The sequence below is a fragment of the Dermacentor silvarum genome, unplaced genomic scaffold, assembly GCF_013339745.2.
Source record: "Dermacentor silvarum isolate Dsil-2018 unplaced genomic scaffold, BIME_Dsil_1.4 Seq446, whole genome shotgun sequence".
In the NCBI taxonomy this organism is placed as follows: Eukaryota; Metazoa; Arthropoda; class Arachnida; order Ixodida; family Ixodidae; genus Dermacentor; species Dermacentor silvarum.
The window spans coordinates 36,706-180,884 of record NW_023606245.1 but is presented as its reverse complement, the minus strand read 5'-3'; the positions used below and the strand labels follow the sequence as shown (position 1 = coordinate 180,884).

Sequence of the window (144,179 nt, the reverse complement as noted above, 5' to 3'; positions counted from 1 at the left end):
CGACGGCGAGATCTGCCTCTCGCATGGCACAAAGGAGTTCCCTGCGGCACAGCGACGTGACCGCTCGGTGACAGAGGAGTGGTCGCGGCTACGCTCTGGCATCGCCGGCAGCTTCACCGCTGCTAATCACTCGCCACCGATATCGTCGCTAGGCCTTTTTCAGTTCACTTGGAATCTGTTGCAGACGGCGCTTCAGCACGAACCGCCGACGCTCCCAAGCAGCAATGTTTTGTTACCGTCGTTGCCGCTTTACTCTCTCTTCGCAATAATTTCACACGATGAAGAAAACATGCTGATATTTGAGGCGCCACCAGCTGCGATGCGAGCATGGCTACAGTGTACTAGAAGAGTACGTAACACTGTAAGCATGGCCGAGCCGCGGTTTGCTGTCCGCCGTCGGTAGCCATGCACTGCGCAGCTGAGCTTCACTTGTATCGGAACTCTCATTAGTGCTAAACGTTTCACCGTGGACATGGTTTTTAATAAAGTGAACATTACGCGTCACTTTACTCTCGCGGACATAATTTTGCCTGGAATAGAAGCTGCATAACTACAGTGTACTAGAAGAGTTGTAGTGCGCTCACAACGCGGCAGAGCTTGACGCACTTCGTGTCGCCGCCGACAGGTGGCGCTGTTCGCAGCGTCACCTGTGTGCTGAAGGGAAGGAGCCAGAACCTAAACGGACAGTTAGAGGTTGGGTTGCGTAAACTCAGAGAAACCTCTGCGAAAGTGCATGTGACCATATGCACAATCCCACATGTCCGGGGCCAGGCTAGCGCGATGGAATGGAGGGTGCTTGAGGCTAACCGGGTCATTTGGGGTCTGAGCAGACCACTTGGGTACGGTGTAATGGAGGTAAACCGGGAAGTGTACGAGTCTGGCTCCCAGCCTTTTGCACAGGATGGCATTCACTACAGTGGTGTCACGGGCGGGAGCGTAGGTAGTAGGATAGGGCGCCAAGCTACGGCTTTTTTGGGGGGACCCAGAGCCCTAAGACCACCAGTGTAGACGAAGACGGACCCAGAGAGGCTCCAAGATTCAAGAAACGTAGAATCGGTAGAAGAAATAGACGTAAGCACCAGGGGCAAGGTCATTCTGACATAGGTTACATTAACATGCAAGGTGGCAGGAATAGGCTGAAGTGGGAGGAGATAGACGAGCAACTAAGGCAAGAAAAGCTGATGGTATACGGGTTTGTGGAGACACATCTTAGGGACATGGAGCAACCTCCCTGTAATCCTGACTATGCATGGGAATATTGCAATAGAACAGAGGGCAGCAGAAAAGGGGGTGGAATTGGTGCATTCATTCATAAAAGTATGAACTGGGAAAGGGTCAAACAGGAATGCAAGGAGCATTTATGGCTAAAAGGGAAAGTTGCAGGAGAGCAGACACTCCTTGGCTTTGTATACCTGTGGACAGGAGCAAATGCCAAAGAGGAAAACAAAAAATGCTGGAATGCATATCAAGTGACATTAATGAGCTAGGAGAAGGGTGCGAGATTATTATACTAGGAGATATGAACGCACACATAGAAGACATGGACGGGTACACAGACTCAACAGGCAACATGATGCTGGATATGTGTGAAATGCATGACTTAGTTGTATGCAACAGTACTGAGAAGTGTGAAGGGCACATAACATGGGAGGTAGGGAGCCTGCAGTCGACGATAGATTATGCACTAATGTCACATAGGATGCACGATAGGCTAAATGTAATGAGCATAGATGAATATGGCTCCAGAAGTCTAGGTAGTGATCACAAACGTATTAAGGTGAGTTTTAGAAGGGAAATGAAAGTAGGTAGGAGGCAAGATGAACAACCAGGTGGGATATTTTACTCGGAAAAGCAGCGTGAAATAGCAACCCAGCAAATTGAGGAAGTAATTTCAGAGGATACAAAACAGAATGGACATATGCAAATTTAACAGGACTATTTGAGCTAGAGCTTACTAAGGTACGAGTCAGGACAAAAGGGAACAGAAGACGTAAACCCAAGAGCTGGTGGGATGAGGAGGTTAAGAAGGCCATAGAGAAACGCCAGGAAGCATCCAGGGAACACAGATATTCAAAGCAGAGGGGTGAACCAGAAGCTGATGTAGGCAGAAAATGGAACAACTTCTTAAACTGTAGAAGGGAAGCATCCAATTTGATCAATGAGAAGATCAGAAGAAAGGGGAGCCAATGGTTGTCAGAAGTAAACAAAAAGGATAGAAAAGCAGCGAAGAAATTTTGGAAACATCTCAACTCCTTGAGTAATAAGACTAGCCTAGAGCAGAGGTTTATAGTTGCAGCTCAAGGTGTTCGACTAGAGGGAGATGAGGCAATGGAACGTATAAGAACAATGATGACAGAAAAATTTAAAGAACGAAACATAGCATGTGCTCAATCAGGTGAGGATGGACTAGTCAGTGCAGTGGCTCCACTGGCACAAAGCGAGTGGGAAAGGGCAGAGAAGAGGGTTCCTAGAAGCACGTCGACAGGTCCTGATGGCATCCCAATTATGTTGATAAAGACATTGGGCCCAAAATCTAAGAAAGCATTAAGAGAGGCAGTGAGCAAAATGATAATGGACGGTAAAGCCCCTGACGGGTGGAGACTGAGCAGGATGAGCATGATATATAAGGGAAAGGGGGACAAAGCCGACATAAACAACTACCGTCCCATAACAGTGACGTCAGTGGTTTACAGGGTGGTGATGCAGATTATAAAGGACAGACTGCAGGGTGGAGAGTGAGGAGGCGGTGGAGAGCGAGTAGCCGGTGAAAACTCCGAATAGCTACTGTCTTGTGCGCTTCGGCTTTTCTTCGTGGGTGCTTCGTCCCTTTCACACCTTTTCGTTTTGTTCCTGTGCTTAGGTGTCGTCTTCATCAGGTACTGTGGTAAATTCGGAAGAATCGTGGGGACAGCGTTTTCTGATAGCAGTGGCAATTGTCACGAGGAATGCACACCTCTTTGCATTCTATAAGGTTGCACAAGTCCCCAATTATGAATCGCGGTTCGAAGTGTAACTCACAGACCGCGCAAGATTCCTTCATGTGTCTTATCTGCACGGTTGAGGTTCTTCTCCCATTCCTTTCACCATTCTTCATCACGTGGAACGCTGAGCAAAGACGCCTTTGGTGCATCTTTCACGCGACTGTAGTGCAGTTCTGCACTATGGTGCAAAACAGTAATTTCGACGGCAGCTAGCCATTGTCACTCACTCAGAGTGCACATTGAGTAAAGCGTGAAGCACAGAGCAAGCACAGAGGATACTGCTGAAAACGCCGGCGGGCCGCGGGACTTGCAGTCGAGAGCCGACAACGTCGATATTAAGTGGTTCATTTTCAGTAAGGAAAGGTTGGCGCTATCTTCTGCAGCCCTTGAGGGAGAGCGGTCAACGTCGCGATCCAACAGAACGCACTCCATACCAAGCGAGGGAAGTTTTCAGGATGGATGGATGGATGGATGAGGCTGAACCCATGGAGGAAGGTTTTGTTTCCTTCCTCCATGGGCTGAACCCTTTAAATCGGGCGGTGGCATACGCCACCTAGCCATGGCTATTAACATAATTTGTACTTTGTGGTGGGTGAAATTTCACCCCTGCCTTAATTTTATCCACCAATCAGATAACCTCTGTTTGGTTATTTCTACCCGCTTAAAGTCTATTTTGCCTTCACTGTCCCTAAACGCCAATGCTTTGAAAAAATCAGCCCCGTTGCCTTGCACTGTAGGGTTAAGCCCCTTACAGAAAAGTATGAGGTGTTCAGCCGTTTCCTCTTCTTCTCCACACGCACAGCACAACGTGTCTATACCTTGGTACTTGACTCGGTACATCTTAGTCCGCAATACTCCCGTCCTGGCTTCAAACAACAAAGAGCTTCCCCTAGAATTATCGTAGATATTTTCTTTGGCAATTTCTTGCTTGAAAGTTCGGTATGTGCCCAGTGCTGATTTCGTCTGCATCCCTGTTTTCCACAGACCCCTCTCTGTTTCCTTAACCTTTTTCTTAACCGCTGTTTCCTGGTTTGCACCCCTCCTGCAGTCCAAATATTTGATTGACAGTTTTCTGGTCAGCTTCCTCCATTTTGTATCAACATTCCTCATGTACAAATAACTGAAAACTCTCCTTGCCCACCGCTTTTCTGCCATCTCTCTCAATCGCTCCTCAAATTCTATCTTGCTGCTGGCTTCCCTGCCCTCGAATGACGTCCATCCCATGTCACCCTGTACCCCCTGATTTGGTGTATTTCCGTGTGCTCCCAGAGCCAGTCTACCTACCCCTCGCTGCTTAACTTGCAACCTTGCTCGAACCTCTGATCTCATGCACAGGACCGCATTGCCGAAAGTCAAACTAGGGACCATCACCCCTTTCCAAATCCCTCTCACCACTTCGTACCTATTGTAATTCCACAGTGCCCTATTTTTCATCACAGCTGCATTTCTGCTACCTTTAGCCGTCACATATTTTTCATGTTCCGTTAGGTACTCAGCCCATTGTTTATCCACACTCCAAGATATTTGTACTTATCCACCACCTCCAGTGTAACCTCCTGTATCCTATGCTTGCTGCCCTGATTATCATTAAAAGTCATGACCGCCGATTTTTTTTTACTAAACTTCAAACCTAAGCTATCTCCCTCTTTACCACAGATGTCCATTAATCTCTGCAAGTCTTCCTTGCTGTCAGCCATAAGTACAATGTCATCTGCATACATCAGTCCTGGTAATGACTGTTTAATCCATTCTCCCTGCTTGAAATAGGAAAGGTTGAAGCCAAGTCCGCTCCTCTCTAATTTTTTCTCTAATCCTTGTAAATACAGCATGAACAACAGAGGTGAAAGAGGGCACCCCTGCCTAAGCCCCTGCTGTATCTCTATAGGCCCAGATACCTTGTTTTCCCATTTTATAAGCACCCTGTTACTTTTATAGATATCTTTTAAAAGATTTCTTACTCCATCTTCCACCTTTAGAGTGCCCAGTATGTCCCACAAATCCTTTTGGATTACACTGTCATAGGCTCCCTTGATATCCAGAAAGGCAAGCCATTGTGTTCCTTTTCTGCTATTTCAATACACTGTGTCAATGAGAACAGATTATCTTCTAACCTTCTTTGTTTTCGGAACCCATTTTGTAGTTCCCCCAGCACCTCCTCGCTCTCCACCCATGCCTGCAGTCTGTCCTTTATAATCTGCATCACCACCCTGTAAACCACTGACGTCACTGTTATGGGACGGTAGTTGTTTATGTCGGCTTTGTCCCCCTTTCCCTTATATATCATGCTCATCCTGCTCAGTCTCCACCCGTCAGGGGCTTTACCGTCCATTATCATTTTGCTCACTGCCTCTCTTAATGCTTTCTTAGATTTTGGGCCCAATGTCTTTATCAACATAATTGGGATGCCATCAGGACCTGTCGACGTGCTACTAGGAACCCTCTTCTCTGCCCTTTCCCACTCGCTTTGTGCCAGTGGAGCCACTGCACTGACTAGTCCATCCTCACCTGATTGAGCACATGCTATGTTCGTTCTTTAAATTTTTCTGTCATCATTGTTCTTATATGTTCCATTGCCTCATCTCCCTCTAGTCGAACACCTTGAGCTGTAACTATAAACCTCTGCTCTAGGCTAGTCTTATTACTCAAGGAGTTGAGATGTTTCCAAAATTTCTTCGCTGCTTTTCTATCCTTTTTGTTTACTTCTGACAACCATTGGCTCCCCTTTCTTCTGATCTTCTCATTGATCAAATTGGATGCTTCCCTTCTACAGTTTAAGAAGTTGTTCCATTTTCTGCCTACATCAGCTTCTGGTTCACCCCTCTGCTTTGAATATCTGTGTTCCCTGGATGCTTCCTGGCGTTTCTCTATGGCCTTCTTAACCTCCTCATCCCACCAGCTCTTGGGTTTACGTCTTCTGTTCCCTTTTGTCCTGACTCGTACCTTAGTAAGCTCTAGCTCAAATAGTCCTGTTAAATTTGCATATGTCCATTCTGTTTTTGTATCCTCTGAAATTACTTCCTCAATTTGCTGGGTTGCTATTTCAAGCTGCTTTTCCGAGTAAAATATCCCACCTGGTTGTTCATCTTGCCTCCTACCTACTTTCATTTCCCTTCTAAAACTCACCTTAATAAGTTGTGATCACTACCTAGACTTCTGGAGCCATATTCATCTATGCTCATTACATTTAGCCTATCGTGCATCCTATGTGACATTAGTGCATAATCTATCGTCGACTGCAGGCTCCCTACCTCCCATGTTATGTGCCCTTCACACTTCTCGGTACTGTTGCATACAACTAAGTCATGCATTTCACACATATCCAGCATCATGTTGCCTGTTGAGTCTGTGTACCCGTCCATGTCTTCTATGTGTGCGTTCATATCTCCTAGTATAATAATCTCGCACCCTTCTCCTAGCTCATTAATGTCACTTGATATGCATTCCAGCATTTTTTTGTTTTCCTCTTTGGCATTTGCTCCTGTCCACAAGTATACAAAACCAAGGAGTGTCTGCTCTCCTGCAACTTTCCCTTTTAGCCATAAATGCTCCTTGCATTCCTGTTTGACCCTTTGCCAGTTCATACTTTTATGAATGAATGCACCAATTCCACCCCCTTTTCTGCTGCCCTCCGTTCTATTGCAATATTCCCATGCATAGTCAGGATTACAGGGAGGTTGCTCCATGTCCCTAAGATGTGTCTCCACAAACCCGTATACCATCAGCTTTTCTTGCCTTAGTTGCTCGTCTATCTCCTCCCACTTCAGCCTATTCCTGCCACCTTGCATGTTAATGTAACCTATGTCAGAATGACCTTGCCCCTGGTGCTTACGTCTATTTCTTCTACCGATTCTACGTTTCTTGAATCTTGGAGCCTCTCTGGGTCCGTCTTCGCCGACATAAACAACTACCGTCCCATAACAGTGACGTCAGTGGTTTACAGGGTGGTGATGCAGATTATAAAGGACAGACTGCAGGGTGGAGAGCGAGGAGGCGGTGGAGAGCGAGTAGCCGGTGAAGACCACTGGTGGTCTTAGGGCTCTGGGTCCCCCCAAAAAAGCCGTAGCTTGGCGCCCTATCCTACTACCTACGCTCCCGCCCGTGGCACCACTGTAGTAGGATGGATGGATGGATGGATGGATGAGGCTGAACCCTTTAAATCGGGCGGTGGCATACGCCACCTAGCCATGGCTATTAACATAATTTGTACTTTGTGGTGGGTGAAATTTCACCCCTGCCTTAATTTTATCCACCAATCAGATAACCTCTGTTTGGTTATTTCTACCCGCTTAAAGTCTATTTTGCCTTCACTGTCCCTAAACCCCAATGCTTTGAAAAAATCAGCCCCGTTGCCTTGCACTGTAGGGTTAAGCCCCTTACAGAAAAGTATGAGGTGTTCAGCCGTTTCCTCTTCTTCTCCACACGCACAGCACAACGTGTCTATACCTTGGTACTTGACTCGGTACATCTTAGTCCGCAATACTCCCGTCCTGGCTTCAAACAACAAAGAGCTTCCCCTAGAATTATCGTAGATATTTTCTTTGGCAATTTCTTGCTTGAAAGTTCGGTATGTGCCCAGTGCTGATTTCGTCTGCATCCCTGTTTTCCACAGACCCCTCTCTGTTTCCTTAACCTTTTTCTTAACCGCTGTTTCCTGGTTTGCACCCCTCCTGCAGTCCAAATATTTGATTGACAGTAGGAGAAACTGGCGGCAGCGCCTCTGGCGGGCGCTGGAGCAGTCGACGCTGAGTTAGAGTGACCTAGAATATGGGAGAGTGTCCAAAGCGCCGGCTCCGGCGAGGGCCTTTTTCTGTGAACTGCCGCGCCGCGCCGCTGCTGCTCCGGACCCGTGGGCTTTTCGCGCTCGCGAAGCGCGCGGGAAGCGAGGGTCGTCTGCTACGCTCTGTAGTTTTTTGCGTTCATTTTCCACGCAAAGCACTTAAACTCTATTTAACTTCAACAGTGTGGTGCTGCATGGAGCTTACCCATCTTGGAGCGTTTCTTTGTGCTTGGGCAGCAAGATAATGCAAAAACTAACGTATCAAATTCATCAGCGCGGCCTAGCTCCGGTGCTAGAGTTCGGGAACGGTATTACGGTAACTGTGCGTGCGCAGAAACGCGCTAAATGAGCCCGCGCAAGGAAAGAACGTAAAAAAAAAGATGGGTACGCGGGCAATAGCACCATGCTTGCAAGAATAGGAGTAACGAAAAAAGTAAATTACTCGCGCAGTCAAGTGAAATACTTACGTGCGTGCAGTGACCGCTTCGCTCACCATTACGCGCTTTTCGCTCACGGTCAGTAGTGGTTTACAGCTATATGCATACGTAAATATTCGAATATTTTTTTTAGCCACGACAATATTTTATTATGAACAGAGCAGAGTGAGAAGGTGTAAGGGTAGCAAGAGAAAGACCAAAGACGGCCCTAACGCCGCAATATTGTTGGCTTATTTCGCTTCAAAGTACACAAACGATTCTTGCTGTACGCTATCTCTTCAATACAAACTTCGCGCATGATGTACCTTAAGGTTCACTGTGAGCAAAGCTTTTTTCAAATTCAGACATTCGAAAGAAAAGCCATTCGATCCAGCCAATATAGCTAAACAAAAACATTTTTTTTTCTACATTGAAATGAATAGATAGCTACTGCTGGCCTAGCCATTTACTAATTTGTTATGTAAAAGTTATTACTGCAATAGCCTTGTTCTAATAATCCGTGAATCCTTTCTGAAATTACCAACATGTAACTTCTCATTATACCATACTTATTGCGTAAGGTGTGCTTTGTTACTTACAAGCATTCATGGCGCGTGACGATGTTTTTGCTTGCAATTATATTGAGGGGAAAATCGTCTTGAAAATTACTGTCTGATGCACTACAAATTTCACAATGGATCTACATATCCCTAAAAGAGTTACCTTCAATAACAGCAAGAAATGAAAAGCTTGTGTTCTGGTGATTTGTTGCCTCTTTCATTACGTAACTATATATAAGTACGTAGGTGTTGATCAGTAAGTATATTTGCTGTGTACGAACCAGCGAGCATACGCAATAAATATTCCTAAAGTTACTTTCATGTTAAAATTCGCTTAGTGTTTGCGCTCTTGCAACACAACAAGGTGAAAGACGAGTTTCACATACGTAATCCATCATGTTCGTTTCCTGACGTTCGCTCTTAATTATGAAATGAGGCGTACGTAGACAATGTTGCACTGTTAGCGTTTCATTTATTTTGGTTTGTCTCGTTTTTTGCCGCGTACATTTCTCGCGTACCCTTTACCTATACACGCCGTGCTATAGCTTAGTGGCTTTGGTGGGTTGTATTGCTAAGCTCGAGGACGCGGGTTCGATTCCCGGCCACGGCGGCTTACATTTCGATGCAGGCGAAATGCATAAAACATCCGTGTACATAGATTTAGGAGCACGTTCAAGAACCCCAGGTGGCCGAAATTAACGGAGCCCTCCACTGCGGCGTCTCTCATAGCCATATTGTGAGTTTTGGGTGTAAAACCCCAGAAATTATCATTACTATTATTACCCTTTACCTGTGCTCTCAGTTCTTCCTGATATATGGGTAAGTTCGACACGTTGCGATCGAGATTGGCATTTAACACGTTTTTATCGTCACACCCACAGCATATCAGAGGGATTTCTGACCGTCGTCATATGACCACACGTCATATATTGTTATCGTTAATCGTGACTTGAGTGCAAGTATGTCAAGTTACTAATGTCATGACCCATCAGTCATCTCAGTCACACATTTGTGCCTTTCCACGCTATACTTCGGAACATATACGAAGTGAACGAGACGCGAGAGTTACGCGGTTCGTATTTATTTTTGGTACCGCGGCCCCGCCGATGGACACATTCCGCTTCCCAAGAGCCAGTTAAGGATTTCGCCTTAATACAGAAACAGCAGAGCGTGGTAGGCAGTCTTGTAAAGCAAGTCGAATGCATGGAATAAAAGAAAGGAAACGATAGGGTGTAAAAGCGTTAGCATGATCTAGCCATATCTTCCACGTTCTCCTGGTTGTCATAGCGATCTCCAGCTTATTTTCTTCTGCAGCACGTTCACGTTGCTCATTCCACGGATAACTAAATGAAGTAAGCGCGCGGAATGCGTTACTCAAACAGCCGCGTAAGCGCGGACCATGCGAGCTAGAAGGAAATAGACAAAATACCCGTATTCTCAGCCGGCAAACGCGTTCTCTGTGTGGTCAGTCACTGCGGTATTACCTTGCGGTGACGTGGTACTCAATATATCCCAAATTATCGCGATGTTGGCTAATAGCAACCAAAATATCAGGCTCGTAGCAGACGCTCGCCGCCTTGGCGCGGCTTCCGCAGCGGAGAAAGCCCACGGGTCCGGTACAGCAGAGCCGCGGCGCGGGAGTTCACACAAAAAGGTCCTCGCTCCTCCCATGCATTCGCGCGGCGCTTTGGACACTCTCCCATATTCTAGGTCACTCTAGCTGAGTGCGCCACGGCGCCGCGGCCCAGGGATACGGCAGTGAGCACACTGCCCCTATTCTAGTACACTGTATGCATAACCAATGTTCGCGTCGCCGGTCGCGGCGACGCGCCGGTGCAGCGTCGATGCGCTTTCTGTAGTTCTTTTGGTGGTTTTGAGTAACGGTGGTGTTGAGAGTGAAAAACCACTAACAAATCTTTGGCTTAATAAAGTTCATCTGCAATAAAATTTCAATGCTATTCCCACTGCGATTTTTTTTTTTTTTTATTGCGGGAAAATTTTGTCGTGGCCGTCTTGAATTTTGGTGCCGTTCCGGGATAGCGCCCCCCCCCCCCCCCCCTAGCTTTGCCGGTAATTTCGACTTGCTCGAAATTTTACGGTATATATATATATATATATATATATATATATATATATATATATATATTCAAATTTTGTGACAATGAAGGCAGAGCTCTCAGTCTCCCTAAAAAAGTTTTGAGACTGTTCATATGTTTATTGTGGACTTGAATGAAGGACCAGAGGGATTGGCCTAAGATGGCCTGCTATGTGTATCCACTTTGAAAATGGGTTTAAGAACTCTTGCGAACTGTTAAATGCTACAAAAATGCAGTAGTGGAGGAAAACATACTTGCCATTTTTCCCATGCACTAAATAAAGGTCACTGATGCTCACACAAAAACAAACAACAAACTTTATTTAACGAACAAGTACCTACAAAGAAATAGATCAACAATACATTACATTGCACAAGACTGTCCCCAGCCAAACTATGGTGGCCTTCTAGCTACCATACCGTAATCACAAGTCACTGCAAGGGCTTTTGAAGTATGCATATGCATATGTGATTTTTCACTAGGCTGCATTCCAATGAACATTTGTGAACAGCTATGCAGACTGAATCCTAGCACAAACATTGGGAGGGGGACAGTGCAAACATTTCCGAAGCAGGCTGGCTCCATGAAAATCACATTAAACAGTCACTGTACTGGGAGTATCTTCCGCTGCCCTGAGCCAGTGCCGGTTTATCAAGGGACAAGGCTATGTAGTACAATATTAGACAGCAGAATGACGATCTCTGTTTATGGAAAATTAATACAAACCTACGAAGTAACAACTAGTATAAAAAACTAAAATCAAATCAAATTCCCAATCTTTTTACCGGTTTAATTATTTCTCAAAAAACTGAATCCATCTTTACAATAAATACCCTGTTTGTAAGAGCCACTGTTGGCATGGGGAGAGGGCAGAAATTTTCAGTGCACTTTGTGTTAAGAAAGGATGCACCAATATGTCAGGGCAGCCACAGTGCATTCATATTATGAAAGCAATATTACATGCCTCAAGTCACAGCGAAGCTCTGGCTTCTGGTTCCCAGAGCAGTAAACACCAGACAATGTCCATCTCATGGGCATGTTCATGCACAATGTCAATTTACACTTAAAAACACTGTGGTAATATCAGCACTCAGAGATGAATTCGAGACTAGGTGGAGTACAGACTAGTTTCAATACCTAAGCTTTTTCTTACCTTTTAAAAATTTTACATACACAAACATTGCACCAGGTTAACACCAAACAAAATGAACACACTACCAAGTTTGCAGCCAATGATGCAAACACACGGCACATCACTGCTGCTATTTCAAGAAAACAGCATGAGGCAAACTGTTACAGTCCTAAGCAACCTCAGACAGACAACAAGTGGTAAAATGGTGGTCGCAAAAGGAGTCACAAAGGCTACCACAAAAATGGATGCAACCACCTAATAAAAATGGTATCAACAGTGTACCACCTGCTCCAGCATGTTTGTCTAACCCTGGCCCTTGTACCAGAAAACCTACATATCAAATCAAATCAATGTCTGCTCAACTCTATACACTTTAGTATAACACTGATGAAAGAACATTGCCCAATAAAGACAAAGAAGTCTCCAAATGGATATGAATACTCCTTCAAATTACAACATGTAAAATGAACTGTGGGTGATAAAGAGGCTTTCCAGAATTCAGTTTCTTGGACAAGCAGCACATTCTTGTACACAATATGAAAACTTTCTTCAGTTTTTGTCTCGATCCTATGTCATGTTCCACTGCACAGGAGAGCCCATAAAACCTTCACAGTAAGAAGAACTCATCAAAATACACCTACAAGAAAGAGTGTCATGCTTTTTAAAACATAAGACAGCTGCTTTGACTGCAGGATGTTTCAATGACAGCTGCTCTTAAGGCAGAGTAAGGGTGTGAGAACATCATACAACCAACTATGGCAACAACATTTCCCAATAGAGCTGTCAAACTTGTGCAGATACTCCATCCAGAAGCATTTCTTTAGCTTTTATCAGACACATGTACGCCAAGCAAGATATCTATGGAGGCAGTTATTTGTTCTTAACATTTAGGGTCTGAAAAAGATACAGGCAAGATACTATGCTATATGTGCTGCAGAACAAAGGTTTAGCCAATACAGCAGCCGCATCTTTGCTTCACTTCAACTTTTGGTATGACAGTACTAGTGCCTTTTTTTTTTTTTCCTTCTTCTTTTCTATGGCATCAACATTGCGCCTGGAACTTTTACTGTTCATTACACATGCAAAACACAGCGCTTGAAGTTCCTGAGCTAGGTTATACTGCTCGGTGAAACTGGCTTGCTTTCTGTTCACAGCTCATCAAACGGACCTTCAATTTCAAAGAAAGCCACAAACCTTTTCAACTATAATAACCTGTGTCAAAAGCCCAAGCATGCATTGAAATGAAGGAGAAAAAAGGAACCACAAAGCTGAAGCAATGCAACACAAAAGCAGAAAATTAATATTCTTTGCATGATATACAAAATATGCCCACATTTCACTTGTATGGAGGTCTGTTCTTCTGAAATGCACATGGAACAGGATTCCAACAATACAGACAGTAATCTATTAGTGTGCTCTACTTTCAAAACTCTTAAGCTGCAGGCATGGTATATTTTACATTCCTTGAATCCCATAAATCACAGTAGATTTCAGTACAGTTGCAATTGTTGTTTCTTGCTGTTTGTGCTATTTTCAGTGTTTATTTCTAATTTTGAATGAATATTTTCAGAAACTTCATGTGCAATTTGTTGAGCATGTCTTGCTCGACAGGCAGGCTAGAAAGCTAGATCGAATATATCACATTATTTTGTTATGGCCAGCAACCTCTAAAGCAAACATCTCAAACTACCGAAAAACTGCACTTTTCCAGGGACAAGCAGAGAGTCAACAACAGCTTCTTTACAGCAAGGTTTTGCAATATCCACTCGAAAGTAGACCAGGAAATAATGTTCACGCACCAGCAAGGAACCAAAATAATTTGCAGGCAATAACTTAACAAATTGGTGCATTTAATAAATTAAAGGTTTTTTTTTAACATCGCCCCCCTGCCTCTTTTCAAAAAGGTAAATAAAACCATACCTGTCAGTACGCCATGACGTCCTTGAATCAAATATTGCTGTATTTAAATGTAGCTGCAGAGAACCTACAATATCGCTCCAAGATTGCTTGTCCTATCCTGCAACATTTTGAAATACTTGCCGCCCACCAGAGCACTGGGTTGACATTTAAGCTAGTGGCTAAATGAGCTGCATTCCTTTAATGGCCATGAAAATGCAGTGCCAGTTACGAAAATTGGGGGCCGAGAACAACAAGTTAAGCAGCCGATGAAGCAAATGCCAAAGAACAACAGCAAAAGTGAGCTACAGGGTGTCTCATCCTCATACAGTGTGTTTTAATGGCGAGAAGCGAGATATCAACACACACGCTGCACTGAGTGACCACATTGTGCACCATTTTTGACCGAGCTCCTAGGCACAGCAACATGGTAGCCAACATGCTGATACATCTCCAGCACCCCATGTGATTTCAAATAAAAGGCAATGTGTCTCCTGAACTATTCAATTACATGTCACAACCAACACGCATCAGTTTCTCCAACAAATGTTCACATTCTGTGCATTGTGCAGAAGTTCAGTGCTTGAAAATTCATTAAAACATGCTCATTTCTCACAGGTTAAATTTCACAAGATGGTCACTTCCACTCTAAAGTGGAAACGCAGTTAGTCAAAGTACCAAGCTGCCTTAAAAGGTGCACCCTTCTGAAGCAGCACCCTGCCAAATTAAAAAAGTGCAGCTTTTTGTACACAAATATTGTTGCAGTTTTAGGGTCAGTTCAGATATAATGATAACTTCTTATACCAAATCAGTTTCCAGTTCAATAAATATCTATACATGTGGTATGCATTGTAGAGGGTAAAACCCTGATACACCAAATCAACAGGGAACAGGCTATCAGTTTACTGTATAGGCAGGTATAGATAAGCAAAAGTACTTCCAAAATGTAGCTACTGGAAAGACTATTTGAACAACAAACAAAAGGTTTGTTAAATAAAGCTTATAAACAAACTGTATGAACGTGCAGTCCACATTGAATGAAACGAATACATTAAATTCACAGTGATCAGTAGCTTTTATGTTTGGTCTTGATGTTCTGGGCAATTCCAACCAAAATACATTAATTTGACACCAGTTAAATTCTCTACTCCCTCCAGTCTACCACAGTCAACAATTCAAACACGTGCCTGTAAGTTTCTATAGACAATAAAGGTTAATTTTGAACTTGCCAGTGCCAACATTGGATAATTCAAACTAGACGGAATCAATGTTGAGTAGATTATAGATGCTAACAGCCATTCTACTAATGTAAAAGCAATCCTTTCGGATCAAACTGTGAGACCCATGTCTTAATACTGCTAGTATGCCATTTGCCAGGTGCATGCATTATTTTGTGAACAGGAGAAAGCAATAAAAAAATTACACCATCTTCCCGTAGGGGAACCCTGAGTAGTATGTGAAGCAACCATGGGGTCGACTCAAGTTCCCATTAGTTTTCAGTTCGTCGTTTCTGTTAGGTTGAGGTACGTAGCTACCATTATATTTACCGTGCGTTGCGGGAGGAAAATGAGAGGAGCGGAGCGTGCGCGCGCGCCATTATACCGCGAGCTACAGTGGCGCCCTCCAGCGGAGTATGCAGCGCCTACCGTCGTGCCTCTAACCTACACTGCTTCGCATTATCGCGCGCGGAGCCGCAGGTGTTGCCATTTGTTGCGCAATCCGGAGAGGAGAGGAGCATCGAAGAGGAGAGGAGACAAGGAGAGGAGAGGAGGGGGAGGAGGATGCGCATGCGCAGTAGGGGTGTGGACGCCGCATGGCGGATGAATGGATGGATGGATGGAGGGAGGGAGTGACATAGCCCCGACCATAAGATGCTTCGCATCTAAAATGGAGAAGTTGGGGGGGGTGGGCATGATAAAGGCACTAGATGCATGTGCAAGAGAAAATCAGTCATGACTGGAACCCACATGTGCGAGAATGGACATGTGAATTTTCAAGTGAGCTTCTTTTGCAGGTTAGGATATCTGCATATCATAACCCCTCCATACCTTCATTGAGGTTTGTATGATCATGGCAGATTGGAACTTCAATAAAACTTCAATTGGGGCTAGTTGGTGCTTAGAATTTTAAAATGAAAAATTATGCGTAAACACCCAGGACAAACCACAAAGAAGAGACGAGACAAGCACTGGCGCTGACTAACAACTGCTTTAAAAGCAGATGACTGTAGTGATACTTCCTTGTCCCAATACTCGGCCGAATATAATTTCTTGTGCACACGTCTTCGGTAACTGGCTCTGGTGTGACATGCGTATTTATATGTCTTGTGTTGCGTGCGCATGTGTGGTTAAGGGTATATATATATATATATATATATATATATATATATATATATATATATAAATATATATGCTTTGTTGTAAGAAGCAATAAGTGTGAGAAGTTGTACGACGAATAATGCAGTTGTTAGTCAGCGCCAGTGCTTGTCTCATCTCTTCTTTGTGGTTTGTCCTGGGTGCTTGCGCTGAATTTTTTCACCTTAAAATGGCAGATTGAGCTCAACATCAAGACAGAACAGTTTTTCCATTCATTAAAACAATGTTGACCATGCTTTACAATGTAAAGAACTATCACTTCGAAACACAACTGAGCCCTGAAATCTGCCCAGTGTATATCGCTATTTAATGATTATACGTAGAGTTCCTGGTTCAACAACCACCCTTGCAAAATATTTTGCAAAACAGTTATTGATATTTTGGAGCACATTTGAATTTATCACTTAATTTGAATACAAGATAAATGCTGCTTGGGCCTGTGCAGTGGACTCAGTTTCGTCATCAGTGCCTGCATCTGGCACATGAGGGTTTCTAACCCATGCAACTAAGCATTACCAAGTTTAACTCCAACTGAATGCTTCATGATGCTACAGAAGGTACAGCAGGCCAAGAGCTCATATTATCACTGTTTCATTTGCTGAAGGCTATATAAACAGAAACTGATAAACTGCAGCGTATTAGGCTGCATAACACAGGGTATCCTAGCTAACGTTAGCCAAGCTGTTAAAAAAAAAAAATGGTGCAAGATACTACTATAATACCTACGTTGTTCGGTTGTCAGTCTTCTTCAGCCACCAAGATAACTTTCACACATTAATTGCCTGGCTAATTAGAAAAAACTAACTAATCAACTTCTGTATTTTGAATTAAGGGCATGATTTCCAGTGGGGGAAGCTGTTATTCTGTCTTAAAACACCCCATTCTGTTGGTTCTGCAAGTTAGAAACTAACTGCTGCGGCCAAGCATGCCCGATTCGGCAGCATCCTGGTCATCATGTAGGCAGCAATTGTCATGCTTAACACACAGCTCGCAATCAGCAGAAGACAGCAACACTGGCAGCTTGCCACTTCCAGGAAAACTGCAGTCAGGCACTGAGCAGAGTTAGTATTTTCAAAAAACTGCTGAGGCTACTAATGTCGCGACATGTGGATGCGTAATTTCGTGGTATTTCTTTTATTTCGCATGGTACGAATAAAGCGCAGAAATAATTATGCAGGACGTAACACACTGGAAATGACTAAATGCCATGTTTTAGGATGGAATAACAGCTTTCTCATTGAAAGCTATGCCTTAACTCAAAAATTAAAAAGTTGATTCATTATTTTTTCTACTTGGACAGATAATTAGTGCACAAAATGATCTTAGTAGCAGAGGAGGACTGTGACCAACAACCATAGGTTTTATAATCGTATACTGTACCAGTTTCTTTTAATAGCTTACCTAACATTAGCTGGGACATCCCGTATATGACCGGCACATTCAAAAACCATGGAAGCACCCGAACCTTAAGCCGTTTAGTGGGAGAAAGCTTTTCTGGTAATGCCACCATGTGTTTGGTGCATTAACAACTGACACCAACAGCTTGGAAATAAATCAGTGGTTACTACAAGAAGTTGCATTCTTTAAAAAAATGTAATAGCACTGTCAAGGTTGCTGGTGTTCTCTACAACAGGTTTCTTTCATTACTATAATGAGACTTCTTGCCACAGCAAGTGTAGGAAGTTAATACAGACCACAGCGTTTATTTACCATCACTAAAGTGTTAATATCTACAGAGATAATAGAAGTTTATATATCATACAGCTTTGGGTAGCAGTAATGAGTAGGGCATAAACTACAAATTAGTAACAGCTCAAAGCTTGATTCACCAATTCAATGCTTATTATTCAGTTGCTCGAATATACAGTATATTAAGTGATATAGACCCTTTTAATGGTTACACAGAGAGGTCCCACAAGACTTCTGGTTCCTCTCACTGGAATAGCCTGCTAAATTTATTGGGTAACGAAGAGAATAGCATGTTGCAATAGCTGGCAAATATGTAGGACCCTCTACCTGGCCACAATTTTGCTGTGCAGTTAAAGCGTAGATTGATTACTGTAAAATACGGCAGAAACGCCTACCCCACTTTCACTGACAATTGGGTTAATATAGATTTGAGTGCTTGTCCGGTCGAAGCAGTAAAAACCAAGATCGTGGCCAATGAAAAACTTTGAGGCAGGGTTACGGTGGCTAAGGAATCAAAGAAAGCATGTTTACTTTCAAATGGTAAATGATGGGGTGCACTAGTGCTTACTCATCATCACTGAACACAGCGAACGACTCTTCCGAGTCAGTGCAGAATAGGAGGTCAATGCATTCGTCGCTGACACTCGCGCGACTTGACCAGACCACGGGCTCTCCGGTGCCTGCAAGTCAGTTATGCAAGCGCCCGTCGTCGCTGTCGTCTAATGCGGAACTGATCCCACCCCCCTTGAAAGATCGCGTGACCATCTCTCCCTGGCGACGGTGTATACGAGTGCATCGTGCGGCTAGCAGATAGCACGAGAAGTGTGGGAACAGCAGCTGCGTGCATCAAGATGTGTCTCACAAAAGCCCTGCAACCACTGGGTTTTCTTTCAAGGACTGTTCATTGTCACTCTGCATTACCTTCACCCCCATCACTCTTTCCCTTCTCGCCACAAGCAAGCGAATATCCCCGTCATCGCCTTTAGCGGTCGTGTAGCGATCGCAGTGGGGTGAATATTTCGGCTGACGCTGGTGCTTGGAGGGGGTGGGCGCTTAACATATAATTTTCAGAATTCTGAAGTTTTGGAAATGTTAATACTGGGCGCTTCCGCAGTATTTTATGGTATATTTACTCTGAAACACATAAGCAAACTACATACACACATTATCTCAACACACGAGGTGTGTTTCTTATGACTGAACATATTAAGAACACATACCAATAGTTGAATAGACGGCAAAATACTTTAGTTTTCTTAGCAAACTTGGGCGCCGAAAACGTGCAACCAGAATTTTTCTGGTGTCACAGCCACACCGCTGCCACTGCACGGAGAAAACTATCTATACCCGCAGTCGATATACGAATCGCACGAAGCCTACGGTGGAAGGTCCACCCAGGGTAGCAGGAATACGAAAGGTAAATAAAAGCAGCAAAAATAGCAGTCGCAACCAAAACTATTTTCATTGCACCAACCCCACATGCAAATGCACTTTCAAATCCAAACATTATTGCAATGCACGCTTTGAAGAGGCTGGCGACAAGGATTAAGAATCCTCAAATTGTACAGAAATACTGCAGTAAAATACTGTGCATGGACGTTGGCGAACCTAAATGTTAAATGCTACATGGCACTGTTCACAAAGAGTTCCACACAAGATGAAAATTTACAGCCCCCTTTAACATGCATAATAAATGCAACAAAAACCAACTTCAGCATGTGATGTTCACTGCTCCAGCTTATATTATTATTACAGCACTCAAGAAAAATTGTTACGGCTGTTTCAGTTAGCTTTTCTCATTTTCCTTTTTTGAAAAATGAATGCAAGAAATGATAGCAGCTTTGAAAGTACTCTACTAAAAATAAATATTAAAGTGCCATATTAAAGCTTCAGATGACATCAAATTTATAACTGAAGCAACTATAGGTTGGCATGAAAGACAAAGCCTGTCATAAGCACCTAGGTTAGCACATCAGTAAAAATATATAAAAAGTGGGACAGTTCAACCCTGGTCAGAGACATTTCAGAAAGAAAACTCACTTGTGCTGTAATCAGAACTAATTATCCAAGCATACTACTAAGTTGTGCACTCTACAGAGAATAGTGTGCATCTTATAGAATGCACACAATAAGCACACTATTCAGAATAATTCATTTTAAGAGCACATAGTTTTCAATAACTCACAAAACGAATTATAACCAAGAATGATTTGATTTGACATTCAACATGGTATACAGTCGAGCCCAGATATATATCGAATTCAAAGGAAACCACACAATAACTTGATACATCAATAATAGATGGATGGAACGAGGGATGGTGGTTATGTTCCAAAGCAACACTTGGGCGATAAAAACACTAGTGGAGGGTTCCAGATAATTTTTATTACCTGGTACCTGGGGTTCTTAAGTGTGCGCCAAAGCTCAGTACACAAACATTTCTGCATTTTGCCCCCATTCGAATGCAATGTGGCAACTGGGAGTTGCAAGCCTGAACCTCTTCTTCAGCGTCAGAATTCCATAACCACTATGCCACTATGGCAGGTATAGGCGATGAAATGTGCGACTGTCGCTCCACCTGAACGCAGCGCAGCAAATCACAGACAGGAGACGTGGTGGGTGCTCTGTGCATGCTGATATGGGCTAGTGCCATATTTGATTCCAAGTGTTTTCGTTGGGCGCTGTATAATGAAGTATGCGTGCTGAAGTTGCAACTATCGGCAAAGTCCTTAGATAGTTTCGCATTCCACAGTCAAGTGCAAGTGCTTGTAGCACACCTAAATACATGGATATACATGAAAACTGTCGGGACATGACACTGCACCCTTTGCCTGATGCAGTTCATGCTTGTTGCCTTCTAGTGTATATGTTGTTTCTTGATTCATTTGTGTGCAGGATTCAATTACATTGACGAATAATGGCCACAAAGTCCATGAATTGAGAGATCACTGATATCTTGATCAGGGGTGAGACTGCCCAAAGTCATTTTGGAGCAATTTTTGGAGCAAGTAAAATTGCATTTTGAAGCAGTTTGGAGCGGACAAATTGCATTTGGAGCAGTTTGGAGCAGTTTGGAGCAGGCCAATCTGAATTTTGGCGGAATGATGGTATATGGCAGCGCACTTCGTAACCATGACGAAACACAGAAAAAACAAACACGAAGCGTGTAGTAGAAGTGTGCTTTATAGCTATAGCGTATTAGAATATGAAAGAGTGGGTCGAGCAGCGGCACAACGCATGCTTTCTTGTAAAGCCGAAACATTGGTGGCACTACGATCGAACTATATATTCCTGCGCCAGCGCTCATGATGAAGCGGTTATGTTCTCATATTATGCGGTCCAAATGGCGTGGTAACAATTTTTCAGTCACCATATGTCCCTGCAGAACCAGGGAGCAGGAATCAACCCTGGGATGGTACAACGTAAAACTATTCAAATGTGTTTTTATTTCGATAGCAACTATATGGACACTCCAGGCACATTTAGCTGTCGTCGTCACCATGATGTTCCGTATAAAGTGCAGGGGCGATAACATCGTTGCCACGCGCGTATGCTGTATGTGCGAGTGAAAGCGTGATAAGGGTTAGCCGACGATGGTGGCTCAATCTCGTGCTCAAGGGAGGAAAGCGGGGAGGAAGCGCGCAGTCTTTCGTCGTGCGCAATACACCGACCGGGGGAGGGGGGGTGTTCTACTTTGGCAGCTGCTGCGTATGGCACGGCCGCACGGGCCCTGTCTTCAAAGTGATCTGCGATGGAAACAGTGTGCAAGTGCTGATAGCTTTGTGTGCGCTGTTTTCACTGCTTAGTTCGCGCTGAAGTGAGAGGCAGCACGAAGGTCAATTCACTTGCTGCTGCCGTGCTTCCTCACTCTAGCGTTCTGACAGCAAGTTTCCGCAGTCATCAAGTGAGATGTGTTCATGTTTACTTGTGCACGCATGACACCATGCTTGTTAATTTAGTTAGTAAGCGATGTTTACAAGTCTATACGCCCACTGATAAAACTACTATCCTTACTTCGTATAGCTGTCTAATAATTGCTACTGCAATCGATGCTTCGCTTTTGGGCGAAACTGCGACTCTTTATTCCAAATCCGCCATTAGCCCTTTGTGATAGGTCAAGATGGCTCAGGCCTCGTCCCTATGGGCATAAAAACAGACTGAAATAGTGTTACGTTCTACCGGCCTTGGGGACCGAGACGCCCACCCGCTAACTCGCTGCAACGTGCATCTCCAGGGTCCTTCAATACTGCTAGTATCTAGTCCGCTCGCAGTGCCACTTTTCGTTCTTTTGCGCCTCAGTGACGTTCACTTCGTGAACGCAGGTTACGGCGTGTAGACGCCGCGAACGTGCACCCAGAGTCGATGCACCAATGAAAAGGGCGCAAATGAGGCCGTGAACGCTACATTGATTTTGACGGTTTGACACCTTGTGGTGTTGTCGCTTCTGTAACGTCGGCAGCAGCTTCGCTGTACATCCACATTCAAGGGTGGAATGAAGGCGGAAATTTTCAGAGAATGAATCTGCTTGCTGTTCACGGCCACTGCCGGAGCATACATGCTGAAACCATTCTGGCACAGCGTGGCACAATTTTGGTCAATTTTATGCGTTTGGCGCAGTTGGTGCAGCAATTGCGTTGTATCAAAACGGCGCAATTGGCACAGGAGTCCCACCCCTGTCAAAATATGGATCGCTTATAATTTTTAACTGGCACTTTCGCCTCTACATAAAATAAGTAGCGGCTGTTATTTGACATCTCAATGTTTAGAAAGCGCTGAAGGCATTATGCAAAAATTAAAACTGCGTCCTTTAATATGCATCCGAGGCGGCTATTAATGCAGGAAAATGGCTGTTGTGAAAAAATATAAGGCTGTGAATCAAGCTTGCAATACTGTACATCGCTAAGCATAGACAAATCCTCAAGTGCTATCATCGAGGAAAGGACCGTGTGTACAGCATCTTTTTGCATCTTTCTTATGGGCTTCCCTAGTTTAGTGGTTATTGTGGGCCAGAAAATTATATTGGGCGCTTTTTGTGCCTTTTTTGAGCTTGTAGCTGTACTTTGTAACAATCCATTTCATTTAGCAATCTTCCTTTCTTATCCGTCATGCTCTGTGCCCCATCCAGGCAATATCTGCAGGGCGTTGTCATTGGAGCCATAACGAGTGTGTGAAACAAATGATATAGAATCTATCGTTATAAAATGCACCCCATGGACTACATACCTTTATAAGAACTAGCAAGCTTCCGTTACCAATAGCTTGAATAGTGTCACTTTTCTGCAGGGATGGCAATTCAGTACACTCTCGTTGGAAACAAATGCATGGCTGCTGTTGTTCTGGGTGCATAATTTGTCGCATGGGTACAGCAAGGTCTTTACGGTAACTAAGTGATGCAAACAATCAGAGCTGGGCAATTGCAAGATATATGAAAACGACGCCCTTGCATTCATAGCTGGTCACTGTCATGCTTGTCTGAGGAAAGCAGCTCGCTCGTATGTGGAATGGGCCATCTGAAATCACAATCGCACCGAAAACATGTCCAGCTTCATAGAGCATGTTTTTTTGTGGATGCTATCACCAGAGAAAAAAATTTTCTTTCGAGTGCACAAACGGAAAATCACAGGCCCATGTGTCTTTCGTCCTTAGTGCACAGGCAGGACAGCCATACTACTTCTCCCATCCGCGATTCTGAAATCTACAGCCAGGTAGCTTTCAGTGATGTCCCTACAGTGGCGCACACCCCCTATGATGGCATAAAAATGTGCCGATGTGCCATCTAACTGAAACCTTCAATTCATCTCTGATAATTTCCTGCCATCGTGACAAACTGCAGCGTCAAGATTATCACAAATAACTAAAAACAAAATTAATTACTTAGTTGCATAAATGCATTCGCTTATGTACACCCATTGCACTATGCAAATTGCACATGGATAATTGGTGCCGTGGTGCAGCATGCCAATGCATGATCACCGGGAAAAAATTACTGGGATGACCATATCATGCTTGTCATGTGCTCTACGCTCGACACGTATGTCCACATGAAGTGGCACAATACATAGCAATGAATGGTCCATCTAAAATGTTTGGTACTTTCACAGCTGCTGTTGGTTGTTGGGTATCAAAGAGGGCATCTAGAGGGAAACAAAGAGCTGCAGGAATTACAATCACTTATTTTTAAGTAAACATATCATGGCCTGTCATGTGCATTCCACTAGTAAAAGCAATTATCAGACCTGAATTCTAAATGGACCTTCCACTGAGTGTTGAGTGTCTCTGAAACACACCTACTGCAATGAGGAGAAATGAGGTCACTCAGGACAACACCAGCCTGGTGGAACTGCTCAGATGAACGATCACTTCATGGGCACAGTGCTGCATGCAGTTCAATATGTCCAATGTATTGGTGGGAGGAGTTTCAATGTAGCCCCACAGTGCACCTATACATCTACATGTGTTTTCAGGGGCATACTTTCCCTGTTCGATATAGCAATAATTCTTTTCGATAGAGGAAATAATTCAAGTATCCGGGTTCAATATATAAACAGGCTCGACTGCAGTGTGAAACAAGTTATATCTATTTGTGACTATATTCTTGGCCTGGTGAAAACATCTTCAAGGTAAAAATGGTGCAAATAAAGGCAATGTGAAAAATAAAAATTTTAAATACAACAATGGAAAACAATATGACAAGTATAATCCATCATGAGTCAGCCATGTCCACTGTAGGAAAGCACGTAACACTCAAAATTAAACAGTGCAAATACAAAGCTAAGTGTTACCTCAATGATGTGAAGAGTAACAAACATCGTGTCTAAACCTTTGCTGCAGCAAGCAAATTGAATATACTTCTGGTAGGTTAGCCATATCACTTGACCATGGTTATGCCTCACATAACAAGTACAACTACATACATGAACTATTCTATTCAGGCCCACGCATAAATACCATCGGTGTGCTTAGCGAACTTGGGCCAAATGTCATGGACCTTGAAAGTATTCAAGATGACATATTCACCATTGGTCTTCAGTTAATTGAGCACACCTAGAGCAGCAGGTACACCACCCTGCTAAATGCCAGATACAGTGGCCACAACTACAAGTCCAGACAGAGAGGCCAGACATCTGAGAAAGGCACAAAGACCAACAACCCAAGCATAGCCCTGCATGCCTAGCTCTTACGGCACAGGGGTGTGATGGAGATGCGCAAACGAAGAGGTCACAGTGGGGCCCCACAAGGAAAGGTGAGGCACCACGGGGCACATCGTTGAGCTCCGCATAGGGCACCAGGTCGTCCAAATTGAGCATGCGCGACTCCTGGTGAATGTGTGCTCGCGCTGCACTACTGTGCGCACATGCTCCACACCATCCTGCATTCCACTCACCAGAATGCTCACCACCACTGTAGTGTCCTCGTTGAAACGACTTGAAGTAAGCGACAGCCGCACAGTCTTGGTTTGCGATTCTGGCCCTTCTAATGTCTCACGCAGTGCAATCAGTAGGAACCGGTGGAAAAGCACCCCCTTGGGGTACACATCAACAGTCCATTCAAGTAGCTTGTCCGCCAAGGCCCCTGACAGGCTGCCAGGTGTCATAAAGATGAGTGTGTGCACACCAAATCTAGTCCGGCAGGGGTAGTTGTCAATGCACAAAGAGGCTGACCATGTGTCCGACGTGTAAATGCGAGGCACCATCAGTTCAGGCCACTGCCGCCAAAACCCATTAGTACGTGCTCGTGTTTGGAAGTCCAGTGCTATCACCAGGCGGTCAAAGAAGATACTCTGGAAGCGCACCACCAGAGGGTGCGACAGCAGCCCATCTAGCTCATCAAGTGTCAGCATGGGGAACCGCACATGTGCCATTACCTGGCTCACCAGCTGCCCAAATGCTTCCTCGTTGCCAGGCCGGGCACACTGGGGCCATGGCTCCTGCAGGGACAGCCACCGGCGGCATAGCTGCGAGGGCCACACAAAAAATTATTCAACAAAGCTTGCAACACAAGGCTTCTGCTTTGTTAGCATACAGATAGCCATCTACATATAGGTACATGAGAACTCTGAAAATGAATGATGCAGCACAATCATCAATCACCCTATGCTGATATGTTGAAGCCTGCATTCAGCTTGCTTTTGTCTAGCGGAGGTTGTTAGATAACCAGTCAACTCTAACTAATCTGCCTATACTGGATGAGTCAACATTTATATCTGTGACAGAAACTTCAAATTTCACTACAGAGGGTGTCATCCAGCAATGGCAGATTCTTCACAGCAGATTGATTGATTGATTGATTGATTGATTGATTGATTGGTCTTAATGTCCTAAAGAACATACACATTGTAATAGCAGAAAAAGATAGACAACGAAATGCCTACGGAAGGTTCTGTCCCTTTCTTTGCTCATTCGCATCTTTTCCTGATAGCACCAGCTTTTCATTCTCTTTCTTCTTCTTTCTTTTTCTGGGGTTTTATGTGCCAAAACCAGTTCTGATTATGAGGCATGCCATAGTGGAGGGCTCCAGATTAATTTTGACCACCTGGGGTTCTTTAATGTGCACTACAACGCAAGCACACGGGCGTTTTTGCATTTCGCCTCCATCGAAATGTGGCCGCCGCGGCTGGGATTTGATCCCGCGATCTTGTGCTCTGCAGCACAACACCTTAGCTGACTGAGCCACAGCAGCAGGTTTTTCATTCTCTTTGACACAGCGGCTATCAGAAACAACATAGTGGAGAGCTCAAGGTTAATTTTGACCACCTGGAGTTCTTCAACATGCACAGAGAGCATTTCTGCATTCCACTCCCATAAAAACGTGTCCGCAGCAGCCAGAAATCAATCCTGTCACCTTGTGTTCAGCATCAGAAAGCCATAGTCACTGAACCACCACAGTGGCTTCTTCCCAGCAGATGTATTGTTGAGAGTGAAATTCTGGAGACCATAGGAGTGCCAAACTGCATCGCTGCACCCTCAGACATTAGAATTCCCATATTGGAGACTAGTATGATGCGCATGCATATCCTTTATCTGCCAGCGTACTCATTGTGCTGGTTAAACTGCACACACACAAGAATGCCTGAGAGAGCACAAGGTGCTGCTTTCACAGTCACTGTGCACATGTTGCTAGTTGCTATCGAAGAGCAGCAAAGCCTTGCATCTCCATCATGCTTTTGATTACTTTACTTTCGAGAAGGACTCACCTGCAGTATCTTTGCCTTCTTTTTTTGTCATTCTTCCTAGCAGGTAGATGAGCAACACGAGAACAAGGTGAGAGCAGGAGCCAACGTTTCGACAAGTGGAGTTGTCTTCTTCAAGGCGACATATGTCAACAAGTGGACTTGTCTTCAAGAAGTCCACTTGTTGAAACGTTGGCTCCAGCTCTCACCTTGTTTTCGTGTTGCTCATCGTCTTGAATTTCCATCTCCTGTATTCCCCGTGTTTTCCCTGGATCCCTAGCAGGTAGGTATTTTGTCTTTTAATGCATGTTTCCAGGCATGTGGCACTAGTACTGTATTTGGAATGAGCGTTACAAGCTATTGGGTTTTCCAAAAATCCGCGTATTAGCGCACAGTGAGCATGTTGCTGGCTGGTCTTACCAGTGAGGGCATTTTGAGGGAAAGTTGCAAGCAATGTAAAAGTATTGTTGTTCATGCAGACAACAGTCTAGCAAAATGTATAAAGACGCCGGCATGCGATGCAAGACATTTGCCATTCTTCGACACCATCAAGAATATGTGCACAGCGGCAACTTTTTCTTTCACCTTGTTCTTGTGCACATGTGGTTAAAGCCTCCACATGAGCTGGCTTCCAGATAAAAAGGATGCATTTGTACAGTACACTAGTCTTGAACGCAGGTGCCCCAATGTCAGAGAACACTGCCATGCAGTTTGGCCACCACTCCCGTAGTCTCTAAAATTTTGCTCTCGACAGTACGATCATTCTGCTTACCACTTCAGATTGAATGCATGTCACAAATATTATAGTGAGGTATAGAAATGAGACGATCTGCTAATTGGAGCACAGAAGATGAAATGTTAGGATTTCTGCTAAAATACCGTTTCACTGTTCCACTGTTCAGACTTCCTAAACAAGTGGTGTTCTCTGAGGGTTCTCATAACTTGCCCTTATGGTCTGTCAAAACACTACTGCTCTGTTTACAAGTATCCTTTACTATTTGTCAATTATATATCAAAACTTAGTCAAAGAGATTTTCATAAACTTCATAACAAATATCAACTATACATATTACTGCAATAATTATCTGGATAAATCTACCCACAAGAAACTTAGCCTTAAGTGATCACGAGAAGTGATCTGCGTCTACTTAAAGTTTGCATTGGCCAATGAAATCTTGATTTAAGCTGCAGATGTATCACCATCAAACTTACGGCAGATGCAATACTTAAATAAGGAATTTTATTGTCTGGTAGAAAGGGATATTGTTAAGAGGTTCTTCCTTACAATACATCAAAGACAAAAATAACGACGCAGACACTGAGCAACTGCCTCACATGAGTGTAGGTTAGGGCAAGCCAGCGATACAATGTGCAGCAGCATAGTACATGAGAGGGGAGAAAGAGGGAGAGAAAAAAAAACAAGGAGGAATTGCACATGCAAATAAATTGCTGGCACTGAAGTGAAATTTATTGAGACTATGAGTGGGTACATGTGCTTGTTATTATAAGAAACAGAACTGAGGCAGGAACAAGGGTTCAAGAAAGGTTGCAGTAAAGACACAGAAGCGTGCTGGCAAACTGGGCCGGTATTTTGTAGCGATGCCTTTCCGGTAATAATGCCTTTTCGCGCTTATCGCGCTTCGTCAGTGGTCACAGCGACGGTCCACTCGTGTTACCAACGAGATCAGCTGGCCGTGAGCGGTGGATGATAAGACTAGTATAGAATAAGTCGTAAGGCATCGCTACAAAATCATGGCCCTGTTCACGATCAGATTGTAGTTCCACTAACTTCAATGTTATTTGTGTGCACTGATCACTATTCCAACGTAGAGTAAAAGTGCCAGAAAGTGGTGTACGTCACAACTACCATAAAGAGAGTGAAAAGTTACCCAAACTTCCATTGTTAACAAGTTTGTCATGATCCTGCTAAGTGTTGTTTGCCTTTTGACATAGTAATGCATGCTGCATAAGCAGTATCTTGTACATGACACACTGTCCACAGTAAAGAAGAATCATGAAAAGAGGGGTCTTGTTATGTGATAAAACTGCCTAATAAACCAACATTAACAGAAGACAAAAAAGCAAAGGTGAATAAAAGTGACTTTCAAGCAATGTCAGAGGCAGCATTTCATAAGTTCATTAGAGCCATAATCCACATAATGTGATTGCATAATTAAGTGGATAGGTTCAAATGTCTCAAAGCAACAAAGTGGCTAAGAGAGATTCCATAGTAGTGGCTTGGGATTAATTTTGACCACCTGGGGTTCTTCACGGCACAGACAAAGCTCCGGGCATGAGCATTCTTGCATTCTGCTCAAACAAAATGGAGCTGTCACAGCGGGGATCAAAACACATTGTGCCCAGCAGCAGAATGCCACAGCCACAGAGCCACCACTGTGGGTGTATGATTGCACAGATAACAGCCTGCAGCATGAGAAGTCTACAACTAAACAATGCCACATTTCTTGCTTCCCCAAAAAAGGTGCAGTACCTAGATGAAATGAGTGTAGCTGTATATGTTCTGTGCCTCAAAATCAGCTTTCTAGACATGCTGTATACCATATTGTAAAGGTCATTAATGCATCATTCTGCCAGGACCCATCCAGGGCACTAATTTATTCACAAAATGCAAAAAAAAAAAGAATAGCTAACAACAGTATCAGCATTCAAATGAATTGCTGTAATCCACCAGTCCACCAGTGGTTCGTCAATACCTTCATATATTTGTCAAGCACAATGAAATTCAATGAAACTGTTTCATTCCATTTATATAGCAAGCATACTTATGCTATACAGTATAGACCCCTTATAACGTAACCGCTTATAGTGCAGGACATGATATAGTGCGGTCTTTTCAGACTCCCGTTGATTTCCCATAGCACTTGAGGGGATGCACGACTCTTACGCGTCTCCTGTAATCCGGCTTCACCGCGTGGCTAAGTGCCAGCGGCGGTCGTGGTGTTGCGGCGCATTGCGAGAGATGGCGCGAGTGTCACGATGCTAACGCCACCGAACGGCGGGGTGACTTGGGAGAAAAAGGTCGAAGGCGCTCTCTTTGGGTTGAGATCGGTAAGTGACGCGAACGTCCCGCGCGTGCGCCGATCCACGCTTCTCGCGTGGCTCGGAGCGGGGCACCGGTATGGACGAACACGTGAACGACTAGGCGATGGTGTCATTGCATGGGGCGACGTATTCGCTCGCTATCGGGTCGTGGTGAGTCGGACTTACTTGATTTGTCGCGCGCCCATGTGAATGTTCTATTGGTTGTAATTCGGCTAGTGTGCATTAGTGTATGAAAGGTGCAATAAATGCCCTTTTGATTGTTTGCACTACTGTGTTGTCGTTCCTTTGTCCCAAGAGCATGCGTGAGACCCCACATCTGGCTGCCCAACGTGGACCTCTTGGGCATCGGATGATAATTTTAACAGTTTTGCTCGGTTCGAGACAACCTTTGTTTCAATCGAACGTAGTCCTAGCGTGGATTTTGATCGCTAGCATCGGCGGCGTGCTTTCTTGAGAGAGGCGACAGTTGCTGTAGCGTGTTTGAACTTTTCAACATGCTAAGCCTTTTCGCGAGGTTTTGTTGAAGTACTGTACACTCGTCGGTACAAGAGCCACGTGGTCTGCATCCTGGGAGAGCGAGGCCTAGCGCCCGCGGAGAATTGGCAAGCCTGAAGCGAGTGAGTACGGAAGCCTCGTGGGTGGTCCGAATTTCTTATGTAAATAGCTTCTTCTATCTCTTTGACTTCGGAAGTCGCGGCTCAGGGAGCCGGGTGGCCGCGGGGGGTGCCGCTACGGGCTGACTGGTATTGCGGCCTGGCACCGGGCGCTCCGACACCGTCTGGGACGGGGCGCCGTCAACTCGGATGCTGTGTGCACCGAGCGGGGTAGGACCACCTCACAGAGCTAATGTCTCCTCGCGGCTGCCTGTGTGCACATTTTGGGTGGGATGTGTTTTTTTTTTTTTGGATGCCGGTTGTTGTCAAAGTAGCGACGCATTAGGCCTAAGGCTTTACAAAGCCGCCTGTCGCACGTTGAGGGACATAACCTGGTGGACCGTGGTGTTGAGGTGTCGCACATTGCTTCCCTCATTAGTCCGCCTCGCACCAATTGAAATTACTCGTTCGACTCAAGAAAGTAAGCTTTGTTCATGTGAACTTAGCATCTGAAATGCCACCCGAAATTTTGCCGTCCGAATTGAACATCGTACCACGTGGGCGATGCGTATGCAGAATTCCTTTCCCTTGCACTTTAGTGTTTGTCAAGTGCGTTGAATGTACGCAGCGTGAGCGGAGTTACCCCTGGTTTGCTGTCACCTGCACATCGTCTGCGCTGCTGCCCCGGACTGCAATCGAGCTACCCCAGGCTTTGGCCTGTGGCCAATTTCGAGCGAGGGCCGCGAAACTGCCAACGCCATCCAACGCTCGCTTCACGATAACGGCAGTAAACAAAACGTCAGGGAGCGGGCGGCGCCGGCACAGCACGGCGAAGGGCGCACGCAGAGACCGTGGAATGTGTGGGAGGAGAGCGGCAGGGAAGCGGATTTCGCCTCGGCAACTCCGCTGCTTCGGTGGCTCCCCTCGCCCTCCCTCGTAGCTCCCTCAATTTCGACTGTCACCGTGCGCGCTCGCGGCCGTGCAGGCGCCGCCGCTCCAGCCGGCCCGGCGCCAGCTCCCCGAACTTTCGTTTTCTGCCGTTATCGGGAAGCGGAGTTTACCGGCGTGGGCAGTTACGTTGGCCGGCCTGGGACAGCGCCACTGCTTCCCTCTGCGCCGTAGCCGCAGCGTGCAAGGTCAACAACTGAAAGTAGAGAAGCGTAAAGGAGAAAGAAGGGTTCATACACGTGGCTACGGTAGCGTGGCTGAGACGTCGGCACGTACACGCATGTTCCAGCGCAACGCAGAATCAGCGACCTTGCCATTTGAGAGAGGGTGAAATTTCCGCCACGTTTCTTTTTTTCTTTTTTTTTGTTTAGTTCGCGCGCGACATTGAGGGGTCTCCCCTAAGCTTTTACTCTATGGTGGTGCCGGAGCAATGCCGGTCGGAGGCGCCGCCGCGTGATTTGGTTCGAATTAACGAGATTCGACTGTAAATTGAATGCAAACGTTCTAGCCACATTCCTCGACTGTCGCATATGCGTGGCGGCTCGGTGCACATGTTTTGCATATGTGCGGGCCTTGAAAATTGTTGCTTTGGTTATAGTGCAGTACCGCTTATAGTGCGGATATTCGCGACTCCCGCGACTTACGTTATAAGCGGTTTACACTGTACTTGTATCTTTGAGACTTCATAAAAATAACAGCAAGAATAAATGAGCCAAGGACACCAGTCTTTCAAACAGCAAGCTGATCAATGGCTTGATCTGAAACCAAGTGTACTTCTATGGAGTAACGGTGGGGTATAGAAAAACTTCGTTATATCCAGGAATTCATTATATGGAGGTTCGTCATAAGCAGGTTTAACTGTACTTTCTATGGGCAGCTGACGGGGAATCGGGAAATCTTCGTTGTGGCAGAAATTTCGTTGTAGCGGCATTCGTTGTAGGGGGATTCGACTGTAACATGAGTTAAATTCATTAAATAAATAATGAAGTATGAAGATAAGCTTAGATTGCCACATTTGTACTGCATAGTCAAGCCATAAATTCATCTGTGCAAGTAGACACAAAACTATGTCCCATGTAGGTCCAATTAGCCGTCATCAAAATTGGATCTTGGTTTTTGTTGTGGTTGGCGCATCATAGCCTGAGTTGCTTTTGCGCTATAAAACGCTACATAACGAACTAAAACTGGTTCTGCACTCCTTGTTAAATTTCCACTCTGGCTCACTGAACACGTAAATGTCGACGCTAATGCAAATACACTTTCTCAGTAGCTGTTGCTTTAGAGTACAAGTAGATTTCAACTATGACACCATGAGATGCAACACTGCCCTACTCCAACTATTGCAATTTACATCTCTCTATGCCTAATGTTTTAAATAGAAAAAAAAAATCACTGATGATTGCACTAAGTGAACTAAATGACTTGAAATGGGCTGAGGAACAACGCTGCTTTCTAGCAAGCAAAGGACACTAGCCATGGCCTGGACACACAGAACTCATTATTGGCAGTAATGGTACTATAATTACCCAGGTGAGAAGAGTTCAGGTTCACAATTTTAAAGAGTTTTGTACATTGTTGTCTAAATTATTTTTCTGTGTTATACGTCAGTAGGTACGACAAGGAAAGGGCCACAAGGCTTTCTTTTTCAATATTGAAACTGCCTAACCGACATGTACCCACACATCAAGTACTATCACACTCAGTATGAGCTACAATGCGAAAGCGCGTGGCAAAGCGGTCGTGCGTTGTAGCTCATAGTGAGCACGATGGTACATTCATCCGGATTATGTTTAATGAACAAGTCAACATTTTCCAACCATGTACAAGATGCCAACGATTTCCTGTTGGTCACATCCATGCAGCATGCACCAGATTTGTATATAACTTATCTAGGGCACCTAGGAGAATTCAAATGTATCGCCTATCGTCCTGATATGCATGCTACAAAGCTTCAAAACAAGCACTTACTTGAACAGCTGAAATTCACTGGCGATGACTAAATCTGATCTACGCAGAAATGAGGTCAGGACATCCAGCTCAATGTTTCCAAAGTCTTCTGTGTTGGCTACAAGCTCAAAATTCCAGGCAATAAAGTTGCTAAATGCTTTGTGCACTGCAGTAGAGCCACAGTTTAGAGTGTACCGGTACCAGGAGACCTAAGAAACAAAGAAGAAAGATTAATATCAACTGCCAGTATATGTCCTCACGGCCCAAAGTTGTAAACATGGTTGCATTAAGCGTAAAAACAAAAGCAGTTTAGCGGAATCACCCTTAGAGCCACAAAACTCTTAAGTTAAGGATGATATACCAGACACTGACAACACAGAAATGGCCAAGAAAAAAAAAAAAGACGTCAGCATCATGCTCACATTCAGTACTGCTCAGTGTATAAAAGTCGCTATGTCATGCACAAATGAGTACTTTTGCATCCCACTTCACAAAAACAAGTTCAAGTCGGCTAACTGTCATGCATTATGGACCTTTTCAGAAAGCCACGTGCGCCATTAACAGCAGCCCGCTGAAGAGCCCAGATGAAAGCTTGTCAGCTCCGCTATCATCTGCTACCACCATGTGTTTGCATGGAGGTTGTAATGGGTGTAAGCAACATCAGGCGTTTTCTTGCTGTTTTAGATCAGCAAGTGCTGTGAAAGCAGCCTGAATTTTTCTCATATGTACTCCCTGTCTTTCCCATCTCATTTATCTCTCTCTCTCTCATATGTACAAATATTCGCTCATCGTACGTCAGAGCTGGAAAATGATGTATGTCAACACTTTTTTATGTTGTTTGTTACTGGGAGTACCGTCGGCAAGGGTCTTATACAGGGACATGCGTTTTCTCTTAAAATCATAGAAAAAAGATTAATTGCTTACCAGAGCTCCGTTCTTGTTCAAATTTTGCAGAAGGATCATATTTATCGGCCGGGTTCGTTCAATGTAATACTTGTCATCGTTGCTTGCCTAGTTTGTCAAGAAAGAACTGCGAATTTGTGTTCGTCTGCACCTTTCGGATGCATCCCGCAGCAATTATTAGAAGCAAATATCAAAGGCCATTTGCTGCCCTATTGCAGACGGTGGAAGTGACATTAAAGGCACATTTCAGACTTTACTAACTGCGAAGAGTGCAGACGAAAGCAAGTTCATAGTTTTGTTCTTGACAAACCAAGCAACTAATTGTAGCAAGCTTTCAATGTCTAAATAATGTCTAAAACATGGTGGCTATGTCACTTCCGTCATCTGCAATACGGTAGAGCATGGCCTTTGAGATTCGCTTCTATTATTTCTCGGCGGTGCATCTGAGAGGTGCAGACGAAGACAAATTCGCAATTCTGTCTTGACAAACTAGGCAAGTAACAAAACCAAGTGTTACAGTGAATGATCCAGGCTGTAAAATGTGATCTCTGCAAAATTTGAGCAAGAATGGAGCTGCGGTAAGTGCCAAATCTTTTTTCCGCGATTGTATGCGTTCCATAATGGCTTATCTAAGCTCTAAGCTTCACCGCAATACGTACAATTATGTATTTTTGCGAGACTATTTAGCATGTGAAAATAAAAATAATAAGGGCAAACGGAGGCCTCAGAAAAGCACCTGAGATTATGATAAAGCATATGGCACAGGATCTCAGGTACCGTCCATGGACTGGGGCTGCCAGAGCCTGTTGGGAGGTGTTCGCGTACTAGATTGGCGGTCCACAATTCTCACTTTTCGCACAAACACACCTTGTATGCTTCCATACATTACACAACGGTTAGGCGGTGAAGCTATATAAGCCCCCTGCCGCGACATTTCCTTTTTTAAGCTTTGGTGTTGTTGTGGTTGCCTATCGAACATTTTGCCGGGTACACAGCATGTTCACCTGCCACCTTTCTCTTTTTCTGCGGCATGCTTAAGGCAGATTAAATAATCGTAAAATGCTTACTGAAGGTTCCGCAATATGCCCACTAGCAGCTCTCAACCGACAACCATAAAAGATACACCAAACTTGGAAAGAAATGAAGAATTTGCACTGTGCCTTCACATTCGCAATGACGGCAGCTGCCCAGCACACCCTCTCTGCAAAAGACGCCACCAGGGGAAAGCATGACGCTGCATGTTTCTGAAAAGGTCCATTGATGAGATATAGAGTACCTGACCTCTCCTTCGAGGTCTTGCGCTATCTACAATGAGATTCTCTTTAATGTTCTCTGCAAACTTATCATAAAAAAACTCCATGACAATAATTATACTACATTTTCTGAACTACGGATAGCGTTTTGAAATACTAGCAATAGCCTAGAGTAACTCAGGTTATTTTTTTATTTTCACCATAACTAATTATTTAATTACAATTATTATCCAATTATCCAGCTTTTTAATTATTGGCTTAAGAATGCAAGTGTGATGCACAAAGCTGTAGAGTGGCTTCAAAAACCATTTAATAAATTGTTTCCTACATGATATGTCTCACGTAGTTCTTTTTTCCGCGTACCAAGGAAAGCCCATGAAATACGAAAAAACCATGTGATGGGATGCTTGCACGACGGTTATTGTGCTGCGCTCAAGCATGCAATGGGTGAACAAGCACGGCCGCAGTCTGACTGTAAAAATTAGCTCTCCCTCTCGTTTGGATGAGTTCATCCGACGTAGAAACTTATCAGGTCATTTTTATCCAATGGGCAAATGATTGTAGTAGTAATAACCTTCCATCGTTCTCACGCGCGCAACCCTTTCCTTCCTTGAAATAGAATAAAAAGCTGCTGCCTTCTCTTTTGCAGTGTTGGACGCTTTATCATTTCTGCAGTGCTCGGCCAGTAGCATGCATTTGCGCTGTTATGTGACAAGAGCCGGAGGCCCAGATGCCTACAACTGGCGTAACGCTCTGTCACTTTCCCGTGGCCACAGCCGAGCTGCGGCCGTGCTTGTTCACCCATTGCACACTTGAGTGCAGCACAATAGCAGTTGCACAAGGGCCCCATCACGTGTTCTTTTTTTTAGTATCTCGAGGGCTTTCTTTGGCAGACGGAAAAAGGAACTACGCAAGACACATTGTGTAGAAAACAATTTGTTAAGTGGTTTCTGAAGGTGCTCTACAACAATGAGTATCACACTTCCGGTCTTAAGACATTAATTAATAAGTTGGGTAATAAATGTCATTAGGTATTAGTTATAATATTAGTTATAGCAAAAATACAAAATAGTCTAATTACTCTAGGCATTTGCAAACACTATACGTTCAGTTCAATTCATGTCCAAAGTGCCCCTCATTTTTGAAGTCTTAGCTCAAGTTACATGGGTCAACCTGTATACTGCCCGTTGCCGGCCAGATAGAAACCTTTATTTAAAGATAAGTGGGACAAGTAACACCCATCGTGGTAAGTTTGTTCAATAAAATGCCATGAATTAATAAATGAAATGCTGCACTGCTGTACTTGCAGTGTGCCTTATACTACGGAAGTGCACAACACAAGACAAAAAAATGATGCAGTAATAATTTTAACTGCTGCATGTAACTCTCACCAGTTGGTTGTGGTAGGCAGCAGAAACAATGTGGTGAGCCATGTAGCTGATGCAGAGTCGCATGAGGTCCTTGACATTATACTTGTCGGCTAGGGCCACTAATGGCAGCACACGCAAGTGGTCAACACGCATGCGGCCAGTGTACAGATAGCCAAGGAAGTCACCAAAAACAGTTTCACAAAGGGGCTCCTCCTTCAGCTCAATGTGTGATGTCCTGCTGGAGCTCCACTTGGGGTCCATCAGCATCACCTAGTACAAGGACAGCATGTTGTATACACAGAGATCCTTGGCCAAGCAACTGAAGCTGATGTAGTAGCTACCTGCGGCCCTTGACTAGACACAAATACACCTGTAAGCTAGCAGCTAACGAAAAAAGGCTACTATTGCTCAAGAGCCAGCTGAACATCAGACAGGACATTGGCTGGTGCAGTAAATGATGACCAGCTCACTTTTATGCTGCCGTAGTTTACACGAGAGTTTCACTCTAACACTCTTATGTCACCATAGTTAGCATGACAGTCTCACTTTATTGGCATGTGCACTCTGTATTTCACAATGTTTGTAAAGCCAATACACCTCTTCTACACAACACACTGACCAGATATGAATATCAGTGAACCTTGATGCTACTTTTGCATAATCAAAGTTATATTTAATGAGCACATAGCCATACTCAGGTTTAATATATATGTACTAAAACAAACAGGGTTTCTGTGGAGTGCATCTTCACTGCGACCAAAATTAGAAAAATAAGAAAATTAGTGCAAGTAGAACACTGTAGATGGCACAGCAGTTTAGGACACAACAATCTATATGCCAAGCAAAGCACTTTGTGCCACTAGTATTAACAATAGCAAAAAATATCTATTTTTAAATGCCAAGGCAAAACACAATAAAGAGAAATGATTTTTGGAGCATACATAGCTCACGGAATTTCCATTTAGCATGAAATTTTCATTGGGCTATGTCAGAACTTTTATAGTTGTAGCAGCCGAAGTGTAATTAATTTTTGCTCTGCAATTTGTGCTATACAAGCATTCTACAGGATACATATAGGATATTGACAGAGCAAACAGTATTTATAATTATAACCATATTTACACATACATAACAGCATATTCTTATGTGAAATTACGTGCTACTGAAAGACCATGTTACATTTAAACCATACTCCAAGCATATATTCTTTCTATATATTCAAATATTCTTTCTTTCCACACACCATAACAGATTGGAACAACATACCTTTTTCACAGTTATAAAATGCTGATTTTTTAGAACATATAAGTTGTTGACATCACTGGCATTAATGTACTGCGAACTTATACCTACACTTATCTGTTTTCTTGGGTTCAGTTATCGTGTGTTGTCAGCTGCAGCAACAGCCTTGTAAAATGTTTTTTTTTTTGTGTGTGTATCTGCGTGTGTGACACGCTTTTGGCAATTTGGTTGTGTTACAAGTGCGTAAACAACTTTATATATCATTGTGTTGCTATGCTTTATTGCCCTGCACTTGATGCTGCTATTTACTAATATTTATACGGTTCGTGCCTTTTTCCTTTTCATTTTTCTGCTTTTACAATTATTAGTCCTCTTTGTTGCTATGTATATGATCTTGTTATATACAATATTTGTACGCGTTGCTTGGATATATTTTTATGTACTTTTGCCCCTCCTGCTTGGGCCCTATTTCGGGCCTGCAGTATTCTGTAAAAAAAAAAAAAAAAAAAATAATAATAATAATAATGTGAATTTTTTTCCACCCGATTATGTACTTCAAAATTCAACAAGCTCAACCACCACACAACTGAGCGTTGCGGGAAAGCCAGCCTCTCCATGTCTTGGGATGAATACAAATGCCAATGAGAGGAAGGTGAAGTGAATCAGCGAGGAAGCTAGAGAGACAAAAAAGAGAAAGGGGCAACAGTGCACTTGGTACAACCAAATCTTTTGATATGCTCAACTGAAAAGGTTTACCCGGGAACGTTATGTTCAACTAGAGCCTTTCTACAGCACTTCCAGAGAGGCACATTGATAGAGGAACTTGTAACAAACACAATAGTAGCACAGTGCCTTCCACTGCATCATTTTCTGAATTCTGGCGACCGAACAACGGTGGTTACATTATTGAGCACAATCAGCCTATTTCCTAGCTCATAACTTGTGTTCGCAGTAAAATCACCTGAAGGCTAGTTTAGAAGAGCTATGAATTGGGCTAGTTGGTGTGCATTCATTTTTCTTGCGCTTCTGAAATCATTTACACAAGGAATGCATACACACACAGAACACACCGATAGAGTAATAACAACCACAAACATGAGAATGCAATCTGAGACTATCTGCTATAACCATAGTTAATGCAGTTGCAATGCTGCGTTGTGTGCTTTAAATACTGTGGCATGATCTGACAATAAACCAGTTGGTAGTTTGCACTCCCCTGTGTCACTTCGTGTCACTTCATATCCAGTGTTCGTTTCGTCCCTGTTGCATCCTACAGTACTTAGCGCAAGAAAGATGAAGGTTGGTTACCACACAAAAAATGGGTACTAGAGTAACATTGTCTAAATTGTCTTTTGTGACGATCAGTGACCACTGTCATGTGAAATTCAATTATGAACTAGCTTCCCAGCCACTGGCATACTGTGAAACACTCTGCCACCCTGCTTTGCGTTCATGCACCTGTGGCCATTGGCATAGCAATTATCCCTGCCTTCCCCTTCTGTCTCTCTCTCCATACCTTTTTTTGTGTAAAATTATGCTAAGGATTAAATAAAGCATTTACAAAACTATGAACGCTGCATAAAAATGAGCAGACATTCCTGGAGCACCGAGCACTGTGGCATTAATGTGTAGTGCAGCCATGCATCACTGTAATGGATCATGCATCACACTATGCTAAAACACCTCATTTTAGGCAGATATCTGCGACTGCATAATGCATTTCTTCACTCATGTTACAATTTTCTGATTTGTCAACGTCCATTTCAACATTATAATCATGTAAACACAGTAACTTCACTGTAACGAAGTTTCACTCAATGTATTATTGGGTGTGTAATACATGAGATTCAATATACAAGTGACAAAGCTGATGGCTGTCTTATGTGTTGAGAGCTAAGGGAGGAGTACTTTGCAAAAAAAATAAATACAATGAACAGATCATGGCAGCAAAGTGGCTCGAAAGGCAAGGCACAACAGTTTAGGTGGAGCACTAATGGTGTTGAATGGTGCACTGCCAACGCCAATGTAGTGTGCGCACATAAAGAAGAAGGTGGAAGAGGAAAACACGCTATGCATTTGAGTCTTAAGAAAGCCAGTCGCCTCCACTGCAGTCTTTGTGCCACAAGTTCCCTCACCAGCACAAGTTCCCTTCCCTCACCAGCACTAGCATCTCGCTTTCTCTCCTCACTCACTCTCTCACTCTCCACACAACACACCACACACACACACACACACACACACACACACACACACACACACACACACACACACATTTATTTATGTGAATAAGCTATATGCAGCTCAGCATGTCAACACATCAACGTTGCAATCAAATCTTTGTCCATGAATGCTAATAAAGACTGGAACTCACCTGAAAACATCGCTGGAAGCACACAGGATCAGCCGGTGTGCAGCATACTGCTTTCCACCAACTTCCAAGGTAATATCACTGAGGAGACGCTCTGCATACAGGCCAGCAATCTTCTCCAAGACCGTTGAAGAGTTGTCAAACTGTTGCTCGTGATCAGTGGTGCACTCATCTCGGTGCGCCATTGTCACCCGCGTGCCAGTCACGCAGCTCTCCAACGTCCACGGCTATGTGCTGAATGAAAAACATAAGCCAGAGGGAGATAAGGCACCTTGCCAAAACTTCCTACTGATGGTTTATTGTTCAGCTGTTGCACTATGTGATGAGACAGAACAAACTGCTCATAAAGTGATTTTCTAAATGTTCAAAGTTCTTCCCTGTACCTTGCCATAGAAAAAGTAACCTCCTGCCAATCATACTATTTTAGAAATAGTGCTCCAAAGATTCCCTTTTTATTTTACTATGTGACAATTTCGACACATTATTAAAAGGAAGTGTAATTTCAATAACATTCATTTATGTGAACAAGGTAGTGAACAAAATTTTCACAAGAAATGCTTCACTGTGCCACATGCAATCACTATTGTGCATTTCCTTCAAGTCAAAGGAACAAATATTTTTTTACTAAACAGCTATCTAGGTCAGAAATGTTGGAATGAGAAAGACTCATCGCTACTGCATGCATGATGGCACTTGTTCATCAGACTATATAAAGCAGTCCTATCCCCTCAGGGTACTTCTGACCCAAAGTTGATATATTCTTTATCCAGCCCGTCCCGATTCCTTGCTCTTGTGCTTCTCTTATGCCAAGTTTCTGCTATGGGAAACAGCCGTTAATAAAACGAGCACCACTTTCCCTATTGCCAGCACTACAACTACATTTGGCCACACTTTTCTTTATCTCTTCCTGCTATGTCATGTATGAACAAAAACCACAATGTGACTTATACACTCAGCTTGTGCTTGGCAGGAAAAATCAAGCTTTCCAAAGCATGTAAAAGCTAAAATCATCTCTAGTAACATGCATGAAAATAATGTGAATGAGCTGAACTAGAATACAATAGGTAAAAAAAGTCAATTCACTGTTGTTGTAGATAGGACCAAATCAACACATTAAAGTACTGTCTTCGTGCAGCATTTTGTGCAATGGATGCACAGGTTCAACAGACATTTTTTTTCTCTTAACTTTCAAGTAATTATACCAAACAATTGCCAACATTCATACTCAAAAAATTATGCAGAAACTCTACTGGAGTTGTCTAAGTATGCATAAGCATTGTGCCACTTGCTCATCTCCCCGTATATGACGCAACATATGTTGTTTACTGCAATTGAGGAAGCAGTAGGATGGTTCATTAAATGTATGCTTTATTGACCTTGTAATGTGTTTTGGCTCTTGATCCAACCTGTATAAACCCTTATCAACCCTTATCGGTTGTTATCAACCTGATCGGACTGCATCCAACCCTTATATACCTTTATTGGGTGTTATCAACCTTATCAGACTTGATCCAACCCTTATCAACCCTTATCAGTTTTATCAACCTTAGCGGAATCGCTCTGACCATTATAAGTTTTTATCCCTCTTTAGCACCTTATCCATCTGCATCCAATCATTATCAACTGCGATCAGACCCATATAACCCCTCATCACTCCTTATGAACTCATTGACTGCTTACCTGTCACACGCAACACGGTACACACATCCATATGGATAAGATATATTCGCCTTCTGCAAACGTGGGTGTTAAGCCCACTGGGTAAGACACTCTGTTTCTGAGCATCCCGCGTGATGCGTCAACGACGGTTTCCCTCAGTGAGTCGACATAGAAATGCTTACGCATTTAAAATAGAATGTAACCAAAACGCTCATGCTGAAATGAAGCTGATAGGAATGTGGCAGTATACTATATGCATAATTGAGGAATTATAGACAGTGACAGGTCAAGAATACAGGAGAGGTTCTCCCACAAAACCATGCCATGCATGCTCTTTGCACTTGATGAAATGGTTTTACGGATAGCAAAGGCACAAAGAGGAGGTGCCCCAGTGCTCAGCAACAAATGCCACCATGCACCACATGTATAGCCAGTCAAGATCAGCAGTGTGGAAATGAAGTAACATATGTGCAGTAATGCTGTGGACCTTGAAAAAGTGATTAAAAAGGGACTCTAATCCTGCCTTGCATTTAAAGAGCTTGCTCACTGTATTCCTGAGAGTGTGAACATATGCTTACTGCAGCATTTAGCTGCAGCAAGCACTTAGCTTCCGAGAAAAGAACAGGACAAGATGCCAAATCAAATGTAACTGTTCATTTTGATTACTGATGCTCAATAAAAAGATATTTTACAGGAAATGCAGTAACTTTTGAAGTAAGACTGAGTTGACCAGGTGGGACCAGATGTGTTGTTTTTTACCTTTCAGGAAAAAGCAGGATAAGATGGAAAATTTGACAGTTCATCTATATCTTAAAGATTTCATTCAAGCTTCAGCTTCCTAAGGCCCCTTCACCTCACCATGTCCCATTTCTTTTTTTTTTTTTTGTTTTTTTTGCTCTCACATATAATAACAAGAAATCCGCTTAAATTATTCTTTCTTGAACATTTTAACCCTTTGACAGCCAGATTTCTTCTGAGCTGCTCCTCCCCCAGTGGCATTTACTTCTTTTTATTGCGCATTGGTTCAGCAGTCATATTATGCTACAAAGAAGCTGGTTCCTCATCACTGCTTTTGTCTGAATCAGAATTCACCAATACTTCATAAATTTTCTGATTCGTCAAAGCTTGGATGGATCTGCCATGCTAATTTGCCATGGCTGCCCTGCCGCTGTGCTCCAGCTAGTGTCAGAAGTTTACCGTATTTACTCTAACCCAGGTTGGTGTTGATTCTAAGCCAACTCTTCCGATTCGGAAGGTCAGGAAATCCTTGAATGCAAGCCGACCAAGATAATGGTAAATGACAACAGCCACAAAAAGAATATTACATTTATTACCAATGTTAAGCGCCAGCCATGTACTTGCTCCAGCTCGCGATAGGCAGCCCTGTATTGACACTGCCTGCTCAGTGCCATTGTGTGAGCATCTCAGCGAAACCGAACTTAAAAAAAAAAAAGAATTGTGCACACACTGCATGCACTCAAGGCAGTCAAAACACAAACAGTCAAACAGTGCACTGTCACAGTGAGCTGTAGTACTGCGAGGCTGAGCGGCAGATAGTATTGGCTGGAGTACTGTCTATTAGAACTAGCATTAGTCAACATGCCATTTTTCCAATTCAGACAGCTCCTAAAGAAATCCTAAAATCTAAGCCGACCTAGGAGTTTCGTAACTAATGTTTAAAGAAATTAGCTATCGGCCTAGATTACAATAAATATGGTACTCTTCAAGTTCTATGCATCTAGCTGACTACTCCATGGATGGCACAATGGGTCTTCAATATTTTTTATTTATGAGTCGCTTCAGGAGAAGCACGAAATCAGTATATATTCAAGAGTAGCAGGGAGTGTTTAAGAGTGGGTCTCTGAGCTATATCAGGAGTGGCAGTGTAAGAGTTAATCAATTTTATGCACTACACTCAAATTTATGCCACACATTTAAACATCTGTGGATATTAACAACAGAAAAGCCAAAGAAAATTTCAGGAAATTAGACATACTATGGATGAAATGACATACAACTCTACCAATACTAGAGTACCAATACCAATAAGTAGCCAGAGTTATCTATTCTAATTCAAGAATGTACGAGGTCAAACAATTTCACAGGCCAAATATATTGTACAATATTATATATGTAATAAATTAGTCTAGTAAGTGCATAATTTTTTTAATGTTTTTTTTTCCCCCATGATTCTGTAGCTGAGTGTGGTGGGCACTAGGAAATAAAATGATATGCAAACATGTACCTTGTGACATATTGTTACGCGAAGGACGAGTCAGTAAGACGAGCAACTATTTACAGGTTGTATTTACAACAGCGGTTGCAGCGCTGACCGGTTAGATTCACCGCATGAGCCCAGCTCGTTCCTCTTCTTTTCTCGAGTGATGGCGCCCACGCGCCTCGTTCAAACAATAAATACCACGCGTGTAGCATAATCCCCCGGTGGCAGAAGCAACGTCCCGGAGCGTCTAAATGTCATCACTAGGAGGGTGATACTGCTTCTGTCGTGTAATGTGCACGATATCGCTGGACTGGGAAGCAGATGGGGCGTCAGGGGCGATCTCGTAGGTAACAGAGTCACGGCACGAAGCACTCGGTAGGGGCCTACGTAACGAGACAGCAGTTTTTCTGACAGGCCGACCTGACGCGACGGAGACCATAGAAGCACCAAAGAACCAGGCGGGAAGTGCACGTCTCGGTGTCGCCAGTCGTACAAACGCATTTGACTCTCTTGGGAGTTCAGAAGGCGGTCACGGGCAATTTCCCTTGCTTGTGGGCAACGCGGACAACGGCATCAAGTGCGTATTCACTGGTGGGTGCCACGTGAACAGGAGGGTTGTGTCGAGGGGCAGTGCTGGTTCTCGGCCGAACAGAAGAAAAAATGGGGAATAATCGGCTGTGTCGTGGCGCGAGGAATTATAAGCAAACGTGACAAACGGTAGAGCGAGGTCCTAGTCAGTGTTGTCTGAAGAGACATACTTCGCGAGCATGTCTGTGAGAATGTGATTAACCCATATATGCCCGAACTTGGGGAAATTAAGGAAAGTGATTTTTTTCCCGTAATAATTGCTTCTGGGACCTCAGAAAGCAGAATCATACCTTTTATTCAAAAAAAATTTTTTTTGAACTGTGCTTTTATACCCGTCCTACATATAGGACACCGCTGTTTGACCAACTGCAAACAAAAAACTTCTGCATATATTACAATGATATTGTTTTCAGAGCATATTCAATTACTCAGGAATAACTGACAAAAATTTCAACCATCAATAATCATTTTAATTTATATTTCATTTGCATCATTTGCATTTTCTTCCGCGACATGGCGTTCATCGAAGCTCACGCGGAAATACAATTTTGCGACTGAAAGCACGTAGCGAGGAGTACTCCCATGCTAACCAAGACTTGCACGCGAGAAGGGCAGGGCCTCAGAAACACCCACGTGGGGGTGCTAGCTTTTTTACAAAAAAAATGTTTCGAGTTATTTCAAAAATTTTCAGCATCCTACATATAGGTCATGAGGGCAACTGGTCAGCACGGTGAACAGGACTGGAACTTGGCGGCCAGCAATTGCTACGCGAGCAGTGCACATACCACTGATGGCAACAGTGGCGCCATTGGCGACGCGTACGACTCGAGTGATGGGAATATATGGGTTAAGACGCTCCGTGAGGCCATTTGTTTGCGGATGGTATGACGTGGATAGCTTGTGCCTCGTGGCACAGGACTGCAGGATGTCCACGATAACTTTTGACAGGGATGTCCGGCCACGGTCTGTGAGAAGTTCTCGCAGTGCTCCATGTAATAAAATCACGTCGCGTAGAAGAAAATCGGCAACATCTCTGGCGCAGCTTGTAGGGAGCGCTCGGGTGATGGCGTAGCGCATGGCGTAATCTGTGGCCACAGCGATCCACCTGTTCCCAGAGGTAGAAAGAGGAAAAGGACCAAGTAAATCTAAACCAACCTGAAAGAATGGCTCCACGGGAATGTCGATTGGTTGAAGGTACCCAGCAGGGAGCGTCGATGGTGTCTTGCGTCGCTAGCATTTCTCACACGCAGCTACGTATCTTCGAACGGAGCGAGCAAGCCCTGGCCAAAAGAAGCATCAGCAGATCCGGTTGTAGGTACGTGACACACCGAGGTGACCGGCAGTGGGGAGGTCGTGAAGTTTGTGGACAGCCGAGCGAAGGTGTTTAGGGATCCCAAGGAGTAATGCTGGGCCGTCGGGTGAACGTTGTGGCGGCAGAGTACACCATCTTGAAGTGTGAATAAGCGAAGGGAACTGTCGGCAAGTGGAGATTCCAGGCGGTCAATGATGATACGCAAGGACGGGTCACGGCGCTGCTCGTCGGCGACATGGACCAGTGGAAAAACAGAGAGAACGCAGGCGTCGGTGTCAGGCTCAGACGTAGAGGTCGGGTCTTCGACTGGGTAGCGAGAGAGGCAATCTGCGTCCCAACTTGTACGTCACTGTGTAGGGATCTTGTAGTCGGAGGGCCCAACGTCCGAGCCGGCCAGTAGGATCCTTGAGCGACGAAAGCCAACACAGCGCATGATGGTCCGTGATTACTGAGAAGGGCTTGCCACATAAATATGGGCGGAACTTTGAAACAGCCCAGACGAGAGCAAGACATTCGCGCTCGGTAATCGAATAGTTGTGCTCTGCAGTTGTCAGGAGCCGGCTAGCGTAGGCTATAACGCAGTCGCGTCCGTGTTGTGCTAAGACACGCCGATCCCATAACCACTGGCATCGGTTCGGACCTCTGTAGGTGCGAATGGGTCAAAGTGGGCCAAGATCGGTGGATTGGTCAGAATCATGATATGGCGTGAAAATGCGGCAGCCTGAGGGGAACCCCACGTAAAAGGCACGTCTTTCTTCAGAAGTTCAGTGAGTGGTCGAGCGATTGCTGCGAAATCTTTCACGAACTGTCTGAAATAACACAGAGCCCCACAAAACTCCGGACGTCTTTGACAGACTGAGGTACAGGAAAAGCCGTTACTGCTCGAACCTTCTCCGGTTCGGGTTGTACTCCGGAAGCATCGACGAGATGGCCGAGCACTGTAATCTTTTGGCGCCTGAAGTGGCACTTCGATGGTTTAATTGAAGCCCAGCCTTGCGGAAGACGTCAAGGATAGCTGCGACGTGCTCAAGGTGCGTCTCAAATGTAGGAGAAAACACAAGGACGTCGTCGAGGTAACAAAGGCAAGTTGACCATTTGAAACCTTGAAGCAGAGAGTCCATCATCCGTTCAAACGTGGCGGGGGCATTGCATAAACCGAACGGCATAACCTTAAATTGGTAGAGGCCATCTGTGACGAAAGCGGTCTTTTCTTGGTCTTGCTCATCGATGGAAATCTGCCAATAACCAGATCAAAGGTCAATGGACGAAAAGTATTTGGCACCGTGAAGACAATCAGGAGCATCGTCAATTCGTGGTAAAGGGTAAACGTCCTTTTTAGCGATTCGGTTTAGGTAGCGGTAATCAACGCAGAAACGTCACGCCATCTTTCTTTTTGACGAGCATGACCGGCGACGCCCAAGGACTCGACAAGGGCTCAACAATGCCTTTGGCGAGCATCTTGTTTACTTCCTGTTGAATAACTTGCCGCTCTGCCGTGGACAGCGATACAGTCGGCGGTGAATGGGAACAGCATCACCAGTGTTTATCCGATGCTTAACAAGGGACGTCTGACCAAGTGGGCGATGTCAGTGTCAAATATGTCGCGGTAGGAAAGCAAAAGGCGATATAGGGCGGCTGCTTGGTCAGGGGCGAGGTCCGGAGCGACCATGGGACGTAATGGGCCGTCGAGGTTCAAGGCATCGTGCGGGTAAGCAGGAGGATCTGGAGACGCGTCGGCGGCAAAAGCAGTGACGTGGTCGTCTGTCACTGACCGGAGCGTGGCCACCGCTATGCCTTCAGGTAACACTTGCTTCATCAAGCAAAAATTGATAACAGGGAGACACATCCGATTAGCAGCAAGGGTAACGACAAAGTGTGGCACAGATATGTCGCGTGCCAGGAGGACATCACGAATAGGTGCGACGACATCAGGCCGGTTGCCGTTGAGGCCAATTCGACGAAGGTTAGGGCTTTTGGAGGTAACCGAACAAACGCTGTAGTGCAGAGGGTGTTCGGTTGTTCGGGCGGACGTCGGAAAGAAGAGGAAGCTCGAGGCACAGCGTACCAGTGGAACAGTCGATGAGGGCAGAATGCGTCGTCAGAAAGTGGAGCCCGAAGATTAGGTCATGAGGGCAACTGGTCAGCACGGTGAACAGAACTGGAACTTGGCGGCCAGCAATTGCTACGCGAGCAGTGCACATACCACTGACGGCAACAGTGGCGCCATTGGCGACGCGTACGGCTCGAGTGATGGCAGGCGTAAGAACTTTTTTGAGGCGACGACATAGGTTAGCGCTCATTATGGACACTTGGGCTCCAGTATCAATCAATGCCTTGAACGGAACACCCCATCTACATCTACTTCAATTAGGTTCGTGGTCAGAGGAGCGTCAACGGAGGATTTGGACAGGACGAACGTGATGCAGCACTACCTCAAAGAGCTGCATGGCTTAGTTTTCCCTCCGGCGGTTTGGCGAGGAAAAGCGGCGAGGTTGGGGTGATGGGGAGCGACGGCATTGAGGCGACGGCGATCGCCCGGAGGAGAGGCTGTCAGGGGCATCTGAAGTAGGGTACGGACGGCGAGGTGAGTAACGCCGAGCGTCGGCGTATGGGCGAGGAGCAAGGAATGAGCTCCAGTACGGCGGCATCCAGGTGGTGCGACAACGGTGGGATACGTGACTAACTCGGTAGCAGCGGAAGCAGATCGGTTTGTCATCTGTTGTTCGCCATTCAGCAGGATTGCGTGGTCTGGGAGCGAAATACTGATCATTAAAGGTTGTGGACATAGGAATGGGTGCCGAATCAGGTCGGGAGACAGAGCAGGCAGTAGGGATGCCAAGGTTTGCAATTTCTTCCGCACACACACTGCTTGTATAACGGAAATAGTAGGGGCCGCTGGGTCAAAGGTACCGTCGAGGGGTCATGGATGAAGGGGGGCCGGACTCGCCGCTTCAATCTCACGGCAAACGATACGCGTGACGTTCTCTTGAAATAGTCGTGTGGCAGGAAGAGCGGAGCAAGAGGACGTGGCAGGGGTGTTTGGGAGCCGGGAAAACTGTGGGACGACGCGGCGGCATTCTTTGACGATGGCGTCAACAGTAGAAACGTCGTTATAGACGAGCAAATTGAAGGCATCGTCCGCGATGCTTTTTGGATATGGCCCACCTTGTCAACCTCGGTCATGTGCTCGTCGACTTTCCGGCAAAGCAGGAGCACTTCCTGTAGGTAGGAGACGTACGATTCTGTCGACGACTGGACATGGGTAGCAAGCTCTTTTCGCGTAGCCTGTGGTCGCCAAAATAATTCCTGGTGTATTTAATAAATTCTACTATACCTGGTGCAACACAGAACTCTAAAAACTGCAGGTGGTTAAAAAGAATGGTCTAGTAGCATGAAATAACATGAATTTCTCATTTAATGCTCAGCATCACCATCAATGCCAAGGCATGCTCGAATTCTCGGCCTTTGTGTTTGCAGCACTATCTCCTAATAGCAACCAGAGTTCATGGCAGATTACTGGTATCCGCTGTGAAGGCCATGCATAGCTGATGATCCACACGCTTTCATTATTCAAACTGTTAATACATTGTGCAGGCCATGTCCTGAAGCACCGTTACAAATACGTTTTGAGGTATATACATGCCATACAATGGAACTCTGAACTTCTTTATGGTGTGGCATGCCTAACCAATATACACCATGTTACCATTTTGCAGCATTGTGTAATTTCATCTTTTGCTTACATTATCCTTATCACCTGTTTTTTATGCCTCACACAATGCGATTCATTAAAACAAGGTAAAGCTATGGCTATTTTAAATGCTCGCACATGGGCTTGGGAGCTGAATTCATTAATGTATCTCTTTGAAAATATTTTAATTATTAGAAGGCATGCACATCCCTTTTAACCATGACTGTTGTAACATTTTTACAATAAAATGAGGCACATAAGTATTTTTTTTATATGCTATTACAAGCTAAAACGCCCCATTTCGTCCTAGTGGCCATCTGCTTAAAGGGGCCCTGAACCACCCCTCGGCTTCGTGAAATAACATAGTCCGCGGTAGCATACGCTGTTATGAACATCTCAGCCAAGTTCTGCTGTCGTACGTGGTCCGTGGAGCTCGCAAGCGGAACGCGAAGTCACCTTTCTCTCAAACGCTCCTTTCAAAAGCCCATGATCCTCGCTCTTTTCTGTGTGCTTTATTTCGTAATAAAGCACACTCCAATACATGGCTGCTATTGGTCGCTGCGGTCGGCTACACGCGGCCACCGCGAGTGGCTAAGCGCACTCGCTCGCTGAGGACACGCGTCCAGTGGCTAAGCGCACTGCGGCTCGCTGAGACAAGCGCGTCCAGTGGCTAAGCGCACTGCGGCCTCAGCTGAGGACAACCGTGTTTGGCTTAGTTTAGCGCTTCGTAGCACCAAAATCGGAACGTCACAATACATTTGACACGACGCTACGTTTCCGGGAGCGGGAGCGTTGTGTGGCCCCCCCTCCTGCCGTAGCCTTCGCAGTGCAAGGCATTGAGGAGGAAGGGGAGCACAACAGAGGCCGTGTTTGATTGCCAATAACTCTGCTTCTGCTGATTGCATTGAGTACTTTTGCGGCAAAGTGATTCTGAAATAGCCTAGTTTCACTTCAAATGTATTTCTCCACTTCGATAAAAGTGTTCAGGGCCCCTTTAGGTACCATGACAAGAAAAATACAGCCTCAATTTCCATTTAGCGGTAAGTGTACATACTTAGTACTGGGCACCGATCATTGTTATACAGGAGGGGACTCAAAACAATGAGAATTTTTTTTACTGAGGCAGAAGAGATTAATCGACGCCTGCCAAGTGGCATGCATATTATGCTATCTTCTTCGAGATCAGTTGGCCAAGTGTCTTAAGTTTCAAGTTTTTTCTGCTTACTGCATTGCTTTCTTTTGAGCCTTTACCCCCACCTGCATCAATTTTGCGATCAGACACACGAGAGTGTGTGCATCAAGTTTTGTTACCTCTTGGGGAAACTATTTAAATCAAACAACTTTTTCATTTTAAATTTGTGTCATATGGTCAGAACCAGGGGACATATTCTCAGGCAGTCACTTTGGCGATATCACTTTCAGTGCACGCTTATCGGCTGGTTGAGCACAACGTCATGTGAACGTGATAGTATCACCGAAAGTGATGGTCCGAGAATATGTCCCCAGCATATTTATATTGAAGTGCTCAAGAATTGTGTGGTGCAATTCAAAGCGGCCCAATCTGCGAAACTCAGGCTTGTGCACAACTGCAACACTTTCTTACCACATTCAGATGACAAAGCTACCTCACCCTTCCTACTCCCATGTCTTGCACCTTGCTGAAACCAGACCAGAAACTGGAAACCATACCTTAAGGTGTTTTCACAATGTGGAGGAGGTAAAGAAGAAAATGGCTTAGGTACTGAGGGGCTCAGTATGCAAGTGTTGCTGAAAAGTTTTCAACAATAGATAAAGAGGTGGGACAACTCTATTGCACCAGAGAGAGAGTACTATGAAGGTGATTAATGCATGGTAATGTTTAAAAAGAGATATATGAATTAGAAAAACAATTCTTGTTACTTTGAGTCCTCCCTTGTATAATCCTTCCTTAGCCATCAACAGTACTGATTATAATAGCAAAGCTTGCATCAGTACATGCATATTAGCACTAGTACCTGGTTACCTCTCACAAAACAAAGTACCTCTGATGTCACTGAGAATATCATGCATGCATATACTAAACTTATCACCTAAGTATGTCAACTATTGCAATCCTACTGCAGCAACCATAAGCTATAAGGTGGCCTCCTTGATATCTACTGCAGGTTACTCAGGTCAGCGCCATAAGAACTGTCCACTTTAATTGTTCAAGAATATTTCATTACGTTTAAGAACCAGACTTTCTTCAGACCATGAGTAAACAGTGAAATGTTACATGACATGCAATAAAATGCAGCGAAGTGAAACACGCTTCACATTTTTCATAATGTGAACAAAAATGAAGGCCTACTCAGATTATCATGGAAAACCCCACTGCTTGTATAATTCTATTTGATGGAACCAGTCGACACAGTGGTACAAGAAACTAAAGAACAATAATGTAGGTTTTTGTTTTTGTGCGTGGTCACGAGGACAATTGGCACAGCTAAGGATTTATTAAAGCTTGGGGTTTCTTGTGAGCGCATACTGTGCAGCAATTTCTACAGTCCTCTTATCTGACTACACCATTTAGATACTGCAGTTTCCTGGCCCGTTTTATGCAGCAAGAACCAGCCAATAGCTTAGAGGGTATGGCGTTGCACTGCTAAGCTCGAGGTCGCGCATTTGGTTCCGGCAGCGGCTACATTTTGGTGGGGGCAAAATGCAAAAACACTTGGTACATGTGCACGTTAAAGAACCACAGGTGATCAAAATTATTCCAGAGTTCCCCAGTACAGAGTGCCTCATAATCAGATTGTGGTTTTGCATGTAAAACCCCAGAATTTCATTTTTCTTTTGATACAGCAAGAAGTGTTATTTTAAGACAATCACCACCAAATTTAACATTTAATGTTTACCTCTCATAATAGCTTATTCAATTAAGCAAAGTTATAAGAGAATGTCAGGTCCACTTATAGACAGCATAATATGAAATGAAAGAAACTGGAAATTTGCACTTGGTTACCATTCTTACTTTCCAAAAACCACATTTTCCCAGATGTAAAAATGCTGCAAGCCAATAATAACTACGCATTTGCTTTGGTATCCAAAGAGCAAGACAGAGTTAAATAAATACACTTAAAGAAGCATGCAGTACATGAGGCCAAGGACAACCCCCCCCCCCAAAAAAAAACAGGAGACAACAGTGCGCCTGGTGCATGCGGTCTTCTGTGTTTCTCTGTGTGTCCTTGTCTTATGCGCGCAATGTTTTTGAAGTATCTGCTGCATTGTCAATCCATCATTCTCAAAGCAACAGTCAAATTGAACGCTTAACAGAGTTCTCAAAGATTACGTGCAACTGGCAGTATTGGAACAGCGACCTCTCAAACAGCTGTGTTACAGTACCGTGCTGTCAACCGCAACACTCCACATGCGACAACGGTGTGTCACCAGCCATACTTTTGCACGGTCATGCTCTGCGCACTATGCTGGACATAATTGGCTGTCACAGCACACCTTCGAGAAGCCTAGCTACACCTGAGATAGTCCAACTCCGGGAAAGAGGAGAGAGAAAGACAAAGGACTCTAAGGAATAGACAGATAAAGAAGTTTCATCAAGATGATTTCATGACGGTCGAAAAGACTCTCGTTCCCAGGAAGGGTGATTTGTCTTGCAGCATAAATATGAAGATAGTGGGTCAGAAGGGACCCAGTGCCTTTGTGCTTGGAGATCACAGCACACGAAATGCTGCAAGATTGTCTCGCATGCCTCGTACATCTCAAAGCTACTCTCATGGTGCTCAGCACCGGCATCAACTTCTACTCCTTCAATGGGTTCACAGGATGGTGTTTCAATTGTGCCTGAACCACACATGGTCCACTGCCATACTTTGGCTGGCCAAACAATGAAGAGCAGCTGGCAGAACAAAGAGTAGAAAAGCAGACGATCAGCACCAATAGGATCCTCCTCCAGGACTACAGGTTCGTGGACAACTCGAGCTTACAGACCTCTCCTGGCTGAACAATTTGTGACCATATATACTGTGAAGTGTGTTAGCCGTGTCCACTATTTTTAAGTGGAGGAAACTGCTGTGTTGTATACCTAGTTCTGGTTTCGGTTTCAACTTTGTATCATGTTGTCATAATCACATGTAGATAAGTCATATTTTGAAGTAATAAAATCCGATGCTGCCAATTAGGGCAGAAAAACAGGAGAAGGTGTTGCAGTTGTCAGTCGACGCATGCACAAGTGCGTGACCCATGAAGCTACCTCAGGCGTGGCCAGCTCTCCACGTGGCTGATACCACGGTATCAGTATCCAACAAGTCCAATAATCAGCTTTATTCTAATATTTCAGAGCATTTCACTGCTCTTATGAAAAGCAAGCCTACAACTACGTGCAGAGGAACTGTACTATACCTGGAAGGAGGGCAAAATAATGTCCCATACTTTCATTACATCACTAGCTTCCACTAAGGAGTCTTCACTAATTTATTGTATCTAGTCCCTAAGGTCTCCCCCAATCTGGACATAGTTACTCATTATCTTCACGGGTATATCCTGAACGTTGCGCAGTTTGTTGCCTTCTTTGACTAATCAACTGCGCTTTCCACAGAATTGCTATATAGCTAGTAAACCTGCATACAGGGAAAATGAACGCAGCAAGAAACACGTAGTACAAAGAAAAAGCTTCAGATGTTGAGTATGTTTCGTGGAAAGAGGGTTTCTACAATGCAATGAACACAAAAATGTTTTCAATACAAGTTCCCTTCTATACAAAAGACAGGCCGCTCTATATTACTACAACAATGGCCAAATCATAAGGACAATACCATAATAAAGCTGCTAAACAGTGTCATGCACACACATGCATCCTGCTACTTTTAACAATGCTGGTTGAACACTGCACTCTAGCTCTCGCCTAAACCACAGAAATCAATCAATTAGATCACGGCACAGAAATCGGTGCAGTGCTGCTTGCGTATTCCAACGGTCCCGTCATTACACCACAAGTTAAGAAAGACTTGGCAAATGATGGGCAACCACAACCCCTTTTCTTTTACAAGTCAGGGTATTGCGGTGAAACGTTCAATGTCAAAACGAGATCGAGACCAACCAGAGCAGATTATTGCACCTATTTGAAGCTTAGCTCAAACGATTTCGTTTGGCTGAACTGTCTATCCTTCAGTTCTTCACTAGCAGTAATGAACCGAAACCATTTTACTGTGTATTTAGAAAACGTATCACTTTTTTTCTTTTCTAGCACAAGCTAAAGTAATCAGGTTGAAACCGTAGCTTTCGCATTTTCAGGCTATCGCAAAGCAAAATTGACTTGTCAACTATAAAACACACATTATAGGAATTACTGCGGTTTGCGCGGCTGTCAAACGTAGTACTCTAACCGAGTAGTCTACCTCATACGACGACGCACCTGGGTATACTTGCATTTCACGGATGATCAGCTGCTTTTCCAATATTATGGTGGTAGCAAACCGCAACATGGAAGCGCAAACGCACTGCCTCGCGGCAATTTAGATTGTTGTGGCTTAATGCGTTCAGTGCACTTGCGGTAAATGTTCGAGCTGCAAAGGAGAAATAAAATGTCCGCCTTGCATAAATTCACAACAGATCATAGGAGCGCTCGGCATCATGAAAATAGTCTGCAGACCAACTCTACTGTGATGAACCTAAGCGTGCAACTGCAACATAATTGCAAATGAGACAGGTGCACAGCCCTGCTGGTTTCACAGAGCTATCGGAACGGAACCACAAAGCATACAGCTCGTGTCCTCAATCCGAAAGCCCGACTGCGCCATATAGGCGAATTTGCAATAGTCCTGCTACCAGGAAAGTGCTTCATTACGGGACGAGCAAGTATTCGTTATTTCGTTTTCATTAAAACCTCAATGAGTTACGAAATGAAATGTTTAAACAGCAGCTCACCTGATGGACAGAGGACGCATTTGCTCAGCCACGCAAAGGTGCCGCCGAGGTTTCGGAGCCAGACGTAAACAACGATTAAACGTCAGCTGTTGAGCTGAGCTAACAACTGAAAGGAATAAATCCACCTGTTATTCTAAATATTACTAACAAGGTACTTATGAGTTTGTAATAAAAGAAGCTATTTTGTAAGCTAATCATGCAACCAATGCAACGGTGATAGGTGTTGCATAGAGAAAGAAATTCAACTTCCTTTCTCTATGGGTGTTGTCTGCATGTTGTCTGCTGGATGAGTGCTGTTGTGGCAGACTGGCAGTTGTGGTTCTTTATTCTATGGCTTTTAGTTTTGGCTAAAGCATGCCAAAGCGACGCGAGGCAGGTGCTGCCTTGTTTATGCACCGCATTGTAACGGTCCAAAACCTCAAAGTGCTTGAACCACATGAACTGTAAAACCACGGTCCTTGTCGTAGCACCAAGCAGCAAGAGTTGAGATTTCGCGAAAGCTTCCTTGTCGTGCCGTGATGCAGTTTTTTCTGTTCTGGCAAGTTTGGTGAGTTTGGTTCGGGTGACATCGTGGGTTTGGCTAATCATAACGAGCGGATGTTACGGAAATTGTGTTATTATAACCACACACAGTAATCCTGCCAGCACCAACAAACCGAATACACAAAAGTGTCCAGACACGGAGATTCTACACGCCTTGAGAAACACGCCAAATGTGAGCAAATTGGACTACACCTCTGCCTTGTCATTTTCACCCCCTGTGTATGTGCAGGCCAGCCACTGGGCTATTCGCGTACGCGGCAACATATGGTAGGTGTGGTCACATGTGTGTACGATAAGCGGCAACAGCCGCAGAGGTGTTGGGAGTTTGAGCACTCGGGAGGAAGTCGTGCACTCAGCTATCCCATATTCTCGCTAGGCTACAAATACCAATAATCTACCAAGGTGAGTCATGTAGTAAGATTTGTATGGTGCATTATTGGAAATATTGGAGAAAAATATAACGGGCGAGGAATAATTTGCTGAAAAGGAGCTGACATAGCGCATGCATGTAGGTGGGCATATTACAGCTGAATGTGATGGGCGATCACTACAGCACAGTACGTGGGGTACTATATAAATATCACGAAGTTTGTGCTTTACATTGTGCTTAAACGTTTGTATGGCTTATTTTACATTATTAATGTCAAGTGATTTCATTGAGGCTTTTTAATTGAAGCATATAATTTCTTTTGCAGGGGTTTGTAAAGAAAAATGACGTTCATATATTTTGCAAGGTTGCAAGGAACCCTTGCAAAGAACTTCATAATCTGCAGAAGCTGAAACTTGGATCTGTTGCCTCCATAAGATGTTCACCTCAACCACTTTCCCCCCCACATTCTCTCCGTGTTTGGAGGCATTCAAGAGCACTTGAACAAGTTGGCTGTGGTTGATGCACTTGGCTCACACACCTATGAACTACTTAGCTTTAGCCAGCAAATCCAAAAACAGATATCCAAACTTGCAAGCTCATGTGATCAAATGCGAATTTCATATTTGTGCCCTAGTGATTTCGATATGTTGCCACACAGTGGGCATGCTGGCTGGGTGGTAATGTAGCCGTGCCCCTCTACCATCAGCATCCAGATGCCATGCTGGAATATTACATTAAAGATTCGCAGACATCTATTTTGCTCACAACCCAAGAATACAAGGAACGTATTCTGAAGCTTTCAGAACAACTTTCTCCCTTATATTGTAATTGACAGACCAAATAAGAAAAAGCAGAAGAAATTGAAAGCAAAGACTGGGTAAGTTCTCTATCACAGGCATAATAAATTGATGTGTAAGTGGAATAGCCAGATTCTAAACCTGCACTCTTGCGCAACCTCTTCATATATTCCACCGAGCTGGTTTGTCCAAATCTCAGTGCTGTGAAAGTGTATGTGAAGTGTGTTATTTGTGGTTTGCCAGCTGCGTACATTTTTGTCTGATTGTCAGTTTAATGGGCATGCAGGTTCAATCATGTGTACTTTAAAGGATAATTATTGGTGCATTTTTATCTGATTTAGGCTTGTGCTTGATAATAATGTAAAAGTATTGTTTAAGATCGCTAATGCTGAAAAATTCAACATGCTGCTCTGCAAAACACAAACTCACCTTTTAATTTCATCTGTGCTTAGAAGCTTGACCATTACAGTGACGATAGGCAATAGTTGAACAAAAATGAGCAAAATATGCCACTCATGGCACGTGCTGATATGTATTTAAAACTAGATTAATAAGTTATAGAAAAGCATTCTTCTAATTGCAGGTCCCCCTTGTGACAATTTCATTGTTCTGCAGTAGTTCACTGTGCCAAGTTGTGCTAGTGCAGTGCATATGTGGAACATGCATCTAAAATAAACCCGGGGTGGGGGGGGGCTTATTCTGTAAAGTGTCCACCTAGTGGACATGTCGATTTTGCCTGCTGCTGAAGTGCTGATTGGCTGGAGTGCCCGTCTCCTGACGCGTACCCCAGTGCAGCCAATCAGCACTTCAGCAGAAGATGAAATGGACATGTCCACTAGGTAGACACATACAGAATACCCCCCCCCCCCCCTCCCCCTGAAGTGGGTAGTTTGAAAATTTAGAGCGGAAGTCTACATGTGTGCACAAACAACTCAATTCACTAATTCCAGGCTGTGTGGCACAGATGCAGTAGCAGTTCAGCTCTTTCAGAAAACCTGTATATTAAGCTTATGGTGCCCATAGTATACAAGTAGCTTATAAAAAAACTTGACCCTTGTGCATACTTCCTACATGGCTTCAAAGTTGGCAAGTTGTTCAAGCAACATTTTTTTTACCTTGCGATATATGTTCTTATCTAGGACTAGGTTTTTTCATATAAACTTATTAGCTTATCTACCAAAGGAAACATGATTATGTGAGTAATCATTTGGAAGTCTAATAGGGTGTCACATGGCGTACTTTCGGTCACAATGGAGCCCAACAGGGATCACATTTCTCAGCCATGATTGGCTCCTTTATGCAAGCTGTTGGAGGGAGCCAATTATAATCCAGAATTTCGATCCGGATCGGGCTCGATAGTGATAGAAAGTGGCCGTGTGACACTGGTATAAGCTAGCTTTATTGCCACTAATTCTTTTGTTTTTGTTGAAAGAAATTGTTCAGCCAAGACCTTTCTATTCTGTACGAGTAATTGTTAACATTGTTCAAGATCTACTTATCTAAAAATGTTTTATTTTATATAGCTAAACTGTTTTATGTGAAATAACAAGCTAATGTGAAAGACTAAACAGGAAGACAGTTTAACAATTTTTGGTGTACGAAATGGTAACATCCTTGTTTTATGCAATTGGGACCTTCCGTATATGTCAGAATTTAAGGTAACATGTGCGTTAGAACAGTGATGCATGCACCAAAAACATTTTGCCCGTATTGTTTACACTGTAATTTCAGTACTCCAATGCTAAGACGAATGTGAATTTCTAATGATGGGGTTTTACTAATGTGAATTGTGAGGAAGGTGACCTGTCAAAATGTGTTGCAGAATAAATTTTAAAAAAGAGGAGAAAGGCAATGGCAGATTAGGAGGCATCTGTTTATACTTCATGTACTTCATGATTAAAACACACTGATCTTCTGTTTCAGGAAAGCTTGAAAGAACAGGATGCGCTGATGATGTACACCAGTGGGACAACAGGGCCTCCAAAAGGAGTTGTCCTTTCATTTAGCAATGTGCACTTCCAAGTGGCGCAGATTAGAAAGGCCTGGGAGTGGGCACCTGCAGATGTGATGCTACATGCACTGCCACTTCATCATACACATGGAATTATAAGTGGCCTGCTCACACCATTGTACTCTCGTGCAGCTTGTGTGATGCTACCCAAGTTTAACCCTGCAGAGGTGTGTCATATGGCCTTGGCTACTTGAAATGCGCAGTGGTGCAGCTAATTTCGCTTTGATGCTTAGCCTTAGAGTATGTAGATAGCAGGCATGAGGGATGATATATATATATATATATATATATATATATTTATTTTTCATTTCATGCAAACTGACTTTTTTTGTGTTTGGAAATGTTTCTGTGCATAGCAAATTAATGGGCCGCAGCATATTCAGCATGCTTCTGAAAGACAAGTGGTCGTCCAGATGAAAGTGTGCAAACCACAATCATTATCTCCAGGATTCTGGGCTAGGTAGCGCGCAGTCAAACTTTTAATGCTGTTAATTTCTTCCGGCCTTTGGTTTGTGGGATCTATAGTCAACTTCAAATTAAGGTTTTGTGGCACAAGCTCAGGCTGACCTCTTTGCCTTTCTATTAATAAAGTTCTCTATCACTTGTGGCTTTACTTTAAGTTCAACAAAATTTAAAACCTTTTTCATGCTTGCACAGTGCAGTGCAGTTTCAATGCACATTATTTATATTGCAAACACCCATATGCTACTGCGAGGCTTGATCCTTATTCACATTTCCTGGTGTACTTTACATGTGAAAGGTGTGGGAACATCTGCTGCATCTAGATAAGAGCAAGCAGCAGTTTCAGTCTTCATGGCTGTACCTACAATGTATGTAAAGCTGATCGAGCACTATGAGCAGCACTTGAAACACTGCAAAGAGACAGCACCAAATGTGGTTCGTGACACATTTGCAAAAAATATCAGGTATGCAATTGAAATCGCCAACATACACCACTGGTGATATTGAATTAACTTGTTCTCTTTAATTTGCTGCAGGTTTGTCATTAGTGGTTCAGCTTCTCTCCCACAACCCATATTGAAAAATTCCACGACATTACCGGTATGACTATATTGGAAAGATATGGAATGACTGAAGTCGGCGTACCACTGTCAAATCTCCTGCACGGCAAAAGGCATCCTGGTACTGTGAATTTTTTTGTTCATAGCTTTTGCTGTTTACACAGTCACTTCCATCAATTCAACATGGGTTATTCGACCTGCCATTTAATAGACCGATCCCACCGACCGATCTGCGCATGCGCCGGTTTTCCCGAAGTAGCACTGCCACCATCTTTGTTGTAGTCAACTGGTCAACCACACCACCGCAGTCCGTGCTCGTGGAATACTGCGCACGAGCTTCCCAGACATCTCTGCGACTCCACCACGAGAAAATTTCGTCATGTATTTTAAGAAATTACATCGGCTGTTCATTGCAGCATGCGAGGCGAACGTTGAAAAGTGCCAGCTGCTCTTTCATTTTGGTTGTTACCCGCTGGTTACGCGTTGAGTATCATATTTGTCGAGCTTTGTATGTAGTATGCGGACGTTTTTGCATTACTATTTTGCACACGTGCATCTCGGTGACTGCAACGTTATGTTTACTTAGCGATGGACGTAATAGGATTTGTATACCTGTTGGAGATAGGTTTGAAATGCGCGCCAAAACTTTCGTTGCCCTAATGATGCTTACCTACATGGTTTCGTGCACACTTGCAGACTTTGTAACAGCGCTATCTAGAAGTTCTTAGGTAGCTAGGCGCATTTTTAACATAAAACCGCCGATGCCAGCATCGCCAAGTCATCGATAGCCAATCAATAGCTAATTGATAATTGATCATAATCATAAATTTCGGGAAATTCTGGGGATACTTGTAGTGCAGCCCAGCCCAAATACTGGCCAATACCTTGCGATAGCCATCGATAGCTAATCAATAGCTAATTGCAATAATCAATAAATCCCAGAAAATGCTGTGGCAGGACTTGGTAGTGCTTAGCCTAGCCCAAGTACGTGGCCAATACCTTGCTATAGCTAATCAGTAGCCAATAATAGCTAATCAATAATAGATCAATAATCAATAAATTCCGGAAATGCTGGGGAGACTTGGTAGTTATTAGCCTAGCCCAAATATGTGCCAATACCTTGCGATAGCCAATCGATAGCTAATCAATATCAACAATATCTATAAATTCCGGGAATCTAAGTACACGGGTGTTTTTCCATTTGCCCCCGTCGAAATGCGGCCACTATTCGTCCCCGTGTTTTCTTCTTTCGCTGTGTATTACCATGCCACCTATTAATCCGAAGGATCCACGTCTCTCCGAAGCTTTCGCTCTTTAGAAAACACATAGAATCCGAAGCCTTTGTCCATTGTGTGGTTGTTGTACAACCCAGGAACGCAGCAGGTCAATGCTCCCATCGCACGATGCTCTACACGAACCATAAAAATTGCCAAAATCTTCGGAAAGGACGCACAGGCTCCGGGGGCTAGCGGCCGGATGACTACAAGTACCAGCATGAACCGCGGCAGCGGTGGCGTCGTGAAACTTGTCGGTGGGATCGATCTATTCACATCAAGTTCGAAAGTGTCAGAGGTGCCCATGCTTTTAAACACTTCATTTAGTTTTGGCGTCAGACTTTTGACTTATTTGCATGTCTTGTCTGGCCAAATGAGAAGGTGAATGTATATATGCTTGCACTCAACTGTCCCGGTGACAAGCTCCTACAGTGATTCTAGCACTTGTGGCTTTACTTTAAGTTCATTAAAATCTGAAACGTTTTTTTTTTTTTTTTTTCATGCTTGCATGGTGCAGATTCATGCACATTATTTAATTGCAAAGAACCATGTGTAGGGCTTCTGCCTTATTCACTTTTTCTGATGTACCTTGAATGCGAAAGGTGTAGAAACATCTAATGCAAGCTAATGTGCAGCACACACACACACACACTGAAAAAAAAAAATTGTGGCTTTTCTACTGCTCTTTTCCCATACTATTAGTGCTTGGAAGAGCTCCCTGCATATATATTTTTGATGCCTTGTTTCATTAGTGCAATTGAGTCTGTTTCTTAGGCCACATGTCCATTTTGACAGCTCTTTGTCCTGGTGCTATTCTATTACGTCAATGTTTTTACTCTTTTCTTTTGGCGCTTATCCTTTTTCTTCAAAAGTGTCTTGTAGATTGTTTTCAGTGCTGTTGACCCTGGTTGCCGATGGTTGTGCCTGCTTCTTTTTTTTTTTTTGGACCCCCCTACAACAATGCCTTAGGGCGATGTAGGTATTACTAATAAATCCTGGCCTTGGTTTCAAATATAACAATTTCTGTCACTCTAGGAGAACACTAATTACATAAGATCTTACTGTCATAAAAACTCTAAAGCCTGTCTGTGACATATAAAAATCTGCTACTATGGCATAGCTTCATACAGCCATTCATGAAGGCATTATTTTAACACAGGACTTCATGTCACACAGTATTCAAACTGGCACTTGAGTATGTGCTGACATTTATGTGCTGACTGATTCTGAAACAATCACTGTGCGCAGTTGGTTCTGGCTTCACATTGGTGCTGGCAACTATGTTCTTACTAAAATGAGAAAATTACAAGTGCAATTTTATTTATTTTCTTGCCTGCCTAAGCTGACTGTGACATTGTACTTCTATGAACATCAAATTTAGCATTTGTATGTCGGACATTCACATGAATAGTAGACATGTTTGTGCTAGTTTATTTGTGTAGTGTCTCTGTTATAGTTAAAAGTGGTTATCCATAGTACTAAGTGATAAGGGCATCCTAAGGATGGCTGTGACTCAGTAATATTTTTCCATGTATGCCATAAAGGAAAGGAGTTCCTGTGCTTTATGACTGTTTTGGCCCTGCTGGCATTTGCATACATCATGTATATTAACATTGTTGCATCCTGAATTTCTTTTGTAGGATGTGTGGTACCCTACAGCCGGTGTTGAAGTGTGCATTGCTGAAGCGGATGACTCCAAATTAGGTACAAGCCTCTGGTATTGAGCACAATGCAGAGACGAAGTACCTTGAAGGATCAGAAAATGACAGTGGTGAACTGCTATTATAGGCCCTAATGTGTTCAAGTACTACTGGAATAGGCCAGAGGTAACAAAAGACTCATTTACGCAGGATGGCTGGTTTAAAACAGGTAGGCAGTTCTTTTGTCCATTTCAACTTCAACAATGACACTTGTGGTTGCTGGTCGAGATAGTGCGAGAGGGCATGTCTGTTGCGGGGAAGGTGGGCCTGCTCATAGCACCGCTTTACGACATTTCTGCACTGCTATCTCTGCTACTATTAAGCACTTTTTAGGAATTCTTGCGCTAGAACCTGGATGGATGACCATTATAATTCTATTAGTGTAAAACCAAAATTTCTGACAGAGCCTAGTGAAGGCCCTTTAGGAAAGCCATGCTTTTGGAGTGATCCAGCCCGTTGGCTCCTTGGATTGACTGTGTTGTCAGTTGTGTACATTATTAGCATGGTGGGTGATTTCTGTGTGTAATGACTGAGATTGAAACTAGAACACATAGGTAATGGAAATATAACTTCCTTTCAGGCATCATTTTCAGTTTGCGACTCTAAAGTGCATTGTGTTAAGAGTTGCATTCTTTCTTTCTTTTCAATGCTTAATTCTTTGTATGCTTAGGTTATCTACATAGAGGCTCTGTGTGTGCCTTGCATAATTTCTAAGGGCTTTATGGGAATCTGCAGCCTGGGCATCATCAAAGTCGTTTTACTTGTAAACCAATTTAAAGCAGCTTTCATATACAGCAGCACTGTAAGCAGATATATGAGCCAAAAGGGGGCCATGTTGTGAAAAACATTGCGTTAGGAACCTGTTTACAAGTACTTGCTGTTCCAGAGCCGACTTTGTAGAAACCCAGCTAGTTTCTTAATACCATAATTTATATTGCATCCGAACAAGACAGGTCCACAGGAAGATGAAGACTTGAAGCGATCAAAAGTGGTCGAGCAACTTACTAATATGTCCAGGCTGGAGCCATGTTCTGACCAGGGGTCAGGGTGGGGGATAACTGTTGTTGTTGCCTTGACAAAGACGAGTTCCTTTGTGAAAACTTTTTTTTGCCCTGATGAAGACAAGTCCCCTTGTCACGACGTTGGCACTGGCCTGAGAGTTTCTTTGTTTGACCAACGTTGATAATTTCTATTGTGTATCACATTTGTCAGTGCTTGAGTACAAGGCATATCTTTTTAATTTGGTCAATATCAGTATGCCGGCTCAATATGCCTGCTGCACTGCTCAATATCCAGATGAGTACTATGACGAAGTTCTGGAGAAATTTATAAAAAAATATTCCTTGCTTTGGTAAACAGTGAAAATGAGAATTCAGCTGTTTCCATGGGGCTAACCACATTACCAGGAAGAAGACTAATGCCCCTTGTTGACTGCCCCTTTTCACTGTGTTCCTGCCCTTTGTGAAAGCCTCCTTTTGGTTGAATTTCTACCTGGGGAGTATGAGCACACTTTAACCATATTGTGCGAGCCGGCTTCTTTGTTTGATGGCCGTTCTGGTGGTGCGCAGAGAATGTGTGGTCACGTACTGGTCATGTAGTGTGCATCCCTCAGACATATATTATGAATTTTGGTTCACATGGTTGCCTAATTGGTGATGTCTGCAGTATGTACCTCATAAAGGACGGTGTGAAATATGCCATTTATTGAGGGCTGTACAATAAGGAAATATATGGCCTCTGTATGTAGATCCCCTTGTGCGAATATTTCCAGGTGACAGCGCTGCATGCATTGATGGTGTCTACAAGATCCTAGGTCGTACATCAGCTGATATCATCAAGACTGGTGGTTACAAGGTCAGCGCACTAGATGTAGCGCCACTTGCTGGCCCATCCATCCATTAAAGAATGCACAGTAGTGGGAGCCCCTGATGCCACTTGGGGTGAGCGTGTTGCTGCGGTGGTTGTCTTGCATGAGCCATCAGCCACACTGGAACTTGAAGCCCTTCGAAACTGGTGTAAAGAGCGCATGCCCACATACAATGTACCCAGTATTCTGCTGTGTGTGCCTGCTCTAGAACGCAATTTTCTGGGCAAAGTCAATAAGAAGGAACTTGTAAAAAAATTGTGGCCTGCACCAAACCAATAGCATGCACACTCATGCAAGTTAGGAAACTGCAAAATAAAATGTAAAAATTGTAATCTGAAGTTGTGTATTGTTGTTTGGGCTTAGGCTGGAAGCTCCATTCAATGCCAGCCTTGAATAATCAACAAGACAGGTGCCCCTGTTTCCACTGGCAAACAGGCATGTGTAATGACAGAGCTTAGAACAATGTTCTAGCAACACTGCAATTAAGATCAAGGTTACATTGTCTTGTTTATTTAAGCAGATAAACATGTGCTTGTATTGTATTAGCACGTCTTTTTTTATTACAAACAACTGCTAACATTTGGCCTAAAGCTTCGTATGTGGCTGTTTGCCTCCCTCTTCACATGTCTAAACATTTCAATAAATCATTATGCTTGTCTTTGGCAGTTCAAGCAAATCTGAGAAATGCTGAACAGTCAACAGAAACATACTTTTACTAATCATTCAAAAAATGTAAAGCAGCAATCTCTTGACACAACTTCACAGCAATAGAGTAGCATTGTAGTAAACATTGTAGCAAACATAGTAGCATGGAAACAAATTAAGTTTTGATGCAGTTTTCTTGTGCTGTGTACAAAAAAAACAAAGGAAATAAATAAGAGAACTTGGTTTTAAGCAACAGATGCCAAAGTGCTGTATATAAAACTGACATTGTATATAAGGCAGTGCAATGCTGACCTCAGCATTGCAAATGCTAATCAGGAGCTGCAATACATGCATAATCGGTAACAGGCTAAAAATTCAGGTACAAAATGTCCCACATATGCTCTTCATTCCCATGCACCCGAGGAAACAGTTCCCTTATTGTTCACACAGGCACAAATAAGTGCAAGAGTGGTTCGGCAGTGAACTATGGATGTGCAGTATGCTTTAGTTGCACACTACACAAACAACAGCCAGGATTGACAGGTGTGGTTGTGAAAGAGACACCTGACAATGCAAGTGCATGTGTAGTAACAAACACGGTGGACATTGCAATGGTCAGACAAGAGTTTATCTAGATGTCACTTCCAAAAATCTTCCATGCTGCCTTCTCCCTGTAGAAGAGCAAGGTCATACACTTCTGCCGAGAAAAGGCACCAGTGATGACAAGTTAATCCTTTCTCTTGTGGTTTGTTCTTGGAGGTAATCCCTCCTCTCCCTTGAGATCTATTTTAGTGTCGGCACTCCATACCTGACCAGGGCAAAGGTGAAGAGGTGCATTGAAAGAATGGAGGTGAGGGAAGTCAACAAAGATAATTGGCTGGCACATGTCTACAAATTCTCATGAAGTTTGTTTGCCCTGCATGCTGTAAGGACTGGTTGGCTAGATATGGAAACACCAAAACTAGCAGCACGAAAAAAGATGATGAACAGTGGCGCTGACTTAAATTGTGTTTATTATACGAAGGAACAATACACTTGCACAACCACAAACAAAAGAGGAGATAAATTGATCTACGCAGGCCCATGCCTTCGTGCCTTTTACGTATCTGCTAGCTGTCACAAAGTATCTCTCGCTTGCTATAAACAATTTGAGCTGTATCAATGAATTGTCCTTTACAATACAAAAAAGCCACTCTTATCATGAGAAGCGGCTTGGTAAGTGCGAAAAGACACAAAAGTGAAAGACTAGTGGTGATGCTGCATTGAAGTTCCCACACCAGCTCGCCGCGACTTCATTAATTTTGATGGCATCTGCTTGGGCCTAGTTAATTTTTCATCGCTTATGGTGGAATACATTGTATTCTAAAAGCACAAGGACTTAGCAAGTTTCAAGAACTTTTACTGAGCCATAATACCCCAATATACGGAAAAAGTTTGAAATTGATGATGTCACAATAATGAACCGGAGCTGTGGTTTTGGAGCAAGTTTAAAAATAAGCTGACTTTCTCTTCGAATAGAGAGTTTGAAATAATACTTTATCCCTCTAAAATGATTTAGTGTTTAACTTTGTCCCTTCAAAACAATGGACAACTTGCTAATGATTCTGCCCTTCAATCGAAAATACACCTCGGTTCCAAAATAAACTTTTTTGTATCGCCATATCCAAGGAGCACATTGGAATTCCAGTTCAGGTATGCAGCCACAATTGCAGCAATGCAGCTGAGGTGTCCTGATAGCAGTGGCTGGATTGCAGTGTAATAGCACTTCCTCCCCCGACTTTTATTCTGGACAATCATGCATACTTTCCCTTTAACTGGCACAAAATCACTGCAAGAAAAAAAGTATCGCTAAATCGCCAAAAGATGCAAACAGACAAACATACAGAAAGGACAGACAATTTGAGTCTGTCATCCATTTTAGCAATGTTTTACTAACTAGCCCAGCAAGAAATTCTTACAAGCAAGAAGCAGACCAGCAGATATATGGAATGGATGCCTCCACAGCAAAAGAATGCAGCTGTTTTTTATTATGCGGAACACTTACATAAAACTGTTAATATAGGCCCCAGCTGTTTCCACAGCTGGGCTACATGATTATGCGGACAGTAGCAGAAAAAAAAAAACTAATTCGACTTATTGCCTAAAATGTGCTAATCAGCCTTTTAATTAGTTCTTTAGACCACATGCAGTGGTCATGTTGCTTATCCGAGATCGCAAGATTAGCATCTCTTTCAAGGTTACCGCCCTTAGAATATGCTATGAAATACATCAGCTTTTCATTTGTTTCTCAAAAGCCATCCTCTAGCACTTCGGAACAATCTTAACTAGACCGTCAATGCATTTTTTAGCAGATATGACTTCAGTAGTGTTCTGCTTCAATTTTGCAATTACTGCATGCATCTTAAGGTGCATTGAAACATAATTAGCATATTTTAGGTAATGAGCCAAATTATTGCTGAAACTTTCTGCTGTCTGCTATTATTATGGCTGTCAGAAAATTGACCAAAGTATACTTTTTATTTGAATCAGCTCCTTTTAATAATTGTGACACTTTAAAAACTAGCAGTAAAGTTGCTGGTATATTAAAGAATGTCATCACCTTTGCAAATGAAGCCTGTATCATCAGCTTCACCTTCATGTATTATTAACTTTTTTATCGCCTTCTTCAGTCCTGATCCCTTGCCCCTCCCTATGCTGAGCAGCATGTCAGCAGTCGTACACATGCCAGCAAGTCTTTTTAAAAAAGAGCTCTCTCTATCATTGTCTCTCTGCCGCTTTGCACCCGCAAGGCCCACCATAAAACTTGCAGTACTGTGATCAACGATGCATGTGTGGCAGCTGTACACTTTGCGCAGATGTACAGCATGCCTACGCACGTATCAATATCGCTGCCTATGCTGCAGTACGTTAAAGTTGACCTGCATGGGGAAAAAAACTAACAAGCAGCATGCTTAGCAAGGGAAAAAAAAAACAGCAATACCTCCAATTTAATTGGCAATATGTTATTCGCACCATCGGTTGTCAGAAATTGTTAGAAATTAGCTTTTTAATTCGTGGCACGCATTTGCCATTGTAGAATAAAGACAGTCAATGCTCAAGGCATGTCCACTTGTTGGGCATCCCAAGACTTGCACCAGTCCAATATATCATTGTACAAATGTTGGTGAAATGCATTGTCGTTTCACTTACTTTCTGGGAGAGAGAGGGAGAGCCACTAATAAGGGCTGAAGAGCTTAGCCTAGACATGCCTTGTGTGTTACTATAGGTGATTAGGGTGAAAGAAAACTGATGAATAAAAAAAAATGCACACACAAATATAAAGCCTTACCACTGCCCTGTGGGGCAAAGCAATGTAGAACACCAATGCTTTGTAAAAAAATTTAGACACCAAATCTTTAAGCTGGTGGTTGTCTTAAGAGACCAGCCGGAGTAGTTTGCAAGGCTGCTGTACGCAGTATTAGCATTAAGCAAATTTAATACGAGGGTCATCCAGAAATAAAGACCGTTTAGTTATGGAAAATCAAAAATATTTTTGGAAAAAACAATTGTTTCATACATGAAAGCTTCACTTCTCTACATAATCACCTCTTACATCTAAACATTTGTCGTACCTAGTCGCAAGCTTCAGAATTGCCAGGTTATACTCTTCCGCCGCCAGTTCATTAAGCCAGGTTGAGTTTCATCGTGCACATTTGTTCGTCCAGTGTTGAGCATTTCACACCATTTTCTCACATTTCTTTCGCTCATTACATTATCACCATATACTGCTTTCAATTGCAGGCAAATTTCTGCCAGTTTCACCTTTTGAGCATTTAGAAATCGAATACCACTCCTTAACTCACAGTCGGTAGGATTTTTAATCATGCACTTCATTTAGACCATTACACAACTGCACAAGGCGACTTCTTGCAATCTCCACTTGCAGCGTCAATTATGAGCACAGCTGTTACGGAAGCTAGTTGACCCTCAAAAGAGAAAGCATGTATGTAACAGAATTGTTTTTTTACAATAACTACTGTTTTCTTTTGTATAACTATACGATCTTTATTTTCTGGATGACCCTGCAAATTTATAAAATATGCAGCTACACATAAATGCCCAACCCAAAGTCTTGCTTTTCATCTTACAATATTTCCCATAGAAAGCTGCAACCCAAGTTAAAATGGGGTACCTGTAAATGACTCGGTAGAGATCATGAAGCAAGCCCACTGCCAATCTCTTGCAAGCACTTCACAGATTTGTAACCGAGGACGAACTTTATCACAAACACAAAATCTGTCTGAAACCTGCTATATTCAATGAGGGCTGTGCCTGTGTCCTTATTTAAAGAAACTCATTAAATGTACAAGCTCATTAAGGTGACTTTTTGACCACTTGATTCATGTGTATAAAAATTAAAGTATCAGCCCTCTTGCTGTTCCTGCACTGAGAAAAAAAAAAGCTCTCGACAAAAATGAAGGTGGGGGGTGCAATATCCTTATTAGACAGTTTTAGTTGAGCGCCACTTATGCTCCGCTCAGATTTCACACGCTGAGAAAGTGCAGGGAACTGCATAGATTTTGCATTTGATAAGCGCGTCTTGCCAAAACGCGAGCGACGCACAATCAGCTCTGCTTCAAAACCACAGAAGCCAAGTAGACACCCTCTCCACTCTGCTCAGTTGGCTTTGTAAAACGAGCGAGGGAAGTGATCTTCGTTTCACTAGCGGCACGAGCATTGCACGCAAGAACACTAGCGTTCCTGCTAAGGGGTTGTGTGGAAATTGCTAGCATATGCCAGTCTGAGCGGAGCAGACTGATTGCTCAACTAAAATGCTTTATTACCCAATTTACACACCTATGTCACCAAACAATCTCTGGGACACACAAAGAGGCTACAACTCAGCTCCACTTTGAACCACACCAGGAAGCAAAGTGAATGCTACACAAGCACACAGGGAAAGGAATAGCAATACTTCAGTTCAAAATTTTTTTTTGACAATTCTGGGCCAGTTATTCACTCCTCTATAGATACAGAAGTCTGCAAATGATCACTGCTGAGCAAGCTGAAGTTCTAGTTCCAGACTTACCTTTCATTACATTTCCTTGAAAAAGTCCTTGCAGCTCCACGCGTAAACTGAAGTAAACAATTGAACGATCACTGTCCAATTACGGGATTAAGTGTAATTACGGTCCAACCGTAATTACACTAAAACCCTCAATTCCTAACGCAACAAATAATTGCAACACACATTAATGTGTCCAGTTCCAAAACACGTGCCAAGTGCAGCATGGGTAGATTACTAGAAGTAAATCTGGCTCTCAATCAATGAGCCATGTTATGGGGCATGGTAGCACATAATTTTTCTATGACTTAGCATGGTTTCGTAAAGGACATTACAGATTTTTGTGTTGTTGTGATTCAACCGTGTTGCTTTCCGACCTGAAAACAATATAGACAAGTCTCAATATATTTAGTAGCATAATGTCCAGTGCAAATACAGTATAGACCACTTATAACGTAAGTTGCCGGAGTCATGAATATATCCGCACTATAACCAAAACAACTATTTTATTGCGATAATGCACACTCCAAGCACATTTCTGCCGTCGCTGTCACTGTGCTCTAGGTTCCGTATTCGCTTCCTAAATAAATGAACAAGCACGGTGTCAGCTCACTCAAGCAAACATGAACACATCTTGCTCGTTGACCACGGAAACGAACTGCCAAATGCTCGAGTGATGAAGCGCAGCGAGCGAATCGACTTTCGTGCTATCAGCCTCTCGCTTCAACGTGACCTATAAGCGGTGAAAACACTACGCGCGGCGGACTTTCCCCGTCACAGATTGCTTTCAAGATAGGGCCGAGGCAATCGTATCGCTGAAGTGGATCGTCGTAGATTACATCCTGCTTCGGTCCACTGAAACCGTTCCGAATTGCTTTGCTGGCGAAAATACTCCTGTTACGGCAGTCCCGAACACAAGTTTCAGATTCTCTGAACGCCCATGATGCAGCCCGATTTCCGTCCGTCTCCGTACACATGATCACTTTCCTTTCAAGTGCGGCACCATGATGAACTCGGTACTTCATGCTGATAGAGCAGACACAGAGAACGTGAAGACAGACGGTAGACTATTGCCTAAGCACGTTACTGCAGCACATGGAGGAAGCTATGGTAGCTAGGCTTGACGCGCGTGCGAGGCGGCCATATTAAAATGTCGAGGGCCATATGGTAAGCAGCTTTAGGGTTGTACTCGATTCTAACGCGCACGCAACTTTGAACCGTTTTATCGGAAAAAAAGTGTGTTAGATTCGAGTAAATACGATATTTGTGGCTTGAGGGGTGCATTTGCCGTCTAGGCTGACTGCCGAACTTCCAGGCAGCGGCATTGTAACCGGTATTTCATGTCCCGCAACTGCACTATAAGCGATACGCGTATATAGATTGCTATGGGAAAATTAACAGGAGTCTGAAAAGACCGTATTATATCCGGTCCTGCACTATAAGCGGTTACGTTATAAGTGGTCTATACTGTAATTGCAACGTATGTCACTAAATCGAAACATTTGGTAAGTAAAATCATTATGCATGATTATTTTTCATATTCTAAACAACTTAGCTTGTAATGTTCCAAAAACCGCCGAATTGTAGAAATTGTTTTAATAAGGGTAACATTGGGGTCTGAAAGGGGGTTTTGAAGCCAGAGGTAAAACTGGAGAATCCCTGTACTGCCATCATTCCTATGCTGACTGAACCACTGATCTGTACATGTTTTGCTGGATGCCGCTGCGCGCAATCCGGTTGCAGGTGAAGCCAGCAGAATGCGGCAGCTTGTCCCAGAATAGGACTATGCTGCACTACTAGTGCACTTGGATATATTGTTGGCCGTAACAGTTTTTTGTCATAGCTTTCAGTGTTCAGGTTTTGTTCTCCTCTTCATGCCTGGTAAGTCTTTTACGATATCTGAACCCAATGCGATATTTTTTTTTCCTACATAAAGAGTTTCTCAATCGGCAGTGCTCCAGTGCATTCCACTCATGGTTAGCTATGCTGTGAGCGCGGCATGCAATTCTTGATGTACACCCAAAGTGTCGCTGCAAAGTACCGAAGCGACAGTACCGAAGGACAAGGTGGCTTCAGTCAAGGCACTCGATGCACTATCCAGCCCCATAGAGATCAGGGGGCTGAACAGTTTTACTAGCGCAGATTCCCTCTAATATTCCTTGCGATGGAACTTAAGTTTGTGCTCATGCGATACCTGCACCACTAATATTTGCACCTACACCATGACCATGCCACTGGAAATTAGTCCATTGAGCATCAAACAAATTAAGAGGTGGTATGGAGATGCCCTTGTGTTCCCACAGAACAACACAGCAGACCAAGCCCAAGCTGCATCAAATGCAAAGAAGCTGAATGAAGGATTGGAAGAACAATGGGGCGGCACCCAGCCACTCAGTGACAGTCCATATGCAGACTTCAACTGCAGCACCGGGGGCTTACTGGCATGCACTTGAGCAGTTAGCGACAGGGTCTAACCTAAACTTTTTTTCGCTCCAAGCCAGAAAGCAAGAAAGGCGCAGTTTTGCCTGAAAGGCGAAGCATCGATTGCGTAGCTTACGAAGTAAGGATAGTTTATCGGCTTAGCTAAACTGTAAACATAGGCATATAACTAATTTAACAAGCATGGTGTCACGCGCGCACAGGCAAATGAACGATGCCACCGACCGTGGGAACTCAAAACGCTGGAGTGGATAAGCACGGCAGCAGCAGCAAGCGAATTGAACTTCGTGCGACGGCCATATTAAATATATGGCCGTCGTGTTTCGCGGCTTAGTTCACGTGATGCAAGCGGCAGCAAGCTGCCGCTTGCATCAACGTGAACTAAGCCGCGAAAACACAGCGCAGGGTGGACTGTCTCCGCCGCAGATAGCTTTCAAGATGCAGCAGCCGGACTGGCGCACGCAGCATAAAATGCTTGTGGATCCACACCTTGAGAGAATATTTTTATTGCATCCTACTTAATTTTAGTGATTATATATAGGTCTCCGAAACACGGATACTATTGGCAGTCAAATTCAAACACTTGCAAGTGCACTACTAACTGCCTACCTCTCAATGGGGACAACATAGAAAACCACAATGTGCTGCCACTTAAACTAGTGTGCATTATAAAAGATGTAGCATGTTATTAGCATAGCAAATTGGGCACGTTTATAACTATATACTGCAACAGCACCACTTGCAACAGGGATGAGCAAAGAGAACACAGCACACATCCTGTGTTGTAAGTGGTGCTGTTGCGGTATGGAAGTAACGTGGTTGAGCCGCAAGTGCACACAATTCATGGATGAAAAGCTCTAGAGAAGGCAGCCTGCCAGAGTTTTTTCTTTTGATTTTGTTACGGAGCGGGGAAAACATTCCAGTTCGATAACTGGTTGGCAATACCACCTGCCCAGCACATCCAATTTCCAACCTGCACTGCACTTGCATAGTTTTTTCACAGCCATGTTCACACCTTTACAAAGGGGTGTAGTTAACTGCACTAGTGGCATTGCTTGTGCAAGTAGCTCACTATGCCAGACTGCAAGAAAATGCACCCTTTTCTCTGGTTCAATGTTCTGAATACCTTGTAGGCAAGCTGTATTAGCAAAGCATAATGGCTATTAGAACCTTAAGAAGCCAGCATCTTTAAGGTATGAGGCCAAGTGCGGGAAAAAAAGTTTAAAAAAGGAGGAACAATACAATATTGGTCTACATCATAAAGAACACTTTTTAGGCCTATGTGAGCATTTTAAAGTTTGCATTATTTTTGCAATATTTCTATTATTTGAAAAATTGATTAAATGTGGGTCTCACGCCAACAGTCATAACTCTAATTTAACTGATAAAAAAACACAATTTTTGGCAGTGATATAGGAGAGGCCTGATCTGTGCAATGAACCAAAATTACTGAGATCAGATCAATTATCGAAGCATAGTGATGAAATAACCAAAACATGTGTGCTTCCAATGGGTGTGCCTTGGTGTAAAAGGCCTCCATATAAAACTTGGGGCCCGATTTTACTTGCTGGGTTCATTGCGCACCCAATAATGTGAGAAAGAATTGTGCCAAGTTTCACAAAAAAATCTTTATTAGGGAAAAGTTATGAGATGTTGCGTTGAAGAAATCGTAAAAAGAGTTCTGAGAAAATCAACAAAAGATTTCAAAGCATAGCGCTTACATAAGATGATCAGGAGAGCTAAAATCCCCTATATTTGTAGCCAGTTTTATCTTGGGTCTCGCTCTTGTCCGATTTTGGTCCTGTTGCACCTCGGCTTTTTTTTTTTAGCTTGCTTTGCAGTATTACAGGTATTGACGTACGTCTCCAGGACCGTCGCCTTGTACTGATTGCCTACAAACTTTAATTTTGTGCGTCTTTGCGCTCTAAACTTTCCCAATTCTGTGGCTGCCAGTAATAAAAAGTAAGCGACAGAGAGTAAACACATCCATCACACGATCCGCTGCTCCTTTAACGCGCGTGCAGCCTCCATAACTTAAACAACACGTGCCAAACATTGCACGTCCACCTGGTGAGGTGCTTTTATTTTAATGATAAATAAAATGTTGAAAATGCTATTATGGCATTGCTACACTTTTTACGTGATACGATACTTAAATAACCAGCAAATAACTGCAAACAGGGCATTTTTTTCTGTTCCACAGAAAACTGGCACTTTCAGTTTCGGTTTGTAGACGCGGGTGGGTTTACATTTTTTATGTATCTTTTGAAAGAAACTACGTAGGAAGATACTTTTTTCAGCAAAATGATGGAGAATAAATTCCTCATCTAACAAAGCAGAAAAAAAAATTGACATTTTGAAAGAAAATTGCAATTTTGACTTGGCCTCACACCTTAAATAAACACTCAAGCCAGCCCAGAGCGTCTGTGCAAAAAGCAGGCTGGAGCAGTAGCAGAGGCTTTAGAGTTAACACTTCAGATGCTTCAGCTAGAATGCACTCGAGACATCCAAGTCATGATGATGTGTCTTGTTATTCTTTTGAAACATTTTTTGATGAGAGCTCCCAGCAAAATGTAGTTACAGTGCATAGCTATGAATGCCTTTGCTGGGAGTTTTAAGTAACACAACTGATTTTTACACACAGTGGCAACATGTACTGTAAACTCACATTCGGTGACTAGGATGACTTGACATAAATGGAAACCCAAGATGTACTTAATATACACATCAGAAGTTCTTGCAAAGCAGCCTAAATCTGGCTGCTATGCCATTTCGCGTTCACCTTGTATATAAAAAACATGTCCAGGTAGGTGCCCATAAACAGGCGTCACTATTTTCACGTCGTAACCGTCAGCAGTGAATGCCCTTCTGGACACCAAAGCCACAGTGCAAAGTGAATTAAATTGCCTGGTAAAAGGAAACATGCCACCACAACAATTGTGAGGCAAACACACTGCATGTGAGCAGCTTGGTAGGCAGTATCCTATTGGCACACCACAAAACATGGACTAGCTCCTTTTAACAACTGCCACCATCCACTTGCATTGGAGAGCCATCTCCACAGCTGAGAGAGCACAAGGACACTGCCAAGAGATGGCACACTTTTCACAAAACATATGACATCCAATGAGAGTCCACTCAAGAACTTGAAATGAAACATGGAGACTTAAAAGGAAAAGGCAGGACAGTGTCCATTCCTTGAGAAACATTGTGCAAGGCCTTCATGAAGCACCAAGTTTTGAGCACTTCACAACAAACTTGTATACACAGCCAGTAAGCACAACTACTGAATTAAAAAAAAAAAAAAGAAATCAAAGCTTCATACTTCATTCATAGCTTTCAAGGACATAGCACTCCTCAATGTCACAGCACTTTGTGGATTGAATTTAAAAATCCTAGATAATATATAGCAGTAGATCAGGAACGAGAAGTTTTGTCAGCACTGAACATTTTAACTGCAGGCAAGTGCTCCAGCACACTTAAACAAAAAAGCTGCAGTTCTAGTGCAAGAAAAAAAAAAAAAAAAAAAAGGGAGGGGGAACAAGAAAAATCCAAACAATCCTCAAACCATTGAGTGACCTGCTTTCGTTTTGAACATTGACATTATTAGTAAAGAAACGGTAGAGGATGGTTAAAAACATGTACATAGACCATCTACATCAGCAGAACATAACATGAATGTACAGAGTCACGAGCACTGTTTTCATGAAACTAAAAAATATACGTGGCAATATATTGTAGATGTGTATACTGTCATCGCTATATACAGACAAAACCACAATAATGACATCCACAAATAAGAATAAATACAATTCATTGAAAAATCTCTGTATAACTGACCACTCATCATAATCACACATGCACAGGGGGGGGGGGGGGGGGGGGGATAAAGGACGAAAGGGGGAACTAATCCAGCAGATGCTTACTTAGCCAAACTAAGAGTAGCAGCCCAGCATTAGGCTGCACTTGCAAAATGCAATTTTTTTTTGTGCAATTTTACATTTGAACTTTATCGAATTTTTACTTTTTTTTTTCGTTTTTTTTTTCTTTCTTTTAGCATACATACAAGACAAACTCATTCATTCCTCAAGAAAAAAAAAAGTTAATAAATAACTTCATTCAACATAAAAACAAGTCTGTAGCAAAGAGAAAGAAAAAGCCCACAGACAGGTGAAACCAATGGTGCACAGATGGCACAACCGAGCAAGGTCCCAGAGTCAGTGGGACTGCCACCAGCCACAGCAGTCTAGGTAGTACATGGCACTACCTGAAGGAGGCCACTGTGTACACGTCCCGGTGCACAAGGCCCTGTGCCACCAGCACCGTCTCACGGGCAGGCCGGCTCAAGTTGCGCTGCCGTCGCCGGGCGCTGCTGTTTGAAAAGCCCGACAGCTGCTGTGCTGCTCGGCTGCTTCAGTGCCAGTCAGAGAACTTGCGCTGCTTAGGGAAGAAGGTACGACTGGTGGTCAGCTGGCAACCATCAACCAGCTGCTCGCCAGCTTCGCAGGGTGTCTCGGAGTCCTGGGCCCACACAGCAGCCACACCGTTGGTGCACGTCCCTTGATCCTGGCATGAGCCCCACCACTCACGCTGTCACTGCCTACGCTTGACCCCGAGCTGTGCTGAGGACTACCACCAAATGGTCCACTGGAAGATGTTGAGCTGCTGTCGGCCTCATTGGTGCCAACCGTCCTGCACAAAAATATTAGCCCACCACTGTTTACTGCAGAACAAAAGCTTGAAGCATTGCAAAGGCACTATTTCACAGATGCCTGTAAGAGCCAAAAAAAAGCACTTGAAAGGACTAAAATTATTGTCCATAAGGGAATAACATTAAACTTTGCACTGCAGGCTGCTCTTGCAGAACCATACCAGAGTTCAATGCACCGATGCAAGTCAAAGGAATATTAGCACTACCACTGCAACACAATGAGATCATACGATTGGGCTGTCCAGCCCGTGCTCATATTTAAAAAGTGAAAGAAAAGGCAGACTTTACCTCCTGTGGCTTTGCATTCATTGTGACAGCAGTTACTCCTCAAACTCCTCCAAACACTCCCAACCTTGCATAAGCTCTTGCAACTATTAAACAGCAGCGTGATGACAGCGGTGCAATGGCAACGATGACAATGTCACTTCGTTCACATCCAACACATTCTTTACAAGAGGAACACTGGGAAACGCTGCAGTACTGAAAGCCATACTGTGAACGAGTGTTGCATTGCACATCAGCTATGCTGCACAAGCATGTTGTATTGAGTGCTGCCGCATCCAAAATGCATGAAGACGTGGCACCACCACTCCGAGTCAGCATCGCGAGCACTACAAACCCCACACTAAATGCGAAGCCCAAACATTGTGGGATGTGGGATAGCTCAGTGGCTGGCATTAGGGGTGTGCGAATACCGAATATTAAGTCTTGAATACCGAATCAAATCGAATATCGAATAGCAAAGTTATTTAATAGAAGCTTGAATATTAAAAATTCTCATGCAAAAAAAGCAGCTGTTGCACGTGATCTGGGGTCAACTTTTCACTTGGTACACTCGTCGCTGGAATGCCCATGTACTTCATGGCCATCTTGCACAGTCCTGGGAAGTGTTGCTTGCCTGTCTTTTCCAGAATGCGAGAGAGTCTTGGTCCTTACTGCAAATGGGCTCTCGAAGGTACTGCTGAAACTCCTCAATGTTGGCTGTGTTGGAGGAGTGTCTTCTTTCTGATGACGCTGCCAGCTTCTCAATGCTGTCCCAGATACTGCTGACGCGCTCCTTGTGAGCTGTAGATGTTGACGCTGCAGTATAGTCACTTGATGCTTCTCCTGGAGGGCTCTGCAACTCGGTTCTTTCAAGCTCCACGAGCCTTGTTTCCTGGAATATTTGAGCAAAAAAGGTTCTTAAACCTTGGTTCACAGGCGGTTGCCAACACACTCCTTTTGCTCGTCCTGCCCTGGAAACCTTGTCCTCGTGCTTTTCAGCAAGTTTCTTGCAAACCCTGAAGTGTCATCATCGGCTGCAATGCAGTCTTTCAGGACCATTTGTGTTCCATAGAGAAATGGTACTACTGATGACAAAGTTGTATATTTCTGGCCACTAAGATCTTTGATCGCCGATGTGATTGGTTCAAGAGCTTTGACGAGCCCAGCCACTGCTTTCCACTCCTGTGGTGTCAGGTTGGGCACAGTTGTCTCAGAGGTGGCAAGCTCTAAACAACGGCTTCTTTCAGCTGCACAAGACGTGAGAGCATGTCATGCTCACTGTTCCATCTTGTTTCCACGTCTTGAATAAGTTCCAAAATGACCAACAATTGCGCGACACTTCTTGAGAATGGCAGGAACTCTGCTGTTTCTTCCTTGGCATCTTTTTTATGCAGTGTATGGCCCATGCACCGCATTGGGACGCAACAAATGCCCTAAGGGCCGCACGGAAGTTTCGTGCATTGTCCGTCACCACATAGACTGACACTTTCTGCAGTGGCAGCTCCAGTTATCCATCATTGCTTGCAGGTGCTCCAAGATGTTGCAAGCTGTGTGACTCTCGGTCACACTCCGGTTGTCCAATGCAAAGCTTCTCTTCTAGAAGTTTGAGGTTAAGTAGTGGCAGGTAAGACTAATGTAACTTTGGTTAGACCTCGACGTCCACAGGTCACTTGTAAACGAGATCGACTATGCCTTCCTGGAAATCCGCATGCATTCTCCTTGACAGCCGTGACTGTGTGTCTGTACAACGCCGGGATGATTGTCCTCGAAAACGTCGTGCGACTGGATATAATGTACAACGGCTCCATGTGGTTCATCAGCTCTTTGAAACCTCGATTTTCGACACAGATGCAAGGCTGAAGGTCGAACACCAGCATTCGGGCAATCCTGGTGGTTATCGCCGTTCTCTCGTGCTGCGATAGGTCCTTGCCGACTTCAGCGCACTTTTGATGAGCGGCTGTGCGCCTTCTGGTCTTCCTTGCTTCCCGCTGCTCTCAAATCACACCGTGCAAAGAAAAATGCTTGTTCTTGAGATGGTTCGCAAGTGGCGTCGTCGTACTCGATGGCGTTCAAAGTTTCGTATCACAGCTTTTGCACGTAGCCTCTTGGGCCAAGTTCTTTACGAAATGTTTCCAAATGGCACTTTTCGTTCGTTCAGTCATGTTGCCCCCGACGTCGGACTACGTTTTCGGACAGATAACGCAGATGAAATTCGGGAGCAGAACAGTCGGCTTGGTTGCGATAGTGAGGACTTGGTGGTTTCGGATTGCCCGACGAAAAACGCCAACGGCCATGACGCGGAGGGCGTGGGGTGACGGGGGAAGACACTGGCGCCACCTCTATCCGGCTTGCAAAAGTAGGAGAGAAATTGGTTGGCTCTGCGGCCGAGAGGTGGCGCGAGTGCCCCGCGTCAACCACGTAGCAAGTTTGTATGGGTGTTCTGTGACGCAGATATTCTAGCCACTGTAACGCAGCGATGGCACGCAGCCAACGCAGCACGCCGTGGTGCGCAGTTTCGCGGTTCGCTAGGGCAGTTCCTTTTGTGCTAGCAAATTGCATTCTCCGATTCCTCAAGTGTATACAGTCGCCGACCGATTTTCCGGACTTCCAAAACTAGTCTAAAAATCGAAGTGTGAAAAACTTGTTCACCCTAAAAGAGAAAATTTATTTGGCTTAGAGTGGTATAAAAAATGTTTAATAATGCCCTGCGTCATACTACGCTTGGAGGCGATCAGATTTGCTTGGATTTGTGCAAGACTGACGTCTCCGCATACAGTTGACAAGAGCGTCACGGCGTTGGCTATGGAGATCGCCATGGAGGTCGAAGAAACAAGCCCCGTTATTCGCACGTGACCTCCTAAACCAGAGAATGGCGCACGCGTGCGTGTCCTAATTTTGGAGGCCATAGGGGCCACTGAAAGCCAAGCCTGGTCAAGTCGTCGAAATTCCGACATAGCGTTCTCCAAGAACGGGTAGCGTAGCTCGGAACGAGCGATTTAGTCCGGAAAATGGAACTCTGGTGCCTAAATTCGTCTGAAAATCTGTCGCGAAACTGCATTAGCTCTATGGGACAAGGAAAGGTGCATTTATGAAGTTCGGAATATCCAACAAGTCAATTTTCGGAGTCCAAAAAATCAGTTGGCGACTGTATACAACTTTTGCTTGTGAAGGAAATCAAACATGGTGCAGCCTGTGCGAGCGGAGCAAACAAAAGGCTGTTTTAGTTCAGTCTCACGATTCGGCTGTGTCACGACCACAATTAAATCTGCGTGCTATCAGGTTCGTGGCATTCAAACTTTGTGTATTTATAGTGTTTCGCATATTACCCGCCATCCAGGCTCGCCGAAGTAACGAATATTCAAGTAACCGAATACTTCGCCAATCGAACTATTCGAGAGGTTACTATTCGATTCGTATATTCGAGTATTCGCACACCCCTAGTTGGCATCTCTGTACTCCATTTCATACTTGGCAGGCAATGCTGCGGAAGCTACAAAAGTAGTGCGGTCATAGAAGTCTTACGCCATGCATTTTGATGTGCAGTTTTTAATTTAGGAAGCTTTCTGTGGAATAACCACTTTACATACTGTATAACTATGGACATTACGTTACATCAAATTACACATTATTTGTGCACCTTTGTGCTTTCAGTAGGAGACGTACCGTTTCTGGTCACAAAAGGAGGTTGTGAACTGTGGCCGCTGGTCGCATAACGTCCCTCCACTCATTTGGTGGTAAATACAGTCGAGCTCCACTGCTCTATTCCTCGCATTGAGTTTTCCCAGCTGCTACATAGAGTTTTCGCAGTCCTGACCTAAAGCCATGACTCCTATGCATTATGTCCCATTGATAAGTCGCGATTTGTTAACGTTCCCACATCTTGCGTTGCATTTGAATGTGGTGGTCACAAATTTACCAGTGCAGAGAGAAATTGGAAGTACGAAATTCAAGAAGTATGCGATCGCCAGTCTGATAAGGAGGCTACAGTGCAGTGTTTTTGCCAGCTCCCTAAAGTCCGCTTCGCCGCAATACAGCATTCTTATGCAGTGAAACAATATAGTATATTAATAATGGAAAATGGTTATTGTCACAAAACATAGAATGTGTCCCGTAATTATACTCGCTCACAGAGCTGTTCCCGATGTTCCCGTGGCGATTCTGGGCCTTGCTTGCCGTTACATTATACCAGCTGTAAAATTTTTTTCACGCGGATCCCTGAAAAGCGTACCAACAGGGTCCTACTGTAGTCTAAGATTTGCAACGCATTCCATTCTGTAAGTACGTCGTATGTCATGACATAAAAGCATGAGACGTTAACACAAATCACACGAGGCATACTATACAGTAGACTGAAATGTGTCCTTAATTTGCCCTGAAATTTGACTGGTCGCCACAAGCACTCCTGACCCAAATGGGGTCAATGGTGACCTGCTCAATTATTTGAACTTCCCCGTTGGCACCACAGCTTCTCCATAGAACCAATGCAAAACGGCGACCGAGATTTCAGATGCTGCACAGTGCCACACGATTTTTCAGACTATTACGCAATGTTACAACATGGCAGCCACGAACCAAGTTCCCACCATACAGGCCCACACCATCGCATTTTGTTGTGGAGGTAATTCCTCTCTCTAAGTGCCGTATGGCTAGTATAGCCGCTGCAAAGAGTTTCGTAGCCTTGGCACCAAACCACAACTTCGGTGACAGACTTCCGACAAACTGGTAGTGGTTAGGCCTAGCTGGTGGGGGTGGCAGCAGGAAAGCTGCAGTGGAATTGTTGCCCTTAGTATGCTTATACACGCAGACTACATTGAAGATCAGGCATGAGGTGCGTGACCAATCAGGAAAACAACCACGAACATTTTCGTGTGTGCGTTATACAGAACAGCATAAGAGCTGTCTGGGAATTGAGCTCCAAACTGACATTGCACAGCACAGCCTAAATTGACAATGCTCGCATAGTAAAGGTCACGTGAGCTAGACTGGCTGTGCCTTTCAGTCACTCCGAACTGTCGAGGTGCGGCACCGATAGTTTCGGTGGTTTTTGGCAGCCAACACCGCTCTGCACTTGCTACCATTGTGCAGCTCAGATACGGGCATGGTATGCCATTCGCTAATCTGTACTGTGTGTACAGCCGTGTAAATCTAGAACGCACTGCCATTTTTAAAATTTGTAGCCAAATCAGGGTGGCAAGTGCGTCACCCAATGCTTAGGTGTTGTCCAAAAGATGGCGGCGATAATTTTACTCGCTCCTAAAATCACTTCCGGAGCATGCAGCCACTAAGAGCATGCCCTTTGAGATGTGCTATCGCTGGGTCGTGGATTTGGACACTACATAGCCCAAGCCATTGACATATGGAGTCCTGCTGCTGCAGCCAAGTTTGCGAATTAACCAGTATGCATCAGGCTGGCTGTTCTGAATATCTGGTCACATTTACATGAAAAATCAGATTCCCAACTAACCGAGTATGAATTCCAAAGGTTTTACTGTACTGCCAAATGAAGCAGCTGTGTGTTTACGTTTTTTTTTATAGTCTAATTTGATCTGCTGGATAATTTAATCAGTTTCATCAGTCTCATCAAGGTTAAATTAACAGAAGCCTACTGTATTTTTCTTTTACAGTAGGCTCTCAATAATTCAAACTCGAGAGGACCCCAGGATTTTGAATTATGAGAAGTATGAATTATCAGAAGTTCTCGTAAATATGACTCAGGGCAACATACCAACTTGTGTTGTAATGAAACATACACATATATTCAATAATACATTCAAACCCAGTTATAACTCAACATTTCCACGAAAAGTGCTCGTTATATTGGTAGTAGACACGTGCGTACACCGGGAAAAGGAGAGATGGTCAAGGGTCATGCGCGTCCTCAATCAACACGTGATTGTTGGTGCGCACGGTTTGGTCTCTATAAACATGTAGGCAGGCAATTGGCGTTATTTGCAACTGTTAGCGATATAATAATGCAAATGTTCAGCTAGAAGCGACCAAATCAGGAGATATTTTCCGGCATGGACAAGCAAAAAGTATGCATTAACAGAATTAATGCAATGGCGCAGTTTGAACTAAGCAGCTTTAAAATACATTGAAAACACAGCAGGCCAACCAAAAATTTGAAATTTGTTTGAATTATCAGAGTTTGAATTATCGCGAGTCTACTGTACATTATTACAGAGCAGTAGGGTGGCAGTGAAGAATCAGCTGACTCAACAAAGAATACGATTTGGCAGGAAGAGTGCAGAACTGGTTCAGGCAGCCATCTTGTTTATGCAGCATTGCTGCAGCTTCTTAAACCTATATAGAGTTTTTTTACATTGACATTTGTGCTTCACTAATTGCACCCCATGACATGTTACAATTCTTCTGGTCACAAATGCTAGCAGCGAGACATTTCTAGCCTTCGTAATGTTGCCTGCTATGTATGAAATGTTGCAGTGGGAAGAGTTCAAATCCACAGTGGCGGTAGTGAGTCAAGTTTTGTTTTTCTGTCATTCAGTTAGGATGAGGAGATATCCGACACGACATGACAGCAGTGACACCTCAGCATAAAGAAACAGGTACATGGATGTACAGACAAAGAAAACCAAATTTTGAGCAGTTAACTGTTGTAGCGATAAAATTGTGTACATTTCACCACTGAGTAACAAAATGAACATTCATGAAAATGACTCGTTCAGCCCAGCCACAGTAGGTTACTCTATGGTCCCTAACATTGCTCTTCCTACCAACCAGCCTACAAAAATGGCAGCCTTAACTGAAAGCACTTGTCAACTAAGACATCAACTATGTTAATCGGAGGCAAAAATGACGTGTCAAAGTAAAAAAGACCTCTCGATACTGCATGGGTGGGTAGCTATCCAAACATCACCAATAGAAAGATTCTACAAATGGCAGTTTAAGCTGGCAGCAATCAAAAAATTCAGTCGCTTAAGTATCCTTACGTGATTTGAATGAGAAAGCATTGGGACTTGTTTAAGTTATCACCTTAAATTAAAACTCCACCTTAATCCACCTTGCTCTAATTTGTACAGACCCTAATCCACCGTAATCCAATTTGGGGAGCGGGCCGGTTAAATTTCTTTTTAAATGTGTCACTTTAATGCTGTGGCTCACTATCCGATGTTAACGCCGCACGCTCTCCAGATTTTTTTCACTTCATGTGGCATATAAGGCTTTCGCCTTAATAATGGTTGTCTTTGATAAAAGAATTTTACTTCCTCACAACAAGAGCACAGTAACAAGTTAAGTCAATCTGCTACTTTTCCAGAAAAAGTATGGCACTGTACCATGTACAAATTTGCACTAGTTCAAAGCATTACACAGCCCCTCCTGCAGAGTCTTAGTTTTTGTACCTCAGCTGTGCTTGAACTACGTGTTCCTACAAAGCAGTCAAAGTCTATAGGGGTGTCTGAAGTGTAGAGCATCAGAACATTCTACTAGACCAACACATGAAAGCTTGTCAAACAGCATGAACTAGCACCAACTCACCTCTTTCCATGGGACCTATTATTGGCTTCCTGCCTTGTGCACTCGGAATCGGGAGGCTGAAGTGCAGAAAGCTCTTCATTGCTGTCCACAGGAAACTTCTCTTGAATCCACTGACGGTACTGGATGACCTCGTCAGTCACTCGAATGATCCTACCCAGTATGCTGCAGCAATAGAAACTATTGATTGGATGTAGCACGGTGCATACCATGACATTAGAGCGTGTTAGAATAGAAGCCCCTAACGTTTTGGGGCCCGAAAGAAATAGCGTCGAAGCCACTGCACATGTGCAAGACGTAAACTGCATTTGGGTTTTGCGTCGGGCACGCAATTTTACCGATTTAGCGGGAGCCCCAAAAACTTTGCGTCAACAAACATGGGGGCACCCATTGAAGCGACGACTAACCGAGCACCAAACTGGGTTCTATTCGTGGTAACGCGTGAAGTTCGTAAGCTAGGAGAAGTGACTGCGGTTATCGCTATCTCTCAACTAACGTCTGTAATGAAGATTGATTCATTAGACGCCGCTGATTCCTAATTCGACTGTCGACTGCATGGCTCGTAGGCCTAACATGGATTTACTTGGCTGGTAAAGGCACGCAAACTTGGTTGCTCAAAGTTAAACACAACAAATAGCTTGCTGCTAATAGAATAACCTCTAAATTGTAATTAAACGCAAAAAACACAAATGTCAACATTACTCTTCTTATCATAAAATGTACATTTTATTTTAATATTTATATTAGCTTCTTCAACGCCGTAATGGCGCTGCAAGCACATGACGCTACCCACAAAGTTTCTCGCACTTCCAAAGTGCGAAGCCTCAATTTATCTTCAAGAAAGTACATTTGTTTTTTGCCTAATTAGATGAGCGATTCATTGGAGAACATTTTAAAGCAAGAATTATGTACCTGCACTGTCACATTGTAAAGATAGTGGAACTTGTAACCCCACCCAGTGTCTGTAAAACAGAAATTGAAGGTACCGATTTTACACGTTGCAAAAATGCTCGAATTGTATAGTATTTTCTATTTTTTCCAATGTTAATATTATGTTCAAACAAGTCGTAAGTAGGGTTAAAAACATTTGCAGCATGTTTCCATCTGTGATAAACAAGCGTGCACATCGAGGATGCACTACGTTTGAAACATGTTTACACTCTCCAGGCTTCTTGCACGCTAAAGGAACAGCGAATTATATTTGTCGTGTTTAATTTTGTAGAGTTTTTTCATTTAAACTAGTAGCTACAGCATGGCGACGTTTGGAGAACAAAGGCGAGCAAAAGGAAAATTTGCAAGGCAAGACTCAGTGTGCAAACACCCAGTGACGGGAGTTCTTCAGGAAGCACATTGAAACTTTGTAATTAATGTAGAGTGTGGCTGCAGCATTCTTGAGTCAGACTCTGCACTGGAAGGAAACAATTATAGATCTTGGCATTCTGTCAAACATCCTGCTCTTAATGAAAGCTTCAATGGTATCAATTGGCAAAGGGCAACCAAGGACACCTACGCGAGTCTTCAGACTCAAGTTTGCTGTATCTGACGCACTCATTTCAGCAAAGTTAAGAGAAATACACTTGATATACAATACCAGTAATAAAACCTGGCCTTTACACAATTCAATGGCCACTCAATGTGAAGGCCTCCCATTAAAGTACTGATGCTGCAAAACAAGCTAGACAAAGATGAGCGGCCCCTATGGGCAAAAATAGACAATAGATAAATAGACAATAGAGGTGAATTTTAACTTTCCTGGATGTTTCCAGTCAGGGTTAACAGCTGTTCAAAATCTTCAGTAGATTGTCTCAGAACCAACTTTTGCAGTTCTTTCATGCCAAGAAGCAAAACATTTTCTAATGAAGCTTTTTAAATGAAGCTGCACACTTACTTCTTATACAGTCGGCCAAGCAATGAACCACACGCACAAAAAAGTCTTACAACTTTTGTATGGCTCCATTATATCACAATATCATAATAGCATATATATTTTTTTATTTTATCATTACGCACCCAGGATTCTTCAGATATCGTTACTTTTAGTAAATTGCACAGATTTCACAGAAAAAGTGCTTAGTTACAATCAGCTAAACTTAAGTTATGTGCTGGCGTGAGACCCGCAATTGTGAATTGCTTACTAAATTTTAAAATTTTGAACATTTTTTATACACTATGTATACACCACACTGAGTTGTCCAGAAAACTGTGCTGTACAAGATAGTCATTTTATTCTTATTCTTAAACTTTTTTCCAAACTTGGACTCAAGCATGACAAAGGTATTACAACACTTGTGCCATTTGCATGAGATAAAGCTAGGATGCAAACTTTTCCACACAATATCCCTGACCACCCACTTTTCATCATTTCACTGAAATAAAGACAACTTATTTAGTCCCTAGAATGCAAAGCTCAATTTACACACTAACCTTTGTTTTGGGTCACTTGTAGCAGGATGGAAAGAGTGCACGGCCTGGTTGAGGACCATGTAAGCATACTCAAATGCTTTCTTCACTGTCAAAGCTCCATATGAGCTACGACCAATGTCATTACCTGAAAAGTCAACCAGCACAAACAGTTAAGAACCAAGTCTCGGTGGTATAACATTCCAAGTGAAATATGAAAATTTAAAACCTAGATTGAGTGTCAGATAACAGCAGCAGCAAATTAATGTAAATGTAGTATTTTGCAGTGCATGTATACAAAAAGGCATTTTAGAATTCCTTGACTTATGTGCGACTTATACACCAGAAAATATGGCAACTGAAATCATCAGCCTCCCATAAAGCAGGAACAGGCGACTTTGAGGCTAAAGAGTTTAGCAAAAAACCTTAATTCTGGGGTTTTAAGTGCGAAAACCACGATCTGATTACGAGGCACCCCGTAGTAAGGGTCTCCCGAATAATTTTGACCAGCTGGTGTTCTTAAACCCTTTTAATGTGGACTTTTTTTGAATTGACGCACCTCTGTGTCTTTTATCTTGTGTTGTAAAAGAAACAATGCTTTATGTTGTATCTGTTTCCTATTTCCTACGTGGTTTCCTTGGCGTGCATGCGGAAACGTACCTATACGTCAGTGACACTAGAAGGCTTAATGTGCATCCAATGCATGGTACAAAGGTGTTTGTGCATTTTGCACCAACATCGAAATGCGGCCGTCGTGGCTGGGATTTGATCCCGCGATGTTGTGCTGCTAAGCACAATTTAAGCTTGGTAAGCTTAAAGTACATTAAGAATAACGCAAACATGATGGCACCCATGGCTTTCGCTTCAATGCAAACTGTCACAATGGCCATACTCTCGCAATCGTTGATCACGAATAACTGGAGAAATTAGCTTTCATTTCCTCTAAATTCTTTTTCTTGGTTGGTGTTCCCTTTTCTCTTCAGTTACCGAATTATGGTATTTTTCTTTATTGTAGAGTTATAGATGCAACAATAGACAGTTTTAGAAAGGCGTTTGCAAGAAACAAAATGTGCTATGTACACACAGGAATAGTGTTGTCCTCGCTGTGCATGCCCTATACATTGTTTGTGGTTTACACAAGCTATGTTACATATTATTTGGCAAGCTTAAAGTACATTAAGAAATAATGCAAACATGATGGCACCCATGGCTTTCACTTCAATGCAAACTGTCTCAATGGCCATACTCTCGCAATCGTTGATTACAAATAACTGGAGAAATTAGCTTTCATTTCCTCTAAATTGCCTGGAACGCTAATTACTAGTGCACAGTGTTCAATTTCTGAGATAGTTCGGTGATTTTGGCGGCAAATAAACAGGATGGTTGCTAATGAAATGTCTTGGCTTGAATATGTTTGGCACAAGGCAACGATGGTGCCCTGCCTTAAAGGGACACTAAAGGCAAATAACAAGTCGACGAGAGCTATTAAAATGCCACTCCAGAAACCTCGCAGCACTTATTTCAGAAAAAGACGTAGGTTACGAGAAAATTGTATCTGAAAGGTCCGCATACATTTAGCACAATTTAAGTCACCGCCCTTTACTGCCGTAGGTGCATGAAACGGCAACCGGAAGACGGAATATGGATTTCTTGCCAAAAGCAACGAGCCAAGACAGCACTGAATTCGCCGCTGCAGCTGCTCTTGGTCGTGGCGACCATTCGGGAATCCCACGACATCACATGGACGTGACATTCCCTGCCACTTGCAATTTGTGCGACTTTTGCGAGCCAGCAAAGCCAGCGCAGCACTATGCGATAACAAAACTATTGACGCATGAAAGCACAAGCGGCGCAGAGTGGGAAAACGAAACCTTTCGACCGCCTGTGTCATCGTTTAGGGCAACGTCAACCAGTTCTTTTTTCTAAATATCAAAGAGAAGTGGACAAGTAGCATTTTTTTATGTTTTATAATGCAATACAATTATCTTTTTATTACGAGTGGTTGAGTAGTAGTGAAATAATATGAGGAGTGCCTTCGTCATCGGGCTAGTACTTGAATGTCCCAGGGAAGTCTTTAACCACGTCCTGCATTTACCTCAATTTCTTGATTCTGTTTGCGATAGTATTGATGCCTTAGGCGCTCTGGAGTGCCGATATATCACTTTAGGTTGACTTAATATTTGCCATTAATGTCCCTTTACCATTCTTTCTTTGCTTTCCCATACATTTAACTGAGTCTCCCAAGGGCTGTGTACCGTAGCATTCTGCAAAGGCCTTGTATTTACCGGACGTCAGGCATCGAATGCTATTCTAAGACTGTCTAATAATGCTCATATTTCCCCAAAATTCAGCAATATTTGTTAAAAGTTGATGGACCAAACAAAAAAATCAGTTCGCAACAGCTGATAAATTTTAACTTTTTTCTTTAAATTAACAAACCTCACCAAGATACATTCGGCAAATGCCAAACAAAACTATTCTACATCTCCTATCTCAAAAAGGAAAGTAACATGAAATACACAATGAAACAAACACCAAAGTTTAGCAGATTTCAAGACAATAGATTCCTAAACGGCACGGCATCCTTGAAATGTGCATATGACATTTACAGATGATGCTCACTGGCCTACTTTTACAGATGAAAACTGATGACGCTGCCACTGGGAGAAAAAATTGTAGCTATAGATTCCTCATAATGTACCCCTCGAGTATTATGGAAGAGAACACTAAAACTGCTTAGTGTTCCCTTCCTGTGTTCAATAAAACTGAAATGTGAAATGTGAAAGCAACTTGTTACATATTAACATGTCAAGTTTGAATCCAGACATGACGAGTAATAGAAAAATTTGGTGTTCCCCTCGTATTACTCACAGCTTTACATATGCAATAAAAATAATACAGCTGTCATTACACGAGAAAATAGTATTACTATAACGAACGCCATAACAAGGAAGATAAAAACAAGATTCCAGGACATGGCATACAGAATCCTCATATGTAAGCTGCATAAAGACCCTCAGAAACAAAACTTCTTTGTTAATAATGTGTAATGAGTAACAAAGCTTGCCCAATGAAAACAAATGAAAGTAAAATCTTTTCAGTTCAGATTTCTGTAGGCTTTAGCAATGGACCAAAGTGGCTGGTTCGTTACTGCCTTTGTATCTTTGTACAATTTGCACAACCTTACTAAAAAGTAAAATCACCTGGAGTGAGAGGGTCCTCTATGCAAAGAATCGATGGACGGTAAGAGTCCCCTGCATCACGCTGCATTTCTTCTTTCCGTATATATGCCACCATCTTTGATGCGAATTCCAGTCACAAAATAGTTGAAGTGTTTTCCATACAAGTCAAAAAACTCCAGCAGCAATGTGCCAAGATTTGGAGATGGCGCATCCCCACCTCGTGGGTGCAACTGTAGAAAGCTCACAGTCATAAGGATAAGAGAGTAGGAGCTGATACCACCAGTGAACACTTCATTCAAGTCCCGTTGCAGCAGAAACTGCTTCAGCACCAGCACCAACTTCGGAAGTGCAGGAAACTTCTCCTTGAATGACTGCATAGGAGAGAAAATTGTTAGTAAACAGTAAATCTTGTGGAAGACCAAATATGTTTATCACACGATTCAATAAGGAACACTGCAATGTTCTTGAAACTTTGTAAGCTAGAGTACACTGAAAGCACAAAATCTACAGAGTAGACAAAGCTGCAAGGCTTTGTTACGGGTAGAACTCGGACGTGATAAGAATACCGAGTGAATGCAGAATGGCAGAGGAGGACAAGCAAGGCAAAGGGTGGAGCGAAGTGGGACTTGTGGGTATGGAAACCTAGCAGTGCGAAATGGTATGGATTCTGTATACTTGTTCCAATGATGTGCATTTCCTGTTAAGGCTCCTTTTACACAAGCTGCGCAAGGGAGCCAATCGCAGTCGAGAATTTCTAACCGGATCGGGCTTGATCGCGATTAAATGTGGTCGCGTGACACCGGTATAAGTTTGAGCAAGGCATTCAATCCCTAAGGCTCATGGCAACATGTAGCCATCACATAGTGAGCAGACAAAGGTCTTGTATGTAAAGCAGCTATAGAGTGCATTTGGAAAAAGCAAATTCACTTGGTTGCATGTGGCTTCAACAGTTTCACAGCATAACAATACTGTAAAGCTGCGTGCATTTGAAAGATTCCTGCAGATTGCAAAATTCCACGAAAAATTATACTACTTCCAACTTAAAAGTGATAAAGGATTACCTGAATGAGGCAGGCACTTTTTACTCCATTGTTCATGTTGAAGCTGATGTCAACCTTGACTGTTGTTCTTGCGTCAGTCAGCTTCACAATGGGAACCTAAAACATTTGAACTGCAGATGTGTACTCAGACCAAAAATGCGAGGAACCATCCGTAAGAAAAAGCACTGTTTACTTAAACCACTGCAATATTCTTAGAGTATTTAAAGCTTACGGGGATATTTGAACATGATTAGCACTTGGCAATACAAAGGTACCCCAAAAAAAGCCTAAAATGAAGACCAGTCTCATCTCAACTTTCCTTGCACATAGCCCACTGCTAATGTGAACATTAAACAATCCTCACTTATGTTTTTTGGGGATGTCATTAGGCACCTTACCTGAAGTCTAAAACCCACTCGCATAATTCTGACATGATTCACAGAAAGGCAAGAAATTATCTTTGCCAGTCCATGCACAAATATCTAGCACTCATTTGGGTATTCCAGATTATAGGAAAGAAAAATAAGCAGTGAGCTTGAAAAAACAACCATCTGTAAGGCTCTCCCCAAACACATAATATTCACACTGTTCTACATTAACAAGAAACTTACAGAGGCCTTGTCAAGGACCTTAATAGACTGTGGTTCAGCTATCCCATGACTTAGCAAGGCCTTCTCTAGTGTCCACATAGGTAATGTTTCCCACTTGCCAAGGACAACCACATCGATGTCACTAGAGGGAGAAGAAAACAAAAAAATTAAAGTTCAAAGCAGAACACAAGTTGGAAAAATTATGCAGATTCCACGCACTGTGGGAATTGATGTAAGCAAAGCTTCCTGTGCTGGTCGCTTTGATTGGCGATAATTAGCAGTGATGTTGACGGTAAATGTTTACTTTCTTCAGCGCACAATACGAGAGTGCCGAGTTGATGAAGTGTTACCTTGTGTGTGCACCACTGTGTCTGTATAGTACACAGAACACAGCGAGATGTGTTATTCAGGCGTTGTGCGCCATTGTTCATAACCTCAGAAGGTTTGCATTGTCATTACCTCACACGGCACATCGCACCGTGGCCGAAGCGTTAAACTAATTGAATTAAGGAGCTGTATGTGCCAAAACCACAATCCGATAATGCAGCTGCATAGGGCACATTCCAGATTAATTTTGACTCCCTGGGGTTCTTTAGCACGCACCTAAATCTAAGTACGAGCGTTTTTGTATTTTGCCCCAGTCGAAACGCAGCTGCTGCAGTCGAGGTTGAACCCGCGACCTCGATCAAAGCCACAGCCACAAAGCTAGCGGTGGGCCAAGAAGTGTGGTTTCATGTCAGACCACTTCCGTAGTGTCGCCTAGATGCTACGGTGCCTTAATGCGGCTTTGCATCTGCATGCCGTATGTATGTCCGCTTGAAAAATTTGCATGGCATTTATTTTTCAGAAATAGCAGAAACATACTGTATCGTACCTTCAACTTAAATTTATCAAGTTTGTGCGCAACCACTGTGCTGTGTCTAGTAGTATTGTTTCCTTGCCTTCTTATGTCACCTTTTCTCTCTCCTGCCGTGAGCTTTACTCATTTATTCCTAGTTGGTTGTGAAAGCAGAATGGGCATTTGAATCGGCCTCATACAATGCTAATGGGTGCTAATTGAAATGAACAAAAATAAGGCTCAAAGTAGCACTTTTGAATAACTGCGCTCAATAAATGCAAGCGTTTCGATATTAAAATCTCAAAGGCAAGGCATCCATGACAATGGTTAGGAAAAATATCAGCAGTATTTAAAACCAACACCCCAGACACCACATGGGTGCTCTACCTGAAGCTGCGATGTGGCTCTTCGCACTTCCTTTATTGTGGATACTTACACTGACAGGTCAACTAAGGCGGAATACAATATACATTGCTGATGATACGAGGATTTTTATTGGCGCAAGCACCAGATATGGCCAAACAACGCCACAATATACATTGCAGTCTTGGTAAGAGCTCAGGTAAGAGATTTAGAGTTGGTAGTTTGTGCTTGAACTTCTTTGTGTTCCTTTTGTTTTGCCCATTTTCCCATCTGGCGCAATTAGTAACAGTCTTTAAAATTGAACGAACTAAGCCCACAAGGTGTTCTGCTCAAGCATAGTGAATGCACTGTCCCCTCAATTACACGGACAAAGTGAAAGCGCAATATGAGTCCCTGGTGTTCTTTAAGAGGACTACAATATTCAGGGCGTGTATCACCTTCTCTCGGAAACTAGTTTGCTTTACAGGTACGTAGCAGCCATCCATCATGCTATGCCTTATACTATTAAAACATTGGACCACGTTCCTCACGATATAAAGGCTTTGATTACCTGGTTGGAAGGTACAGGCCTGTCCGAAAGCTCCCAAAATCTCCACCTGAAAGGGCACACCATCATGTAAAATGAATTCTTGTTCCTTGAAACTTCAATAAGCATCACTAATATGTGAATTCAGGAACACAGGGCGTCTTTCTGCTTTGTGAATTCCCTATTCAACTATATTGTTCAGCCTAGGGAATAACTGCAGAGACTGACAAATGCCAACAATAAAGTAAATCAAAACAACTTTTGGACACTGATAGACACTAACATACTTGTTATCTGCTACCATTAAAAAAAAAAAAACATTTAATTTTGCAGACTTAGACAATTATTATCAAGAACTAAATGGCAAAAGTTTCCAGATAAGTAGCTTTGAAGCACCTAAGCTTGCACACAAACTACCCCACTACATGAACAAGCACAATATTCTGTTCTGTCAACGTTTGATGACACACGAAGGTAAAAACTATGCAGATCTATAGGCCCATCAAAACAAGTGAGACCTTGCAATAAGAGTTACACCTAGGAACATGCAATTCATATCTAATATTGCAGCAGGTGAAACAGTACACACATAATATATAAGCATGTTAGGCAACATTCAGGAAATTATTAGGTAAGTGATATCACTGTGCCCAGTATAATCTAAGTAAAAGATTTAGCATTTTTACAATTCAGAAGATCTCACTAATAAAATAGTTGTGAAGGTTCAATGCTTAAGTAAGCTGCGAATTTACACTTTACTCGCTTGTTTAGTTGCATTAAGCTTTATTCCCTGTACTCTGCCAGTCCAAAGCAAACTTCATTTTTATAGGCAATGATAGCCTTCTGACTATCAATCTAATTACGTGAATGCATTTTATAGTGTTGAAAGTAAAAAAAAACTGTTTTGATTTTATTATATTAACAGCAACAGCTTGGAATATATACAGATGCATTAGAAACGAATTGCTGAAAAAATGGTAAAAGGATGAGAAACCCAAAAGGCACCTCTGCTTGTGGCCAAAGGCCAAGGATGACATCTTTTATCCTTTGGATGACTCCCAACCGCATCTGATGCTCCGCTGGAGTTGGCTGCATGTATCTGTAGAACTCTTCAATCTCGTCATGAAGCCTGCAAAGTGGCATAAAACTTATAAACCAGCAATAATGGAATAAAGGAGTAGAAAATCTGGAATGAACCTTGGTTAAAATCTGTGCAGATACAACCCTTGGTGCACATAGCAACAAACTTGCCCACATCAAGCAGTTGATCAACAAAACAAGGAATGGTTGTAATCACAGCTCATTTGGTCAACAAGTTCTTAATATTTTAAATTCCTTCAGATAACCATTGTTAGGCTATGCTATATGCAAATAATTATTGGGAGGAAACTAACAGCATTCTTCATAATGCAACACACAAACATGCAAACTATTTGTTTCTCGTAATAAACCTGAGAGGAAGAATTGTAAAGCTTAAATTCAGGGGTGTGTGTGAATAATATTTAAAACCTATTCATATATGTACTGAAAAATATGTCGATTTTTTTAAATATTCAACTGTTTTTCACCGTTGATATAACATCATAATTGCATCTCAGCATTCGTGACATTTGCGAGTTCGTCACTATGCTGTTTATTATGAAGTAAACATTATCAAAAACTCGAATGGAGCATCATAAACAAGCCAGATTCTTATGAGCATGTGTTGTGAATTGGTGGAATGAAGGTTTAAAATTTGTCGGCCTGTTAGCATCCGAGCATACCACTGAGAATAAACGAAAATGTGCACGACTGGTGCAATGGGTAAGTGAAAGAAAGCACTTTTTCTCTAGTTGGAATGGTCGCTGCAGGTGGTGTCACTAATATCAAATAATGATGCAATTCAGTATTTAGATTAAATCTTCACAAAAAAAAGCGCAGTTGCAGCATCTATAATAGTATCAAAACAATACCCATTGCCACATGCCAGTGAAATTTGCATGCAAATGACTGGTTTAAACAAAAAATCCTACTTTCCAAGTGATGCAGCATGCCACTCTGTGGAAGTTATAAAGTACGATTCATTTTTGCTTTTGTTTCATCTTCGACTGCAGAAAGCTGGCAATGTGAAGTATTAGAACAACTATAAGAAAAGAATTCACATTTGCAAATCGAATATTTACACCCCCCCCTCCTTATATATATATATACACATATATATATATTGGAAGCGTGAAATTGAGAAAAAGAAAAGCTGCCTTATTACTCTAAACTATATGACCTCTTTTATATGATTACTCCATAGTTAACTATTCTAAATATAAAATACGAGTACAACTATATTCCTTGGAGGAAAATGGGGACGAACATGTATATTCTACACACACGCCTATACCCCAACTTAAATAACTTTCATAGAGAAAATATTGACCTGGTGGCATGACGGAAAATGGGATAGCGGAAAATATGTTAAATCATCCTCCCCCCCCCCCCCCCCCCCCCCCCCCTCTATAGAAACTCTCTACCAAACGAAACTGTTTTTGTAGCTCTTTATCAATGTTATCGAGCTTTGCACTCGCAGCTTGAAAGTGGTACGAAAGAAATGAACCTAGAAAGTCGCAAGAGCACTACGCTTCCCAGAGTAACTAAATACGTTGTAGATTAAATACTTGCACCAAAGCTAAGAATCTGGGAGAATGTCTACTTACTTTTAACTGACAACTATATACAAACTACTTATTAAAGCCGTTCGAAGTTTGCAAAAAAGCTTTAGTGTCCCACTCACATAATATATGCACATTAATTAGAAATGAGCGCTCAAGGGGTCCCAACCACCCCCCTTGGCCTTGGTGAAAAAAAGTCTGCAGATAGCATATGTTGCTGTGAACATCTCAGCCAAATTTTGCAGTGTCCACAGCTCACAAGCAGAGCACAGTCACCCTTTTTTTTTTTCAAACACTTTCTTCACCAGAAGCCTGCTCCTCACTCTTTTCTGAATGCATATAGCAGATTCCCATACGTGGTTGCTATTGGCCAACAGCTAACATCAATCAAGAAGGGCGTTTGAATCAGTGCACTTCTTCCTACAAGTGACCGTGTATATTTATTGACGGCAGTTTAATAAACAGGCTGCAGTAAGCAAAAATCTGCTTTCTAATTTAGATAATCATGTATTTCCGGAAGAAGCCAACTATCGTCTGCTCACGCTTGGCCGTGGCTGCCTGCATAGGAAGTACACTTTTGCCACCCTGCTTACTAGTGTTGAAGCCATAGGGTATCGCTAATTTCAACTAGTTTTGAACGCTCAAACAAGTCTATAACCACGTGAAACTTATGGTCAGATCACACGCAACGTTTGCCAGTCAGCGTGCGCGCTCACTCCTGGCCGCTCCTGGTAAGTAGCCTTGGCAGGCTTCGCTTCGTATTGACTACTGACAGCGCTTCAAAATGCGCAAGTTTGATGCGGCTACTATCTGTCAGTCAAGCTGGTGCAGGAAAGCCAGTCCGTACCACGTAGCACGGCCACACGAGCATATGAACGCGAAGCGGACATTCAAGCCCTGTCGGCACAAAGCAAGCGCTGTGCATACCGCTACAGTAGTGGCGTCTACATGAACATCAAAAATCAAATTTGAACTGCTTGCCACGGTGACACTCAGTAGGCATCGAGGGCCCACCTCGCTCCGCCGTAGCCTTTACAGTGGAAGTTTGATTGCCAATAACTCCGCTTCTGCTGAACACCAAGTATTTTTTTCGGTAAAGTATTTCTGAAATAGTCTAACTTCAAATGCATCTCTCGACTTCAATAAAAGGTGGTTCAGGAACAAATATGAAAATTTCTTCTGAACATTCAAACAGCCTTTTTTTTTTTAAGCTACAGAAATGCAGCTAATGGCAGGCCATTCATTCTAGTTTCAGTCATCTAAAATACCATATTTGCTGCAGATCTGGTTCACATAGATTGGGTAGTTTGAGAAATAGGTAAAAGAGTACGAAAAGGCTGTTTCCAGATGCAATTAAAGCAACTGGAATCTTGGAAAACGTAATCGTGGCATGTTTACATCACTGTGGCCAGCAGAGCAGAATGTGCATAACTTGCCATGTCGCGAATAGGGCATGGTGCACGCCACTTATCTCATGCCCCCGCCCCACGAGCACGATCATGTCATCAAGACAAATGTGCCCCTCAATACGGCATTCTGCAGACAAGAGTTGCTTAAATCTCAGCAGGCAGAAGGTAATGGCACTGAAAATTCGTGTTAACCTGTTATTTCATGTCAGGTGGAATAAGGTGTTAAACGAGCACCGATACTAAAGTTCGGCCAGCTGCATGGACCTTTCGTGCACTCGCCAGCCATTTGCGGAGACCGTCTTGCGAGAGGCTTAGGAGCAAGACACCGGAATGGACGAACACAACTGCTCGAACGCGCCACCGTTCTCGTGACCGTACACACAAACGATTAGGTGTTGGTGTCCAGCATGGGGGCAAACATTTTCGCTCACTATCTGGTCGTGGTGAGTAGGACTTCGGCATGTCTTATCGGTAATATTCGGCTGGCTAGATTGATATATAAAAGGTGCAATGCTGTTGTGATTGTCTATACTACCGTGTTGTCCTTCCTTTGTTCACTTGATAATTGCGGTATTAAGCCTCAATTCCTGAGAACACCACAAATGAATACAGAACCTTTCACAAGACCCGTTAAAGACACATGCCAAGTGCAGCAAATTAGTCATACGAAAGCAGAGGTGGCAATCACCTGACACCACAAACGACCTCAAGAGCATCAGCACACTGATGCGGCAATTGAAGGACACCGAATGATAGTCGCTAAAAGCTGCCAAATTGGCCCTTTGATCTGTGCACTTCACTTGGAAACACAGGACAACACACACTGCCCACTTGTGTGTGTACACACATCAGTGGTGTCTGCTACAGAAAGACTGCCACATCACGTTTTGGCGACGTGAATAGTCTTTTCACGTTTGAGGCCACACTGTACTTGGCACACATTTTGAAATGGTCGCATTAAAGGTTTACTGTGACCATACTACTTAAGATATGTGGACAGGAAAGAATGACAAGGACAGTGCGCTAACTTTCAACTGAATTTATATTTAGACAAGCGACACATTTATACCCTAAGTAACAAAGACAGAAACGGCAAATCACCGCACATGCAGCCCAGAAGAATCCAGATAAGATGAAAGTTTGCACACCGTCCTCGTCCTTTCCGCATCGCTTAACAAGCCCTTAAGGCCTTAAAAAAGAAAAAAAAAAAAAAAACGACCAAAATAACAAAGTGCTTCAACATGCTTAAAGTAACTCTGGAAACATTGTACAGCAACAAATTCACAGGACCCGGCGAGTGTATCACTTCTACTTTCTTTGTCTTCAAACTGTCATCTAGAGAGGTGTCACTGTCTTCTGCGCTTGAAGAATGAAGTCAACATCACTTTCACTATCTGATGAATAGCAATCTGCCATACTAAAACACCCCACGGATGATGACATGTTTGAAGAGCAGGAAAATCTCATGCAAACAGGTTGACCTCAGCACATAAGGAATGCATGTTGCTATCTAGTGTGAAAATTGTTTTCGATGAAAGCACTACAATCAAACGGCTACAGCCATCTATATTGCAAACTGAAAAACAACCGTTGACAGCTTCTGTTAGTCAAAAGTCACTCAGAATGTGGCGAAAAATCCATGATGAGACGATCTTGTCATAATCCAAAATGTGGCAATTACTCATGATGAGCCGAGGTCGTCAAGGTGCCAGTTAAGTGCTATGGTCACATTAAATGTATCAAACCAACTAGCCCAACAGTGTCTCGGGCAACCGAGGTTCCATAGCGCGTTACGCCGTGAATTTGCATGGGACAGCTATCCAATAAAAGTAAAACAATTTTTTTTTTTTCATTTTAGTACTCCTTAACGAGAGAGAGGTGTGGGAAGCAGTGGAACTCCGTGGCGTCCCTTGCCCGATATCCTCTAATGGCGCATTCCATTCGCAGAACAGGAGCGGATGCAAAGAGGAGCAGAGACAAGCAGTAGCGCAGCAAGAGAGACTGCTTGCTCCCACGTCGAAACCTTCCATGTGCTTCGAGAGCAGGTATGAGAAAAAAGGTATATCATGAGACCACTGTTCACCTTCCCAGCAGCCTGTGCGGGGAACGTACTTGCAATGTGCACTCGGTATGGCAGCGTTGGGTATGGCGGTCAGAGTAAAGTGTTTGATGTTCCTAGCTACAGCCAGTCGAAATCGTGCATATTTCTGCGCGCGGGGGGGGGGGGGGGGGGGGGGCAGATTCGTTCCGCGTTTCTGGCCGCACTGATCCACTGCCATGAAAACACAATCAAAATAAAAGGATATGACGTGTTTGCGCATGCGACTTACTTCGTGCTCCACGTTCATGCAGGAGCAGCTCGAACTGCTCTCGGCGTGGCCAAGGAGCTTCTGTTCTGCCATTGGTTCACAGCACTCCTACTCACCCATTGGAACGCAGCTAATCTTAAGCACTTTAGGAATGCGTTTAAGCGCTCCTGTTCGCCCAATCAAAAACGCCATAAGCGACACTGACTCGAGGAAAAGAGTTCCCGAAAGGCACCAACCACACCCGGAGGAGACTAGCAAGAGTGAACTGCGAGAGACCAACCGAGAGCTGAGTGAAGACGAACACTGCAGCATACTTTCTTGCCTGTACTCACAAAATGTCCCGGAGGTCAACACGTTTTGATAGGAAAACCGTGCAACCGTGAAATGGCGTGCTACGGGAAGGCGCAACAGAAAGGAAGGCGAACACAGGCGCAAACTAAGAAATGATTTTATTGAACCCAGACCACGGTGTAAGATATATACTCTTATATCTTACACTGTGACCCAGATCCACAGGTATATATCTCCACAAGCTGCGCAGGCACACTGTTACAAAGAACACGGAAATCGTCAATCAGGAAGAGATTAAACCAGGCGCGAAAACAATTTATTTTTCTGCATTGTACAGTGCAATCGATGTTCGCTTACACACTCCTGACCTGCCTTTCTGATAAGAAAAAAAAAAAAATCACTCATGTTTCACGAGCGGTTTTCTGCTTGCTCTTGCCTAGGATTTTCACGCTATGGAAACGTGGTTCAGAAGTGGGACAGCTACTGCTAAGTGGTCAGCAAGATGTGTGTGTATTAGCTAGATTTCTTGTGTGCTCCCCAAGTCGGTCATTGATGCACTGCCCCGTCTGGGCGATGTATACTTTTTCGCAGAATAGTGAGATCTCGTACACAATGTTGTTGGCACACTTAACACATTTCATGGTTCTTTTTACAGCCTGTCTGCACAAGTAATGCGACGGCTCAGCTGAAAAAGCTTCTTGGGGGCTCAAAACACCATCGGCACATTAAACCGAGTAGTCACTCTTCAGGCAATGTGTGACCTTCTGCATGTACAGAACCACTTCCGGCCTCCGAGTGCCCACCCAGGGTTTCCGCGGCATTCTTGTAAGCATGGCGCTTCATTTTTAATTGCCGTTTCGCTGCTAGAAACGCGGGCTTTTTCGCTCAATGGGTCGACACTTTCGCCTCAATAAAGCGCTGTTTTGTTAACAATGAGTGGGTGTCGTGTTCTGCATATGCATACCGGTGTGCCTCAAAGGTCAGCAAGCATCGAGGTGCGCGGGAATCTCCCATGGTACAAATAGGTGGTAGACTGGTTAGAACCAGCCTACGGCGAATCAACGATTCGCAACATGGCAGCCCCTGCCTACTCTGTTGACAGCACTTTCATGAACTCAAAAGCCAATGAGCAGCTACATCAATCATGGTCGTGCGATTGAAGCACGACTACGGGTGGGTTCCAATTCTGGCCAGCATCGGAGAGTCTATGCAGACAGATAAGGGGACAGCTGAGATAGCTTTGAGGCCATGTAATAAAACGCGTTTCGAACCGTCTGGAAGACGAATGGAAGACGCTTCTGCAACGTGACGCCACCTCATGGCAACAAAAAACTTAGAGAAAAGCACACAATATTTCTGTATTTTAGGTCTGCACCTGTGAACCTATGAAAAACACGGTGCGACTTACATTAAGGGCATAGGACAGCATGTCTACGTTATCTTGTGAGTACACAACTTTCCTGTCGACTTTCCAAGCGTCCTGCTCAGCCGCCATCTTGTTTGGACAGGAAAGTAGCCTGCATCAGAGTACTAGAATGGGAGAGTTGGCTCAGCAGACGCCTTGATAAGCGCCGAGGGCAATCCAAAAAGACGCTGAAATTGCGGCGGCGCTCCCGTCGCCTTATCCTGAAGCTGCGGCTGCTTCAGCAGTGCCCACTGGATGAGGCGAGCTCGTGGGCCGAGTAGCTGTCGTCTGCTCAACGCACCGTCATTAACAACGCAAGGACGACTTTATTGACTACAGGTCAGTGGAGAATCAAATCACTGTTTCCACCACTGAGTCAAAACTATAGTCGGGTACAACTTAAGAAGACCGGAGGGGCACCGGCCCAGATGACCGAGGCGCAGCAGCCAATTGCCTCCACGACACAGCCCAGCTCGAAGCGCGGGCTGCCATGTTCTCCGTCGGCGACGTCACCGGCTGCCCGGCTCATGACGTCAGTCTAGAGTGTGCGCCCATTGGTGGAGGCTCTTGTGCATCCGCCTTTGAGGGGCTAATGCCGCTGCCTTCTACAGTTGTACCAAACTACGGATGCAGCAGCGATAAGGGGCCGTATTCTGAAACATTCCACTTCGGCGATAGTTCGCCTAGGCGGCAATTTCACTTTCAGGCACGCGCCGATTAGCTGGTTGAGCAAAACAAGAAACCAAATCGCGCCCTCTAGTAGTTCCGCTCAACGTCATTTTGACGTGACAGTGTCATTGGGTGCTCCCGACATATTGAATAAACGAACACGCAACGTCGGCAAGTGCAACGTCGGACACCATTGCGGATGGCTTCATAATAAGCAACATAGGGCGCTTGCCGCTGCTACCAACGTCGCCTTCTCTTCAACATTAGCAGCAGCGTCATCATTTTCATGGCAAGCAAAACTTTCTTCTGGACACTGGGCTGGTATTTTGTAACGATGCCTTTCCGATGCTAATGCCTTTTCATGCTTTGTCAGTGGTCAAAGCGACGGTCCGCTCATGTTTTCAACAGGATCAGCTGGCCGTGAGCAGTGGATGATAAGACTAGTATAGAATAAAGCATAACGCATAGCTAAAAAACACCGGCCCTGGTCTCATGATTCAAGAGTCAACGAAGCACAAAGACCAAAGGACAAAAGCTCGCAGCGCAATTTGAAACCTCACACAGCGTGCAGCACGCGAGTGATGCTGCTGCAGGTTTCACCAGGTTCATAATACTCGTATTAAATTGCAGTTCAGCTGACTTAACCACTAGGAGTCCTGTAATATATTTATAAAATATAAAAACAAATTTTAAGTCAAAACAGTGTTTCATTATCCTCTTTAACACATTGCTTAACGTGAACGCTGAGCAAAGGCTAGGTTGCCTTGAACATGGCAACCTAGCAACACTGCACTGCCACGACAAAACTAAGGTGCTATTCGACATGCATGGCGGCTGCACGGCCGCCATTATCCGCCATGTTGACTCTCTCATTGGCTGTCGAGAGGTCATGTGTTATGAAATTTGTGCCGGGAAACGGAAGTTTTGCAAAATGCAATTTTGCGTTTTCATCAGAATGACGAAACGTGACGTGGAGCAACAAATTTTATCGACATACTTTCTTGTGGTCCTTGGCACCTATATTGTGACTTTAGCGCTTTAAAAAGTGGACGGTAACGTGCAGAAGCCCGTGCATCTGCAATTTCGCGAATATGTGGTGGCATTCCAAGATAGCCGGCATGTCAGCTTGTTGATTGGCTGAAGGATTATCCCGTGAAGAGCGTCACAGGAAGGGCCGTTTCGTAAACGCCAATTTGACGTTGCGTTACATTGCACTGGGCCGCCATTGCTGACATTTTCCGCCATAATTTGTGGTGCGACGAGCGACACAAATTATGGTAATGAGCGGCCATATGCAAGCGCAGTCGAGAGGCATGCGTATCTCCGCATTTTCCCCCGTCGCGAAAATCTTCTGTTCACAATGCGTGCTCATAGCATTGGCATCGCTCTCGGGTGGTGTTGGCATTTGTGTTTTGAACCATCATTTTTATTAAAAACACGTTTATTTGAAATAATGTTGGTTGAAAGTAAAACTCTCTGCAACTTTTTGCACTTTTCTTTACAGCGTTTGTATCGTAATCAATAATCATGACTTTTCGCGTCATTAAAGGCTATGACATCGGCGACTTTTTAATTATAAATATACGCAAGGCGGCGCCTTGAAGTTTCCTCTCGCGGTGCGAGTAAGCAGCGGAGTGAACAAGAGATGGCAGTGCCGGCGCTTGCGTCGCTTGATGCTTGTGACGGGCACAACGCTATCGATGATATTCAGTCGCTTCTCAGCTAGACGAGTCGGGCTGAGTCACTTGCGTTTCATGAGATATCGATAACGCGGCCTAGAGCGCGCACTCATCATCACTGGTAGGTCGCTTATGTTGTCTCAAGCTAGAAAGCAAGCGCGAGGGTGCCAATATACGACAACTCATTCCGTTTCCCCGAAAACACGCAGCCTAGCTAATGAAGCAGACGACAGCCTGCGCGCATGCAGACGACGGAAGCGATAAACGATTTTGATGGAATAATCGTACGCTTTGAGCTAGCTGCTTTATTTTTACTGGGGAGGAAAAGTGTTTTGCTTTATCAAGAACGCTAGGTTCAATGCCTACATTACAGTTTCTTAGGCGAAACATCAAATTTGCGTCATGTTACGAAAGCAAATCAGGGCCATCAGCGCCATTTTGTAAGCGTCGCGCCTACGTCACGCCTCGAAGAAAATGGCGGAATGTCCAGAATAGAACTGCTATAAGGTGGCTAGAATGGGGAGGTGTGAATACCGGCTTTCCTTTGGGCGCGCGTGACCCCCTTGCGCACTGATGCCACCAGGGGAAATGTGGCGCTGCCGCTCGTGACGCGGTAAGCTTAGCCGCGCTTTAAGCCGCGCCGGCCTCGCCTCGCCTCTGTGCCTTCGCCGTCAGTTGATCTCGTCGCCTGTTTTGGGGTGTTAATCACGATACATAGCGTGTTGTACAGCATCGCCGTGGCAATACTATCCTAGTATTATTCACGAGGCCTTTCACGCTAGCTCAATCTGATCACCACCGTCTTTTTTTGTTTTTTTTTCCCTCTAGGTTTATCGATTGCGACTATATTAATGGAATTGCAGTCGTGATACCATGTCGCATTCCTGCCCTTTCAGAAGATGCCAGGCCCACAGTACTTCCGAACTTGCCAAAATACATTAGCAGGACTTTGACGAAAGAAAAGATCTCACACGCTCCACGGGTCCCAGGTTCGGCACGCAAACCACACCTTCTGTGACCCTGTATGCCTGGACTACATATTCGACTCTCTGAGTATGAATAAAGTATTACTATTATTACCTTACAAGAAAAGCTGCGCTTGTCTATTCACAAGACGGGGGAATGCCCACCGGCAGACGTGGAGGCTGCAAATTTACAGCGGGATGGAATGCCCAATCCAGTCACAGAAGAATTGTTCATTTTCGAGCTTAAGTGACCTTCGGAACTGTGGTCACTGCAGAAGTTTAAACAACATTGCTCGTTACCAGACTGCAGAGTTTGCAATGAACAAAATGCCGCACCTGTTGTGTTAACCAAAATGTCAGTGTTCTTTATTGGAGAAGGACTTGCCAGCTGAGCTGTAGCATCTACTTGGCTGGGCAGCTTCACAAGGAAACCGTTGTGGAATCTAAAGAACAAACAGAAGGGACCTTGGGGGCCTTTTATATCCATCAGAATCAAGCTGGTCAATGCCTTTGAAAACAAACTCACTCGTGCATTCAGTCTAACACGTTTGCATGCCAAAGCTGTGGCAGAGTTTATGCAGTCGATTAATCCGCCTTTTTCATTTTCCTGTGCTGCCCTCTGCCGTGCGCGCTGGAAACGTTTTGGTAGGGTTCTGGGGCTTTGCCCGGTTGATTTGTGAACCTACACCGATAGGTGCGCATCGGTTGTGCGTTTCGTGAATCGCGAATAATTATTAATGGCTTCTGGGGGGCAGCATTAAAGCCTCTATATATAAAAAGTGGCGACACTCTCCTCCTCCGCCTTCCCCCCTCCTCGTTTCTCCTCTCTTTCGCGCTCCTTTTTCGACCGTTGCGCCGCCTACACCGCTTGAAACACGTGCACTTGTTTATCTTTCACCGCTGATCAGATTCGACGATCGCCGACTGTGTTCGTCGCTATCGTCATGCTCCTCGCCAGTCGGTAGACGCTTCTCGGGCGAAAATGGCGATGGAGCGTGATCGTACACAAACGCAGCCAGCGCCCGGGGGCTCGACGGTCCACGTGATGCCATTAGGCCAATACCGACGCGGCGTCGGCCTCGGACAGGGTGTGCGAGGAGGCGGCGGCATTCTTCAAAGCGTGACGCTACTTTTTATATATAGGGGCTTTAGGCAGCATGTCGTTCCTGGAAGCCATGTAGCACTCACCAACTATATACATGTAGGGTGAGCAGGCCTGAGTGTGCTGTTGTTTACAGTGCGGCCGATAAAAGCACGCTGAGTTCCCTCTGCCGTAGCGGCTGCTTTGGAGTTTGTTGGCGCTAAGCCCCAACCAGACGTACGCGTTGGAACGCGTTCGCAGGCGCCGTGCGCCTGAGAGAGATTGTGGTTGTAAAGAGGAAGAGGCAGAAAATATCGCCTCTTCCTCTTCACAACCACAAACTCTCTCGGGCGCACGGCGCCTGCGGACGCGTTACAACGCGTACGTCTGGTTGGGGCTTAACTCCTGCACTTGCACCTCGCTTTTTTTTTTTTCTTTTTTTTTTTTTTGTAGCGTTAGCTTCACTGGCCTAGCCAAGCCCGTTTCGCGCGGCACATCAAGAGCCGTGCTGCGCATGCGCAAGGATCAGTGATGTCACACGGCTTGCGCACCGGAGCCACCGGAGCCGGCACCTCTCGCGCACTCCGCCGCCGCCGCGCGCGACTCACCGCCGCCGGTCTGCGCATTCCAGAGGAGTGACGTCGTAGCCGTGGTAGACGGACTGGCGCCGGCGCGCGTTCGCTGTGCACTCGCCGTCTGACACTGCGCTGGAGCCGCTGCGCTTCTGACTGCCGTTTGCCAGTGTGGTATAGCCATGGAGGATAGCGCAAATACTGCTCAACAGCGCAGAAGAACGGAGAAGCTTGAGTCATCGGATCCCGAAGTAGTTCCCTGGCAATTAGCGGTTGAGCGTAGGAGACAACCAGGAAAGCTAAGAATAATCAGCTGAACCTTTGCTAACGCTACGTATATCCTGGCATAGCCGAGCTAAGCAACTGCAACTTTTTTTAAATTATTTTTACACACTCTTTAGACATTTCACATAAGTAAGATGTTTTCGAGTGCGCAGCCTTCCGCGTCATATTTATCAAAGCGATGCACTTGTTTACATCGGCATCTACAGCCACAGATCGTTGTTAGCGTCAAAAAAATGGGGGAAAGGTGCATATATGAAAAAACGCTGATATGAAAGAATGTCAAAACGTAGAATAAAACACACATATCTGCTCATATTAGCCGCGTTGTTCCATCGTGAGACGAGTCAGTATGAGCGGCTGAGCCAATTAAACAATGGCGGCTGTGATCCAGTTACAAATATTGGGCTGTTAATTTATTACTGATTCTCGCTTTTCTTTAACTTCGCGATAGTTTGTTTGCGCGTGTCATAAAGCATTATTAGAGCAAACTGTGCTCGCATAAGCGCTCATTTAAAGGCCGTGTTGTTCTGCAAAAACGCGGATGCCATCGCTGACACCGTTGGTATATAACTGAGCGAAGCGGCTGTTTATGCTGCTGTGCCGAATGTACCGTCTCTTGTTTCGTGTTTGACGCAGAGATAAAGAGTACTTCTCAGGAATTAAGAAATGTGTCAGCATGCCAACACGTAAAAACCCGCCCATCTACGTTGCGAATACGACCGGCAGCCTACGGGAACGGTGACGTACAGTTGTTGGCACAGGCGTTGGGCGCAGCGCTGTGTCCCCGCTAGCAGCTTATTGTGTACGTGGCGATCGAAGCGAAGGGTAGTTTATTTCAAATCGCTAAGGCTGGAATTGGACTATAAAAGCAGTTTCCTTCATTATAACTTGCTTACTTTTCAGTACCGGTCCGCCGGTAGCGGGTGCGCGAACTCGACGGCGCCAGGCCTAATTAACCTTCGCTGAACAGGATCAACATTGGCTCAAACGTATGTGCACGGATTGAGAGGGTCGAAGCTTGTGCATTTCAACTTCGTAGGTATGTCTTGACTCATTTTGAGCGCGATTATTTATATATACTAACGAAGCCGTTGCGGGTATCGCGTTATCGGTTCGACGGCCGATCGCGCGCGCGCTTCGGTCGAATGTTGGTCGGCACGCTGATTTTATCGGTGCCATCGACAAGAAATCCCGTCGCAGTACGACAACTCACGCTCGTCGGTTACGTCTTGTAGGCCTGGTATGCTAAAATGGTCTCAGCGAAACAGTGCTGAATGGTCGGCCAATCGTAGGCGTGCGCGTCTTGTCGGTCTCGTATCGACCCAGTGTGGCCTAAAACCCCTGTATACAAAAAGTAGCGACTCTCCTCCTCCGCCTTCCCTCCTCCTCGTTTCTCCTCTCTTTCGTGCTTCTTTTTCGACCGTTGCGCCACCTACACCGCTTGAAACACGTGCACTTAATTATCTTTCACCGCTGATCAGATTCGACGATCGCCGACTCTGTCGCTATCGTCATGCTCCTCGCCAGTCGGTAGACGCTTCTCGGGCGAAAATGGCGATGGAGCGTGATCGTACACAAACGCAGCCAGCGCCCGGGGGCTCGACGGTCCACGTGATGCCATTAGGCCAATACCGACGCGGCGTCGGCATTCTTCAAAGCGTGACGCTACTTTTTATATATAGGGGCTTTAGTGTGACCGCGCCTTGAACGAGTACGTGAAGTCGGGCACACGCTGCCACTGCCAGCAAGCGAGGACCAACGCTGCAAGAAGTCTTCGTCAGCAACGTGTTTTTAAGTGTCGTGCACGTGTAACGCAGGGGTTTATCGACAAATTTGCTATTATACAGCCACCAATGCAAGGCGGCAACTGCGTGGTTCCCTGTGCAGTCTAGACGAAGCCCTCGCCGCTTTCTGTTAAAAGTGGAGTTGCAGTCTTACGCTACGCACGTTTTCGGTACCGCACCGACGTCGAGCTACCAGTGAAGTTTCAACAAGGTACACAGCACGAGTTTGCACTTACAGTAGCGCGCGTGCGAGCGCATTTTTTTTTTTTTTTTTTTCGGGGGACGTTTCCCCGAGACGGGGCCGCACGGCCGCGCGCGCGACCCTTCCAAAACGTTTCGCGACTAAAACACCAGGGCAGGGCGCATGCGCCGTAGCGCCGTGAAAAAGGCGGATTGGTGATGTGCCAACAATTGGTTGCCTAGAGCATTCTGCTGCCCTGACAGCATCAGTTGTACGTTTTTATTTCGTCACAAGGATTCATTTTTTGCTTAAAGGTGTCAATCAGCAGGGCAGTGCGAATAAACTAAAAACACCGAAATCTTGCGTGTTATAGATCAAATTTCCCCATAGTCGTTTTCCTCACTTAAATGATCGATTTCACGACTAGCTCTGTTGCTGTCTGCAATCATAGGAAATTGCTTATTTGAGCGCCGAAAGGATATGCTACAGGTCTGCAAGTGCTGGCAAAAAGTGGTTTGTACGTCGAGAAGTAATCAGGTAATGACTGCAGTTTACAGGTCGTACGTACGGCACACATAAGGTGATTATTGCTGACCTAGAGGACGACGGTCGCATTTTGAGGGAGTCGAAATACAAGGCACCCCGTGTGTCGTAAGATATCAATGCGCGTAAAAAAACGAAAAAAAAAAAAACGAAGTGGTCGAAATTATTCCAAAGCCCCCCCCCCCCCCCCCCCCCTATGATCCTGAGGGGGGGGGGGGGAGAGGGCATTTGAATCTATCGGTGCAATGCGAACTGGACCCGTTAAATTTCACAGGAGTAATGATGTGGGCTGATAAAACGTTGATTTCATGATAAAGACGTATTTCTTGACGCTCGCAGAAAGCGTGCTATACCCGAGGCTGGCAATGCGCTCATTTCGGATGCGCGCCTTACCGATGGATGGATGGATGAGGCTGAACCCTTTAAATCGGGCGGTGGCATACGCCACCTAGCCATGACTATTAACCTATTACCGCGCCTCGGTCAACAGCGCCGCCCCGCGGCATCGGCGCGCTGGGGGGTGACGTTTGCGCAACCGGTATTCAGACCTCCCCATTCTAGCCACCCTAGCTACAAGTCACGCTTGAAATACTGATTAAGAAAATAACAAATTTAAATTTATTGTATTATTGGAATAGAAAAAGATTCATATTATTATTATTATTATTATTATTATTATTATTATTATTATTATTATTATTATTGCAATTATAACGAAACGCGCGGCGACGCGGGCCCTCTTCCTCCGTCGGGAGCGACGCGACGTCCAGTGAGCGCGGCGCGTGCGGACGTGCTCCAACGCGTAAGTCTGGTTGGTTAGGGCAACATTACTAGACTAGCTTCAGTTGTAAAACTCGGCGTCGTTGCGCGGAACCGCCACCCGCCCGCGCCTGCATGGCGCTACCATCGCACCCAGCTTCACTTCCCCACTAGCCGGCTACGCGAACTGGCTGGACGAAACACGCGGTGCAGCGTTGGTGTATTCTGTGGTTGGTTGATGACGGCGGATTTCAGGAAGCATGTCATCCGCGAAACTGTAGCCTTCGCCGCGTTTGTTAAGGATATTAGCAGACGATGCCGACGCGCTACGTTGCTGACTGCAACAAGCGGCTATCGAACGATGTCGACACTTCGGCGCGCCACTTCTTGTGCTCCCACAATGCGACACTTCGCTCGGCGTTAAACAGAGCGATTTCTCGTACCGACCGGGAACTCTCTGCGAAATACATGGTGTGTTATTTACACTTTCATGAGCAGGACATCTTGAAGTGTTTGTGCATATTATCAATGGACAGACGGTTGAGGTGCCACGAGAGGACACTTGCCGAGGGTGCGGTGCCGAAAGTGTTCCCGAACCTTCCCACGTATCCGTCGAACCAACCGAAAAAATGCAAACGAAGATATGTTTGGTGACCTGTTCTGGGCCATCTTAGAAAAGCTGTCAGAGAACACGCTGAGTCGTGTTCGGTGCCCCTTGCGCTTTCAGGAAATGAGTACACGCACTATGAAATTTTTAACAGCGGAGCTGTTTAAGCTTTTTGCTTCCCCAGTAGTGTTCGCAAAATCTCGCCTAGCGATGACGTCACTGTGCACAGCTACGCCTCGCAACACCTTGCGATAGCCAATCAATAGCTTATCGAAAATCGATCAATAAACCATTCCGGAAAATGCTGGGGATGACTTGGTAGTGCTTTACCTAGCCCAAATACGTGGCCAATACCTTGCGATAGCCTATCAATAGCTCATCGATAATCGATCAATCAAGTAATTCCGGAAAATGCTGGGGATGATAGTGATTAGCCTAGCCCAAATTCGTGGCCAATACATTGCGATAGCCAATCAATAGGTAATCGATCAATAATCAATAAATTCCGGAAAAGCATAACCCGTAAGGCCAGACCAGCTAAGTGCCGATCAGCTCCGCTGTTTCTTTAGCCTTGCGCCACTTGTGCAAGCTACGCTAATTTCTATTTAGTCACGCGCATGCATACACGCATACCTTGCAGGAACCTTGCATAAAAATGCATTCTTAGGCAAGGTTCCTGGAGCAGCGGCGGGGATCCAGTCTTGAAGGGAGCGAGGAAACGTGCAAAGCTGCTGTAGGTGGAGTTGGTTTCCCCGTAGGCCCAAATCATTTGCCTAGATTATGTCCCTTCTGGCAGTTTAAGTCTTAGCTATACATAGGGGCATAAGTTGTTTTTACTTCGTTTTCTTTAATAAAGTATTCATTGGTTTACAAGAAATTGTGCTGTTATTTTTGTGGATAACAAATTTGGTCTCGCTAGCTGGCGTATAACTGCCCCAGACCAAAGTGTTAAGCTAAAGCAGCGAGAAAACGTGCCAAGCTGCTGTATGGGAAAAGTTAACTGCGTGAAAGGTTTAGGCGGCAGGAACACACACACGACACTTAAAAACGCAGCTTCTGCGCTTCGTCGTATGCGTTTACCTTTTTTTCAGTATGAACCAACTAGCCCGATATATCTTATTGCTGTAGGTGGATACCGCTTTCGCATGGTATCGCTAATTCGGACTAAAGGGAGAACGCCAGCGAGCGTGAAACGCGCGCAAGCTGCCCGTCCGCACGAGCTGAAGGCTGCGGCGTCTGCAGTGGAGCGCGATGGAACGGCGCCGCCATCTGGCGGCTGCCCAAGGAGTGGCAACAGCAGCGCTAAGCGCACGGGCGGAGTTTTACAACTGAAGCTAGTCGTTGGAGAGGGGGGGGGGGGGAGGCTTAGGACGCTACAGGCGTCGGCAGCAGGAGACAACGCGGACCACAACATTTTGATGTGTTCGCCTTCCTCACTGGCCGAGGCGCCGGTTGCTTCCAGAGCTGCACGGAGCTTCTGATACAGAACTGTACGGCGTCGTGTGCCCTTTTAGGCAGCTGCCGTGGCACACGTCCTATGTCTTGGCTACGATTACGCCTTTCCTTCCAGCTAAAATCCGACCGGATCATTGACGCATGCGCTCTAGTTATGAACCTCCTGCAAAATAAAAAAGTGAGTCACTTTAGTATACGCTAAAGAGGATGAAGGCGCAAGCCTGCGCGCTCAAGAGGTATTCATTACTTTGACATTTTCACTCTAATGCGTTGTTACTTCCTATTGTTTTCTCCCACCAAAAGGTCGTTGGTTCGAGTGCCTTAACTCCAAAGGTCGTGGGTTCTACTCTCTACCTTCACGATGTCAATTGGAATTCAACTTGGAGATATAGCCCATATCTCTAAGTGGGTTCGGCCCACCAAAGGTCGAGGCTTTAAGTGTCTTAATTAACCCCATCTTAATTACCTGTGCCTTAATTAGCTTCGCTTTAATACGAAAGGTAGCGGGTTCGACTCTCGACGTTCCCGGTGTCAATGAGAATCTAACTTGGAGATATGGCCGGTTCGCCCATATCTTCACGTGGGTTCGACTCCCACCAAAGATCGAGTGTGCGAGTCATAATTGACTATCTTAATTAACTGGGTCTTAACACCACAGGTCGTGGGTTCTACTTCCACCAAAGGTCATGGCTTCGAGTGCCTTAATTGACCATATTAATGAAATGTGCCTTAACTCACTTTGCCGTAATTAACACCAAAGGCCGTGGGTTCGACCATCAATGGTGGCGCCATTAATTCTGGTCCCACCACAGGTCGCGCGCGGGTGGTACCATCAATTTTGGTGCTATTGGATTTTGGTGCCATAACGCCGGACGGTCAAATTTTCGTTCAATGAGCCGTCGAAGACTCGCCGTAATAAATATCACATCTAGGCATTTAGAACATCACTTGCAAGTATGCACCCATCACAGACGCGAATGAAGGAGAATAGAGAGTAAGCTCGAGAGTGAGGAGGCCGGCGCAAAGAATGAGTGTCGCTACCTTGGAAACTTATAATAGGGACCTTATCATTAACACAGCACGCGTGTCACCTGTAGTTTCTCTGGTACTGAAGACAGATAACACAAATTTAATGAAAAGGCAGTTAAAAATAAAAGTTACTGATCAAATCTGATAAGGTTAATACTAGATATACTGTCATTACTTTTTATGGCTACACAAGAGTTTCCACGACATTACAATGTTAAATACGGTAATACAATCTCGGTATATCTCGCACGTATCGCGACGAGCAAGCTTCAGAAAGCCGCGATTTCGTACTCTATTATTGGATGGAAGCAAACCGCCCGACTTCACGTTTTCCTATTCTAATGGCATTGTCCGTACTTTTTCTAATGTATCCATTGGTGATGTATTTGATGCATCACCAATTGATGCATCAATTTTATGAACTGGTGTTTTGCCCCGCGAGGTGTAGTCGCGCTTCAATCACACGACCATAATCGATGTCGCTGCTTCTTGGTTTGGAACCGCGTTTCAGCCTCGGCTTCGCGACCACGTGATTGACCATGGGCCACGGTATACCATGGGCGCAGTCTGAGTAGTCAATCCAAGCTTTTTTTCCGACCGTCAAGCAGGGACCATTGTAAGAAGTGCCTACATTTGTGTTGTGCAACGGCGGCACGCCTTAAAAGCGCAATGCATTTTCAACATACTGAAAAGGACAGCGACCCTTTCACCACTCCCACAACGCTGGATGGATGGATGGATGGATGGATGGATGGATGGATGGATGGATGGATGAGGCTGAACCCTTTAAATCGGGCGGTGGCATACGCCACCTAGCCATGGCTAAGTGGCATGATCGGGGACGGCATGATCGGGGACATGAGGCATGATCGGGGACGGGTAGCCATCATGGCTACCCGTCCCCTATCAACGCCACCTAGATATCTAGGTGACGTTGCCCCTACTCGCACTGCTGCGCGTCACCGTGTCAAGGGGGGGAGGGGAGGGGGATACTTGAGGACCTAGCGATGCACCACTGCGTTTGTCTGCACGATGGCAGCGCCACTTTTCAACAAGCGATTATTCAAGACGCGATTTGCCCCACGAAGGAAATTATTCACTTCAAGTTCGCAGAAGCGCATAAATACAATTTTAGGCAATACGATAATGTATCCTAGCAAAGTAACTCCCTGCGCGGCTTTGGTTACGTGACGGTAAACAGATTACTTGCACCGTTTCACTGTCGAGCGATACCACATGCCATCTTTGCGCCTATTTTCAGACCGTAAGTGTGTCAATGTGGAACACAATCTTCTCGTTCCCACCACAATCCAAAGACATGTTACGAACGATAGACAGAAGAAAACACGGCGGCCGCCGTTCCCAAGCCACTCTTTCGGTCGCATGCCTCAGCTGGGGAATGATAGGAGAGGTTACACCGGAAGCGAAGTGACGGTAAAACGGCTATCAGCACCGAAGAAAAATTGCAATATAGTATATGCTCCATCAAAATTAGGGGCGTTGCTTTCACACGGGTTACAAATAACGCGACTAGCGAAACCTACTAAAGGTGATTGGCGATAAGACTAGGAAGTACGCAGGCAGAAATTGGAAACGCCCACCAAGATCACGCAGTTCCCCGACATTGGGCCAGTTTCTACGCCGACATTGGCACGCGCACATATATTAAATGCGTGCTCCGAATGCACAAGTTTTCGGAGCACGAATGCTATTTAGCGGCAACCGAATCATCCGTTACCGGGCATCTGTACTTCGAAAGCTTGCGGCAGTGTGTCATCCACGTCCGCCTCATTCGTATAAAGACGATCAGCTTACAATGGCCAGCCCACGGCTAATGAATAGATTGCGTAACGCGTAATGTTGGCCACATTTCCCCTGACGAATAAGTAATGTTGAACGTATACTGGACCGAACACCACTGAGCTGCTCTCCGTAAAAAGCGGTCGACCCCGTACAGCCGCCGTCATGGCTATCCACAGCATGGGAGCACGGCGTTGCGCGTTCGTGCCGTCTAGTAAAGACCAAGACGGAGTGCGAGTGCCGCTTCTGAACATGCGACAGGCCACCTCTGTTCGTGCGTCGAGCTCCGCACTGCTTTACATAAAGCAGTGCGGAGCTGCTTTATGTACCAGTACTATCATGGCACCATAACTGTCGAACAGAGCGAGCAGCACGGCGAGTACCGGCACCTATTAAGATCTTCACAACGCACGCATAGATTCCATACTTTCTCCGGTGGCTTCGGTAACTAAAGAGCAAATCCTTAGCAAGACAGAAGGGACACAAACTAAAAACATCAACGTCAAGTTCCACTGAAGCGGGCACAGTGGGCAAAGCGTTAAATTCTCGCGCGTGCGCCATGAATAAACCAACAAGCAGCCGCTTAAAGCAAACCGGCAGCGCGACCGCCGTCGGGCGGCAACCACCCTTCTCACGGATGCGGGGGAACTGCTTTTTGGAGAGCCTTCGAACTCAAGGAACGATGAAACACAGAAATCACGATAGTGGGCTCCGCTAAGACGTCTACCAGACTCATTTGGGCCAAAGTTCCGGGATTAACGCATGCAAAGTGGCTGCAACGAGCTTTCCCGACGAAGACCGGTATGAGAAGGTAGGAAACGCGTTCGCGCGCAGGCATGATCGGCGAACGGGATGAATGAATCACCGGAGAACACAACCGAACGTGCGGGAATCGCTTTCGCCATGCTTGTTTTCCTCGCAAATTGGGAAGGGGGAAGCTAAGCGGCGGCCATGGCGAATTACGCGAAATTATCAGCGTCCCCTCTTCACTAAACAGGGCAAAGGAGACCTCTTCCACGCAGTCGCCCAGTCAGGTTATTACGGATTAGTCCAAGTCAAAGGTGTCCTCTGCAAATCGGTGAAGTGCCCTGAGTAGGGGCGTGCTTACCGCTGCAGACCCTGGCGTGGGTCCCTGCACCAGAAAACAAAGCCTGGCTGCGCGTAGATCCCGCTCCACGGCTGTCGACACGGCGGCAGCTGCAGCAGGCTCATCACACTTTTCGCACCGCTGGCGGCACTGTAAGCAACTCTCGACCAGCGCGCTATCGGAGCGGCTGCCGGTGGCACACTGCCGCGCCCGGTCCAGATTGCAACATCATGGCCCCGCGCATCTTTTCCCGCTGACCGCGGATAGGTGGTGTGCGCAGCGACGCCAATGGCGATCTGACGATAAGGAACCATTCGAACCTGCCGCCAGACGAGGCTTCGCTGATGGCGGATTTCACAGCAAGGTTTTCAATGAGCTCTCGATGTCAGGACCTGCCACACCTTCACGAATGCTCTGTGCACGTTGCTCGACAACGCCACGCCGGATACCGCACTGACGCTGCGAAGGCAACTAGCAAATATAGTAAGCGTCACCAGAGCTGTCCGTTCGCCGCACGCTAAAGGACGTTCGACAACAGCGGGGCGGCCGCACAAAATCAGTTGCAGAGCACGTGACAAGAGAGCAACTGCAGGACGGCACCATGTTTCAGTCCGCCACCATCGGAAAGCGGCCCGGATCGACCTCGTGCTAAGCAGTGCAACGCAATAGCGAATAAGCTACCTCGGCGGTTTACATATCCTATAAGAGCCAAAGACAGCAAGTATTTGCAGTCTTTGGCTTAGCGATTTTACTGGGCCACAACGGCCCAAATACAAAAAGAATGTTTTCAAATACGTGACGACACAATGACGTTGGGGCGCAAAATTCGGAAAATAGGTTATTAACCTTCAGTTTCTCTTACTCGAAAATTGTGCTGAAACAATACTGTAAGATGATAGAGCACTTCTCTTAAGTGTGATCTGCCAACACAAGTGTGTCAGCAGACCTGTAATGGCAAATGTGCAACCAGCGCTGAATCTTCGCGTGCCAACAGCAGCGTCGAAAATACACAGCCAAGCGAACGGAGGAAACCTTATACCATAAAGACAATTTCTTTCTCAGCAAGTTAACCCCACTTTTTCCGTATCGGATATCTGGATTTCTAGCCTTTTTCGTAGGCCGATCCCGAAGATAGCGCAGTAATTACGCAAGACCCACTTCACACTACTCTCACAAAAAGGAATGTGTGCGCGTGCGTGCGTGGGGCACGCGACTCCCAAGAAACTTCGTACCGGTGCCCGCAGCCCCGTGGAGGACCTCACCAAGATTAATCAACAACAGAACCTCGCGGACAGCGCCCAGGTGTTGCTGCGACGACCACAAAAACGGTGTATCTGCAAACTTGGATATAATTTCGATCGGACCTTAATAGCGCTACATGCCGCAAGCAAGGTGGCAGCCGACGCATCACAACGGCGAGCAAAACGCGTCATTCAGGCCGCCACGTTTGTTGACCGCTAGCTGAGACAGCTACTGCAGATGCAATTCACTATTCTTGAAAAGCATGGCGCCTTCATGGGCGCCATTATCCAGCATGTTTCAAAACTTCTAGCGAGAAACGCGAACTTTCGAAAAACGCAGTGATGTAACGGTGATGAAACGTGACGCGCAGTGGTACAGTTTTTACAAGTAAACATTTTCCTGGCCCTTGACAGCTACACTGAAATGTGTGTTGCGAAATACATAGTGTTATATACAACCGTATTTAACATTAACACACCCGGTAGGTCGATTGGGAGTTTCGCGGAAATATTACTGTTTGAAGATCTCCGCCATTATGGCTTCCTCACTAGTTGAACATGAATGCGAGTTACACAATATAGGTGAGATTGCACAGCACATGCAGGTTCGCCACCGTAATTTGGAGAGTAACTAACACACGGCCATAGAATAGCAAATGAGAGGCTGGAGCACTGCCGTGTTTTCGTCGCGTTTATAGTGTGAAATTCTTATGTTCGTCGTTTGAGGAAGCTTCAGCTGGGGGCCAACTCCGATGCCGCATATTCAAGTACACGTAAAACGGAGAAATGCGTTTATAAAACACCCTGGCACGACTTCAATAAAATTTGCTGCATTTCAGAGAAAAAGTTGAATTCTAGTGGCAGTAAGAAGCAAAATTTTGATTTCGGCAATTGATTTGTTTCAAACAATTTGCCAGAAATCGGCAAGCTAAAAAAATAGCACAATGTTTACAAATCGCTCTGCACCAAAAGATACCGTAGTTACGTAAACTGCATTCGCACAAAAAGCGGGGGGGGGGGGGGGGGGGGGGGGGGGGGAAATGTTATGTCAATTTATATCTTACGTGAATTTATGTTTTACAAAAGTCCTACTCACATTTAAGACGTGTATTTGAGAGCTATGTATAATACACAAATTTTGTGCGCTTTAGATGCACTATTATATGCAGTTTAGTGAATTGTGATATTTTTCATTGCACAGTTACGGAGTTGTAAACCCGAGTCTCGTTTTCTGAAATTGCGATTTTCATCAATTCTTACTAAACTTTTGCCGCCCCAAATCTACAGTCACTAGATTTTAATTTACTTTTAAATGCGACCAACATCATAAAATTTAGTACAGTGGTTGCCGAGAGAAATTGTTTCTCCGTTCCCATGTATTTAGAAGCTCTCATCTAAGAAACGTCACTACACTACGCGCTTGCGCGTCTGGATTGCAGGTTCTCGATCGCATTTCGAAAGAGCGAAGCCCGCCCGCAAAATAACAAAAAGAAAGCGACCGGTCACTGTGTCCAGCGTATGCTTCCCCACCGTCACTGTGAAGCCACGGTAGTAATGATAGGCGATAGGCTGCCGCTGTACATGGATGCAAACACTCATGTCGGCTTTCGACGGTGTGCTATCCAGACGCACGAGAGCGCAGTGACGTCATTCTTTTCATATTTCGCGGGCTTTCATTAGAGCCCCCCCCCCCCCCCCCAAAAAAAAAAAAGTAAAGGGTAACGTCACGGAAACAACTTGATTAGGTGTTTCTAAGCACGCCCAACTCTTCCAATACTACTTATGCCCATAAAGCGACTTTTTTTTTTTACTTTAGAATTAAACCCAACCAATTAGTCAACTAATTAGCCAACAAAAAATAGTCTCAATAACTCAAGGCAACTGCGAAGAATACGCCGTTCGTCTCATTCGTCTAATGTGCACCACTATTTTTACCCACCGCGGTGGCTTAGCACGAGGTCGCGGGATCGAATCCCGGCCGCGGCGGCAGCATTTCGATGGGGGGCGTGGTGCAAAAAATGTGCCGTGGTTGAACGCGGCTAAACCAAGGCATGGTTTTGCTTGCCTTGGGAAAGGACATAGACGCTGCCCGACGCGGCAGCAGCAGCGAGCGAATTGACCTTCATGCTGCGTCTCGCTTCCACGCGAACCAAGTGTCGAGCACAGCGCATACGGAGCTACCAGCACTTGGCGCACTTTGTACACATCGCATATCGCTTTGAAGTTATGAGCGCCCAGGCGGCGTACGCAGCAGCCGCCGGTAGTGGCAGGCTAAGTCCCAGTTTGACCTTGGCTGAGCTTGAAGGTCTAAACGCTCGTGTCTCATGCAGTGGGGCACGTTAAAAACCCCAGGTGGTCAAAATTAACCCAGAGGCCCCCACTAAGGCGTGCCTCATAATTAAATCGTGGTTTTGGCACGTAAAACCCCAGAATATTAATTAACACGATTTTTAAAGTTTCCTTCCGGTTACGTCACACACTCGGTTAGGTAGTTACAAGTAACATATATGCAAGACAGAAACGAGACAACGTCATAAACCTAGAACAATACCGCTTCAGTACTGGCTATTTTTAAATATTCGTTCTTCCCACAGTCAATTAGAGTGGAACAGCTTGCCCGCATGTATTACTATATAAATGAACGAGAAGAAAGGGAACCGAGGGGCCCGATTTTTATTATCATATCACACGAAGCTAACAAACAATGACACCAAGGACAACAATGGCCAACATTGTTTGTTGGCTTCTTGTGATATATATATATATATATATATATATATATATATATATACACAATTTCCCGGCGCTACTTGAAAATCCACATGCTTATAAGAGATCAATAGTATTTAATTTGTGACTGCCTTTAATTGCTCGCACTTGCATATAACACGTTCATTATACCCTGTATTACTGCTTCACATTACTGTATTCTTGTCCGTCGGTTTAACTCTAATAATGTTGCATAAAATTTCTCTGCAAAAAGTTTGTTATGTTTAAGTTCTTCCAGCATAATACCCTATGGATTGACATGTATTAAATAAACAAAAACAACATCGTCCATTGTGACAAGCCTTGACATTGCATCAAAACAAGCGCGAAAGATGCAGCTAATCGAGTGCCAAACAGCGCCGATCGCAGGTGATATTGGCGTGACCTCTAAGAGCTGTGAGGCGCGTCCCTTAGTTCAGTTGTCGGTAGTGTCGCTCATATACATGGACGATAAAGACATGTATAGCATACATCAAGCAGGCTAGGTGACCATTTGTCCACCGCCCCATGTTCAAAGGGATGCCATTAAATCATCATCGACAACTAGGTTCACCGTGAACAGTTTGACGTGGCAGAATTTGCATGCTACCGCGCTGTCTGTAACATGTCACTACCGTCTGAATCATCGTTTCCCGCAATACGGTACTTCCATAAAAAGGGAACAAGCAAAACTATTAGAGAGTTCTAACGTTTCCGGTATTCGGGGACGAAGCGGACTGGGCGTTTTACCGGATGAGCGGAGGCGCAGAGTTCAATCGAACACAAGAGCTAATAATATTGCAGTAACCAAGTGCAGTAACTACATCATGCTGGTGTAATTTCGGCAGGGCGTAATCGTTCACGTCTTCGCCCTTCCGTAAAACGCTCAGCCGCAGCAGGGATAGCACTCGCACACGATCGCGCTCCGCTAAGGGACTTTATGCGCTCTCGGTCAAGGGAGCTCGGCGGCTGACGGAAGTACTCACGTGCCCATACTGATTGTTGTAAACTGAGAATTTAATGATTTCATTAAAAATTGTTGCGTGTCCTGGAACATTCTATTGAATTAAATAAAGTTAATAGCACAATTCAGCAGCAGTTGCTGCAGCGCAATACTCTCGACCTAGGCCGCTGCGCCATGTTTTTTCTCGTCTTTCGAACCCGAATGTGCCTGTCTCGTCAGAACCCGAATGTGGCCTGTCGAGTTATGAAACGCTTGCCCGTTGGGCTGAACAAGCGTCGAGTCGGTTCAGTCAGCCCGGTTGACGCAGCCCGACCCGTTTGCAGTGTGCATGTAAACGCGGTCGGTCGGGCCCGCCAGCGCCGATACCTCTGTGACGTTGGGCGCCGGCAGCGGAATAGCATCAGGCCAAGACAAGCACTGTGCAGTGCGCAACCTCATCGTAGTGATTTATATGGTGGCTAGCCACCAGTAGTGATAAGACAACCCATGAAGACGGCTGCGGGAACCGGGTGCACAGTTCGAACTCGTTGATGTCTCGGCTCGACGCTATCTGCCGTTCATGTAAACGCGGTCCACGTCGGGCTCGGTCAGACCGTTGTTTGACTCGACCCACTCGCGCGGGTTCATGCAAACGTAGTCGTGTAGTGGTCGGTGTGTCACCCATGACTGACACCGACACAGTACACACAAATACAAGGAAAGCTCACGAGGTCACCGTGCACGACATGTTGATTTTGAGTCTAGTTTGCAGCAGTTCGGGTCACAGTACGCAGAGCCTACGCCAGGCCGCAAAGAAAAGCACAGGTAAGTATAGGGTGGCTCACCTCCTGGGAGGAGCGGCTGACCGACGGCGACTGGCCAGCAATGGCTGTCGACCGTGCCGAGGCGGTGGCTGCTACCTATGGGGCCCCGACTAAGGGCTCCACCTTCGAGGCACAACTGGTCTCCAGGATATTTTAATAAAGTTATTCAGCACTGTTATGTTTAGCGAGCGCACTTTTATTTTTAACGAGTTGTGTGTTTTCTTTTTCGCATCAACTATATTCAATATGTGTTTAGGAAGCGGTAATTATAGTTACGAGCGTAATTAGAAGTTTCGTAGTTGTACAAAACCAAACAGCGCTGAACGCGGCTCTGGCAACCAAACGATATATTAAAGATTAATATATCGTTATTGGCCGTGTGCCACGACCAAGTCTCGCGCTCCCTCATCCCAATGGAGTTCGTGCGTGCCCGTGTGACACGGTATTAAACTCTATGTCTCATAGCGGCCGTCAAGTGATTTTTCTGCGAGTTGAAATCACCGCTACTTTTGAAGGTAGGAAAATGACTGCGCTGCAAGCAGCGAAAAAAAACCATGACGCACCCATCTATGTTCAGTACGTTTTTTTTCTTTAGCCAAAGCATTGCTGGTGCCGCTGGTAAAACGCTGGTAACCTCCCCGCCGTATATTCTCTATGTACGCCTGTTGCAAACGAACTCGACCTATTGTTGGGTCGTTGGTGCGTGGGGCAATGACCGAATGAAACGATATGTTTATTGCTACGGTGCCGTCCTTCGAGGGATACAGTTCGACCAGCAGGTGCAAGACAGCGGATTACCGTACGCATGATGCATTCCCATTCAGTAATAGGCCACGTCTAAGCCTCTTTTTGACAGCGCATACGTGATAGCGGAGCTTTCTTAAAAAACAGGAGCCCATCTTTACGTGCCGTTTTTATAGCTTCGATTGCATTGTACAGAGCGGTCCACTGTTAAAGGGACACCAGAGAGCGTGTGTCTGCTCGGCGCCACCGCCGGCCGCTTCGCGCAGCGCAATGAGCGCTGTGGGCGGTGCTTTTTCGTCGTCTGCTACCGTCTGCTGCCGCCTTCGAAGAGTACGAAGCGAAGCAGATCACTCCTTTTTAATGTTGGCCGGTGACTGCATTGTCACACTGATAGCCAGCCGTTGCAAAGCTGAAAAAATTAGACAGGCAAAATAAAACTCGCAGGTATTTTTGCCGTTTCAACTTACAAGACAACAATATATTTTTTTTTTTTACGAACGTCTTTGTGGACAGCCAGTGTGTCGAACGGAACGAAAACGTAACCGCAACGTTATTATTACTTTGTTTCGGAGTGAAACCGAAATATTTTTGATCGGTTTTCGGTTAAAGGGTAAAGAACCGCATCCGAAACAACCGACGTCAGGCAACGTCAGAATTAGGCCTGACCCCACATGGGCGAATTTCGGCGAAAAACTGGCGAAGGCCGCGCGCGGCGTCCGCCTGGAGGCTGTTCGCCGTCGATCAAGGCGGGCTAGATATGTTCGCCGGCGTCAACCGCTCACCGGAAGCGGCGAATGAAGGCTGTCAGCGCGGACAATCAGGGAGCGGTCGCGTCCAACCTCCTGCTGCGCATTTGAATCAACTAGCCGCCAAAGACCTAGAGCGAACATGGCGACAAAAGCTGCGCGCATCGCGTACAATATCGCTGATCACAGCTGCCCAGGCGCGACCAATATGGTTCAGTTGCAGATACAAAACTATTTCTCACCGCATTTTACTGGGAATGAATCACGCTTGTAGGCCGCGCTTCTATCGATACAGAAGGGCGGTGTAGGGCTGCATGATTGTTTTGTATATATTGTTGCAGTGCCGCAACTTGCCCACGTGTTTCATGAATAGGGAGGCGGTCACTCCCCAGCGCCTCCGGGCAGCAACCGTTTCTGTTTTTGAGGGTCGAACGGCCCGCGTGGTGTCGGGTGACGAGCCGCGGCGCGCGCCGGGGGTGCGCGGTGCGGATGCCGAGAACGGATTCGGAGAAACGCGGTCTTGCGCACACTGGGTTGGCATTCCGCCGATGGTCCATAATAGTCAACGCGGACAAACCTCGAGTGAAACGGCTGTACGCGGTGTTGTGGCGCCGGCCTCCGAGTCCCCTGCGGGCTAGAGACGGCGCCGAGGTTTATGGCCTAGCATTGTTGACCATGTGCTGTGCGTACGGAGCGGGGGTCCACTCCCCTACGCGTCCGGGCGGCAACCACGTGTATCTGTTTTGAGCGCTGAGAAAAGCCCGCGTGGTGTCGAGTGTCAGCTTGCAGTGCGCTCCATAGAGGCGCAGTGCGCATGTGAGGATCGCGTTCGAAGAACGTCGTCTGAAAAACACCGGGTCCGAATGCCGCCAACGGGTCATTATTTTCCCATGCGGAAAAAACCTTGAGGAGGGGACTGCGGTACGCAGTGTTGTGACACCAGCCCCCGAGCCCCCTGTGGCTAGAAACGCCACCGAGGTTGAGATGGCGAGCAATAAATCGTGCGTGCCTGGGTGTTTGCTGAGGCCGTCACTGACCACGTGGAAATAGCAGAGGGAAACGGAGTTGCGGAAAGAAGGAAAACAGGGTTGTTTTACAATACATTTACTTTTAATTGTAAGCCCATCCCTTTGGGTTGTGGCTTAACAAACTTTCAGCTCTCATTGGCAACGGCTTCCGTGGGATGGGCCAACAGTCCTACCGCCCTTTTTCTTTGTCTTTCACCTATAACAATCGAGACGAGGTGCTTGTTCCTCAGTCTAGGTGTAATCACTAAACCTGATAGATCAGTAAGACTCCGTACGATGCAACGCTAGTCTGGGCCGTAACCACTTAGTGGTAGAACAGTGAGACTCGGTTGGTCGTAGTAGTGACAGTTGTCCTAGGCTCTAACTTAAGACAAGTCGAAGAGTAAGGCGCTGTTTACTTGTGTGTTTTGCATCAGTGTTGTTTTGCTAACTCTGCATTTGACTGTGTAAATATTTTCGTTGCAATATCCTCAAGTTTGTTACCTCCAACCTGCCTCCTGCTTCATCAACGCCGATAAACACCTTGAAGAGACTTTCATCGACTTCAAGGACAAAGAACAAACTTAACTGGCGCAGTCGACAGGATCGCGAGCTCTACAACATCGAATGCTGGACTAGTGGTGAGAGGATCAAGTCATCCAACGACCACTCCGCCCTTCGAGAAGACCCCAAAGCAGCCAAGTCCGGCACCGTGGAGGAGATCCGGAAACGGCAGTGCATTCAGCAACAGGTGAGCAGGATTTCTTGCGTCTTTCTCAAGTTGGCATGGGCAGTTGGTGTGTAGAGCTCATGGTGAGGACACGTGGGGGCGCAGAGACAATGGAGTCTAATGGAGTTGAGGGTGCGACTGTGGCGGAAATGGATCGGAATCAGGAGTTATCAAATGACGGTATTTAAATTCCGATAACTAAATGAAGTGAGAGCACCCAATCAGAGCAGGAATTGTCGCAGCAGGTATCTCAGCCTTTGCAAATTCCAAATGATACAAGAATGCTCGAGCTCGAGGTTCAAAAGCTTCAACTTCAGATTGAGTAAAGGCTGTTGCAGACAAGGACGAGTGCTGAACGTCTCAATGTTTCGTTGCCGAGCACTGGGTCTGAGCGGGGCGATCAGAGGCGGATGGGTTTCGATTCCATCGAGCAATGCGCAAAGTGCTGAAAGGGTTCCGCCTGCCATGTGACGCGGATGTACCATTATGGTTGAGGAAGTAGAAAAACTTTTTGCTACGTACAGGGTACCGTATGAGAGTCGCGTGCATCTGGTCATGCCAGCACTAACTGAACGCGTCCGCTACCTACTGCGTAACCTCAGCCAGGAAGAAAGTACAGATTACGAGTCAGTTAAAGAGGCAGTGTTGATGGAACTGAAGCTTTCTCCGGCAGAGTATCTGCAGAGGTTGAGAGAGCAGTGAAGCGTAAGGAGGAACGTGGTCACAGTTCGCGTCGCGAGTGAAAACGTTTTCTCTACTACCTCCAAGTGAGAGGGGCCGACTGTAGAGGTGATGGCAGAACTCTGGTAGCAAATCGTATAAAATCGGGCCTTGGTATAGAGGGTCTCGAGTACGTGAGGCTACGAGAAGGCGAGGGATGGCTTAAGCCACCTGAGATCGCCAAAGTACTACAAACGTTTGAACAGGCAAGGCAAGGGGTACGCTTCAAAGCGTCAGCGGCAGACATGGGGCAAGAGCCGCCGAGTAGAGAAAGGCGCCCTCAAATGTTACTTGTGTCACGGCTCGGGCCACGTCGCTAAGGATTGCCCGAAATCTAGCGATAAGATAAATCAATCAAAGAGGGCTATCGAGCCAAGCGCAGAGGGTACAAAATGTGGCGATTGCCCACGAGACGGTAGGTGAGATACCTGAGGGAAGTGAGATTCCTGATGGAATACTTACTGCAAATATAAAAGCCGTGAGACGCAACTGTGAAGGGATGACTAAAGTACAGTTAATTCATATCTCATGCGGAGATGTATCCACAGTTGCGATTATGGATACAGGGAGTGAAATAATGTTTACGGGAAATCTGCTTCCGAAAAGTCTCGTGGAGCCGTCAGGCACGGTAAGATTGGTGTCTGCTTTTGGGAAAATTATCCAGGCAAAACTGGCTACGTTGCCGGTAAGGTTAATAGCCCGAATATGGCTGCGGAACATCAGAACGTCGACCTACTCTGTGCGTTGACTAATGAGCTCATCGAGGGCACGGATTGTTTGTTGACCCATGAAGATTTGGAACTGTTGTTGAAGGCCAACAGCTCGTGCCATACCGTGGAGCACCGGCCGAGCCTGTCCATGTGTTAGAACAATCAAATGAGTCAGTAAGCCGGAGAGAGGAGTTCAGTAGGGTGCAGCTAGCTAACTCTACCCTAGAAAAGGCTGAGCTGAAAGCCAGTCCGAAAAGTCAAGTTGCACAAGCACATTCATCGCCTCGGGCATATTCGGCTCAGGGAAGCACGCACCAGATCTAGAAAAAATAGCTGCAATTAAGAATCCGGTTTCACCGTGCACCAAAAGGAAACTACGCAGCCTGCTAGGACTGTGCGGCCACTATCGCGAGCACGGCCGAGGATGTGCAGAGGTGGAGAACCGGATCACGCGGTTAGCAGAGAAAGCGGGACCAATCAGATACGTTGCTCGGAGGAAGCTCAGACGGCATTTGAGGTTCCGAAACTTTCCCTCTGCGAGTCCATGGCACTCAGCACTCCGGATCCGTTGGGCCCTACTGGCTTTTCACAGACGTATCAGCTACGGCTCATGGAAGCCATCGTAATAATATGCCATGCCAACTGGATGGCGTGAATGTTCTGCTCACCTGGCGCTGTATATTGTGGACTTTGAGAGTGCCGATCCAAGACAGAGACACTAGAGTGCTCTTATAGCTTGGAACTGCAATCGTGTGCTTAATTGTTTACTGACATGTATTGTGTATTTCTCTTCCTCTCTTCTTGCTTTGTTATTTTGCGGGTTGGTTTGTTGTTGTTCATCTAATTAGGCCATGGTGGGGTTAGTAAGTTCGATTACGCAATCGCGGCAGTGATTTATCGTATCACTGAGCAAAAATCAGCCCAGTATACTCTTTAGGGGGGACGTGTTAGGCCGCGCTTCTATCGAACATACAGAATGGGCGGTGTAGGGCTGCATGATTGTTTTGTATATTGTTGCAGTGCCGCAACTTGCCCACGTGTTTCATGAATAGGGAGGCGGTCACTCCCCAGCGCCTCCGGGCAGCAACCGTTTCTGTTTTTGAGGGGTCGAACGGCCCGCGTGGTGTCGGGTGACGAGCCGCGGCGCGCGCCGGGGGTGCGCGGTGCGGATGCCGAGAACGGATTCGGAGAACGCGGTCTGCGCACACGGGTTGGCATTCCGCCGATGGTCATAATAGGTCAACGCGGACAAACCTCGAGTGAAACGGCTGTACGCGGTGTTGTGGCGCCGGCCTCCGAGTCCCCTGCGGGCTAGAGACGGCGCCGAGGTTTATGGCCTAGCATTGTTGACCATGTGCTGTGCGTACGGAGCGGGGGTCCACTCCCCTACGCGTCCGGGCGGCAACCACGTGTATCTTGTTTTGAGCGCTGAGAAAAGCCGCGTGGTGTCGAGTGTCAGCTTGCAGTGCGCTCCATAGAGGCGCAGTGCGCATGTGAGGATCGCGTTCGAAGAACGTCGTCTGAAAACACCGGGTCCGAATGCCGCCAACGGTCATTATTTTCCCATGCGGAAAAACCTTGAGGAGGGGACTGCGGTACGCAGTGTTGTGACACCAGCCCCCCGAGCCCCCTGCTGGCTAGAAACGCCACCGAGGTTTGAGATGGCCGAGCAATAAATCGTGCGTGCCTGGCGTGTTTGCTGAGGCCGTCACTGACCACGTGGAAATAGCAGAGGGAAACGGAGTTGCGGAAAGAAGGAAAACAGGGTTTTTTACAATACATTTACTTTTAATTGTAAGCCCATCCCTTTGGGTTGTGGCTTAACAAACTTTCAGCTCTCATTGGCAACGGCTTCCGTGGGATGGGCCAACAGTCCTACCGCCCTTTTTCTTTGTCTATTTCACCTATACAATCGAGACGAGGTGCTTGTTCCTCAGTCTAGGCTGTAATCACTAAACTGATAGATCAGTAAGACTCCGTACGATGCAACGCTAGTCTGGGCCGTAACCACTTAGTGGTAGAACAGTGAGACTCGGTTGGTCGTATGTAGTGACAGTTGTCCTAGGCTCTAACTTAAGACAAGTCGAAGAGTAAGGCGCTGTTTACGTGTGTTTTGCATCAGTGTTGTTTTGCTAACTCTGCATTTGACTGTGTAAATATTTTCGTTGCAATATCCTCAAGTTTTGTTACCTCCAACCTGCCTCCTGCTTCATCAACGCCAATAAACACCTTGAAGAGACTTTCATCGACTTCAAGGACAAAGAACAAACTAACTACGCTGTTTCTACCAACATTGAAATCGTGGCGGCGGCGGCCGCCTGTTTTTCGCCGCATGTGGGTGCAGCGGCGGCACGGTGGCGTTCCGCCGCGCTGGTGCGGGCCGCGCGAATTTCGCCGAGAAAGTTCGCTCCATGTGGGCCGGGCTTAAAGCATCTCAGGGGTCCGCACAAGCGCATATATCGCAGGTAGGCATAGTGGGAGCGATAGCCGGTCGAACACTCCACTAATCTTAGCCAGCCACTCGGTGCATTAGCAGATCAGCATCGTAGCAAAACCAAGGGCTTGCGCGCTAAGAGCTTATCGCAAGGGTGGCTGAACGGGCGTGTTGGTAAAGTTTGTTTGGTTAGCAGCGCGACGATCTACATGGAAGCGAGAGAAGCGCTCTTTCCTATACCTTCTCTCGCTTTCATGTAGGTCGTCGCGCTGCTAACCAAAGAAGAGCTTATCGTTTCGTTTTCTACGGGTACAATACTTGTCACCGAAGTCTTATCCTTCCTTCTTTTTATCGTTATGTTGCTTCGAAATTTTTGTGTGCGAGCGAAAATCGTTTAAAACGTTACGGATCAATATTTCTTTCGTTCCCGAGCAGAACCAGAACGGAACTTTTTTAGTGGAACGAAATTAAAACCAGAACGAAAAACATTTCGTTCCGACACCATGGGCACAGCTATACTAAAGAATATTTCTTCGTGTGTAGTGCCCATATCATTGTACTAAAGCATATTAACGCAATAGCGTTTAGGGCCCGTGTGGCAGAAAATCCGGCGCCCGCGGCCCAGAAAATCATCCCCAACCACGTTTAGGTATGCCACACATCTATCATTAATTAATGTTGCTCATACCTGTCTTGCATTCTTGGCAAAGCTATTCCTCGGAATTTTGAGAATGACAATCCACAAACACCCACAGCGCATGCCTCTTATGTTAAATCTTCTCAGACTGAAATATTAAAAGTGCGAAACAAATACGGAAACCTGAAAAAGATGTAATTTCTTTGGCGCGGTTGTGAACTATTTCCGGGATCGGCCCGCGCAACAGGCCGCGTTTCCACCAGAAAGCTCGCCTACGTGCATAGCGTTCGCCGCCAGTGTTTGCCAGTAAGCATTACGGTTGCATAAGCTGCAGTCGTCGGGAACCATGAGTAGCAAGCTGTCAGGGATATTTGAATGCTATCGCATTCCACTCTTAAAAGCGAAGCTTAAGCGTCCTCCTAATTTTTCGAGAGCATATTAATTATAGAGCTATCACTCGACGTTGAATAATGGAATCGATGTACACAGCAAACATTTTTTGAAGCGGGCAATCTTTATGAAACGAGAAGGAGAACAAAAGACGGCAGTGTCATTGCTGCTGATGTTTAGGGCATTTCTGATTATAAATCAATCCAGTAACTTTCAATTGGCTGCTTTCAAATACGAATTACGCGAGCTGCTTGCTTCGCGACGATACGAAGCGCGGCAGCAGACGACGAAAGAGCCCGCGCACAGCGCTCACTGCGCCTGCGCGGCACTCGTCGCAGCCGCCGGCCGGTGGTGGCGCTGAGAAGACGCCACGTGCTCCGTTGTTCCCTCTAACAGTGGACCGCTCTGTACTATAGCCCCTTAATACTCTATACAACACAAACTACGCTGCAGCGCGGACTTTGGGGAGCCCTTCCACTATGTGAAGATGGAAGACCAGCGAAGCTGTACGTGTTGTTTAATTATGTTTAATTTTTTTTAATTGGTGGTTATGTTAAACGGTTGAAACACAATACAACTTCCTTGCGTCGCCGCGCGCCGTATGCTGTATGTGCGAGTGAAAGCGAGTTTAGGCGACTAGATTCACCCACCTGCACCATCGGCTGCAGCACGTTGGACCGCAGCGCGTTCGGCTTCTCGTCGCATTCGCATCCATTCACGCTGTTGAGCGCGCTGGCGCTCCTAGAAGGCGCGCTCTTCCTCTTCGGAGCGCGACACGGGTCTTACCCATACCGAGTCCAAGGAACAACTGATGACGCCGCTAGGAAAATGGCTATGTCAACAGAGAATGAGACACAGCTATTGGTTGGTAGACTATTACGTTTTAACACTGACGTTCGACACGCATCGTCATAGACTAGCGTTTGGGCAACAGCGTTCATCACTCCGGTGCATTTTTTGTCTGTTTGGGTCCCACGTGTGACAAGGGTAGTTCAAGGGCACGTTACAGGTCACTGAGCCCACAGGGGTATGTGCCATTGAGCTTGGATCCTTTCTGCACCATCACCATGATAAGCCCACTGTTTTTTGTTTTGTTTTTTGTCGACATCTCGGACATTTTTTGCCAGATGCTAGCCATAGACAGCTTCGCTGTAAAAAAAAGAAAAAGAGACGACGTTTGCAACTCCCTCCCGAACCGCGGAAAGGATTTGCTCGCCAAGCTTGAGGGGTAATCCAGGGAAATCGAGAAACAAACAGCTCCAAGCTATGTGTCAGTACTGTAAACTGCGACGATGGCTCTAGAATCCGTACACATCAAGGGGTATACGTTATCCTTTCACCGCTACAGCTGGGGTGGAGCCGTACGGCGGAGGTAGCTGGCGGTGACATCATGACCCGGTGTGTGGCGCAGCGGAACGCTCCGGCACATCCTGTTTGAACATGGCGCGTGAAGGGCCGGTATCGTAAAACAATTCCAATGCTATTCTTTTTCTGTCTTCGTCAGTGCACGACTTTCTTAAGATGTACTGGTTTGCGTGCGTCCTTGTAGCGGCAATTATGGTTCCATACCATTATTACGGTAAAACAGTAGCGTTAATATATATATATATATATATATTATATACACGTTCAGGCTCAAAATTTAGGATCACGCTGACATCTGAACATATACAGCTATCACAGAATTTACGCGAAACTGTAAACGTAGACAGGAACAGCAGTGCTATGGTAAGCAATTCGTGTGTTAATCCACAGTATGCAAGAAACATTATTGACAATGTATGTTCGTAAATATAAAAATGTCTGCATGAAGATTATGTCACTGCTGATATATTAGCAAAACAGTCATTTATTGTACAACACATTCTGGTTAAACACAGAATCATATGCTCCACGAACTCTACTGTTTCCACCTATACCAGGTGTTTCTGCGAAGACTACGTAAATTTTCGAAATCATCTGGGCAGATGATGTTGATCAAATTGTTGATCTATTTTGCTTTATGCTTCATATTTAAACTACTGTCATTTGGTCTGGGGGCTACTACAGGATCGAACCTCTCGCAACTATTAGTAATGCAAAAAAGATTTTTGACAACCATTGCGAATGTGCCACTTCTGCATCCTACTGCCCAGCTCTTTAAAAAGTTTGGAATAATTAGAGCACAAGACACATACGAGTACGAATATCGCCTGAATTATTAACGTCACAATTCTCTCTTCATGGGGTTAGTAAATCTCTATTGGAAAGGAGTATCACATAACACAAAACAACAGAAATATGGAATGTTCCATATTGTAGCAATGGTTATGGTCATCTAGAACTTTGGTTTGTATTTAATTATTCTTAAATGCCACTATTACAATGCATACATTTAATGAAGAGCTGTGCTGATACATGATACTGATGTGAAGTAATGTATGCTAATACATGATGCTGTGTAGGGCAGTAACTAGTGATGTGTTTATTTTGATGGTTTCGTCAGTGTACGACACTGTGGCTCGCCTGTGTGAATGAGGCAGCCAATGAACCGCACCGGCCTGTCTTGGCCGACTCATGGCCTCCAAGACTGCACCAGTGCCGATGCAAACTTGGAGGCCATGCCTACCTGCACCAGCCTGCGCATTACGCCGCAATGAGAAAGAAGTGGATGCACTGGTCTTTCACACTGCCACCCGCAAGCAGCGGCTTACCATCGCCACTGCACTTCTCTTAATGTGGCATGTCTCGCAGGCTGGCGCAGGTTGGGCGCACAGCATGGCGTGGCCTTTCAGATTACACCGGTGCAACCTCAGAAGCCACGCCTAGCTGCATCAGCCTGCCCGATGTTGCAGTGAGAGAGGGAAGTGCGGTGGCAATAATGAGCTGTTACTTTCACTAAGCGCGGTGGTGAGAAAAACCAGTGTTGCTAGAAGGCGTATTCTACATGGGGATGCGGGAGTTTTGGACAACTGTACCGAATGCTTGCCGAACCCCGCAGAAAGCGTATGTAAGGGTCAGGTATTTTGTTGGTTTTGAAGACAAATCTAGTTTGTTATGTCTATTGGCAGGACAATTTTACTTCATTAAAACAAGGCTTAAATACTTTGATCTCTATGAGGATTTCAAGGGGAATTTCATTTACTTCGCTTTATCTATTATTTCATTATATGCTGTTTTGTTATAACAAGGTTTGACTACATTGGCAATTTTCTTCCCTTTGGCCTGTATGATTTAATTGCGGTATGATAAAACAGATTTCACAACCCAAATCAATAAAGGGCAGCTCAATAGGTTTTGGAATGACAAAAATAAGCTGGTGTGAAGATTACGCAGTAAAGACAGTGCCGAAAAATATTTTGCCAGGGCATACCGTGAAGACAACTGCAAATTCAAACAAAAGCTTGTGCGCTCTTATTCTCAGAGCAACAGTCACCTCGCCAGCAAAAATTATGTCACATGGCTTGCCTACTATGTTCCACCTGCAGCCCAAATAGCTAGTTGTAATGCGAAGACCATAAGTAGACCTGTGAAATGCAGAGCATGCTAAAACTACCACCAAAATACACTGCACAGCAAAAGAAAATTGTGACAGGCTAATTGACATCATAATTGTGATGCAGGCTCTTGGCTATTATATGGGAAAAAGCAGGTGAGGAATGTTGCTTGTGGACATGGTTAAGCCAATGCAAAAGAGCCTCTGCTGCCGGAAGGGTAGCTCACCTCCTCGCAACATTTCACTGGTATTTCCACTATTAGTAAACACTGCTTAAACTTTTCTGCAGTAAGATGCTCCCTGGACAGCACTTTATATCTTCCTGTATATATGGAAGATCTCTGATGGGGTCTGGTGGAGCGGCCCTTTAAGGGTGCCCCTTTCAAATACAACTTCAAGGGCCCCTCACCAGGTTTGGACATTGAAAACAGAGAATAGTAGTGTATATATCATGCAATGACAACCATGCCTACCAAGTATTACATCGATGTATGGTGCGAAATAGCTAAATATTCAAATTCCACATGCAGCGCTCCTCGAAGGAGCCACTGGGTCTTTCATGTACCATGCATGCAACATCAGCACAGCAATAGGCAGCAGCAGTTGGACAACTAGAGAATTCCAGTACTGCTGGAAATGTGCTACGCATCAGAAGGTGGAAAAAAGAAAGCAGGCAGGAGCCATGGAAAAAGAGAAAAAGGCAGGCCCTCAACTTCATATGGGAGGAGACAGGAGAGAAATGTCGCTTGCAAGCACTGATCTAGGCAACTGGAAAGAGTGTCCGCACGGGGAGGGTAGCTTGCATACTATATTTGCACGCTTCTAAAGCACACCTTTTTAAATAAAACCTTCATTCAAATTTGCATGGTGTTACAATTGTAACATTCTACTAAAAATCAAAAACGAAACAGATTCTTACTAAAAAAAAAAAAAGGAGCTAAATGCAAGGTAGCTGCCTATGAACGACCCGGGTCGACTGAATAAAGTGACGTACGCAGGCATCGCAACGTGGGTCCATGGTGTGTGGAATGCCCTCCCACAGACGATGCGAAGGTTGCACGAGCCTTCAAAAAGTGTGGCATTTCTAATGAATTAATGGAACTGAAGATGACTTTCTGTGGTCGGTAGACAATGAAAAGGAGGTGCGCCGGACTCCAATAGAGACTAGCTGCTAAGATTCAGGTGTGTGCGTGTCTGTGTGCGTTTGTATGTTCCATAATACCGTTTCAACATGGTACGCATCTACTCAGGTATTGTTACTTGATGTGCGCGGTAGAATTAGCACCAACTTATTTTTTGGGCGGTAATGTAACTGCACGTACAATCGGTGCCGCGGTAGAATCGTGCAACTATGGTAGATGCAAAAATATTTTAAATTTTTTTGCTTATAGCTCCGCTACCACTAAACCATTAAAAAAATGTTGTGGTAGAATGCTCTCTCTGCCTTTTACAACTCCTTATGAATCACCTTTTTAAAGGAGACATGGTAAGGGGCACTTTAAACATTAGTTCCTCTGCAAAGCACCATAGGTGAAACCATTACCACAACACTAACAGATAATGCAATAATGTGGCAGACTTTGCAAATACTAGGCGGGGGTCAGGAGTCACTCTGCACAGACTACATGTAGGTGAAATCCTACAAAGTGACGGAACTTCGTAGCACAAAACAGTAAAAAGAAAGAAAATATGGTTAAAGAAAAGAACTGCCTACAACAAATATTGTTCGAGAGGAAAAGATTTGTGAGAGAGGCATCAACTATGGCAATAGATAATAGAGAGCTTTAGTAGTACGTATGAATGTGCACTAAATACAGTAATACCGTACCAGCCAAGGACTGCACATGCATGCACTTTACCATACGGAAAGACTTTCTGTAAGACATAAGGTAAGGAGTCTATACTGCATATGGTAATATGCGTACAGAGTTTTGTGAGCTGAGCCGAACCAAGCCAAGACATGGCAAGAAAACGGCATTGGCCACAAAGTCTATGCCGCGCATGCCGATGTCTAGTGTGCGTTTTTCACTAAGGGACAAGCTCATTTTAATTTACCTTCTGCGACGTGACGAAGGGGCAGCATTTCTAAGCGGGTGCATAAACCTGAGATGAACTGAACTTGTGGCATTACCCTTGTAATGGCCAAATAATTTGCTCAGGATGGAAGGATGGATGGATAGATGAGGCTCAACCCTTTAAACCGGGCAGTGGCATACGCCACCTAGCCATGACTATTAACATATTTTGTACTTTGTGGTGGGTGAAATTTCACCCTGCCTTGATTTATCCACCAATCAGATAACCTCTGTTTGGTTATTTCTACCCGTTTAAAGTCTATTTGCCTTCACTGTCCCTAAACCCCAATGCTTTGAAAAAATCAGCCCCGTTGCCTTGCACTGTAGGGTTAAGCCCTTTACAGAAAAGTATGAGGTGTTCAGCCGTTTCCTCTTCTCCACACGCACAGCACGTGTCTATACCTTGGTACTTGACTCGGTACATCTTTGTCCGCAATACTCCCGTCCTGGCTTCAAACAACAAAGAGCTTCCCTAGAATTATCGTAGATATTTTCTTTGGCAATTTCTTGCTTGAAAGTTTGGTATGTTCCCAGTGCTGATTTCATCTGCATCCCTGTTTTCCACAGACCCCTCCTCTGTTTCCTTAACCTTTTTCTTAACCGCTGTTTCCTGGTTTGCACCCTCCTGCAGTCCAAATATTTGATTGACAGTTTTCTGGTCAGCTTCCTCCATTTTGTATCAACATTCCTCATGTACAAATAACTGAAAACTCTCCTTGCCCACCGCTTTTCTGCCATTCTCTCAATCGCTCCTCAATTCTATCTTGCTGCTGGCTTCCCTGCCCTCGAATGACGTCCATCCCATGTCACCCTGTACCCCCTGATTTGGTGTATTTCCGTGTGCTCCCAGAGCCAGTCTACCTACCCCTCGCTGCTTAACTTCCAACCTTGCTCGAACCTCTGATCTCATGCACAGGACCGCATTGCCAAAAGTCAAACTAGGGACCATCACCCCTTTCCAAATCCCTCTCACCACTTCGTACCTATTGTAATTCCACAGTGCCCTATTTTCATCACAGCTGCATTTCTGCTACCTTTAGCCGTCACATATTTTTCATGTTCCGTCAGGTACTCAGCCCCATTGTTTATCCACACTCCAAGATATTTGTACTTATCCACCCCTCCAGCGTAACCTCCTGTATCCTATGCTCGCTGCCCTGATTATCATTAAAAGTCATGACTGCCGATTTTTCTTTACTAAACTTCAAACCTAAGCTATCTCCCTCTTTACCACAGATGTCCATTAATCTCTGCAAGTCTTCCTTGCTGTCAGCCATAAGTACAATGTCATCCGCATACATCAGTCCTGGTAATGACTGTTTAATCCATTCTCCTTGCTTGAAATAGGAAAGGTTGAAGCCAAGTCCGCTCCTCTCCAATTTTTTCTCTAATCCTTGTAAATACAGCATGAACAACAGAGGTGACAGAGGGCACCCCTGCCTAAGCCCCTGCTGTATCTCTATAGGCCCAGATACCTTGTTTTCCCATTTTATAAGCACCCTGTTACTTTTATAGATATCTTTTAAAAGATTTCTTACTCCATCTTCCACTCTAGAGTGCCCAGTATGTCCCACAAATCCTTTTGATTACACTGTCATAGGCTCCCTGATATCCAGAAAGGCAAGCCATCCTGTGTTCCTTTTCTGCTATTTCAATACACTGTGTCAATGAGAACAGATTATCTTCTAACCTTCTTTGTTTTCGGAACCCATTTTGTAGTTCCCCCAGCACCTCCTCGCTCTCCACCCATGCCTGCAGTCTGTCCTTTATAATCTGCATCACCACCCTGTAAACCACTGACGTCACTGTTATGGGACGGTAGTTGTTTATGTCGGCTTTGTCCCCCTTTCCCTTATATATCATGCTCATCCTGCTCAGTCTCCACCCGTCGGGGACTTTACCGTCCATTACCATTTTGCTCACTGCCTCTCTTAATGCTTTCTTAGATTTTGGGCCCAATGTCTTTATCAACATAATTGGGATGCCATCAGGACCTGTCGACGTGCTACTAGGAACCCTCTTCTCTGCCCTTTCCCACTCGCTTTGTGCCAGTGGAGCCACTGCACTGACTAGTCCATCCTCACCTGATTGAGCACATGCTATGTTTCGTTCTTTAAATTTTTCTGTCATCATTGTTCTATATGTTCCATTGCCTCATCTCCCTCTAGTCGAACACCTTGAGCTGTAACTATAACCTCTGCTCTAGGCTAGTTATTACTCAAGGAGTTGAGATGTTTCCAAATTCCTCGCTGCTTTTCTATCCTTTTTGTTTACTTCTGACAACCATTGGCTCCCCTTTCTTCTGATCTTCTCATTGATCAAATTGGATGCTTCCCTTCTACAGTTTAAAAAGTTATTCCATTTTCTGCCTACATCAGCTAAATACAGTACAGTAGGTACAGTAGGTTACTGGGTTGAATACAGTAGGTCACTGGGTTGGCAGCGCCATCTTGTGGTGAAGAGTTAACTTGAGAGAACACAGAGTTGTTACTGCAGTAATCAGCAATATTCTACTTATCTGCTCATGTAAAGTCCCTATTTATTTTTTTATTGTTTCGATGAGGACCAGCTATCTAACAAAAAAAATCATTTCACATTGTTGGACAAGTGTCACAAGATGTCACTACTGACGTTACTTGCACATACATTTACCTTAACCAGGCACTTCCATAAGGAGTAATCATGTATGGACAAGATAAAGCTTTCTAATATTCACAAAAATGAATATTTCCTACTCGGCACATAGTTGTTTTATTCTGCGAGGCCTGAATAATAGCCACTATCGTCATGATCACATTACTGTGCACATCGAACAACACACAGAGCTAAAATGTTTTCGGTTGTCGCAGTACAGTAATAAAGAATAACACGGCACTAACCGTAATATTGTACGAAAACATAACACCACTCCCACCAGAGCACAATACATCAGAGATGACTACGTGTACACAGCTGTTGTCATATAATTTCTGCGCAGTGTAAAATAGCAAATACACACATCTGGAGGTAAAACACCGCGAACAACGCTCAGCCACAAGAAGCGGCACAATTGACTTTCGTAACCAGATCTGCATTCTTATTGATCACCTAACAACTCCATACTGTGAAAACAAAAATGCAGAAGCGAATGCATCATATGAAACCAAGAATAAGTCACATGCAGTAACTGCCCTCCCTTCTACTTTCATGACTATGTGTGTATATTGCCACGTGCCTTTTGGGCTTAGCAGCTGATTCTTGAGTGACGGTCACTATCACGCTTGAGCACTAGCCTCAATAAATCTCTGTCTTACCGCATGCTCTTTATGTGGCTACCAGCATCAGGCACCACCCGTGACAATATACACATGTAGTATAGATTGGTAGTGCAGTGTCACCCCCGAGGAAAGTGGCAAATGAAGGTTGAATTTATTGTTATATAGAGGTACTAAAAGAAAGGCCAGGGGTTCAGTAAACCCCTAAGGAGGGTGCGGAAAACAATATAGACTGAAAATGTTGCCAAAACATTTTGCACAGGTAGATGAGCAGATAATTAATTGGTTATTAAAATTGTCAAACAATATAAGTAATGTCATTTCAAATGCCACAAGCAAAGGGGATTGCTAAAATACAAATTAGGCAGTTCTTCCAGTGTATATGTCTAAGCCTGCAATCTATAGTTATAAATCACTTGAATATGCCAGCATCACACGAGACGTGCACACAGCAGCTAATATAAATCAACTAGACTAAGTGCAACATTTAGCTGATTGCTTTATATAATACTTTTAAACGTCAAGCCTCCATTTTCTATGCTGGCATTGGCCAAATTGAGTGTTTGTAGAAGATAAAAAACTGCCCGACTAAAATTCATTGTTTATATTTCACAAAATTAGGCTTTCATCCAAAAGATCTAGAGACAACTAGTGCACCCCGTTGTACACAGTCAGTTTTACTTAAAATAGCCAATTGCAATTTCATGCCTCACAATTTTGCCTTTCTCAATTCCACCATTTAAGTTCATAAATTCATGATTTGACGCTCTCGTTTTTAGTGTATAAATTTTTATGTTGTACTATGTGTGTTTCTGTAAACCATTGTATACCCAGTAGAGCACTGCACGGCCGATTTTTTCAGCCCGAGCCCGGCCCGGGCCCGTTTTTACGTTGGGCAGCCCCCGCCCGAGCCCGATCAAAACTTTTATGGCGAGACCCGGGCCCGGGCCGGCCCGGAATAATCTACGTTACCCGCCCGGCCGCCACCCCTTACCTTAGGCCCGAGACCGAAAATACGTTTTTCAAAGTTGAGACGCCCGGAATAACTCGCTGCACGTTACATGCACACCACCAGAAGCCCGAGCCCGGCCCGGGCGCGTCAAAAACCCGAGCCTGGGTCAAAAAGCACACACCATGCCCGAGCCCGTGAAAAAACTGCTCTACCCGGCCCGGCCCACGGCCGGGCCCGGGCTTTCGGGTAAGCCCGTGCAGTGCTCTAATACCCACCATTCTGCTTGAACCCCAGTCGATCGCAGTATTGAATAAATAAAATATATTCCATTGAGGCAAGGAACTTCACCACACTACACACACCCTCACCCAGACACAACCTTGCCAGAAGTTGTGCAATATTCAGAGTGTCCTATATGAAACAGTTACATAGTGCAAAGTTAGTTCCTAGGTTGCAATAAAGCTGCATAATTGTGAAATTCAGACAGTGCATCTTGTTAAATGTGTAGAAGTTATTTGAGGAACCTATGGACCAAGCCTTACAAAATCTAGCTTCTAGTGTAGCCATTGTTTCTGCCATGCTAACTGCAATTTTCGTTACTTAAGACAAATATACTTTTACCTCATGTTCTCTATTGTAACTTCACAATTCAGCAGTAGCACATAATAAGAACAAGACAGTTCATGCTATTTTAAGGTCCCTTTTAACAGTTGTACTAATGCTCTTTCTGAACTTAAGCTGTTTCACACTGTGCAATTTTTCATTTTCGCATTTGCAACGTCGCAGTGGCAAATGTGCCATTGGCCCCACATGTATGTGATTTTTTATGTTCAGAGGAGCTGAACTTCCCACCAAAATTGGACATGTGGCGTGGACAAAGAACCAATAACAATGCAGATGGGCGCGCATATCGCTCTGGTCTGTGTACTTATTTTTGTTTTCATTGAATAGGAAGTTCGAACATGAGAAGTATTTCACGAAATAGTTTCAAGTTTGCTTTACTTTGTTTTCACCGAAGCAGACTAAATAATTGCATCAACAATTCAGACTTCCACTAGGTGCTCACAAATGCAAAATCCAGTCGCCGCAATTGGTGCATGTGAAATGGAAATGGAAAAGTCTAATGCGTGGAAATTACTGTGTTGAACAATGCAATGCAATATTAGTCCCCTATGAACAAGAAGAGGCCTTCGTCCTGCCGTGGACATAAATATAGCGATGATGATGATGGAACAAGCTTTAGTAACCTTTTGGACAGTTACACTACCACAATAAATTATGGCATATTATGCACTTTACACCTCAATTTTTAAATCAACAATGCTGAATATTGTGCCTCTCTGTCCGTTTTGTTGTATTGATATTTTCCATAATGCTCCGTATCTATTATTTGATGCCACCTATGTGTAATTTTAACATACTATCACATTCAAACCTTGTGAATGTACTTATCCCTCTGCATTTTCATTACTTATACACTGATTTTGCATCTATCTACCACATTTTCCTCAGCTGCTGTATTTGCTCCTGACCTGTATGCTGGCACATGGGCCTTCACCAGGGGAATTCATCACCAGGGGAATTCAAGCAATGCTTGTTAATAAATGAATAATGATCTTAATGCAACAAAGGAATACAAATAACTGCACGGTAGTATGCTCTTCATATTCCCACTCAGTGAAAGTAGGAGGAGGTACTACCTCTTAGGATCCAACTGATATAATGAACAAAGTAAGCTTAACATAATACACCCCACAGAGTCAATTTTGTCAGCACCAGTTAGTGAACTGCTTCAATTAGTGCTCTAACCAAGTTATGTACTTGCTGTTCTGCAAGGTGCACACAATGTTAACTTGCACTACAGCAATAGGGAGTAGTAGCCGATATGCTGAAATGTTTCATCTATTCTCAATAAATGTAGCCTTTGAACATAGTATCTATTTGCATATACATGCTCAGAGATTACATACGGCCTCTCTGCATGTGTGTATACCCTTGTGTGCGTGAATAGTTGAAACAATGCAAATAACTAGAGAGAGTGTATTAAGAAAATATGGATATGGGACACACCACTTAACTGTTTCGTTACCACATCAATAGAAATTGATAAATTTGATTGACAATTTTTGCAACCAGTGTTAAACATTTCGATTGGAATTCTTACGTAGCAGCATCATGCACCATCCAGAGATGACGACTGAACTTTAACTATTTGTCAGATTAACAATTTTAGCAGATTAGAGAGTCTAGAAAAATAAAACTTTCATTGGAGGTATTATCAAAACTAGCTAGCCATTCTTCAATAAAATGACACGAAATTTGCACTTTGATTGACTCCGCAACATAATTTTTAAATGACAGCAGCAGTGAAGAAAAAGAAGCTTCTTGGGTTGTAAATTTACCAATCCGACATATAGGCCATTTTAACAACGCCTCAAACAATGGTAAATAAATGCTCGTGAGTGCAAGTTATTCTGATAATTGTGTTTAAGTAATATCAAGTGCAACTTGATTCCCCCCCGTGGGCTGCTTTTATCCATCAGCATTTCGACAGTGTTTGCACAAATATTTATGAGCAATCCTTTTTGTCGTGTGCTGTTTCATTCACACAAGAGCACGCAGTCAATTTCAGACCGACCTTTGACTGAAGCTAGCCTAGCTGTCTAATGCCTTACATTCTGGCAGCCGCCTGTAGAAGTGCCCTTATTCATTACTGTACAATATTGT

General features: G+C 44.6%; 1 protein-coding gene and 2 pseudogenes across 1 annotated transcript; 1 reads left to right on the top strand and 2 right to left on the bottom strand.

Annotated features, from left to right (window-relative positions):
• Positions 1–25,092: 25,092 nt before the first annotated feature.
• LOC119435097 (BTB/POZ domain-containing protein 17-like) lies at positions 25,093–43,849 on the bottom strand (annotated as a pseudogene).
• Positions 43,850–57,590: 13,741 nt separating this feature from the next.
• On the top strand, positions 57,591–66,066 carry LOC119435096 (malonate--CoA ligase ACSF3, mitochondrial-like; annotated as a pseudogene).
• Positions 66,067–78,294: 12,228 nt separating this feature from the next.
• LOC119435094 (terminal nucleotidyltransferase 4B-like) lies at positions 78,295–118,201 on the bottom strand. Its single transcript, XM_049659697.1, is given in 11 exon segments — positions 78,295–78,554; positions 86,335–86,496; positions 88,756–88,879; positions 91,935–92,020; positions 92,022–92,284; positions 92,975–93,070; positions 93,565–93,685; positions 95,295–95,340; position 96,023; positions 96,276–96,399; positions 117,844–118,201. Coding segments are annotated over 11 exon segments (1,542 nt in total). The 5' UTR covers positions 118,137–118,201; the 3' UTR covers positions 78,295–78,328.
• Positions 118,202–144,179: the final 25,978 nt, after the last annotated feature.